Source organism: Macaca nemestrina, chromosome 18 (assembly GCF_043159975.1).
Source record: "Macaca nemestrina isolate mMacNem1 chromosome 18, mMacNem.hap1, whole genome shotgun sequence".
Classification (NCBI taxonomy): domain Eukaryota; kingdom Metazoa; phylum Chordata; class Mammalia; order Primates; family Cercopithecidae; genus Macaca; species Macaca nemestrina.
The window spans coordinates 67,814,139-67,936,034 of record NC_092142.1 but is presented as its reverse complement, the minus strand read 5'-3'; the positions used below and the strand labels follow the sequence as shown (position 1 = coordinate 67,936,034).

General features: G+C 47.1%; 2 protein-coding genes and 1 long non-coding RNA gene across 4 annotated transcripts; 1 reads left to right on the top strand and 2 right to left on the bottom strand.

The window, feature by feature from the left end:
* Nucleotides 1-839: 839 nt before the first annotated feature.
* LOC105491370 (cadherin 1) lies at nt 840-99,387 on the bottom strand. Its single transcript, XM_011757711.3, has 16 exons — nt 99,215-99,387; nt 98,256-98,370; nt 32,573-32,796; nt 25,972-26,115; nt 25,691-25,846; nt 24,164-24,308; nt 22,651-22,826; nt 22,247-22,375; nt 20,972-21,154; nt 18,253-18,497; nt 15,781-15,926; nt 12,736-12,960; nt 11,331-11,558; nt 5,985-6,115; nt 4,495-4,638; nt 840-1,396 (listed from the first exon to the last, which is right to left on the bottom strand). Exons 1-16 carry the CDS (start codon nt 99,260-99,262, stop codon nt 1,187-1,189), a joined length of 2,649 nt encoding a protein of 882 aa, XP_011756013.2. The 5' UTR covers nt 99,263-99,387; the 3' UTR covers nt 840-1,186.
* On the top strand, nt 1,378-12,173 carry LOC139359902 (uncharacterized). 2 transcript variants are annotated; one of them, XR_011616546.1, is made up of 4 exons: nt 1,378-1,604; nt 2,225-2,322; nt 3,453-3,738; nt 11,973-12,173. It is a non-coding gene; the product is annotated as an uncharacterized lncRNA (long non-coding RNA). The 2 variants fall into 2 exon arrangements; XR_011616545.1 differs by lacking the exon at nt 11,973-12,173 and having other exon boundaries at nt 1,379-1,604; nt 3,453-3,787.
* LOC139359901 (large ribosomal subunit protein eL34-like) lies at nt 47,060-50,143 on the bottom strand. The gene has a single exon (XM_071084822.1). The coding sequence runs from the start codon at nt 47,519-47,521 to the stop codon at nt 47,120-47,122; it is 402 nt and encodes a 133-aa protein (XP_070940923.1). The 5' UTR covers nt 47,522-50,143; the 3' UTR covers nt 47,060-47,119.
* Nucleotides 99,388-121,896: the final 22,509 nt, after the last annotated feature.

Sequence of the window (121,896 nt, the reverse complement as noted above, 5' to 3'; positions counted from 1 at the left end):
AGAGTTCGAGGTTACAGTGAGCTATGATCACATCACTGCATCCCAGGCCTGTGTGACGGAGCGAAACTGTCTCTTAAAAAATGGCAGGGAGTTGGGGAGCTGGGCAGGTGCAGTGTCTCATGCCTGTAATCCCAACACTCTGGGAGGCCAAGATGGGAGGATCACTTGAGCCCAAGAGTTTAAGACCAGCCTGGGTAACATAGGGAGACCCTGTCTCAAATATTTAAAAAATTAGTCGTGCATAGTGGCACATGCCTGTGGTCCCAGCTACTTGGGAGGCTGAGGTGCAAGGATTGCTTAAGCCTGGGAGGACAAGGCTTCTGTGAGTTGTGATTGCACCACTGCACTCCAGCCTGGCCGACAGAATGAGACCCTGTCTTTAAAAAAAAAAAAAAAAAAAAAAAGGGCAGGGGGACAAACCATTGTAGCAATGAGCAGGAGCATACGCATTAAAAAAAAAAATTATATACACAGAAAAACAGAACTAGAGTAGCTGACTTCTCCCCTTTTTTTTAAAAGTGAGACAAAGGCCGGGCGCGGTGGCTCAAGCCTGTAATCCCAGCACTTTGGGAGGCCGAGACGGGCGGATCACGAGGTCAGGAGATCGAGACCATCCTGGCTAACACGGTGAAACCCCGTCTCTACTAAAAAATACAAAAAACTAGCCGGGCGCGGTGGCGGGCGCCTGTAGTCCCAACTACTCGGGAGGCTGAGGCAGGAGAATGGTGTGAACCCGGGAGGCGGAGCTTGCAGTGAGCTGAGATCCGGCCACTGCACTCCAGCCTGGGCGGCAGAGCGAGACTCCGTCTCAAAAAAAAAAAAAAAAAAAAAAAAAAAAAAAAAGTGAGACAAAATTCCTTAAGAAAATCTGCAAGGTGCTAGGTGAACCTTCTGATGCTAAAGTTGTTCTTCTGTAATATTAAAATTTGGGTATCTTGTGGACATCACCACCATGTAAAGCGTGGTGGGGAAAAAAAAACCTTCAAGGAATAAGTCAAAACTTTTCTAACACACATCGATTACAGCTATAAAGTGGAAAGACTATAAAGCTATACTAACTGCATCACTGACCAGTCTCTTTTTTTCCCAGAAACTCATCTCAAGGGAAGGGAGCTGAAAAACCACCAGCAACATGATCTCTGCATTTCCCAGCACAGAGGTCTAGGGTCCGCCTCTCTCGAGTCCCCTAGTCATCCTCGCCGCCTCCGTACATGTCTGCCAGCTTCTTGAAGCGATTGCCCCATTCATTCAAGTAATCATAGTCCTGGTCTTTGTCTGACTCTGAAGAGTTCAGGGAGCTCAGACTAGCAGCTTCGGAACCGCTTCCTTCATAGTCAAACACGAGCAGAGAATCATAAGGCGGGGCCGTGGGGTCACTATCAGCTGCCTTCAGATTCTAAAGAAGAAAAGGGGACAACAGGACCTTTTAGTGAAAGGAAGGACACACCTGTCACCCGGGGCAAGAAGTCTCGCAACATGTAAGGTATGACAATGCACCCAGACTGGCACACCACGGAGCAGTGAATACCAGCAAGGTACATTTATACACACTGGCATGGAAAGATGCACAGGATACGTTGTTGATGGAAAGAGAAAGTAAAATGGTAAGTTATATGTAGGCAGGAGAGATGCAAGCACCAACCAGTCAGGATGGAGTCCCCACAAATCAGGGTGGGGCTTCCACACCACCAGCTGGATGGACAGAGCTGGAAACTTTGCATACTGGTGCATTCAGGCTGCATTTCCACCCAGAAAGGGCTGGAAGGATGAATGCCAAATGCTTAACAGTTAAATCTGGGGAGTGGGGGTGTGGGAACTAAGGAAGGACTTGTATTGTTTTCTTTTTCTTTTTTTTTTGGAGACGGAGTTTCACTCTTGTCACCCAGACTGGAGTGCAATGGCGTGATTTTGGCTCACTGCAACTTTCGCCTCCCAGGTTCAAGCGATTCTCCTGCCTCAGCCTCCCAACTATAGGCATGTGCCATCAACTCCAGCTAATATTCATATTTTTAGTAGAGACTGGGTTTCACCATGTTGGCCAGGCTGGTCTCCAACTCCTGACCTCAGGCAATCCACCTGCCTCAGCCTCCCAAAGTGCTGGGATCACAGACGTGAGCCACTGCGCCCAGCCTTTTTTTTCTTTATATATTTTCATTTTATGAACTAAATAAAGTATATTTATTTATTTTGAGATGGAGTCTCAGAGTTTTGCTCTGTCACCCAGGCTGGAGTGCAATGGCATGATCTCAGCTTACAGCAACCTCCACCTCCCGGCTTTAAGCGATTCTCCTGCCTCAGCGTCCTGAGTAGCTGGGATTACAGGTATGTACCCCCACACTATAATTTATATTTTTAAAATAGCAAGCATACTTAAAAAAAAAAACTTTTAGGTTTGGGAGTACATGTGAAGGTCTGTTATATAGGTAACAAATGGTAAACTCATGTCATGGGGGTTTGTTGTACAGATTATTTCGTCACCCAGGTATTAAGCCCAGTACCCATTAGTTATCTTTTCTGCTCCTCTCCCTCCTCCTATGCTCCTCCCTCAAGCAGACTCTAGTGTCTGCTGTTCTCTTCTTTGTGTCCATGAGTTCTCATCATTCAGCTCCTACATATAAGTGAGAACACGTGGTATTTGATTTTCTGTTCCTGCATTAGTTTGCTAAGGATAATGGCCTCCAGCTCCACCCGTGCTCCTGCAAAAGACATGATCTTGTTCTTTTTTAGCATATTATTTGTATAGTTTAAATAAAAACTACAAATACAAGTGATAACTTGCAAATGAGTGTGAATGGAGGAAAGGCCTGAATCCAGATGTATCTAAAAGGGGTCCGTAGCCATGCGCGGTGGCTCACACCTGTAATCCCAGCACTTTGGGAGGCCAAGGCAGGCAGATCACCTGCAGTCAGGAGTTTGAGACCAGACTGGCCAATATGATGAAACCCTGTCTATACTAAAAATACAAAAATCAGCCGGGCGTGGTAGCAGTGCCTGTAATCCCAGCTACTTGGGAGGCTGAGGCAGGAGAATTGCTTGAATCTGGGAGGCAGAGGTTGCAGTGAGCCAAGATCATGCCATTGCACTCCAGCCTGGGCGACATTTCAAAAAATGAAAATAAATAAATAAAAGGGGTGGCTAAACTGGTTTCTTCCTGTTTCTTGTTTTCTCCAGTGGCCAAAATGAATGTGGCTTGGTCACTTCTAACACTGCAGTACCTCATAGTCCTCAGTGACAGCTCCTGTAGGAATATAAGGCAAACACAGACCTCACCATGAAGACTCACCAAGGGTCACTGGACCATCAGAAAGCCCAGAAAATCATTCCAGTAACCGAGCAAGTTATTAGAGAATATAGCTTAAGGAAACAGATCCTGCCAGACTATGTCTTTACTGGGTTCTTTCTCATCTTATCCTAAGCTAATTAATTTAATGCCTTGTTATTCTCCCTTGCAGACAGATACAACCTTCTGATAGTTCTGGCCAATAACTGGTTGGACAACTCCCTTGTTAAATAAGAAGACAGTTCACTAGAAGAAAGACTTTTGCCCTCTGCTTTGCTCTTCATACTTTTTCCTGACTGGAATACAGACCTAAGGTTTGGAAGCGTGGCAGCCATCTTGTGATCATGAGGCAACAAGCCTGAGAACAAGGGTCTCCATGCTAAGATAATGGAGCAGAAACATGGAACGGCCTGATGCACCAGCCTAGGCTGCTCACCCCAGCTTTCTATTTGTACAAGGTAAATCTGTTTCAGCATCTTGTATTTAGAGCTGAATGCATTTCTGACATATACAATACAGATTCTATTTTTCTAGTCCTCAGGTAGGCTTGTGATATACATTTATCATTATATCCCAACCAGCAGCGGGAGGCAAGGGAAGTAAATCCCATTAGTGAAACTAAAATGAAATTTACTTAGAATCTTCCTAGTTTCATTTCTAGATCTACTAAATCCTTTCAGGCAATTCTTGGTTTCGCCACATGGACTTTGCAATTTGAAGCACTATTAGATCCAAAATTCAGATGAGACACAGAAGAAGAAAGACAGGCTGCTGAGTACGGTGGCTCGCACCTGTAATCCCGGCACTTTCGGAGGCCAAGGTGGGTGGATCACCTGAGGCCAGGAGTTAGAGACCAGCCTGACCAACGTGGAGAAACCCTGTTTCTACTAAAACTACAAACCACTACCATCCCGGGTGTGGTGGCGCAGGCCTGTAATCCCAGCTACTTGGGAGGCTGAGGCAGGAGAATTGCTTATACCCAGGCGAAGGTTGCAGTGAGCTGACATTGCACCACATTGCACTCAGCCTAGGCAACAGAGCGAAACTCTGTCTCAAAAAAAAAGAAAAAAGGAAAAACAGGGTTCAGGGCTCAGGCAAGCTGAAAACATAGTAAAGGAAAGAATCTAAAGACTCTTTTTCTCATTTTTGACACAACTCCTCCTTTCTGAGCTTAGAGATGAGCAATGCTTTGGCTTTCCATGTGGATTACTTACTTCATCAATAAAATTTCCAATTTCATCAGGATTGGCAGGGCGGGGAAGGTACCGCGGGACACTCAGGAGGGTTGGTGCAACGTCGTTACGAGTCACTTCAGGCCGAGCATCCAGGCCCCTGTGCAACTGGCTCAAGTCAAAGTCCTTTGGAGAAAAAGGTTGAAGTACAACAAAGAGTAAGAAACAGTCATACACACAGGGCTATGTTCAGTTTATAGATTATGGCTGGATGATGCCTTCACTACCAGCTGTATGATCTTTACCTGTTTAATGCAAAATGACAGTTTTCAAGCTGAAAGTCTCCCAAATAACACTGGAAAAAAACATAGCCCAAAGGATTGTGAGTAGCATGTGTGAATCCAGATATAGGCTGTGTGCCTTACTAATTTTCACAGGACATGATGATTAGATCACTGTTTGGCAAATATTTACTCCCTCCCAACCCCAGCCTGTAAGAAGAGTGTACATCCATCAATTTGGGGCTTTGTTGTGTAACTTGCTTAGGCAATGGGACTGTAACATGTGACACAGGCAAAGGTCTGAAAGGCACCAGCTTCTGGTACAAAGATGAGACTTACATGGAACAGACCTGGACACGATTCGCAGATTAGAGCCATTCAGCTAAACTCTACCTAAATCTGCTGAGCCCCAGCCATCCTACAGATTCTCATGAGCTTAGATGAGACCAGCAGTTGCCCCAGCTGCCCCACAACACATGAGAAACACACGCATGTTGTGTGCTGCTGGGATTCTGGGATTGGTTGCTCTATTGCTCACTGATACAATATATATGGTATCCCCCAACTAGACTTAGAAGTCCCTGAAATCTAGAACAATATTTTTCTCTGTACACCCACCTCCCTATGTTGTATGGAGCTCAGTAAATGGTGCCTCACTCTATGACCTCAGTCAAAAGCAGGACTCTGTAATAGACCCCCATGGTTCCCTTTCTATAATAAGTAGGTTCTCCAAGACCCTGAACAGTTCCCTGGACAACTCCAGAGTAAGATGTTAAGATCATCTCCAAAATCAGGAAATACAGAAGGACTAAAGGTATAACATTGACAAAAAGGAGTTTGGTCTAGCTGAAAACTCAAGAGAAACAAAGCAGACCAGTTGTTCTATGTCAAAGATAATCTGGCTCAAGTTCATATCCGGAGAATGGCAATGAGGAGTGCAGACTCTGAGACAGACCATTTGGCTGTGTCGCTTCCTAGCTGTGTGACCTTAGACAAGTTACTGAGCTTCTCTGTGCCTCAGTTCGCTCATTGAGGTGCAGAACAGTATGCGATCAATAAATGTTAGCTGTGTTGGTGATGATGTGATGATGATGATGATGGTCAATGACAATGTCTACTTTCTTGGGTAAGGCCTTAAAAAGATAATATCCAAAGTGAGTCAGAGCTGTTTGAAATGCCTACCTCTTACTAATCATTGCTTCTTCCGAATTAAGAGATCACCATTGAGCTACCATGGTTTTAAAAACCCACCTGGTCCTCTTCTCCACCTCCTTCTTCATCATAGTAATAAACATTGTCCCGGGTGTCATCCTCTGGGGGCAGTAAGGGCTCTTTGACCACCGCTCTCCTCCGAAGAAACAGCAAGAGCAGCAGAATCAGAACTGGGGTGGTGGGGGAGACAGAGCAAGAGTGATGAGAGCCAAAGATAAAGAAGGCCAGAAGCAGCATTATCACAGAGCACGCCTCATATCAGACAATGGGCAGTCAGACAGCCACCAGCTGCCTTCAATACACTTGAAGATGTCAATCCATGTGACGCTCACATCCCTGAAGTTGGTATGTACAGTACAACATAGTAGACAGTGATACATGAATTCAAGCATGGTCCCTAACTTTCAGATGGGTCTTAAACTCAATCACTGTCATTTTCCCAAATCTGGGGGAAAGTGTTCCAGGCAGAGGAAACAGTAAGGGCAGAGGTCCTGAGGCAGGAGCATGTGTGGTGTGATGGAGGGAAGGTGAGGAGGCCAGCATGGCTGTAGCAGGGTGCATGAGGGGAAGAGACATGGAGAAGAGCTCAGAGGGGCAAGCAGGGCGGGAGGGACATATAGGCCACTGCAAGGACCTTGGCTTTGATTCTGAGTTGGAGCCACTGAAGGTTTGTGAGCAGGGCTCCTAGGTCAGCCCAAATGTGACTGATACATAATCAGCTATGAGGAGAGGGACAGAGACTATAAAATTGCCTGGTATGTTCTTAGTTTCTCTTAAGATAGAATCATGTAAAGCAAGCTTTATAATCTATTTAACTTCCAAGGCTTAAGACAAGAGTTACATTTGATCTTGGGATTATTTCTAGGATATATACCATTAACATTCAACTTTAAAAAAATTCTCTAAAGCAGCCAGAAAGAAAGCACTTAACTTAAAAAAAAAATTATATTATTCACTGTGAATGAAAAATAAAAAGATTCCGTGTGATTTCTATCTATGGGCATGTGTGCCCAAGTACCTATATGCTGTACCCTATGAAGCATAATCTTTATGTATTTATGATTATTATTTTGAGACAGAGTCTTGCTCTGTTGCCCAGGCTGGAGTGCAGTGGCGCAATCTCAGCTCACTGCAACCTCCACCTCCTGGGTTCAACTGATTCTCCTGCCGCAGCCTCCCAAGTAGGGGGGACTACAAGTGCCTGCCACCATGCCCAGCTAATTTTTGTATTTTTAGTAGAGACGGAGTTTCAGTATGTTGCCCAGGCTGGTCTCAAACTCCTGACCTCAAGTGATCCACCCATCTGGGCCTCCCAAAGTGCTGAGATTACAGGCATGAGCCACCACGCCTGGCCGAAGCATAATCTTTATTTATTTATTTATTTATTTATTTTATTTTTTTTTTTTTTTGAGACGGAGTCTCGCTCTGTCGCCCAGGCTGGAGTGCAGTGGCCGGATCTCAGCTCACTGCAAGCTCCGCCTCCCGGGTTCGGGCCATTCTCCTGTCTCAGCCTCCTGAGTAGCTGGGACTACAGGCACCCGCCACCTCGCCCGGCTAGTTTTTTTTGTATTTTTTAGTAGAGACGGGGTTTCACCGTGTTAGCCAGGATGGTCTCGATCTCCTGACCTAGTGATCCGCCCGTCTCGGCCTCCCAAAGTGCTGGGATTACAGGCTTGAGCCACCGCGCCCGGCCGAAGCATAATCTTTAAACAGGAGGTTGCATAAACTTGGGGAAAAGATTTCTCAGATGTACCCCAACTACCTATTTCTGAAATCAGAAAAATGCCAGAAACCTTATCCAGATAAACAATATAACTCCCTTGTCCATGATTCATCAACAAGAACAATGAAGTGGCTGCACAGGGAGACAGTACTGAACAAGACTATAGGAGCGGCCGGGCGCGGTGGCTCAAGCCTGTAATCCCAGCACTTTGGGAGGCCGAGATGGGCGGATCACGAGGTCAGAAGATCGAGAGACGATCCCGGCTAACACGGTGAAATCCCGTCTCTACTAAAAAATACAAAAAACTAGCCGGGCGAGGTGGCGGGCGCCTGTAGTCCCAGCTACTCGGGAGGCTGAGGCAGGAGAATGGCGTAAACCTGGGAGGCGGAGCTTGCAGTGAGCTGAGATCCGGCCACTGCACTCCAGCCTGGGCGGCAGAGCGAGACTCCGTCTCAAAAAAAAAAAAAAAAGAAAAAAAAAAAAAAAGACTATAGGAGCTACACAGTCCCCATCCATGCACAGCAAGAGGCAGCTTTCCATTTCCAAAACGATGCCTCTTATCAGCTGTGCCAGAAGCCCAGTATCCTTAGGCTCTGAGAAAAAGCCTGGTACAGAGTAAGCAACCAAATGTTGGTGGAAAACACGAAAAGCTTCAGATCTCCTGGTGTCTCTCTAGTAATGTATTTATTATTATTACTTTTTTTTAATAGAGATGAGGTCTTGCTATGTTGCCCAGGCTGACCTTGAAACCTAGGCTCAAGCAATCCTGCCACCTCAGCCTCCCAAAGTGTTGGGATTATAGACGTGAGCTACCACAACCAGCCTCTAGCACATTTTTGCCCTTAAGAAACAAGAATTGGCTGGTGGAGTGGCTCACACCTGTAATCCCAGCACTTGGGGAGGCCAAGATGGGAGGATCACTTGAGCTCAAGAGTTTGAGACCAGTGTGAGTAACATAGCGAGAACCCGTCTCTAATAAAGAAAGAAAAAAATAATCATAGAAGGTAAAAATACAAGAAATTGAACATCTGAATTCTGGCATTGCCTCTGTTTTAAATGTTGTTCTATGTGGGAATCCCCACCCCCAGTGTCTAAAAAAATACATACCCATAGCAAATTTAGGTAATCCTACTCTTAAAAAAATATTTCAAGTATAACTACAATCTTTAAGATTCCCTGATTGGGCGCAGTAGCTCATGTCTGTAATCCCAACACTTTGGGAGGCCAAGGCGGGAGGACTGGTTGAGACCAGGAGTTTGAGACCAGCCTGGGCAACATGAGGAAACACTGTTTCTACAAAAAAATATAAAAAATTAGCTGGGTGTGGTGGCTCATGCCTGTGGTCCCAGCCACCCGGGGGGCTGAGGTGGGAGGATCCCCTGAGCCCCAGAAGTCAAGGCTGCAGTGAGATGAGATCTGAGATCACTCCACTGCACTCCAGCTGGCCCACAGAATGAGACCTTGCCTGAAAGAAGAGAGAAGAGAAGAGAAGAGAAGAGAAGAGAAGAGAAGAGAAGAGAAGGGAAAATGATTCCCCTTAAAATGAATGTACTAGTCAGTAACCACTATCCCAAAAGCAGACCAGGCCACTCAAATGTAATTTGACTAGGAAGTGGGCAGGCAGGGCTTGTGTTACACTGCCCAAGACAATGATGAATTAATCTAATCTCATGGCACAGTAAAGCCATGTAAAGCCTGGCAGGATGAAAGTCCAGAAGGCTTGCTCAATTCTCAACAGCAGTATCCTTCTCTTCAACTTTGGGAGAACACTAGGAGGGGGCAGAAGCAAATGGGATGCCCAGCAAACATTTCTGGAAGATTGAAAGGCACCTTCTCCTGGAGTCCACTGAGGCAGCAGCAGCAGGATCAATGGCACCCATGCTCAATCTAAATGGAAAGCCCTAGATTCAGTCCCACTGCTCCCTCCAAAAATCTTTTTCCATTCCCACCAGCTTGGCCTGGTCTCTGTCCTCCTAGGAGTCTCCTCAAGCCTCTGCTGTGCTTTGCTAGGAGGGGAACCTTCCTGAATATCCATAGCCTGTTGGAATTCTACCAGCCCCTGTGGCCTAACCACTTATATCTTCCACAAAACTGTCCTTGAGACTCAACAGCTTTTTCTGACTACGCTGACTACAAACGCATTCATGAACTGGACCACTCCTTGCAGTCACTAATTATTTATGATCTTTAAACATTTCTTTAAAAAGATATATTTTTCATTTTGTAGAGACAGGGTCTTGCTTTGTTGCCCAGGCTGGTATCAAACTCCTGGCTTCAAGCAGTCCTCCCACCTTGGTCTCCCAAAGTATGAGCCACCATACCTGGTCAAAGGTTTCTAACTGACTTGCTCTCATTTGCTTTGAGAATCATTCGCTTGCTCTTCTATCATTCATATGTTTAAAGCCCTACCAGAGTTCCGATGTAGTGCACTCCATATGGATACTTTGTCTTTTGATGCACATAATCTGTTTTCATAGCTAATGTATTCCTTTAATAGATTCAGTATTTTCTCTCTGCGTGTGAATGACAAAAGTATTTACCTTGACCGTAATAGCACCTGTGTCACCCCTAGGGCTCACTCCAAGTGGGCTCCAATGGAAACAGGCTTAAGGACTATGGCAGAAACTGTCAATTTTCCTCAGCATTCTTTTTCTCCTTTATCCTTTTAGTCACTGACACTCACTGCTCATCCTGCACTCCACCCCTACTCCATGCCAATTTTCAATTGCAAGTAGAAACTTCCAGGCTCCCTTGCAGCTAGGTGTGGCTGTGTTTGGGCCAGTGGTATGTAAGTGGAGGTGATATATGCAACTTCTAGTCATTTGGCCTCCACTTCCTCTCTTATCCCCTTCCCCCATCTAGGATGGAATGTAGAGGTGGTGGTGGTGAGCTGGCTAGCTTAGAACACGCTGATGAGGGCAGCCCCCAAGGTCTTGCTACTCTGCTTATGGTCTAAGGAACTGCAACATCAGTACCCCCTGGGAGCTGGTTAGAAATGTAGAATCTGGCTGGGTGCGGTGGCTCAAGCCTGTAATCCCAGCACTTTGTGAGGCTGAGGCGGGTGGATCACACGAAGTCGGGAGTCCGAGACCAGCCTAACCAACATGGAGAAACCCCATCTCTACTAAAAACACAAAATTAGCTGGGCGTGGTGGCACATGCCCATGGTCCCAGCTACTCAGGAGGCTGAGGCGGGAGAATTGCTTGAGCCCGTTAGGCGGAGGTTGCAGTGAGCTGAGAGATAGCGCCATTGCACTCCAGCCTCAGCAACAAGAGCGAAACTCAGCCTCAAAAAAAAAAAAAGAAATGCAGAATCTGTGGCCCTATGCCAGACCTCCTGGATCAGATTTCCCAGTTTACCAGAGGCCCGGATGATTTGTATGCACTCAAGCCTGGGATGCCTGACTTGAAGGATGAAAAGAAACAGAAGAAACCTGGGTCCCCTGTTGACTTCATGGCCTTCCCATCTTAGACCATTTACCTCTGAAATGTTCAGTAAGAGACAAACTTCTATTTTATGGAGGCTAGCATAACTTGGGAGTCTCTTTCCTGTATCAGCTAACCTGTATCCTTATTAATATAAGAACAAAAATAACTTCCAGGAAATAAACCTCCTCCATTTTTTTAAGTCAAAGGCTGAGTCACCTGCCAGCTGGACTTACTTAGCAAAGCAAGAATTCCTCCAAGAATCCCCAGAATGGCAGGAATTTGCATTCCTGCTTCGACAAGCGGTGCCTTCTTACAGATGCCGGCGGCCCCTTCACAGTCACACACGCTGACCTCTAAGGTGGTCACTTGGTCTTTCTTCTGGTTATCCATGAGTTTGAGATTGATTTTGTAGTCACCCACCTCTAAGGCTATCTTTGGCTTCAAAATGATAGATTCTTGGGCTGGAGAAAGCAATAAAAAGAAATGATGAGATCAGGGGAGGAAAAAAAAGCTCATTCCAGAATAAAATTGTTAGTGAACTAAAGGCACTTGAGTGCCTTGAGTGAAGAGAGCAGAGCTGCTTGGGTTTTATCTAGGTATGTACTTTTTTTTTTTTTTTTTTCTGTAAAAAGCTTTATTTCCATTTGGTCTAAGGCTTGGGAGAGGGTTCTAGGGTTGCTTAAAAAAAGCTGCCTAGTAGCTGGAGGGAGAGGCTCAGGCAGAGCGGGGCTCTTCAGATGTCACTGGGTTCGGTAGGCTCCTGATTGTGCCTGAGAGTGAACCTTTTCGCCCGGCCTGGCCTGGAGGCTGGCCAGCCTGCAGAGGTTGGTCAGGTGGTCACCTATCTTCTTGATGAGTTTCACTTCTTCATCTAGGAAGTGGCTCTCCAGGAAGTCACAAAGATGGTGGTCTGTGCAGGCGGAACCCAAAGCATGAAGATCCAAAAGTGCCCGGTTCAGGTTCTTCTCCAGGGCCAGAGCGACTTCCATCGCGCCCAGAGTTTTACCCCATTCATCTTAACATAGCTTCTGGATGTCCTGGAAGACAGTGCGGCCGCCACACTGGTTTTGCATTTGTAAGGGACGCTCAGCGCCCTTGTGCTTCTCCTTGGCCAATTTGTGGAAGAACTGGCACACGCCTTCCAGATCCACATCACTGCGGTGGAAATAGAAGCCCAGAGAGAGGTAGGTGTAGGAAGCCCACAGATGCAAATTGACCAGGCAGTTGACAGCTGCCTCCACTTCGGTAGAATAGTGCTGACAAATCTGGGAGCTCATGATTGGCTGGCAAGAAGGAGCTAAGCACAAAAACGGTGTTGCTTGGTCCCAGGAGCAGGAGGTGGCAGAGAAGATGGTCCCAGAAGTTGCAAGTGGAGAGGGGAGTGGAGGGTGGCTAGAGGCTGGGAGAGGGAGCCCTGCTTGGGTTTTAGATTACTGGGTAGCATGCTACAATGTTAGATACCAGGAAAGGAAAAAGACCTCTGGAGCAAGGCCTCAAAGACAGAAGGGATAAGGAAGCAAGTACCAATGGAAGGGGTGACATCTGGAAGTTGAGAAGGGAAATTGAGAGGTGGGGATCTGGGGGAAGGGAAGCATGGCCATTGGAGCAAAGTTGCCAAAATAAAACTCAGGTACCCACTTGGGTCGTTGTACTCAATGGTCCAGTTGGCACTCGCCCCATGCATTAGTTCTGCTGTGAAGGGAGATGTATTGGGAGGAAGGTCTGCATCAATGATGTTTATGACCTGAGGCTTTGGATTCCTCTCGCAGAAGAATAGATTTCGAGATTCTGGTATAGGGGCGTTGTCATTCACATCAGACAGGATCAGCAGAAGAGTCCCTGTTCCAGTAGCAACTGGAGAACCTAAGAGAAAATACAGAGGAAATGTAGTAGCTTGGCAACACTAATGAATCCCCACTGCCTTCCACCAGACCAAGTCCAGTTCTTGTCCTGGCTCTTCAGTGGTCCCCCATCAGCCCCCACTCCACCCCCAGAACTTCCTGTCCCACCAATCCCAAAGGACCTCCACTCCTAGGTGGGCAGGTCTCTGACTGTTTCATACAGACACGCTTATTCCCACCTTGATAACAATTATTCAAGTTATTCCTCACACCAAGGACACGCTCCTCCTTCTTCACATATCATTATTCATTCATTGAATTTTAGCTACTCCAAGAAGTCCTATTGCCTGCCTGCTGTTTCCCTAGTTCTCCTTTTTCTGCATTTTCATGCCATTTAAGGTCATTATCAAAGCACTGAGTCTTTTTATTTTACTTATTTTAATTTTAAGCCTGACTAGAAGCTTAAAATCAAAGGGGATGAGTTGGGTCTTTTTAAGTCTCTGCAAATTGGTTTTCAAAATAGATTGGGGAGTTCATATATTTTTTTTTTGAGGCAGGGTCTCACTCTGTCACCCAGGCCAGAATGCAGTGGCATGAACACAGTTCACTGCAGCCTCTACCTCCTGGGCTTCATCTCCCACCTCTGCCTCCCTAGTAGCTGGGACTACAGGCGCATGCCACCATGCTTGGCTAGTTTTTAATTTTTTTTTTTGTAGAGAGGGGGTCTTACCATGTTGCCTAGGGTGGTCTTGAACTCTTGGGCTCAAGTGATCCTCCCACCTTAGCCTCCCAAAGTGTTGAGATTATAGGCATGAGCCACCGTGCCCAGCCCATCCACACTTCTGTTTGCGTTTCTTTTACATCTTGACACAACACCAAGCATATGGTAGTAGGAAAAATTGGTACCCAGGGAACTATCTTCAATATGAATATACGATAGGGATACAAAACAACAGAGGAATCCATCTCAAACCGATAAATAGATATGTCTAGATGGCATGACTGTAAATTTTAAAAAATTGTTTTCTCATGTAAATTTTCTTTTTAAACAATGAACGCATGTCATTTAAAATTAACTGAAGGAGGCCAGGCATGGTAACTCATGCCTGTAATCCCAGCATTTTGAGATTATGGGCAGCATGTTGCCCAGCTGGTCTTGAACTCCTGGCCTCAAGCCATCTCCCAATTCAGACCCCCAAAGTGTTGGGATTACAGGTGTGAGCCTAGCACCCAGCCTATAAATGTATTTAAATACACAGAAAGAGTCTGGAAGGACCCACACCTAACTAACACCTAACTAATTTCACCCACATGAGTATTATCATTTTTCAGGTAAAGGAATTGAGGGACATAAAAACTAAACAGCAGGCCAGGCGCCGTGGCTCACGCCTGTAATCCCAGCATTTTGGGAGGCCGAGGCGGGCAGATCACAAGGTCAGGAGTTCAAGACCAACCTGGCCAATATGGTGAAACCCCGTCTCTACTAAAAATACAAAAAATTAGCTGGGCATGGTGGCGCACACCTGTAATCCCAGCTATTTGGGAGACTGAGGCAGGAGAATTGCTTGAACCTAGGAGGCGGAGGTTGCAGTGATCCAGGATTTTGCCACTGCACTCCAGCCTGGGTGACAGAGTGAGACTCTGTCTCAAAAAAAAAAAAAAAAAAAAAAAAAAAAATTAAACAGCAAATCCAAGGTCACATGAATATTAAGCTTTGGAACTGGATCGTAAACCATCATTGTCGGGTTCCCTTAGGGAAGGAATAAAGAGTGCGTGTGTAGTGAAAAGGAAGTTCTGTCTGACCAAAATTACTTGAAAAAAAAATTTTTTTTTTTTTTGGAGACAGGGTCTTGCTCTGTTGCCCAGGATGGAGAACAGTGGCGCAATCTTGGCTCATTGCAGCCTCCACCTCTCAGACTCAAGCAATCCTACCACCTCAGCCTTCTGAGTAGCTGGGACTACAGGTGTTCACCAACATGCCCAGCTAATTTATGTACTGTTTGTAGAGAAAGTGTATTGCCATGTTGCCCAGGCTGGTCTCGAACTCCTGGGCTCAAGTGATCCTCCCACCTCAGCCTCCAAAGTGCTGGGATTACAGGTGTGAGTCACCATGCCCAGCCCACTTAAATTTTTGATAATAAGAATGCCTTTAAGAATAAAAGATAAATCTTTTGCAGCAACATGGATGAAACTGGAGGCCATTGTCTCAAGTGAAACAAATCAGACATGTAAGGAGAAATAACTGCATGTTCTCACTTAGAAGTGGGAGTTCAATAATGTGTACACATGGATGTAGATTGTGGAAGGATAAACAATGGCAGCTGGGAAGGGTCCGAGGGGTGGGAGGGGGTAGATGATGAGCAATTACTTAATGGGTACAACGCATGTTATTTGGGTGATGCGTTAGGCTTTTCCTTAGGGCTTTCTTTTCTGTTACTGACATTTTTTTAATGTGCTGGCCAGTTGTTTTCTAGAGTGCCCTTAATTTGGGTTTGTCTGATTACTCCTCAAAATTTAGATTCAGGTAATCCATTTCAGGGGTTGGTGGTGGGGACAAGAACACAACGGAGGTGATGTTGTGGCCTCCCTAGTGCAGGACACTGGGAGGCACATGATGTTTGTTTGTGCTTCTATTGATACACTAAAAGCCCTGCCTTTATCACTATACATCTATGCTTGTAACAAAATTACCCTTGTACTCCATACATTTATACAAATCAATCCAACAAACACAAAGGATAAAAGAAAAAGAATAAACTCTTGCCTCCAAAAGAAGGGAAGGGCAAGAAAGTCAACTAGCCAGGAGGGTGAGGCAGCAAAGGCCCAGATGAGGCCCCCTTACCATTGTCGGTAGCTATGATGAGGGCTGTGTACGTGCTGTTCTTCACGTGCTCAACGTCCTCCCTGTCCAGCTCAGCCCGAGTGGAAATGGCACCAGTGTCTGGATTAATCTCCAGCCAGTTGGCAGCGTCTCTCCAAATCCGATACCTAAACAGGCACAAGCTCTGGCTTTTAGAATAGGACCAGCAAACAACATGTAGCTGAAAATGGCTCAAGCTCTTCTTCAGTTATATGGTTACTTCCAATGTTTTATTTTGAAAACCAACAATAGGTTGGGCACGGTGGCTCGTGCCTGTAATCCCAGCACTTTGATAGAATACTACTGTTGAATATATGGTGCATATTCAAATTGTCAGATTTTCCAAAAATGTCCTTTATAGCAACCTTGCACAATTCTGGATTCAGGATCCAATATGGCCTTTGGTTGGCATGGCTCTTCCTTAAGGCTTTCTTTTCTGTCACTGACATTTTTTTAATGTGCTGGCCAGTTGTTTTCTAGAATGCCCTTAGTTTGGGTTTGCCTGATTACTCCTCAAAATTTAGATTCAGGTAATCCATTTCAGGGGTCAGTGGTGGGGACAAGAACATGACAGTGATGCTGTGGCCTCCCTAGTGCAGGACACTGGGAAGCACATGATGTCTGTCTGTGCTTCTATTGATAACTTTGATCACTTGGATAAGGGAAAGGCCACCAGATTTCTTCACAGCAAAGGTGCCTTTTTATACTGCATGATTAACATATAATCTGCAGGTAGATAATTTAAGAATATCTTGTTCAGCAACTAACTTTCACCCAACAGATTTGGCATCTATGGATGATTCTTGCTGAAGCAATGATTACTATAATCCTTATTTATTTTTAAAAGCAGACTCCTCCAGACCAGCTCCCCCAAAACAATACAGTAGTTCCTAAATGGTAGCAACATGTCACCTCTTCTCCTGTCATGAACATCTGGAGATGCAGGTTGCCTTGTTGACTTGTGGGTGGGCTGTACTATTGGCATTTAATGGGAGCTACAGGGAAGCTAACAGAGATCTACTGCTCATTTATTTACTAGGGTCATGGAAAGGCTCTGAAAGGGAAACTAAGAAATCAAAGGAGGAAAGGACTCTGAGAACCTGTGGGCTTGGCCTCACTTCTTTGGAAGTGCAAAGCAATGAATTACATCAAGTGGTCATTGTTCCAGGTGTAAGGGCCTCTGCAAACAGACACTAGAGACCTGGTCCCTGAATCTGCCCCAGGAGATGCTTTGAACTATCTATTTCACTACTGCAAGCTTTCAGCCCAGCCTGGAAACTGTACAATCCAGGGTTTCATCACAGAACCAAATCCTACATTATTGTCTTTGACTTTTCACCATTCTTTTAAACTTCAGTTAAAATCCATCTTGCCAGGCCTTACAGTTCGGAGCATGTAGAAATATCTCTAGATTATGAGGAGTCCATTGGCTACATATAGAAAATGAGAGTTTTTTATTATTATTATTTTTTTTTGAGATGGAGTCTCACTCTGTCGCCCAGATTAGAGTGCAGTGGCTCGATCTCAGCTCACTGCAACCTCAACCTTTTGGGTTCAAGTGATTCTCGTGCCTCAGCCTCCCAAGTAGCTGGGATTACAGGTGTGCACCACCATGCCTGGCTAATTTCTTGTGTTTTTAGTAGAGGCAGGGGTTTCACCATGTTGGCCAGGCTGGTCTTGAACACCTGGCCTCAACATGATCCACTTGCTAGACCTCCCAAAGTTTTGGGATTACAGGCATAAGCCGCTGCACCCAGCCCAAAATGAGAGTATTTTAAAGCAAGTGTTGTAGTTGGTTGGTTGGTATGTGGGTTTTCAGCATCTGTGTGATTTACATTATAGAGGTACCTTCAAGTTTGAAAGGAGAAATACTAATAGTAAGCTACTTAGAACACAACACTATGGGCTGGGTGCGGGGGCTCACGCCTGTAATCCCACCACTTTGGGAGGCGGGCAGATCACTTGAGGTCAGGAGTTCGAGACCAGCCTGGCCAATGTGGTGAAGCCTCATCTCTACTAAAAATACAAAAATTAGCCGGGCGTGGTGGCGGGCACCTATAATCCTGGCTACGTGGGAGACTGAGGCATGAAAATTGCTTGAACTCAGGAGACAGAGGCTGCAGTAGGCAGAGATCACCACTGTATACTAGCCTAGGTGACAAAGTGAGGCTCCAAACACAAAAAAACACACTATTGTGTATGCAAAGTAAAATCACATTTCTACCATACTACAAGAGCTCAAAGAGAGGCAGCACATCAGACCAAGAACGGCTGTCTGTAGAGGGAAGGGAACAGGTGAAAGGAGTACAGATAAAGGGAATAAAAAATAAATTAAGAGAATGGTCTTGTACAGACAAATGACAAAATGCCATGAACTATGTATTATTGATTTATATATAAAATGATATAAAATACCCAGCTGCTGTAAGTCAGTTGAAAAATCCTCACACTTACGTTATTTTCTGTTCCATAAATGTGTCTGGCTCCCGGGCAGTGTAGGATGTGATTTCCTGGCCCACGCCAAAGTCCTCGGACACTTCCACTCTCTTTTCTGGAGGCACAAAGATGGGCGCTTCGTTCACATCCAGCACATCCACGGTGACAGTGGCTGTGGAGGTGGTGAGAGAGACCTCAAAAGGCGCCACGTTCGTCACTGCCACGTGTAGAATGTACTGCTGCTTGGCCTCAAAATCCAAGCCCTAGAGAGCAGAAACAATGAAGTTAAAAACAAAACAAAACATTTTGTGTTAGTAAAAATGAAATTAAATCCTTAACTGTTGCTTTTGGTAATACAGTAGGTTGGTGCAAAAGTAACTGTGGTTTCTGCCATGACTTTCAATGGCAGAAACCATAATTACTTACCAGGGCTTCTCAGATCTGCTCACCTACTCAAGAGGAAGTCAAAGCTCTGGGGCTATTCTAGGGATCCAGTCACTTCAACAAGCAATTCACTCAAATTCTTAGTTTTCAAGTTTCTTTCCTTATTTTGTTTCTGAGACAGAATTTTTGCTCTTGTCACCCAGGCTGGAGTGCAATGGCTCACTGCAACCTCTGCCTCCCAGCTTCAAGCAATTCTCCTGCCTCAGCCTCCCTAGTAGCTGGGATTACAGGAGCCTGCCACTACACCTGGCTAATTTTTTGTATTTTTAGTAGAGATGATGTTTCACCATGTTGGCCAGGCTGGTCTCGAACACCTGACCTCAGGTGATCAACCCACCTTGGCCTCCCAAAGTGTTGGGATTACAGGACTGAGCAACTGTGCCTGGCTACCTTTTTTTTTTTTTTTTTTTAAAGAGACGGAGTCTCGTTATATTGCCCAGGTTAGAGTACAGTGCCATGATCATAGCTCAGTGCAGTGTCAACCCCCTGGGCTCAAGTGATCCTCCCACCTCAGCCTCCCAAGTAGTTGGACCCACCGCCATGCACTACTGTGCTTGGCTAGTTTTCAAGTTTCTAGGACATTTTTCAAAAACAACCATATCTGCCCCACTTCTAAAATAAACCAGCACAAGAGCAGAGACCAGTAAATCATTTTCCCTCTCATTGCAAAATGGAAAGAGCTAAGGGAAGGAGAATGTTTTGGGAAAGAGCCTTTTTCAATTTCAGGATCCTGTGTAAGAGCTTCTTGATTTCTTCTTTCTTTTTTTTTTTTTTTTTTTTTTTTTTGAGACGGAGTCTCGCTCTGCCGCCCAGGCTGGAGTGCAGTGGCCGGATCTCAGCTCACTGCAAGCTCCGCCTCCCGGGTTCACGCCATTCTCCTGCCTCAGCCTCCCGAGTAGCTGGGACTACAGGCGCCCGCCACCGCGCCCGGCTAGTTTTTTGTATTTTTTAGTAGAGACGGGGTTTCACCGTGTTAGCCAGGATGGTCTCGATCTCCTGACCTCGTGATCCGCCCGTCTTGGCCTCCCAAAGTGCTGGGATTACAGGCTTGAGCCACCACGCCCGGCCTTTTCTTTTCTTTTCTTTTCTTTTCTTTTCTTTTCTTTTCTTTTCTTTTCTTTCTTTCTTTTCTTTCTTTCTTTCTTTCTTTCTCTCTCTCTTTCTTTCTTTCTCTCTCTCTTTCTCTCTCTCTCTCTCTCTCTCTCTCTCTCTCTCTCTCTCTTTCTTTCTTTCTTTCCAGACAGAGTCTCACTCTGTTGCCCAGGCCAGAGTGCAGTGGCATGATCTTGGCTCACTGCAACCTCTGTCTTCCAGGCTCAAGCAATTCTACTGCTTCAGCCTCCCAAGCAGCCGGGATTACAAGTGTGCACCACCACATCCGGTTAATTTTTGTATTTTTGGTAGAGACAGGGTTTCACCATGTTGTCCAGGCTGGTCCCAAACTCTTGACCTCAGATGATCTGCCCCCCTTGGCCTCCCCAAGTGCTGGGATTACAGGCATGAGCCACCATGAGCCATCAAGAAGCCTTAGCTTCTTGATTTCTTTTTTTTTGAGACGAAGTCTCACTCTGTTGCCAGGCTAGAGTGCATGACACGATCATGGCTCACTGCAACCTCTGTCTCCCAGGTTCAAGTGATTGTCCTGCCTTAGCCTCCCTAGTAGCTGGGACCGCGCTAGTAGTGGGAGCACGCCACCACGCCCAGCTAATTTTTGTATTTTTAGTAGAGATGAGGTTTCACTATGTTGGTCAGGATGATCTCGATCTCTTGACCTTGTGATCTGCCCGCGTTGGCCTCCCAAAGTGCTAGGATTACAGGCATGAGCCCCCACGCCCGGCCTCTTTTTTTTCCCCCCCGAGATGGAGTCTTGCTCTGCTGCCCAGAGCTGGAATGCAATGGTGCGATCTCGGCTCACTGCAACCTCCACCTCCCAGGTTCAAGCAATTCTTCTGCCTTAGCCTCCCGAGTAGCTGAGATTACAGACGTGTGCCACCATGCCCAGCTAATTTTTGTATTTTTAGCAGAGACTCGAACTCCTGACCTCGTGATCCACCTGCCTCAGCGTCCCACAGTGCTGGGATTACAGGCATGATCCACCACACCCAGCCCAGTTTCTTGATTTCTTACATGGGCAGGAAGAGCCACTGCAAACCCCACATGGTCCACTAGAATCTGGGAAAGTCACCCTGTCCCCCTGCCCAAGCGAATCTACTTCTAAGAAGATACCAGGGGACAAGGGCATGAACAGCTTCAAGGATGCCAGTTTCTGCATCTTGCCATATACCATACAAACCTTTGCTATTTTCAAAATGCCATCGTTGGTCACTGGATTTGTGGTGACAACAAATTGTCCGTCATTATCATTCAATATAGTGTATACAGCCTCCCACGCTGGGGTATTGGGGGCGTCAGCATCAGTCACTTTCAGTGTGGTGATTACGAAGTTCGCCTGGTTCTCAGGCACCTGACCCTCGTACTGCAGAGGAAAGAGATGGGTCATTTACAAAGTACCAAGACTGCTAGCAGAGCTGAGTCTCAGGGGGCTAAAGGAATCCTCTTTTTTTGTTGTTTGAGACAGGATCTCACTGTCATCAGGCTGGAGTGTATTGGAGCGATCATGGCTCACTGTAGCCTCAACCTCCTGAGCTCAAGCAATCCTCCCACCTCAGTCTCCAGAGTAGCTAGGACCACACACATGCGCCACCACACCTGGCTAACTGAAAGCAAGCTTCGAGGAGCAGATGTGACGAGGAGAGACCAGGCAATGGGCACATTGGGTGGCAATGGGCACATTGGGTTGCAATGGTGCAATCTCAGCTCACTGCAGCCTCCACCTCCTGGGTTCGAGCAACTCTCGTGCCTCAGCCTCCCAAATAGCTGGGATTACAAGCATGCACCAACATGCCCGGCTAATTTTTGTATTTTTAGTTGAAACGGGGTTTTGCCACGTTGGCCGGGCTGGTCTCAAACTCTGTCCTTAAGGCCGGGCTGGTCTCAAACTCCAAACAGCCTTGGCCTCCCAACTTGTTGGGATTACAGGTGTGAACCACCACGCCTGGCCATTATACAGGATGATTTAAACTTCCCCTACTTGGTTCTCAACACCTTCTCCTTGAATGCATGTAATATCCTTGGTGTTCAATAACTCTCATAAGATGTCTTCCTAGCTATAGTAGAAACACCATGAGAATAGAATCTTTGTCTGCTTTGTGTGTGATGGAATCTCCACTGTCTAACACAGTGCCTAATATAAACTTAGAAAATACGTGTTCAATGAAGAAATGAAACCCAGTAATAGTTGCTATAAAAATGTACCATATGCAGATAGGAAATCAGTAGGTGCTTTCTGCAACTTCACAATCTTGAGCCAATTGGCCCCAGGCCAAGGGTGGAAAAAAGATGCTAAAAGACAACTGCCATCTCAAGATGCTTGCTTTTAACTTTAAAGTTAACATTCGCTAGTCTGGAGAGAGTTTTCAAAGACTTTGCCCATGAGCAGTGGTGAAACTTAGTTCACGAACAACAAAAGACCTTTCTTTGGAAACCCTCTGAGGAGTTGTAGAATTACCGTGGTGGGATTGAAGACTGGAGGGTTATCATTGGTGTCAGTGACTGTGATCACAGCTGTTGCTGTTGTGCTTAACCCTTCACCTTGAAGGTCAGCAGCTTGAACCACCAGGGTATACATAGGGAAACTCTGCAGAGAGATCAATGCAACCAAGTTAGGACCAGGACTACCAGCCACCTCTGGCCTAGCCCAGCCCAACACATGGAACCAGAATATTTAACCATCTGCTTCACGCCAGTCAGCCTGTCTTCTAGGCACGGAACCTCTGGGCAGAAGCTTAGATGCAAAGCTCAGACCAACACTGTATTAACTGACAGGTGGCCTAGCAGGATTTTGCTTTGTCCACGGGATTGAGCTAATATACATTTGTCCTCCACACCCTCTGGATCCTCCTGACATCTGACCTCTCGGTCCAGCCCAGTGGTGACCACACTGATGACTCCTGTGTTCTTGTTAATGGTGAACATATTTTTGTCAGGCAGCTCAGGATCTTGGCTGAGGATGCTGTAAGCGATGGCGGCATTGTAGGTGTTCACATCATCGTCCGCGTCTGTGGCTGTGACCTCCATTACGGAGGTCCCTGGAAGAATTCAAGGAGACGAAGGTTTAGACAAACTGACCCTTTGGGACAGGGTCAGTATTGCTTAATCCAATTCTGCCCTGAGGGATAAAGGAGGGGATATGGGGGTGGTACCATGTCAGAGTTCCCCCATTATCTAATTCCTAGAATTCTTACCAAAGTGCTAGGGGAGGAAGAAAGCTCAAACTATCAATTTATTATTCAGGTATAAATAGACAAATGGTAATGAAGAAAAGAAAGGGAATGATTACCACAAAAGTCAGGGTGCGGTTATCTTTTTTTTTTTTTGAGACAGAGTTTTGCTCCCGTTGCCCAGGCTGGAGCGCAACGGCGCAAACTCGGCTCACTGCAACCTCTGCCTCCCAGGTTCAAGCGATTCTCCTGCCTCAGCCTCCCAAGTATCTGGGATTATAGGCATGCGCCACCACGCCCAGCTAACTTTGTATTTTTAGTAGAGACAGGGTTTCTCCATGTTGGTCAGGCTGGTCTTGAACTTCAGACCTCAGGTGATCTGCCTGCCTCCTCGGCCTCCTAACGTACTGGGATTCCAGGCATGAACCACCGTGCCCAGCCTAGGGTGTGGTTATCTTTATGGAAGAGAGAAAAGAATGTGATCAAGGGAGATTGTTTAGGACTTTAAGGTACTGGCAAAGATCTGTTCCTTAATTAGGAAGGTTGTTCTTAGCCAGGTATAGTAGCTCATGCCTATAATCTTAGCAGCTTGTGGGGCTGAGGTTGGAGGATTGCTTGAGGCCAGGAGTTTGAAAGTAGCCTGGACAACAAAGCGAGACCCTATCTCTATAAATTTTTTTTTTTTTTTGAGACAGAGTCTGGATCTGTCACCCCAGCTGGAGTGCAGTGGCGCAATCTTAGCTCACTGCAACCTCCACCTACCAGGTTCAAGCAATTCTCCTGCCTCAGCCTCCCAAGTAGCTGGGATTACAGGCACACACCACCACGCCTGGCTAATTTTTTCGTATTTTTAGTACACATGAGGTTTCACCATGTTGGTCAGGCTGATCTTGAACTCCTGACTAGAGGTGATCCACCCGCCTTGGCCTCCCAAAGTGCTGGGATTATAGGCGTGAGCCACCATGCCCAGCCTGAAAAAAAAATTTAACAAGAAAAAAGGGAAGATTGTTCTTAAACTCTGTTTTATGTGTTTCCATAGGTAGACTGTTATACACATGCATATAACACAACAATGGCTTCCCAAGAAGTTCTGTCCATAGGAAGGGTCAGCTTTAGTTACACAACCTTCAGGGCTGGACAACACTTTGGGGTCCAAAGAACCTAAGAGTCTTTCTGGATATTCAGATTCTCATTAGTGGATATACCTGGAAGAGCACCTTCCATGACAGACCCCTTAAAGACCTCCTGGGTGAACACGGGCTTGTTGTCATTCTGATCGGTCACCGTGATCAAAATCTCCATTGGGTCCTCAACTGCATTCCCGTTGGATGACACAGCATGAGAGAAGAGCTGAAAGAACCAAGTGAGGGTGAATTGAGCTCTGATGAGGAAGAAAATGTGGCAGAAGGAGCCCAGCCAGAGCAGAGTGTACTCCCTGGGCTGCCACACCTTCCCACTCTCTGAGACCCCAGTGGGTGACTTTTCTCACACATGTGCTGCTGCTGCTTCAATGAGATCATAACAAGGTAAGACCCATGGAGTGGAACACCCCCACTGGCTCAGACCTCCCATTTCCCACATGAGGACCAGGGCTTCAGGCCTAGAGATAAAGGTGGGGTCCTGAAGAACTCTTATTCCATGCAGGGTGAAACTTGCTCTGGTCCTTCTGGTCTAGCATTTCCCCCAGATATTTCTGAATTTGGCATCAATATATGACTTCCTGGCCAGGCATGGTGGCTCATGTAATCTCAGCACTTTGGGAGGCCAAGGTGGGCAGATTGCTTGAGCTCAAGCCTGGGCAACATAGCAAGATCTTGTTTCCACAAAAAATACAAAAATTAGCTGGGTGTGGTGGCCTGCGCCTTTAGTCTCAGCTACTCAGGAAGATGAGGTGGGAGTGTCACTTGGGCCCAGAAGGTCCAGGATGCAGTGAGCTATGATTGTACTACTGCACTCCAGCCTGAGTGACATAGGTAGACTCTGTCTCAAAAAAAAAAAAAAAAAAAAAAAAAATTCCAAAACCAAAACCAAAACAAAAAAAATGACCTCTTGGAGGCCGGGCACGGTGGCTCACTCCTGTAATTCCAGCACTTTGGGAGGCCAAGTAGGGTGAATCACCTGAGTTCAGGAGTTTGAGACCACTCTGGCCAACATGGTAAAACCCCATCTTACTAAAAACACAAAAAATCAGCTTGGCGTGATGGCAGTTGCCTATAATCCAGTTACTCAGGAGGCTGAAGCAGGAGAATCACTTGAACCCAAAAAGTGGAGGTTGTGGTAAGCTGAGATCACGTTATTGCATTCCAGCCTGGGTGACAGAGCAAAACTCTATCTCAAAAAAAAAAAAAAAAAAAAAAAAAACTTCTTGGTTTTCTCAAGCTCTTGCTGCTGCCAAGCCCAAGAAATGGGTTTTGTTCCCTTTTATCATCACTGTCCTGTTCTTTTAGGTCAGGGACTTCCAGCCCCAAGAACAGGTTGACATCTTGAGTCTAAATTTGCCCTGGTTGTATGAGGATGCATGGGGATTCTCCTTCCTTTCTTCCTGACAAGGAGAAAAATTAACAACCCCAAACTGTCCCACATTCTCCCATCATTTCTCCTTAGCAACAGGTCAAGAGGTGTCAAGCTCCTCATGTGTTCAGAGCCTCTGATCTGGAGATCCAGCATGGGTTGACCAAAAAATCCTGGATGGATGTTACCCCAGTGTCAACAAGCTTCTAAGAGATACTTACAGTGTATGTGGCAATGTTTTCTCTATCCAGAGGCTCTGTCACTTTCAGCCATCCTGTTTCTCTTTCAATAATAAAGACACCAACAGGCGGTGTGTCAGCTCCTTGGCCAGTGATGCTGTAGAAAACCTTGCCTTCTTTGTCTTTGTTGGATTTGATCTGAAAACAAAATGAAAGAAAAAGTATTAGTAAAGAAGGATCCCAACATTCGGTCTTTTCCCTTTCTCTCCTTGGTACTTCTCTGCCAAATTCCTCCCAGAGAAATAGAGAACTTCTTTCTCTACCTGAACCAGGTTTTTAGGAAATGGGCCTTTTTCATTTTCTGGGCAGCTGATAGGAGGAATAACCCAATCTCTCTTCCATCTTCTGAGGCCAGGAGAGGAGTTGGGAAATGTGAGCAATTCTGCTTGGACTCCAGAAACAGAGGCCTAAAAGGAAAGAAGATGAGGAACAAGATGAGACAATTCAGGACGGATACTACAGGTCTAATAGTCCAACCTAGCCAGACAGCATCCCCAGCCTTCTGTGGGCAGTGTACAGTTTGAATTTAATGATACATTCTCTTATCAATGACAAATTATATATATCCACCAAAATGACCAACCAAAACAAAAACCAATGAGCCCCTTTTCTGTATCATAAAGACCGCATGCTCTTTTTATCCTTCTTAGTGTCCAGAGTTCCAATAATCATCAAGCATACGCAAGTATTGGTTTCAGGGTTTGATATTATAATTTACAAGCTGTTTCAAGCCTACATAATCTCATTTTTATTTTTTTGAGACAAGATCTGGCTCTATCATTGAGGCTGGGGTGCAGCAGCAAGACTTTGTCTCACTGCAACCTCTGCCTCCCAGGCTCAAGTCATCCCCCCCATCTCAGCTTCCTGAGTAGCTGGGACTACAGGTGCACACCACTGTGCCTGACTAATTTTTGTATTTTTAGTAGACATAGGGTTTTGCCATGTTACCCAGGCTGGTCTCGAACTTGTGAGTTTAAGCAACTTGGCCTCCCAAAATGCTGGGATTATAGGCATAAGCCACCATACCCAGCCCATAATGTGATTTTTAATAGCAACATTATACTCTGATGATTTAATATCAGAGCTTACTCAACAACTGAATATTTGGGTTTTCGATTTATTTTCTTTTTTAAAATAGAGACAGGGTCTTGCTCTGTCACCCAGGCTGGAGTGCAGTGAAGTGATCAAAGCTCACTGCAGCCTCAAACTCCTGAGCTCAGGTGAGCCTCTGACCTCAGCCTATCAAGTAGCTGGAACTACAGGCATGTACCACCACGTGCACCTAATTTTTAAATTTTGTTTAATTTTTGTAGAGGCAGGGTCTTGCCATCTTGCCCAGGCTGGTCTCGAACTCCTGGGCTCAAGTGATTCTCCTGCTTTGGCTTCCCAATTTGCAGGGATTACAGGTGTGAGTCACCGCACCCAGCCTCTTTCATGTTTTTCTTGGGGACATAGGTCCCCAAAGTGGAGTTATCAGCCAAAACAAGTAGATTTTGAGAACGGGTACTAAGAACTACTTTGTGATCAATACAAATCTCTTCATTTCACTGTATCATTATATCTATATGGTTTCCATTTGTTCTAACAGAAGCTGTTGGGATGGGAGCCAAAAATACCCTTTGAGACTTGTATTGAACAGTTTTCATATGCAATAAGGATAACTTTATGCACATGCAGGGAAATAAGAGAGTTGAAAATGGAAGGAAAATATTTGCCAAATTGTTTAAGTGTTTTAAAGTGATTACTATAGTAAAGTTTCCAGGGGAAAATTCCATCTCTCACCGTCCACATAAAAACTCACAGTCACTGATCACTGCTTGCCAAGTTTGAGTTCAGCTCTATTTTCTGGCTTTAAGATTGAAGATGTGCCAGGCACAGTGGCTCACGCCTGTAATCCCAGGACTTTGGGAGGCCGAGGTGGGTGGATCACGAGGTCAGGAGATCGAGACCATCCTGGCTAACATGGTGAAACCCCGTCTCTACTAAAAATACAAAAAATTAGCTGAGCATGGTGGCGGGCGCCTGTAGTCCCAGCTACTCAGGAGGCTGGGGCAGGAGAATGGTGTGAACCCAGGAGGCGGAGCCTGTAGTGTGCTGAGATGGCGCCACTGCACTCCAGCCTGGGTGACAGAGAGAGACTCCATCTCAAAAAAAAAAAAAGATTAAAGATGCACCAGATACATGTGAGATATAACCAGGTATCATCACAGAGCCCTTCCTCAATGCCGCACACTGGCCACAAGTGCACACATGCGCACACACCTACACTCTCTGCCCTCTACATCCTGTGTTTGTCTCCTAGAGAGGCAGCCCAGCCTGAGCCAAGGGCAGGCTCTGGAGCTAGGCTGCCTGGCTTTGAATCCTCACGATGGTGCCTCCTTGCCCCAGGCAGATATTACTTAACTTCTCTGTACTACAGCTTCCTAATGTCTGAAATGGGGATAGTATTAGAACCTATCTCATAGAATTCTTGGGAGGATGAAATGAGATGCTGGTATTGCACATTTAAAGCACTGTGAATAGTGCCTGAAACACAGTAAGTGCTCAACAAAGATAATGATGCAGATGATGGCTGGACTGGTTGGAAAACACTGAGCTATGGTTTTATTGAGATTTAACCCCAGCACAGGAACAAAATAAAAAACTGACCCTCAACACTGTATCCTGGGCCAGGAGTGGTGGTTTACACCTGTAATCCCAGCACGCTGGGGGGCCAAGGTGGGCGGATCACTTGAGGTCAGCAGTTTGGGATCCGCTTGGCCAACATGGCAAAACCCCGCCTCTACTAAAAATATAAAAATTAGTTGGGCATGGTGGCGCACATATGAGGTCCCAATTACTTGAGAGGCTGAGGTACGAACCCGGGAGGCAGAGGTTGCAGTGAGCTGAGATCGTGCTACTGCACTCCAGCCTGGATAACAGAGATCGTGTCTCAAAAACAAACAAACAAAAATTAGCCAGGCATGGTGGCATGTGCCTGCAATTCTAGCTACTCAGGAGGCTGAGGCAAGAAAATTGCTTGAATCCGGGAGGCGGAAGTTGAAGTGAGCCGAGATCATGTCACTGCACTCTGACCTGGGAAACAGAGTGAGACTCTGTCTCAAAAACAACAACAAACAAATAAACAAAAAACAACCCCAGAAAAAACACTGTATCCTAAGCCTTAAAACAGCCACCTTCACTAGGCGCAGTGACTCATGCCTGTAATCCCAGCAGGTTTTTCCTTTGGGAGGCCAAGGTGGGTGGATCACCTGAGGTGAGCTCGAGACCAGCCTGGCCAACATGGTGAAACCCGTTTCTACTAATAATACAAAAATTAGCTGGGCGTGGTGGCGCACACTTGTAATCCCAGCTACTCGGGAGGTTGAAGCAGGGGAATTGCTTGAATCCAGGAGGTGGAGGTTGCAGTGAACAAGATGTGCCACTGCACTCTAGCCTGGGCGACAAGAGTGAAACTCCATCTCAAAAAAAAACAAAAACAAACAAAACAACAACATCAACAAAACCCAGCTACCTTGCACAGCCATGGTGAGCACATGGGCACTCATGAATGAATGCAAACCCAGTTATCACATTGAAAAGGAAAGGAACATGCACGCCTTGCTGACATTAGGACTGTGGAATATTTTCAGAGAATGAATAATGATGAACACTGTGCTGGCAAAACATAACACTAACATTTTCATGCGTGAAATCAAAGGGAGTCATGCCTGAAAATACTGCACATGGAACTGATCCCTCAGAAAAATAGGATACCAGGTGGGGCGCGGTGGCACACGCCTGTAATCCCAGCACTTTGGGAGGCCAAGGCAAGCGGACTGCTTGAGGTCAGGAGCTCAAGACCAGCCTGACCAACACGGTAAAACTCCGTCTCTACTAAAAACACAAAAGGAAGGGAAGGGGAAAGGGAAGAAAAGAAAAGAAAGAAAAGAAAAGAAGGATGCCGGACTGAGAAAACTCACCCAAATAAGGTGAAAGAACTAGAGACTAAGATCTATTCTTATACAAATGTAGTGAGCCTGCACAAGGTGAGACCCTATCTCTACAAAAAAAAAAAAAAAAGTAATAATAATAAAAATTAAAAATTAGCTGGGCATGGTGGTGCACCCTGTGGTCCCAGCTACATGGAAGATTGAGGCAGGAGGATTGCTTGAGCCTGGGAGGTCAAGGCTGCAGTGAGCTGTGCTCCCGAGACTGTGCTCCAGCCTGAGTGACAGAGCAAGACTCTGTCTCCAAAAAATAAAAAAAAATTTTGTTACCTGGATATGTTGTTTTTTTAAAAAGTTGAAAATTAATAAATATATATTGAAAGTGAGGTAAGACTGCCATCTAATTACAGTACCATCTGGTTCCAGAAGGATCCTTTGAACTATAGAGACAAACCAAGGTGAATCTCAAACCAGCTGAGGCAGAATCTGCTACCTACCACCCAATATCCATTCTTTGTTCCTGATTAAAAACAAAATAAAAACCTATCTCTCCAATATATATCTCAATTTTCTAATTCTGGGATATACGTTCCAGAAATGTATTCATATAAGACTACATTCCCTGGACTGCACGTGCAGCTAGATGTGGTCATGAGGCTAAGTTTTGGCCAGTGTTTCTCAAGTGTTGCTTGAGGAGAATTCCACAAAGGTTTCTTAAAAGGCAGACAGATAATTAAGTAATGCATTTTTGTGCTTCTCCTTTCTCCTTCTTCTTGCCTAGAATAAACATGATTTAAAAAAAAAAAAAAAGACATGACGACTGGAGCTCCAGCAGCCATCTGGGATCACTGGGATCATGACGTCTCCTTGAGGATGAAGTCATGTGCTGAAGATGATGGAGCAAAAAGGAAAGGGGGAACCTGGACTCTTGATGACTATCAAGTCTCCATACTGGGCACAGCTTACCCTAGGGCTTCCTTAACTTGAGAGTATTTTGCACAAACCACGACAATTGGGAGATTTATATAACACGTACTTGAACCCAATCCTGATACAGCAGACATGGAGGCAGACACAAAGTTCAAGAGATGTGGAAGCAAAGTTGAAGACCGAAGCTCAAAACTGTCTCTGCAGCCAGGCACAGTGGCTCAAACCTATAATCCCAGCACTTTGGGAGGCTGAGGTGGGAAGATCGAGACCAGCCTGGCCAACATGGTGAAACCATCTCTACTAAAAATACAAAAATTAGCCAGGCGTGGTGGCAGGTGCCTATAATCCTAGCTACTTGAGAGGTTGAGGCAGAAGAATTGTTTGAACCCGGGAGGCGGAAGTGTCCTTGAGCCGAAATTGCACCACTGCCCTCCAGCCTGGGTGACAGAGCAAGACTCTGTCTCTAAAAAAATAAAATAAAACTGTCTCTGGATCGTAAGAGGCTTCCACACACAGCTGCTTGGCAAGGACTCACTGTGCTGAAATTTTTTCACATGAATGATGGGGTCCCTTGGAGACTCTGAGTCAAGGAGCTATGTTAATATAGTCCTATAGTATTAGACTCCTCATTTTTCTGGTCTAATCACACCAGGGAGAAAAATCAGATCAGGAGGACCATTAAGTTCCAAGAATATCAAGAGTCTTCAGGGAGAAAAGAAGATGCCAACCTTACTGGCCCTGGCACTTACAACACATTCCACACTTCCAAAGCAGTAAGCAGGACACAACCAGAATATCCCCCAGAGAGACATTTCGGTAGGAAGCACCACGGGAGCACTTGAGAAACTCGCTTCGATTAACAACCCCTAGAAACATTCCTGCCAAGAACCTAGGCAGACATCCATCCATCCTTCCATTCATGGCCAATTCATCTGTTTGTCTGTTCCTGGTATGGGCCAGACCTAAGGCCAGGCACTGCAAATACTATGGGAAAGGGTCTTGTGGAGGTTACAGTCTAATGGGGCAAGAGCTGCCCACTGGTTCTTCTCTTGCTTTGCCAAGACTCTTCTTACTGGAAGCACAAAAAGCAAAATGATCAGAGAATCCAGCTCTCGGCCAGGCACGGTGGCTCACTCCTGTAATCCCAGCACTTTGGGAGGCCGAGGCAGGCAGATCATTTGAGGTCAGGAATTCAAGACCAGCCTGGCCAACATGGTGAAACCTTGCCTCTACTAAAAATACAAAAATTAGCCGGGTGTGGTGGCGGGCACCTGTCATCCCAACTACTCAGGAGGCTGAGGCAGGAGAATCACTTGAACTGGGGAGGTGGAGGTTGCTGTGAGTCGCACCACTGCACTCCAGCCTGGGCCACAGAGTGAGACTACATCTTTAAAAAAAAAAAAAGAGAGAGAGAGAGAGAGAAGAAGAAGAATCCAGCTCTCATTCATTCTTCTTCCCCCAGGAGGGGAGTTGTAAAGATAGCTAACAATGACTAATTATGCCTTGCGTACTTTTAGCATTTCACATGCATTAATTAATTCCATCCTCACTATTATCTCCATTTTACAGATAAGGAAGCTCAAGCATAGACAGGTGACATAATTCCTCCAACGGTACCCAAGTAGTAAATGGCATGGCTGAGATTCAGTCCCAGACGGTGTCCAGGCCTTTACCACTCTTCTACACTACCCGATCCCCACACCCCAAAAACCCCAGCAAGAATTACTCAGTTAGACCAAGAGCTCTCAACTGGGGCTGATTTGTCCCCCCAGGGGCCATTGGCAACATGTGGAGACACTTTGGGTTGTCACAAGTGGTGGAAGTGCTACTGGTGTCTAACCAGTTAAGGCCAGGGATGCTTGCTAAACATCCTACATGGTGCACAGGACAACCCCTGCAACACAAAATCATCCAGTCCAAAATGGCAACGGTACCAAGGCTGAGAAACCCGGATCAGATAGCGCACTAAAACAACAGCGAACTTCTCAGAAAAATGTCAACATACATGAAGGGGCGGGGTGCGGCTGTGGTACCCCACTGTATTCAGCGTGACTTTGGTGGAAAACTTTCTGTAGGTGGAGTCCCAGGCGTAGACCAAGAAATGGATCTGTGGGTTATGAAACTGTAGAGGCCTTTTGACTGTAATCACACCATCTGGGCCCACTTTGAATCGGGTGTCGAGGGAAAAATAGGCTGTCCTTTGTCGACCGGTGCAATCTTCAAAACTCACTGCGGGGCAGAAATCACAGAGATTAGGAAATTGGACAGATTAAAGACAAGAGCATTCCTTCTCCAAAGAGCAAACTTGTGGGAAGCCTCCCACAAAACCAAACACAACCAAAACAAACCATAATCCAGTGACAGAACAACAAAGCTATCACCACAATGTTCTTCACAATTACTGGATGACTTTCTTGTGCTCTGATTTCTTTCTCATCTTGTTGTCAATTGAAATATTATCTTGTCTAGAAAGTAACTTATCGGCTGGGTGTGGGGGCTCATGCCTGTAATCCCAGCACTTTGGGAGGCTGAGCTGGGTGGGTCACTTGAGGTCAGAAGCTTGAGACCAGCCTGGTCCAACATGGTGAAACCCCATCTCTACTAAAAGTACAAAAATCAGCCAGGCGTGGTGGTAGGTGCCTGTAATCCCAGCTACTTGGGAGGCTGAGGCAGGAGAATCGCTTGAACCTGGGAGGCGGAGGTTGCAGTGAGCCAAGATCCGCACCACTGCACTCCAGCCTGGGCAACAGAGTGAAACTCAAAAAAGACGAAAGTAATTTCTCTTTTTCAATAACAACGAAAAAAGGAGGCTGCTCCGTCCAATGGTCCTTGTCAGTCAGCATGAGAACAGATCACTAAAATAACTGAGATTGAAGACCTATTGTACCCAGAAGTTAGTGCCTAAGGTACAGTGAGATGCTCTGGGTAATCTACATTTAAATAAGCCATTTACATTTAGAACAACAGTGGCAGATAATGAGACAGCCAGCATGCAGTAATGGTTAAGAGTAGACTCTGGTCCAAACTGCCTGGTTTAAGTCCCAGCTCTGCCACTTATGAGCTCTGTGACTTCGGGCAAGTTACTTGACCTCTCTGTGCCTCAGTCTACCTATCTGTAGAATGATGGCAACAATATTAACTATCTACTAGGATTGTTTTAAGGTACATAGAACAGCGCCTTGCACATAATAAGCATTATATTAGTTTGTTAAACAAAAATTTTAAGACAAATGTAGCTTTGATTAATCATTGATTCAGCCCCCATGAGTATTCCACAAAAGTCACTGATAAAAGTCAATAGTTACTGAGTGCTGATTACATGAATATCCTCTGAGGAACAAAGAGGTATTACCTATTTGCAGCCTAGGGCACAGAGGAGAAACTGATCAACTAATCACTGTCAGTTTGGAGAGATGGTGAAGGTTTCATAGGAAAAAGTCTTTAACCTGATCATGCAGGGTAGCAAGACAAATGCAAAAGACAGAAAAGGACTACTTGGGTGGAGAATATTATGATCAATGGCTTAGAGACAAAACTACTCAAAGCTCTATAGCTATTAAAGTATTAAAACTTTTAAAAGTATTAATATCGGCCAGGCACAGTGGCTCATGCCTGTAATTCCAGCACTTTGGGAGGCTGAGGCAGGTGGATCATTTGAGCCTAAGAACTTGAGACCAGCCTGAGTTACATAAGGAGACCCTATCTCTACAAAAAAATAAAAATAAAATTAGCTGGCCGTGGTAGTACACAGCTGTGGTTCCAGCTACTTGAGAAGATGAAGTGGGAGGATCACTTGAGCCCAGAAGAATGAGGTGGCAGCGAGCCATGATCGCACCACTGCACTCCAGCCTAGGCAACAGAGTGAGATCCTGTCAAAAAAAAAAAAAAAAAAAAAGCTGGGCACAGTGGCTCATGCCTGTAACCCCAGCACTTTGGGAGGCTGAGGTGGGCAGATCACTTGAGGTCAGGAGTTTGAGACCAGCCTAGCCAACATGACAAAAACCCCGTCTCTACCAAAAATACAAAAAAAAAAAAAAAAAATTAGCCAGGTATAGTGGCGGGCACTTGTAATTCTAGCTACTTGGGAAGCTGAGACAGGAGAACCTCTTGAACCTGGAAGGTGGAGGTTGCAGTGAGCTGACATGGTGCCACTGCACTCCAGCCTGGGCAACAGAGCGAGACTCTATCTCAAAAAATAAATAAAGTAATTAAAACTTTAAAAAGTATTAATGCCCTAAAGCTGGAGAAGCTGTGGTTGAAGCATCTACACTATACATTAGAATCTCAACGGACTCATTCAAATAGGTAACCATCAAGCTCTATGCCAGACACTGTGTTGGACTGTGAGGACAAATCATGACGAAGATAATTAAGGTTCCTGCTGTCATTGAGCTTACACTACTGAGGAAGAGATGGACAAAGACAGGAACTTATAATTTCAGGCAGTGGTAAGTAATAGAAATTAAAATAAAAGAGGGTGATATAAGAGTGGCAGAGGAGAAGGGAGTTTGCTGAAGATGTAACATCTATTGCAACGGTGAGGGCAGGGCTTTCTGAGGTAGAACCACCTGAGGTGGGACCTGAAGGAACCAGCCTTGCAGAAGCCTGACTCAAAGAGGCTTCCAGGCAGAGGGGAACAGTCGATAAGATCATTCATTCTAGGAAACTCTCAGCTTGGCCTGTTTTCCTCCCTTTCAAATAATTGTCCAACGGAATTTCTATTTCATCCAAGTGCTCTTTTATAAAAATTTCCGCTGTCCTATCTTACAAGGCTAGACATGAAGTTCAGGTTTCTGCCAGACAGCCCTGAAGCCATCCCTGATGCCTGGGCAGCGGTTCTCATTTCTTCCACCAGGGGCCACCCTTGCAAACATTTCTGAAGCCAACAGCCCTGCCCTTGCCAGAGAAAAGTAAGACTGCGTTTGGGGGGTGAGAGGGGAAGTACCCGATTTTCTCCATTTTGAAGACGAAACTGAGGCTCACAGAGGTAAAGAAATTTACCTGACATCCCGTAACTATTAAACGGCAGAGCTGAGACAGGTCTTTAACATGAGTTAGTCTCATGATTGGCTCTTCCTCTCTCTGGAGAGACCCTAGTAAGGCTTTTTTTTTTGTTTTTTTTAAATAATTTTTTTTTAAGAGATGGGGTCTTGTTATGTTACCCAGGCTGGTCTAGAACTCCTGGGCTCAACCAGTCTTCCTGCCTCAGCCTCCCAAAGTGCTAGGATGACAGGCGTGAGTCAGTGTGCCCGGCCAAACTAGGTTATTTTTTTATTTTTTATTTTATTTTTTTTGAGACAGTCTCGCTCTGTTGCCCAGGCTGGAGTGCAGTGGCACAATCTCGGCTCACCGCAAGCTCCACCTCCTGGGTTCAAGCGATTCTCCTGCCTCAGCCTCCCGGGATTACAGGCATGTGCCACCACACCTGGCTAATTTTTGTAACTTTAGTAGAGACAGGGTTTTGCCATGTTGTCCAGGCTGGTCTCAAACTCCTGACCTCAGGTGATCCACCCGCCTCGGCTTCCCAAAGTGCTGGGATTACATGAGTGAGTCACCATACCTGGTCCCAACCTTGGTTATTTTTAAAAGGAAGATTATGCCTCCAAGCTAGGATCCCAAGACTGAGATCAGAGGCTACCCCATGCAATAGCTGGGAGTCTGGTACCTGGCAAATAAACTGAGCAACCAAACCAGGAGGAGTTCATTCATAGGAAGGGAGCTGTGTCATTCAGAGAGTCACCCACCTGACCCTCCCTCCCAGTTCATTAAAAAAAAAAAAGAAAAAAGAAAAGAAAAAAAAAAATCACCACCATGCCCCAACCCCTACCTTCTCAGCCCTCAGACTGGGTCTACAACTCACTTCTGCAACTTGAAGGGAAGGATGGAGTGAGCATGGGGAGCCATAATAAATGATGGTAAGACAGAGGTAAGGAAGGGCTGGATCCAGTGTCTGCGATGGGATTATAAACCCAGATTCTGCCATGTTCTTGCTGGGTGGCCTTAGCAAATGGCTAAACCTCTATGGGCCTTGGCTTTCTCTACTATAACATAAAGGTTATCGCCACTGTTTGAGCCTACCTCTTTAGGATTTTGTGAAGACCAAGACAGTGAATGGGATGGCATTTTCTAAGTTAAAAAGCAATGCAAATAGAAGAGATGACTATTATTGTTGTGTATTTGGGTAGACAAGTATTTGTTAACTGAACAGCTGAGCCATAAGATGATGAAAGCATCAAGAAGAAATGCCAAGTCCTTAAAGGATGGGCAGATACCATCCTTTTAAGTCTAAAATAGAAATTTCTTTTCAAACTAGCAAAACCAGATGCTCCTCAAAGAGCCCTCCCCAATCCCCAGCAGAAGTAATGGGGCAACTGGGTCATTTTTAGGGGCTTGTCATGTAAACAGGGAATGGGGGCTGCACTGAATTCCTTTCTCCAGCCTTCCCAAATCCAGGCAGTGAAAGCTGAGACAAGCATGATTGGACTTGCCAAGGGTGGCGGCCTGAAAAAATGAAAATGGTTTTGCAAATAACTTGATCCAAGGCACTTAACCTGCTTTGGGGCACCTCATCTGAATGGTGGTTAAGCCCTACCCTTTGAGAAGTGACAGTATGATGGGGAGCCCCAACCTGAATTCCAGGTGTTCATAAGACTCATTATCTCCCCACACAAGCTGATCCCCTGGGCTGATTATAGGAAATTATAGGAAAGACTGAAAGGTTCTCCAGCTCCAGGAAGGCTCTGGGAAGCTCATTGTCACCCTGGCAAGGGCTGGGCTGTCTCTGAGCCCCACAAGTGGGAGGAAAGAAGAATGGCAAAATGTTGAAACTAGAGGATCAGTACATGGGGACTGGGTATATTTCGACATGCCCATAAAAAAAGCTAACAAAAATAAAGCTAACAAGGGTCTAAGTATTCTTTAACCCAGCATGCCCACCTTTCATAAACTTATTTGGTCACTTGGTGTAAAAACCAAATCCCAATAAAAAAAAGCTCAGACCCCACTACTGGCCATCTCTATGTGGGAAAGTCTTTTTTTTTTTTTTTTTGAGACGGAGTCTCACTCTGTCACCCAGGCTGGAGTGCAATGATGCAATCTCAGCTCACTGCAACCTCTGCCTCCCAGGTTCAAGCAATTCTCCTGCTTCAGCCTCCTGAGTAGCTGGGATTACAGGTGCCCACCACCATGCCCAGCTTTTTTTTTTTTTTTTTTTTTTTGAGACGGAGTCTCGTTCTGTTGCCTAGGCTGGAGTACAGTGGCGCGATATCAGCTCACTGCAACCTCCGCCTCCTGGGCTCACGCCATTCTCCTGCCTCAGCCTCCCGAGCAGCTGGGACTACAGGTGCCCGCCACCACACCCGGCTTTTTGTATTTTTAGTAGAGACGGGGTTTCACTGTGTTCACCAGGATGGTCTTGATCTCCTGACCTCGTGATCTGCCTGCCTTGGCCTCCCAAAGTGCTGGGATTACAGGTGTGAGCCACCGTGCCTGGCAACCCAGCTAACTTTTGTAGTTTTAGTAGAGACAAGGTTTCACCATGTTGGACAGCCTAGTCTCAAACTCCTGACCTCAAGTGATCCACCCGCCTCAGCCTCCCAAAGTGCTGGGATTATAGGTGTGAGCCACTGCGCCCGGCTGGGAAAGTCTTTTCACCACAATAATATCATCGCCATCATCAAAAACTGCAGCCTCAACTAAGCTTCAACTAGCTTTTGTCAACTATTTTATTCATATTTTATTTGTGTGCTTTTTGAGACAGGTCTCTGTCACCCAGGATGGAATGCAGTGGTGCAAACACTGCTCACTGCAGCCTTGGCTTTCTGGGCTCAAGCAATCCTCCTGCTTCAGCCTCCTGAGTAGCTGGGGCTACAGGTACATGCCACCATGCCTGGCTAATTTTATTTTTGTAGAGATGGGGTCTGACTATGTTGCCCAGGCTGGTCTCAAACTGCTGGGCTCAAGCAATCTTCCCACTTTGGCCTCCCAAAGTGCTGGGATTACAGAAGTGAATCACTGCACCCAGCCTCATTTTAATTTTTTGAGAAAGGGTTTTACTGTGTCACCCAGGCTAAAGTGCAGTGGCACAAACACTGGCTCACCGCAGTCTCAGCTTCCTGGGTTCAAACCATCCTCCCACCTAACCTTCAGAGTAGCTGAGACTACAGGTGTACACCACTGCAGCTAATTTTTAATTATTGTTTGCAGGGACAGGGTCTCGCTATGATGCCCAGTCTGGTCTTGAACTTCTGGTCTCAGGTGATCTGCCTGCCTCAGCCTCCCAGAATTCTGGGATTATAGGCAGGAGCCACCATGCTTGGCCTATTTTATTAGTATTTTAAGCATTCGTAGAATATCAGTGTGCCATGCTCTATTTTAAGCATGCACTGCCACACCCAGCTAATTTTTGTATTTTTTGTATTTCAGCAGAAAATGTAATTTTATGTTTACAAGACTAGATGGGGTTTTGCCATGTTGCCCAGGCTGGTCTTGAACTCCTGGCCTCAAGCAATCCACCGATCTCGGCCTCCCAAAGTGCTGGGATTACAGATACAAGTATTGTGCCTGGCCAGGAGACAGTTTAAAAACAACAACAACATATTTTCCTTATATATCCTTGTACTACATTGCCTGTTACAATTAGAATGAATTCCTTTTTTTTCTTTTTTTTTTTTAACGACAAAAACTAGTAAGAATGTCTTTTAAAAAGTGTTTTTAACACCCTGTGACCCCTGCATGCTGTTATTAAACCTATAGTGCCCCACTTTCTAGCCTACTGGGCAAAAGTAGCTTTCAAGAGAGGACCCCAAGAGACATGACTGATGTTCAAATACAAAAGAAACCCAAGTTCATGAAAAGCTTTTGGTCCCGGGGCAGGCTCTGAGCACTCAGCAACATTCCTTGCTTGGAATTGCCATCATGCCACACGGAACAGTCCCACTTTGGCGATCCCGTTTCTTCTCCCACGCCCGCCTGGGTCCCATAACTGGAATGTGAGTAGGTAGAAACAAGATAGTCTCAAAAGCCTCTATATTATTTTCAGAAGATGTTGGGCTTTAAGGGCAGGGGCCTGCTATGAAAGGCAGCAAACCATAGTGGAGTTATTTGGTAACCAGTGGAATAACCCAGTGTCTTAGACACAACTAGTTGGAAGCAGTGTTTTGCCCACGCTGCACACAAAGGGCACATTATGGACTGCCTCCCTCTTTCCCACAGCAAACACCAAAGAATACTGCATTTAGCAATTTTTTTTTTTAAAGACAGAATCTCGCACCATCGCCCAGGTTGGAGTGCAATGGCAGGATCTCAACTCAATGCAACCTCCGCCTCCCAGGTTCAAGCCATTCTCCTGCCTCAGCCTCCTGAGTAGCTGGAATTACAGGCACCCGCCACCACGCCCGGCTAACTTTTTGTATTTTTAGTAGAGACGGGGTTTCACTATGTTGGTCAGGATGACCTTGAACTCCTGACCTCGTGATCCACCCACCCACCTCGGCCTCCCAAAATGCTGGGATTACAGGCGTGAGCTATCGCACCCGGCCTGCATTTAGCTTTATTCAAAGACCATTTGAACTTGAGAGCTCCGCCTCAGTTATGCACAAAAACTGGAGGACAAGATCAGAGAACTGGCTGGGTGTGGTGGCTCATGCCTATAATCCCAGCACTTTGGGAGGCCAAGGCAGGTGGATCACCCGAGGTCAGGAGTTCCAGCCTGGTCAACCTGGTGAAAGCCTGTCTTTACTAAAAATATGAAAAATTAGCCAGGAGTTGTGGCAGTCGCCTGTAATCCCAGCTACTCAGGAGGCTGGGACAGAATTGCTCGAACACAGGAGGCAGAGGTTGCAGTGAGCCAAGATTGCACCACTGCACTCCAGTATAGGCGACAGAGCAAGACTCTATCTCAAAAAAAAAAAAAATCAGAGAACTAGCCAGGCGTGGTGGCTCACACCTGTAATCTCAGTATTTTGCAAGGCCAAGGCGGGGGATCACTTGAGCCCAGGAGTTTGAGACTAGCCTGGGCAACATAGTGAGACCCCATCTCTTAAAATTAAAAAAAAAAAAAATGAAATCTAACTTGATGGAAGAAAGGAATCCTGGGAAGACAGCCTCATTCAGCTAGTCAGGCATTTTTCTTTTTGCTGGTTAGAGACAGTGTTTCTAACTCCATCGCCACAGATACTGCTGCCTATAAGATTTCCTTCCAGGCTATTTTCTTAGATGACACTGGGGATTCTGGTATGTGTTCTTTTAATGAGTGTTCATGAAATCAGTAAACATTACAGGTTTATTGAGCACTCATGCTCAGCAGAAAATGTAATTCTATGTTTACAAATGCAAGACTAGCATAAGCAACATAGCGAAGCCTCATTTTCTACCAAAAACAGAAAATCTAAAAAGTTAGCCCGGCATGTTGGTGCACGCGTAGTCCCGGATCTTAGGGAGGCTGAGGCAGAAAGGTTGCTTGAGCCCAGAAGTTGGAGGCTGCAGTGTGCCACGACTGTACCACCACACTCCATCCTAGGTGACAAAGCAAGACCCCATCTCTAAAATTATAGTAATAAAAATTAAAATAACGAATTTTTAAAAATAAAACTGCAAAGGAACGAACAATCAGGCCTCCAGTTTGTCCACACTAGGGGCATGTTGAAAAGGACATTCAAGTTCCACCAAGAAGACTCTCACTTGATAAGTCTCTAATGGTGTGTGTCCATTTGCTACTAAGAATTATGCACAAGGCCGGGTGTGGTGGCTCATGCCTGTAACCCAACACTTTGGGAGGCAGAGGCAAGAGGATTGCTTGTGTCCAGGAGTTTGAGACCACCCTGGGCAAGAGAGCAAGACCGTGTCTCTATAAAAAACTCAAAAAGTCAAAAAATTAGCTGGGAGCAGTGGTGTGTGCCTGTAGTCCCAGTTACTCGGGAGGCTGAGACAAGAGGATTGCTTGAGCCCAGGAGGTCGAGGCTGCAGTGAGCTGTGATGGTAGCACTGCACTCAGCCTGGGCAACAGAGTGAGACCTTGTATCAAAAAACAAAAACAAAAACAAAACTATGGACAACAACAACAGTATATATCCTTATTATTAGATAAAGCAGTCCTGTGTGGTAGGGATTTTAGCATTCCCCCATCTTTTTTTATTTTTTGAGACAGAGTCTTGCTCTGTTGCCCACACTGGAGTGCAGTGGTGCAATCTCAGTTCACTGCAACTTCTGCCTCTCGGGTTCAAGGGATTCTCCTGCCTCAGCCTCCTGCCTCCTGGGTTCAAGGGATTCTCCTTCCTCAGCCTCCCAAGTAGCTGGGATTACAGGCGTGCGCCATCCCGCCCAGCTAATTTTGTATTTTTTCACTAGAGACGAGGTTTCACCATCTTGGTCAGGCTGGTCCTAAACTCCTGGCCTTGAGCGATCCATCCATCTTGGCTTCCCCAAGTGGTGGGATTATAGGCGTGAGCCACTGTGCCTGGCCAGCATCCCTTTTTTTTTTTTTTTTTTTTGAGACAGAGTCTCGCTCTGTTGCCCAGGCTGGAGCAGTGGGGTGATCTCGGCTCACTACAAGCTCCGCCTCCCAAGTTCACGCCATTCTGCCTCAACCTCCAGAGTAGCTGGGACTACAGGTACCCGCCACCACGCCCGGCTACATTATTTTTTATTTTTAGTAGAGACGGGGTTTCACCGTGTTAGCCAGGATGGTCTCCATCTTCTGACATTGTGATCCACCCACCTCAGTCTCCCAGAGTACTGGGATTACAGGCGTGAGCCACCGCGCCTGGCTGCATCCCTTTCTTATAAATGGGGAAACAGAGATGAACTTAACCAAGTTCCATAGCTATGAAGTGATGGAAGCTGTGGTCTGATACTACTTAGCCGCCAGGACTCACCAGGCAGCCTGTCTGTTAGTACTGATGAGCCATTCACAAGTCTGCTGGCTGAATGGATACTAAGAAGTTACTTCTCACAAAAGAATAGGGCAGTTGGAGAGTAACTTGAATGAGAATAACAGCAAAAGCATCATTATACACACTCCCTCTCTTCTTGGATGAAAACTGAGCCTTGGAAATCCAGTTCCAGGCCTCAGAGAAACCTAAGGATATTCCACCAGCCACACAGAGGAGGAAGTGCTATACTTCAGTTTCAAAAAGGTCTCGCTGTATGTTACCACTTTGCATAAGCTGAAATAAGTCAAAGTTCCTCTAAACTGCCAACGTCAACAGCAACGTTTTTCCAGGGAAGATAAGCAGGTTGGAGTATCACATTGCACAACCATGCCTCTTAACGTGCCCACAACATCCATGCAATGTGCTCTCAGGGCGGCAGCTGAGACTCCTGCACCCCTGTTGACAGGCAACCCCTACGGGTTCCCAGGGATTGGAAGTTAATTTGCATGAAGCTTATCAAGTCCCTTCTAACGTCCCCCAAACATATGTGCCCAGAACAAATTATATATCGTCTCTGTCTTCACTGAGCTACACCCTGAAAACAGATGTCAACAATGAGCGCTGCCTGGATGGGAAGCAGGGAGCAAAGTCCCCTTGGCTTCTGTCCCCATCAAAGCAGACAGGGGTGGAGAGAGGAAACAGTTACATTGAAGATAAGGAAAAATTAGCCCAGGACCCTTTACCCTTTACTTTGTGAAGGGGGAGAAACAAGGCTAAAGGTGTAAGCCATCGCCCTTGACTTTTTCCCTTTGTTTAAGATGACTCAAGCGACTTGGTCACACTGGCAACTGGTGTCTTTTTGATTTCCCAACCATGGTTCTGCTTGGACAAATGCTGTTTCCTTCTCTGTCGGCAAACACCATGGGTGTTGATCGGAACCAGCCCGGCGGGGAAGGGTCATGAATGGCGCTTCTGGAATTGATTAAAAGTCAGTGTCGCCAGGCGTGCTGACTCACGCCTGTAATCCCACCACTTTGGGAGGCTGAGGTGGGTGGATCACTTGAGGTCAGGAGTTCAAGACCAGCCTGGCCAATATGGTGAAACTCCATCTCTACTAAAAATACAAAAATTAGCTGGGCGTGGTGGTGCATGCCTGTAATCCCAGCTACTCGGGAGGCTGAGGCGGGAGAATTGCTTGAACCCAGGAGGTGGAAGTTGAAGTGAGTTGAGATTGCGCCACTGCCCTCCAGCCTGGGCGACAGAGCAAGACTCCATCTCAAAAAAAATAAAAGAAGTCAGTGTTTAGGCTGGGTATGGTGGCTCATGCCTGTAATCACTGCACTTTGGGAGGCCGAGGCAGGTGGATCACCTGAAGTCAGGAGTTTGAGACCAGCCTGATCAACATGGTGAAACCTAATCTCTATAAAAATTCAAAAATTAGCTGGGCATGGTGGTGGGCGCCTGTAACCCTAGCTACTCAGGAGGCTGAGGCAGGAAAATTATTGAATCTGGGAGACAGAGATTGCAGCAAGCCAGGATCATGCCATTGCACTCCAGCCTGGGTGACACAGTGAGATTCAATCTCAAAAAAAAAAAAAGAAAAAAAAGTCAGTGTTTATATTTTTACATTTGTGTGAATGGCATCAGACTAAGGTGGGTTCAAATCCCAGTGTTGCTTCATAGGTGCCACCATAGGCAAATTATTTTAACCTCCTTCAAGCATCAGGTCCCCCATTCTATAAAAGGCAGACAACCAGGTGCGATGGCTCACGCCTGTAATCCCAGCACTTTGGGAGGCCGATGCAGGCGGATCACTTGAGGTCAGGAGTTTGAGACCAGCCTGGCGAAATGGCGAAACCTTGTCTCTATTAAAAATACAAAAAATTAGCCAGGCGTGGTGGCGTGCACCTGTAGTCCCAGCTACTTGGGAGACTGAGGCAGGAGAATCGCTTGAATGTGGGAGGTGGAGGTTGCAGTGAGCTGAGATCACACCACTGCACTCCAGCATGGGCAACAGAGAGAGACTCCATCTCAAAAAAATAAACAAACAAAATATAAAAGGCAGACGTCCCCACCTCCTTTGAGGGATTGCTTCAAGGATTCTTCCTTCAGTACATCTTTAGCGAGCCGCCCTTCCTCTCTTTGTGAAGCATCATCCTAAGGCCTGAGAAATACAGCAATGGACAAAGCAAAGTCCCTGACCTCATGGGGCTTTCATTTCAATGTCAAAGAGATCATTAACAAATAAATCAATAAGTAATCATGGTAGCTCATGCCTGTAATCTCAGCACTTTGGGAGGACAAGGTGAGGGGATCACTTGAGCCCAGGAATTTGAGACTAGCCTGAGCAACACAGCAAGACCCCCTCTCTACAACAAATTAAAAATTAACTTGGTGTGGTGGTACGTGTCTGTAGTCCCAGCTACTTAGGAGGCTGAGGCAGGAGGAAAACCTGAGCCCAGGAGGTCGAGGCTGCAGTGATCTGTGACTGTGCCACTGGACTCCAGCCTGGGCGACAGATTGAGATGCTAGCTCCAAAAAGAAAAAAAGAAAAAGAAAAAAAGTATCAGGAATGAAAAGTGTAATAGATAAATATAAGCAGGTAAGGAATTTCCAAGGGCTTTATGCGAGAGGCAGGACAACTTACTAAATAAAGGACATTAGGGAATATTAGGGCATATGAAGGAATAAAGGGAAGTGAAAGAGACTGCCCCAGTGTCAAGCTGTGTGCTAACATAAGGGAGACAGCAGGCAGCAGTGTGGGGGGGAACAGTTCCAAGGTCTACTCAAAGCCTGCACACCTACTGTGTGCATGCCTGCTGCATGGGGGGCAGCCTGTTGTAGTACTGAAGATCCAGCCACAAGCACAACAGATAACCACTCCTGCCCACCCAGGGCCAACATTCAAGTGGAATTAACATGATTTTAGCACAGGCCTATGAGAAAGCTTAGCTCTTGTTCCTGAGGGCCAGATTGCCTCCCCATGCCCCATGCCCTTCTTGACAACAAGGCCAGAAGAGAACTTAGTTTTAAATCATTTCTCTTTCCAGGCCTCTCCCAGAAAGTACAGAAACAGCCAGTGTGCCCACTGATTAACAACCCCACCCAGTTTCATCTCAATATTCCTGCCTGGATTGGGATCTGGTGCCTCGACTGGAGAAGCTGGGGTTGCTTCTCTGCTCAAGTCAAAACCAACTGCTTGGTTTCAATCTTCCAGAGTCAACACCAACTGGCAAGGAATCTCATCTCAATTCGTTTTAAAGAAGAGGGGAGAGAAACAACTCATCTCCATTCTAGCAAGGAGCTGGCAGCGACATTAGGCCTCCTGCAGAGGTGGAGGCTGGAGGGCGACTGCTTCCCCACCTGTCTTAGGGAGGGAAATGTGTTTGATTTCCTCAAAAAGAGTAAGGAGAATGGGGAGGCCCTCTGGGTTCCACAGCAAATTGGAGGGGCTTTCTTGTCCCAGTTGTGGCTGCATGCGTAACACACAGCCTGTCTGCCAAAACAGAGGCCATAACTGATCATTTTCATGGACTACAACCCAGGAACATTCCTGTGGTCAGGGTGCGCAACTCTAGGAACTGTTTGCTTAATGAGTAGAAAGAAAATCGTCAGTTTCTTCCTCCTTTTTCTTTCTGTTGGATTCCCCCAGGCAAGGGAGGCCCCATGTACTGAATTCCAAAGCTGCTAAATCCCCCCCGTGCTGTCCCGTGCAGGAAAGGGCAGCTGACAGGACTGAGATGTGGGAGAACAAGTCTTGGGCCCTCACAGACAGTAGTAAGGCTTAGATTCCCACTGGTGAAATAAAGCGTGCACCAAAATGCCTCCTAACGTCATTTCCGTCCAGGGGCTAACGTGCTGCACAGAGACTTTCCTGGTTTTTGTTGTTGTTGTTGTTTGTTTTTGTTTTTTTTGAGACGGAGTTTTGCTCTTGTTGTCCAGGCTGGAGTACAGCGGCATAATCTCAGCTCACGGCAACTCTGCCTCCCGGGTTCAAATGATTCTCCTGCCTCAGCCTCCTGAGTAGCTGGGATTACAGGCGTGCCCCACCACACCCAGCTAATTTTGTATTTTTACTAGAGACAGGGTTTCTCCATGTTGGTCAGGCTGGTCTCGAACTCCCAACCTCCAGCCTCCCCAAGTGCTGGGATTACAGCCATGAGCCACCAGGCCCAGCCTCCTGGGGCACTTTTTAAAAATACTCAGCCAGGGCCCCGCCTCAGACTAACTGAATCCAGATGTCCAGGGCTGGGGCAGTAGCAACTAAGGAGTGAGGGATTTCTTCTGGAGGTGATGAAAATGTTACAAAATTGATTGTGGTGATGCTTGCTTACGTCTGTGACTATAAGGGAAACTGTTAAATTCTACACTTTAAATGGTGTAATGTATGCTATGTGGATTATGTTTCAGTAAAGCTGTTACCAAAAAAAAAAAAAAGGATGAGCCAATCACACAAAGTATTCACAAGCCCATCTGTGCAGAGAGATCACTGCTAACACCTGCTATGTGTCCTTCAGATCCTGGTCTACACCCCTTTCCTAATTCATTTCCTCCCTTCTCCTGCATCCCTTTACATCCTGTTTCTCCAAAATTAGGTTCTGGGCATTATTCTTTTTTTTTTTTTTTTTTTTTTTTTACAGCAAGTCTTTTCATTTTTATTACTCAAAAAAGTTGCATCTTTTTTATTTAGCTTTCTGACTCTGTGTTTGTGCCTTCAACACTTTCACAACGATTTTCTGCTCCTTGATAAGGAAAGCACGCTTGATCCTGTCACGAACACATTTAGCACACATGGAACCACCATAGGCCCTGCTGACATGTTTCTTTGTTTTGGACAATCTCATAAGAACTTTAGGTCTTACAGCATGAACCCCTCGAAGTCTGCCTGGGCACACACCACATGCAGATTTTGGTGCTTTCCCAACCTTCTTGGTATAAAGGTAAACAATTCTATTACCAGGGGTTTGGGACAGCCTAGTTTTGTTAGAGGCTGTATTGTAGGAAAGCCTACGTCGGTATGTCAAACGCTGGACCATTCTGAGTGCCTGCAGACAACGTCCCCGGAAGATGAAGAAAAATCGCATTATTCTATTTTTAAACACCTGGCCAGATGCGGTGGCTCATGCCTGTAATCCCAGCACTTTGGGGAGGCTGAAGTGGGCGGATCACTTGAGTCCAGGTCCAGTCAAGACCAGCCTGGGCAACATGGGGAAAGCCCATCTCTACAAATAATACAAAAAAATTAGCTGGGCATGGTGGCATGCACCTGTAGTCCCCATTACCTGGGGGGGCTTAGGTGGGAGGATCACTTGAGCTGGGGACATAGAGGCTGCAGTGAGTCATTTTTGTGCCACTGCACTCCAGTTTGGGTGACAAAGTGAGAACGGATCCTCCTGTCCAATTTTCTTTTCTTTTATCCATTCATTCATTTTTTGAGACAGAGTCTTGCTCTGCCACCCAGGCTGGAGTGGAGTGGCATGATCTCAGCTCACTGCAACCTCTGCCTCCTGGGTTCAAGTGATTCTCCTGCCTCCACCTCCCAAGTAGCTGGGATTACAGGTGCACACCACCATACTCGGCTAATTTTTTTGTTTTTTTAGTAGAGACGGGGTTTCTCCATGTTGGCCAGGCTGGTCTTGAACTCCTGACCTTGTGATCCACCCATCTCAGACTCCCAAAATGTTGAGATTACAGGCGTGAGCCACCGCGCCCAGCCCCAACTTTCTTCTTATTTCACATTTACCCATTTAAAAAAACAACTTATAGTTATATATAGTCAACCTATAAAGTGATTAGGATGGGTAAAATATGGTATAGTTACTCAGCAATAAAAAAGATCAAACACCGCAAAACGCAGTAGCATAGATGAACCTTAAAAGCATTACACTGAGTGAAAGAAGCTATTCACCAACATACACAGTTCATATGAAAAATCTAGAAAACTATAGACAAAAAGCAGATCAATGGTTGTCTGGAGCGGAGCTAGGCTTAACTACCAATAGGCCCACGGGAACTTGGGAAGTATTCTAAAACTGGATTGTGGTGACAGCTGAACAGCTGTGTATATTTATAAAAATTATCTAACTGTACACTTACAGTGGGTAAATTGTGTGATATGTAAATTAAATCTCAATGAACCAGTAAGAAATATATAGCTATTAGGGTCTCTTGGGGAATACCCCATGAGTCAAAGTCCTATGGTTCAAAAATGAAACAATCCAGGCACCCAAAAATGCCAAGGTTATGAAAAAGTGCAGAGAAGAGAAGCCATAAACAATTCTTAATTAACAGTAGGCTGAGTGTAGTGGCTCACACCTATAATCCCAGCACTTTGGGAGGCCAAGGCGGGCGAATCACTTGAGGCCAGGAGTTTAAGACAGGCCTGGCCAACATGGTGAAACCTCGTCTCTACTAAAAATACAAAAAATTAGCCGGGCATGGTGGCACATGCCTATAATCCCAGTTATTCAGGATGCTGAGGCAGGAGAATTGCTTGAACCCAGGAGGCAGAGATTGCAGTAAGCTGAGATTGCACCATTGCACTCCAGCCTGGACGACAAAGCAAGACTCTGTCTCCAAAAAAATAAATAAATAAACAATAGTTATAGGCTGGGCATAGTGGTTCACGCCTATAATCCCAGCACTTTGGGAGGCTGAGGTGGGAGGATCACTTGAGGCCAGGAGTTTGAGACCAGCCTGGGCAACCTAGTAGGATCCCATCTCTATTAAAAAAAAAATCAACAACCAAAAACTAAAAGCAAAAAATCTTTTTGAGAGTAAATATTCACGATGACAGTCATTACGTGTGGGAACTGTGCACTTTACATTGACTCCTATGTTGCTGTGAGGCAGGTAGGGTTTTTAACCCCCTTAATGCTGATGAGCAACGGAGGCGAAAGGTTTAAGTCATTTGCTCAAGGTCAGGGCCTTGTCAAGGTCACAAAGCAGGTCAGCCTCTGAAGGAACATGCGCCCCAGAACCAGCCAGCACCAAAACTTCTGTTCTTCAGTACTAGGCTTGTGGAGGGAGAGAAATTCCAGAGGTAGTTAACAGCAATATGGGATGGGTAAAAGTAACCACAGACTTTTCTCTATAAAAAACACAACCCAGATATAAACATGCATCAATGTAGGGCCACATTTTCTAAGCACTGGCCGACCCCAAAATGTGCTGAATCTGGCTGCGAAAACACAGGAAGCCGTTGTGGAATTCAGAACCTTTGAATCATTCAATAACTCAAGAACAAGATCTGGAAACCTTCTACAAAGAATGAATATGAGGCTTGCACTACTTTCAGATGTGGGCTGTGCTGGAAAAGCTTGGACCCTCTGCCTCTGACCTTTGGAACAAAACTCAAACAGCGCAAGAGAAGAGCTGGAAGCCAACGCTGCGAAGTGAGGCATTTCCCACAGTCTCCAGGTCACATGCACTTGCAGATGACTGTACAACAAGTGCTCACTTGTCCAATAGAGCTCACAAGAGGGTGCCTCTTCTCTTTTAATGGATGCTAGCATCATTTTTCAATATCAAGAACAAATAAGCATTGATGGGAAAGGCAGCTGCTTCCAAGAGCATTTGCTGAATCTACTCTGACTGCCTGGAAAGGTAACTGCTCAGACTATATGTGTGCCTTTGCTCAGTCTCCTGAGAAATGGAGCCTACAACCCATGCTGCAGCCTTCTGAATACCAAAAAAAAAAAAAAAAAAAGAAAAAGAAAAAGAAAAAAAGACAGCAGAAAGATCTCAGACTGGGGTGCTCACTTCAAGAATTCCAAGTAGGGTCAGGCACAGTGGCTCACCCCTGTAATCCCAGCACTTTGGGAGGCCAAGGCACGTGGATCACCAGAGGTCAGGGGTTCAAGACCAGCCTGGTCATCATGGTGAAACTCCGTCTCTACTAAAAAAGCAAAAATGCCGGGCATGGTGGTGGGCGCCTGTAATCTCAGCTACTCGGGAGGCTGAGGCAGGAGAATCTCTTGAACCCAGGATGCGGAGGTTGCAGTGAGCCGATATCGCACCACTGCGCTCCAGCCTGGGCAACAGAGCAAGACTGTCTTAAATTTAAAAAAAAAAGAATTCCAAGTAGGCAAAAATAATAAGAAAAGAAAAGAGCATGAAGAAGAGTGACCCATAGGTACCAGAATCCGACTGTGGCATATGCTGGAGGACAGTCACAGGTCACTCACAAGATGCTGTGGTACTGTTGCTACCACAAGGAGATGGGGCACCTGTTCCAGCAGTGGTTCTCCAGCCTTTTATTTTCCTGGTTGCTGCTCTTGCAGAAAGGCTCCATGGGCCATTTACCTGGCCTGTTCCCATTTTCCAATGTGAAATTGGAAAGCTCGCACACAAAAATGACGTATGTAAAAGGTTATTCACTAAGGCATTGTTTGTGCTAGCAAAACATGGGCAACAGCCCAAATAGCCATCAATAGAGGATTAAATTATGGAATTTCCTTGCAATGAAATACTATGAACCTATTTTTTTTTTTTTTTTTTTGAGACGGAGTCTCGCTCTGTCGCCCAGGCTGGAGTGCAGTGGCTGGATCTCAGCTCACTGCAAGCTCCGCCTCCCGGGTTCACGCCATTCTCCTGCCTCAGCCTCCCGAGTAGCTGGGACTACAGGCGCCCGCCACCTCGCCCGGCTAGTTTTTTGTATTTCTTAATAGAGACGGGGTTTCACCGTGTTAGCCAGGATGGTTTCGATCTCCTGACCTCATGATCCGCCCGTCTCGGCCTCCCAAAGTGCTGGGATTACAGGCTTGAGCCACCGCGCCCGGCCTATGAACCTATTAAAAAAAAAAAAAAAAAAAAAAAAGCTCTTTATGCTCTCTAGGGCAATGATCTTCAAGTCTCCAGGTCACATGCACTTGCAGATGCATGTGACCTTTTTATTATTATTATTTGCTGATTGTTTGCTGATAAAACCAAGTGCAAAGCAGCACTATCTTTTGTGTAACTAAAAAGAAGGGAATAAGAAATAAGTTTATGCCTGTAATGCCAGCATTTTGGGAGGCTGGGGCAGGAGGATCACTTGAACCCAGGAGTTTGAGTCTGCAGTGAGCCATGACTGCACAACTGCATTCCAGCCTGGGCCACAGAACAAGACTCTGTCTTGATCAGGCATGGTAGCTCACACCTATAATCCTAGTACTTTGGGAAGCTGGGGTGGGTGGATCACTTGAGGTCAGGAGTTGGAGACCAGCCTGGCCAACATGGTAAAACCCCGTTTCTACTAAAAATACAAAACTTAGCTGGGCATGGTAGTGTGTGCCTGTAGTCTCAGCTTCTTGGGAGGCTGAGGCAGGAGAATCGCTTGATCCTGGGAGGCAGAGGTTGCACTGAGACAAGATCGCGCCACTGTACTCCAGCCTGGGCGACAGAGCGAGACTCCATCTCAAAAAAAAAAAAAAAAGAACACGACTCTGTCTCAAAGAATATATGTTCATATTTGTTTATAGTTATATACAGAACTTTAAAAGACACTAACAAGTGAGATTTTAGGTATGGGGGAGGCACGTTATTAGACCAAAGGGGGACAGGGTGGGAGCAGAACTTTTCATTGTATACTTTTTAGATTATTTGATTTTTTTCAATGGTGCCCATGTGAACATATGACCTATTCATAAAGTTAAAAATAATTCCTTCTTGTAATCACAGTGCAACAGGCATGAGGGTGAAAGTCATCTGCTAAAATGACCGAACAGGAGGGTAGGAGCGGCCCCCTCCCGCCTCACCCTCCTGAGTCACTGGGATTAGAGACAGGAAACACTGGACCTAGGAACTGAAGCTGTTAAAAAAAAAAAAAAAAAAAAAAAGAATGGAATTGGAGGTTAGTATTCTAAGTGAAGTAACTCAGGAATGGAAAACCAAACATTGTATGTTCTCACTCATAAGTGGGAGCTAAGCTATGAGGATGCAAAGGCATAAAAATGATACAATGGACTCTGCGGATTTTAGGGGAAAGGGTGGGAAGGGGGTGAGGGATAAAAGACTACACAGTGTACACAGGTACAGTGTACACTGCTCCGATGATGGGTGCACCAAAATCTCAGAAATCACCACTAAAGAACTTATTCACGTAACCAACACCACCTGCTCCCCAAAAACCTATTGAAATAATAAAAAAGTTTAAAAAAAACCACACACATGCAAAGGATCAAGAAAAAAAAAAGTAGGGGATCACGTGTGAACTGCTTACAATTTACTCCACAGGAGGAAACATTGTATTTTTACAAACACTCAGAGGACTTAGGAAGTAAGTTGTCGACCAGTCAGAAGGCTCTTTGCAACCACTCCCAGAGGACTGGCACCCCTCTGAGAATCTTAGCAATGCAGGATGCAGGAGACCAGAGGGAGGGGTCCGTGTGAGTGGTGGAAAGGAGGATGACCCACACATGATGGGAGAGGGAAAGGGGTACTGCCGGCGGATGATGGTCAGCTGGTCTAGCAAAAAAAATGCTGGATGCCAGTTGACCAGAGTCAGATGACCGGCTTCTCTCTGGAGAGTTTCAGGCAAGCCCCTTGCATTTTTTCCGGGTTCATTTTATCATCTGTAATGCACAGAGGTAGAACTGTACCAGCAAAGATGTGGGGCTCAAAGACTTTGGACATCATGGCAAGCAGGAACCAGTATGGCTTTTTAAGAGAACATTCTGATCATGTTTATAGATTTTACATGCATAAATCCTTTCTTTCAGCAAAGCCCAATTTTAGGACTTCATCTCACAGAGGGACTCACACATTGCATGAGGGCAGATATACAGAGGGCCACTACCAGCTTGTTTACGGTGGCAAAAGATAGACACATCATTGACAGAGGGCTGGGTAAATCAATGATGGGCATCCACTCAATGGAAAATGATGCAAAAATTAAAAACCGTGAGGGACCAGGCACGGTGGCTCACGCCTAAATCCAAGCAATTTGGGAGGCCCGGTTGGGCAGATCGCTTGAGGTCAGGAGTTCAAGACCAGCCTGGCCAACATGGTGAAACCCCATCTCTACTAAAAATACAAAAGTTAGCCAGGCATGGTGGTGGGTGCCTGTAGTCCCAGCTACAAGGGAGGCTGAGGCATGAGAATTGCTTGAACCCGAGAGGTGGGGGTTGCAGTGAGTCCAGATCATGCCACTGCACTCCAGCCTGGATGACAGAGCGAGACTCTGTCTCAAAATAAATAAATAAAATGAATGAGGGAGCTGTTTAAAAAAGAATCAAGTTAAGTGTATATGTAATAACATGGGAAGAATCTGTCTTTAAAGAGCACAAAGCTAAATGGGATAGGGAATAGGCTTAGAATATCTTCAGAAGGAGGCCGGGCGCAGTGGCTCAAGCCTGTAATCCTGGCACTTTAGGAGGCCGAGACGAGCGGATCACGAGGTCAGAAGATCGAGACCATCCTGGCTAACACGGTGAAACCCCATCTCTACTAAAAAATACAAAAAACTAGCCGGGCGAGGTGGTGTCACCCAGGCTGGAGTGCAGTGGCGCAATCTCAGCTCACTGCAACCTCCACCTCCTGGGTTCAAGCGATTCTCGTGCCTCAGCCTCCCAAGTAGCTGGGATTACAGGCATGAGCCACCATGCCCGGCTAATTTTTGTATTTTTAGTAGAGACGGGGTTTCGCCATGTTACCCAGGCCGGTCTCAAACTCCTGAGCTCAGGATATCTGCCTGCCTCGGCCTCCCAAAGTGCTAGGATTCCAAGAGTGAGCCACCACTCCTGGCCCTTTTTCTTTTCTTTAATGAGAGGGTTGAACCAAAGGAGGGATGGGTGTTCAGTTGACCATAATCTCAAAGGGTAACATGTGATGTGGCTTCCAAAACCAGATTTCAGTTGCATTTTCAGAAATGAGACACTCAGGATATGGGAGACCATATAGTCCTTCTCTGATTCTATTTGTGGTTTGATAAGTACATTCTCAGGGTTGCAATCTAATGATCTCAATGGTAAGTGCTGTTTTTCTTTCCAAGAGTCATGCTCTAAGAGGAACACTGACCCATGGAGCTGGTCCAGAGGCGGAGGGGCAGGGATGGGAAGGAGCCCTGTGTGGGATGAGCGGCAGGAAACGGACTCATTGTCAACATTTCTAGTGCTGACTCCTTTGCGAAGGATCGGTCACAATGGCACCAGAGGGTAAGATGTGGGCCAGCGGAGAGAAGAAAAACAAGATAATCTGACCCTACACAGAACTAGGCTGCAGCCTTCTGAACGCCCCTCTCAAAGCACAAGTGGCTTCACCAGGTGCTGCTTCATAGAGCACTAACGGTCAGTGCTTAGGCCTGGAGTCTAGATAGATGAGGACTTTAAAGCGAACTGTGCCTCTGACTAGCTGTGTTAACTCCAGGAAAGTTCAGTAACGCTTGAGTCTTAGTTTCCTCTCCAACTACAGGGTGGCCCCCACCTGTCACAGTTGATGGGAACATTTGAAGAGTTTGTATGTGGTAAGCTGCTGCTCCCGTTCTGCCACAGATGGCTTCTGTAGAACTGGAAACTTCTGCAACTGCCTCTGAGGTCACCCTAAGGACAGTTAGTGCCCCCAAGGTGGATGTGCAGCTTCCTGGACAGGGCAACATCCCCAGGGCCTTCCCTGTAGAGTCAAATCCTGAGGGCGTGAACTGCCTCCCTGCGGCCCCCGTCCACGCCCTCAGGATTGGCCACTCCTGCCTTTGGGTGTGGTGGTCCTTTGCCTGTAGGGGGTGCCTGTGGAGCCAGAAGGAAGTCCTGAACTTGAGAAAGTCAATCCTTCTCCACCCCTCTTGATCAAAGGTTTGATACTATGGGGAACAACAGCTGCCCACCCCAACCACTCCCTTCTCAGGCCATCTGGAAACATCTCTGTGGCCATGAAAGGAGTGTCTTGGGCTGCTGTTCTGCTTTTCTGACCCCTCCTTGAGGCTTTAGCAGTGAGCACCTAGGACTTGAGCCAAGGTTTGGGCTAGTGAGGGCGTCAAGGAAGATGTGGGCCCCCTGGAACTGTGGGTTAAGATATGGGTACCTGTGGGAGGCTCCGTGGCCTTCAACAGTCTCTCAAAGCGTCTCAGATCCCAAAGGGGATCTCTGGATTAAAGACATCCAGAGGGGACTGGGCATGATTGCTCAGGCCTGTAATCCCAGCACTTTGGGAGGCTGAGGCAGGAGGATCACTTGAGTCCAGGAGTTTGAGACCAGACTGGGCAACATACTGAGACCCCTGTCGCTACAAAAAATTTAAAAATTGGCCGGGCATGGCGGTGCATGCCTGTAATCCCCACACTCTGGGAGGCCAAGGCGGGGTGGATCACTTGAGCTCAGGAGTTCGACACCAACCTGGGCAACATGGCAAGACCACATCTCTAAAAAGAGAAAAAATTAGCCAGGTGTGGTGGCATGCTCCTGTAGTCCCAATTACTGGGCAGGCTGAGGTGGGGTTAATTGGTTGGGCCCAGGAGGTCAAGGCTGCAATGAGCCGTGATCACACCGTTGCACTCCAGCCTGGATGACAGAGTGAGACCCTAACTCTAAAAAAGAAAGAAGGAAAAATGAAAAGACATACTGAGGGGTTAAAATGAGTGCTGTGGGTGTGTGGGGGAGGTTGGAGAATGAAGGGGAGGCAACTGAGGCCACAATGTCTAATTGTTTCCAATACCCCCACCCCCAACTCAAACCAGATAAATAATGTCAGGCCTCCTGCGTGAGTGCTTTGAGTGCTGTGAATGACAAAATACAAAGCACAACTGAGGAGTGGGGACAGGGTGGGCAAAGAGGGGCCGGGAGAGGAGAACACAGAGACAGAACAGCTTGTCAGCCGACACTTCTTTTCCCACAGACCCAATTCATCTCTGTTTCATCTCTGGACGCCTGGACCACTGCAGTAGCCTCCTTAATCTTCCCAATTCTGGCCCAGGTTGCTACGGCCTCTTGTCTACACAATAGCCCCAGTGAGCTTGCTACAACCTCGGTCAGGCCATGATAAGCCACTGCTCTATGCAGAGTCCTCCAGAGACTCGCTTCTCCCAGAATGAAAGCCCAGCTCTCTACAGTGAGGCCTCAGCTACTTCTGACTTTGTCACCAACTACCCTCATGTCACTTGCTCTGCTCAGGTAACACCCTGTAGGTAACCGTGGGCATGAAATCATGAGAATGAGGTGCAGTCCTAGCCAGCTTTAGAAGATGTGTGCAGTTATGGGAGAGCCGCTCCTGATTCTTCAGCATTGTTCTCCTGGGGTTGACTCCAAGGTCCCTTGGCCAAAAACATACAATAAGGTAGTAAACGCTGTAGAGAAAACAATAAAACAGGGGCTGGGCATGGTGGCTCACGCCTGTAATCCCAGCACTTTGAGGTCGAGATGGGTAGATCACTTGAAATCAGGAGTTCAAGATCAGCCTGGCCAACATGGTGAAACCCCGTCTCTACTAAAAATACAAAAATTAGCCAGGCGTGGTGGCACACACCTGTAATCCCAGCTACTTGGGAGGCTGAGGCAGGAGAATCACTTGAAACCAGGAGGCAGAGGTTGCAGTGAGCCAAGATCATGCCATTGCACTCCAGCCTGAGTGACAAAGGGAGACTCTGTCTCAAAATAAATAAATAAATAATAATAAAATAAACAGGGAGGAAGAATAAGGAGGGAGTGCTGGAGGCAGTGGGGTGCCATGTCAAAGGCAATGAAGGTGACTTAGAGCAAAGGCAGTTTTAGCTGAGACCTGAGACTCGCTGGAAGGGAGGGAAGGAAGGAGGGAGGGAGTCACATGGTCCCTGGTGGAAGGACATTCCAGGCAGAGGGAAAAGCAAACACAACTTGGTTGGGAGCCAGTCCAGGGTGGTGGTTGAATACAGCGAGTGACACAAGGGCAGTCAGTGACAAAGTCCGATGTAGCTGGAGCCTCACTGGAGAGAGCTGGGCTTTTATTCTGGGAGAAGTAAGAACTGTCTTGGAGTTCTTTATCTGCAGATCAGAGGGTTTGAGTTGGTGGTGGGGGGATTCGAAACAGCCAGACATTGTGGCCTCAGTTGCCTCCCTTTCATTCTCCAGCCTCCCTCCAACACCCCCAGCACTCATCTGTCGCCAGGCTGGAGTGCAGTGGCGCGATCTTGGCTCACTGCAACCTCCACCTCCCGGGTTCAAGCGAGTCTCCTCAGCCTCCCGAGCAGCTGGGACTATAGGCACGCGCCAACACGCCCAACTAATTTTTGTATTTTTAGTAGAGACGAGGTTTTACCATATTGGCCAGGATGGTCTCGATCTCTTGACCTCGTGATCCACCTGCCTCGGACTCCCAAAGTGCTGGGATTACAGGTGTGAGCCACCGCGCCCGGCCAACCCCTCAGTTAATGACCCTATCAGAAGCACCAGGCAGAATTGCAGTCAATCTTCACAACGACCTGGAAGGTGGGTACTGTGTTACTCCCATTTCACAGGTGAATAAAGCAATACTCAGTGGTAAGGGATTTGTTCAAACCACACAGCTACAATAGCACACAGCAGAGCTGGGAATTGAACTCAGGCCTGCCAGACCCCAAAGCCCATCACCTTAACTTCCACCTAGCCCTGCCTCCCTGGATGATGTGCCTCTTTGACCCTCTGTGCAGGGAGTAAAGAGTCAGAGAGAGGCAAAGTTACCCAAGGAAGGCGGCAGCTTACAGATGGGAGCGGTTTGTTCCCAGGAGAAGCCACTGGGGCATCTCAGTCAAGCCCGCACAGCAGGTGGAAGGCTAAAAGTGCTGATGAGGCAGGCGGTGTGGATGTCTGACCAGGCCCATTTAGACCAGGCCTTTGGGGATTTCAGCAGCTCAGGAACTGGCTCTGAGCGCTGTAAATAAGTTGACTCATCACCTTGGCAGGTGATAGGGCTGTTTGGCCCTGGCAAAACCTGAAAGGCCACCTGGCTGTTCCCAAAGGCCTTAATTTGCTTAAATAATAGCAAAACCTCTGGTGTGAATTCCCAGAGAACTTCCTGCCTTCTGACATGAGCGGGCACACACCAAGGGAGCCAGGAAGAGAAACACCTCTCTCCCCCTCAATCAATTCCGCAGGAAAACTCTTATTAACTAAATCAGGAGGCAGAGGCTTGCCGTGCATACCAGCGTTGTGAATGCACCGTTTCTGCTGACAGGGCAGGAGTTCAGACCAGTCAGGCTACTGCTTTTTCTTTCAAACACCCTTTTAAGCCATTAGCTTAGGCTCATCTGGAAAACCTGCCTGCCTGCCTGCCTGCCTTTTGATTACACACACAATATATCCAGCTTATCTTGGGTGTCCATTTCCTTCAGCAGGTAGGGAGCTGTGGTTTCCCAGAAGCCTTTCTGTTTCTGGGAAGGCTGCAAACCACGGCTCTGCTTCAGAGGGCAGGACCACGTGGAATCAGTGGGGCTCATAACTGTTTACTAAAAGCTCAGGCCTGGAGCTCTACTTACTAATGTGAACAAGAGCTATTTCACTAATGATGATTTGTTCCCCGTTGGCATTTCAAAAAACATTGAGATACCATTAAAATAACACAAAATTTGCCAATTTAAAGTGTACAATTGGCTGGGCGCAGTGGCTCACACCTGTAATCCTGGCATTTTGGGAGGCCAAGGCGGGCGGATCACAAGGTCAGGAATTCGAGACCAGCCTGGCCAATATGGTGAAACCCCGTCTCTATTAAAATTACAAAAATTAGCCGGATGTGGTGGTGGGCACCTGTAGTCCCAGCTACGTGGGAGGCTGAGGCAGGAGAATTGCTTGAACACAGGAGGTGGAGGTTGCAGTGAGCCAAGACTGCACCACTGCACTCTAGTCTGGGTGACGGAGCAAGACTCTGTCTCAAAAATAAATAAAGTGTACAATTTCAGGCCGGGCATGGTGACTCATGCCTGTAATCCCAGCACTTTGGAAGGCTGAGGCAGGTGGATCACCTGACGTCAGGAGTTTGAGACCAGCCTGGTCAACATGGCAAAACCCATCTCTACTAAAAATACAAAAATTAGCTGGGTATGGTGGTGCACACCTGTAGTCCCTGCTACTCGGGAGGCTAAGGCAGGAGAATCGCTTGAACCTGGGAGGCGAAGGTTACAGTGAGCTGAGACCGTGCCACTGCACTCCAGCCTGGGCAACAGAGTGAGACCCCCATCTCAAAAATAATAATAATTAAAAATTTAAAAATACAAAAATTAGCCAGGTGTGGTGGTACACACCTATAGTCAAGCCACTCAGGAGGCTGAGATGGGAGGATGGCTTGAGCCTGGGAGGTTGAGGCTGCAATAAGCTGTGGTTGTACTACCACTGCACTCCAGCCTGAGTGACAGAGTCAGACCTCATTTCAAAAAAAAAAGAAAAAAAAGGAAATGTTACCTTTTCTAAAACACTACCACCCCACAAACACTGCTTTTGAAGGCAGTCTTGGCTAAAGCCTTTGGTGGTGGAGATAATATTAGCAGCTAATGCTCTATAGCACACTACATGCCACGCTTATATTAGTCATTTATGTTCATAATAGTATGAATTAGGTACTATTATTGTCTCCATTTGACAGATGAGAAAACTGAGGCATATGGAGGTCGAGTAACTTGCCCAGGGTCACATAACTGACAAGTTACTGGTGTGAACCTGGAATTCGAGTGAGCACAAGCCATCTGGCCCCAGAGCCCATGGCTCTTGACCACTATGCTTTCGTGACGGGTTTTCTGCCTACGAGGCTTGAGAAAGACTGGAGGAAGCACGATGCCAACATACCTGAACACCACACTAAATGAACCCAGTGGGGACTGTGGCTTTTTCTCTCTGAACCAGTTCATGATATGAGGCTTAGAGGCACCAATGCTGCATTAGGAACAGCAACAAACACAAGCTTGGGACTGCATAGTGGTTACAAGTAACAAGTCTGAAGTCAGCCACACCAAGATTGAGGTTTCAGCTCCACCACTCAGACATACTTAAGGTTAAGTCACTTACCCTCTCTAAGGCTTAGTTTCCTCTCTATAAGATGGGCCAAATGGCAATCTCTACATAACAGGACTGCGGTGAGAACTACATGAGAAAGTAATGTAAAACGACCAGCCCAACCTGACAAGCCTGTTGGATTTTATGCATGGGCTGTTTTGCTGAAAACTGTGCATAACTCAAAACGTGCTCAGCTTTCCTTTAAAAGTAGATGTGATGCACTCCCATTCTTTAAAAGTTGCAATATAAAATGAGACTTTATGCCAGGTGCAGGGACTCATGCCTATAATCCCAGCACTTTGGAAAGCCAAGGTGGGAGGATTGCTTTAGCCCAGGAACTCAAGACCAGCCTGGGCAATATAGTGAGACCCCTGTCTCTACAAAACATACTATTTAAAAAAATATTTTTAATGGGATTTTACTAAGTAAAATATCATAGTGCAGTTTCAAGTCTGAATGATTCAAACCCGCTGAATGTCAGGTACTGTCCATATAGCTAACATTGGACTCCTGCTGTGTACCAGGCGTGCCGCTCAGCACTTTAATGCACTATTCACGCTCAGGAAATATTGGTCATTATTAAAAATAGTAAAAGTATATGAACTATGCTTGTTACCTTCTACTACATTCAAAGAAATCTAAAATAGGCCTGGTGTGGTGGCTCATACCTGTAATTCCAACACTTTGGGAGGCGAAGGTGGGTAGATCACTTGAGGTCAGGAGTTTGAGACCAGCCTGGTCAAGATGGTGAAACCCCATCTAAAAATACAAAAATTAGGCATGGTGGTGCATGCCTACAGTCCCAGCTAGCTACTCGGGAGGCTGAGGCACAAGAGTCACCTGAACCCAGGGGTTGTGGGTGGAGGTTGCAGTAAGCCAAGATTGCACCATTGCACTCCAGTCTGGGTGATAAAGCGAGACTCTGTCTCACCAAAAGAAAAAAAAAAAAAAAAGAAATCTAAAATAGTTATATTTGAGGACTTTTGACAATCTTCCCTCCTAACTTTCCTCCTTTGGGGTGGATGGGGGAGACCTGTAGAAGACAGGGGAAATGTAAAGGGGGACATTTTGCTTAACATCTGAGTGACAGCTTTGGAAAACGATCACACCTAAGTTTACACTGTCTTGACCTTGATGTCTAATTTCAGGGCCTATCAAATCATAACCTTTTGTTTCTCTTGAAAGCAACATGCTGATACCATCAGCTTTATCTTAGACGCTTCAGCTGTAGAAATGCCAGCTATGCTTTATTATAGGGGAAGGAAATGTCTTTTTAAATTACAAACTTGAGGCCAGGCGCGGTGGCTCACGCCTGTAATTCCAGCACTTTGGGAGGCCGAGGCGGGCGGATCACAAGGTCAGGAGATCGAGACCATCCTGGCTAACATAGTGAAACCCTGTCTCCACTAAAAATATAAAAAATTAGCCGGGCGTGGCGGCCAGCGCCTGTAGTCCCAGCTACTCAGGAGGTTGAGGCAGGAGAATGGCATCAACCCAGGAGGCGGAGCTTGCAGTGAGCAGAGATCACACCACTGCACTCCAGCCTGGGCAACAGAGCAAGACTCCATTTAAAAAAAAAAAAAAAAGTTACAAACTTGAGTCCCATGTGTGGCTGGTGTGTGCATGCATATAGCTTACATGAAACTTACATGCTTTTAAACACAAAAACAGAAACATGTAACTGCTCCTAGAATCCAACCTATGCTTCAAATTCTATCTCCAAAGTGGGAGAACAAAAAGGGGGCCTTAGGCATATCAAAGGCAGTAACACCACCTTCTCTTCTCATGTTCCCTTCTGGGTACACAAGGACCTCGGGAGGCGATGTTTGAAATGACTGGCATGTGAGCGTTTGTAATAAACACAAGACATTCTTGGGATGGTTGGGGATATCTGCCATCAGAGTGGATGTTAGATGATATACATTTTCTTAGCTGTGATAATGGCATTGTGGTTCAGGAGATGCAGACTAGAGTATTTAGGGGTGAAATATGCCTGCAGCATACTTTCAAATGACTCATAACATAAAGTGCATGCTCGGACGCACACGCTTAAGAGGCACACACGGAGAAGGCAAATAAGACAATGTTAATTGTAAAATGAGGGTGTTCTTTTTTTTGTTTGTTTGTTTGTTTTGAGACATGGCCTTGCCCTATTACAGGGCAAGTGCAGTGGTGTGCAGTGGTGCAATCATAGCTCATTGTACCCTGGACGTCCCAGGCTCAAGCAATCCTCCCACCTCAGCCTTCTGAGTAGCTGGGACCACAGGTGCGCACCACCATGCATGGCTTCATTGTACTATTTCTCAACTTTTATGTATTTAAGTTTCCATAATTAAAAGTTTTGGGGATGGGGAGGGGCTTCTATAATGAGAACTAACCAAACTCACCATGTGGATTTACTGCAGATAAAATCAGGGCTGAGACTCACCTAGTATGGACTGACACAAACACACCAATGGTTGACATATTGAGAAGTCCCATCAGTTGATGAGTAGCCTTTGCTCTGATCCTCCTGGGGGCCTCCCCAGTGCCCACCCTCCACCTGCTGCCCAGGGCCCCAGCACTTCTTGAGCACCGAACACCAGGCATCCACTTTGATTGCAAAGCGTCCAGGCTGTACTGGTCATCCAACTTTACTTATTTATTTATTTTATTTATGACAGGGTATTGCTCTGTCACCCAGGATGGAGTGCACCACGCTGAATGCAAAGGGTCCAGGCTATACTGGTCATCATCAAACTTATTTATTTGAGACAGGGTCTTGCTGTGTCGCCCAGGCTGGAATGCAGTGGTGCAATCTCGGCTCACTGCAAGCTCTGCCTCCCGGGTTCAAGCAATTATCCTATCTCAGCCTCCTGAGCAGCTGAGATTAAAGGCGCCCACCACCACGTCCAGCTAATTTTTGTATTATTAGTAGAGATGGGGTTTCACCATGTTGGCCAGGCTGGTCTCAAACTCCTGAGCTCAAGTAATCTGCCCACCTTGGCCTCCCAAAGTGCTAGGATTAGAGGCATGAGCCACCGGGCCCAGCCATCATCAAACATTTTAAAACTGCTTCTGGCCATTCACGGTGGCTCATGCCTGTAATCCCAACACTTTAGGAGGCTGAGGCAGGAGGATTGCTTGAGGCCAGGAATTCAAGACCAGCCTGGGCAACATAGCAAGACCCTGTCTCTACAAGAAATTTAAAATGAACCAGATGTGGTGGTGTGTGCCTGTAGTGCCAGCTACTTGGGAGGCTGGGGTGGGAAGATCGCTTTAGGCTGGGAAGGTGAGTGGCAGTGAGCTATGACTGTACCACTGCACTCTAGCCTAGGTGACAGAACATGGCCCTGTCTTAAAAATGAATAAAACATTATTCTTGCAGATTCTTGCTACTGGCCATACTCCACCAATCTCTCCTCTTGGCCATCTTTGTCCACATAACTTGTTTCTCATGGATATAAACAGGAAGAGCCCTGTGGCACACAGGTTAAGTGCTCAGGCTGAGCTGAGTTTAAATCTTGGCTCTGCCACCTCCCATCTGCGGGACCCTGGACTAGTCACTTTACCTTTCAGAGCCTCAGTTTACTTCACTGCAAATTGGAGATAATACAGTCAGTTCTTCAATAATTCTTGTTTTGAAAATGCAAATGTGTTTCAGTGTAAACGATGTATTAGGAAATAACTTGAGCAGGCTGGGTGTGGTGGCTCACACCTGTAATCCCAGCACTTTGGGAGGCCAGAGCAGGCAGATCACCTGAGGTCAGGAATTCGACACCAGCCTGGCCAACATGGTGAAACCCTGCCTCTGCTAAAAATACAAAAAAATTAGCTGGGAGTGGTGGTGCACACCTGTAATCCCAGCTACTGGGGAGGCTGAGGCAGGAGAATCACTTGAACCCAAGAGGCGGAGGTTGCAGTGAGCTGAGATTGTGCCACTGCACTCCAGCCTGGGTGACACAGCGAGACTCCATCTCAACAAAAAAAAAGGGAAAATAACTTGAGCATAACTCAATGTCAAGGTTGCTCACATGTGCAGTTTTGTCTCCAACCAACACTAGGTGAATGCAGAAGACTCTATCCAGCTAAGCACAGGAATGCACAAAACACCCACCTTCTCCAGCTGCCTCAGCTCATGTGTTACACACCTCACCCGCCCACACCTGGTGTTACAACTTCCATCTCATTTCAGACAATTCTCCTTCCCCCGCTTATAATAACAAGCCGCAACCCTTCAGAGACCCATTTCCACAAGCAAAATTCTTTTTATCTAATGTATTATGATGAAGTTCTTGAGTGCTGAGCTCCGGAACCCATTTTCCCATAAGCCTGGTGGTTTTTGTTTTTGTTTTTTGAGACTGGGTCTCACTCTGTTGTCCAGGCTGGAGTCCAATGGCACAATCACGGCTCACTGCAGCATTGACCTCCCAGGCTCAAGCGATCCTCCCACCTCAGCCTTCCAGGTAGCTGGGACTACCAGGTAATTTTTTTGTACTTTTTGTATTTTTTGTTAGGATGGGGTCTCACTCTGTTGCCCAGGCTGGTCTCAAACTCCTGGGCACAAGCAATCCACCTGCCTCAGCCTCCCAAAATACTGGGATTACAGGCTTGAGCCACCGCGCCCAGCCTAAGTCTGGTGTTTTTAATAGGTGATTTGACATAGTGTGGTGATTTTCAGGAAGATCTACGTCACAGGGTATGGAGTGAAGTATACATAAGATCTGTACACAGCGGCGGTCGGCCCAGAGCCAGGCCAGTTGTAAGTGGTCCATAGATGTCAGCTGTGACTGTTCTCTCGCTCTGAATGTAGACAGAGCCTGGTGCATAAAAGATGCCCAGTGAGCATTTATTGAATTTTCCTTGATGGGTCTATGGCTTATTAATCTTAGTGAACTAATTAAAGAGACTTATCTATCTCTCCCATATGTTGGAGAGGAACAAACCATAAATTAGAGAGGAAGCTTCCAAGTTCTAATGGAGTCCTGCCCTTCTGTGCATGGCACGAAGAGGATAAGAAAGACAGTGTCCCTGTCTGCTAGGCCTGCCTGATTAGGTGGTAAGCAAGGCAAGGACATGAGCGACTGGCCCTTGTGTGGCAACACGGGGCCAATTTTGAGATAAGGAGCCTAGACCCCGAGTCCTTAAGTCAGGGTCCCAGTGTAGCATTAAGTGGTTGAGAGCCCCAGGTCAGAGGTCAGACGACCCAAGTTCAAGCCCCAGAACCACTTATCAACTATGCCATCTTGGGCACGTGATTTCACCTCTCCTGCCTCAATTTCCTCGTATGCAAAACAGAAATAGTGATGGTCTCTATTTCCTAAGAGCATGGGATGATTCAACAAGTGAATCCACGTAAAGCCCTTTAGCACTGCCAGACACAGAATAAAAGTTCAATGGGCTAGGCACGGTGGCTCACACCTGGAATCCCAGCACTTTAGGAGGCAGAGGCAAGATGCCAGGAGTTTGAGACCAGCCTGGGCAACATAGTGAGATCTCATCTTTACAAAAAAAAATTTTTTTTTTAGATGTAGTCGCGCTCTGTCACCAGGCTGGCGTGCAGTGGCACGATCTTGGCTCACTGCAACCTCCGCCTCTGGGGTTCAAGCGATTATCCTGCCTCAGCCTCCAGAGTAGCTGGGACTACAGGAGCGCACCACCATGCCCAGCTAATTTTTGTATTTTTAGTAGAGATGGGGTTTCATCATGTCGGCCAGGATAGTCTCAATCTCTTGACCTCGTGATTCACCCGCTTCCACCTCCCAAAGTGCTGGGATTACAGGCATGCGCCACCGCGCCCAGCTACAAAAAAAGTTTTTTTTAATTAGCCTGGTATGGTGGCACAGGCCTATGGTCCCAGCTACTCGGGAGGTCAGGTGGGAGGATTGCTTGAGCCGAGGAGTTCAAGGCTACAGTGAGCTGTGATCTGCACTGCGCTCCAGCTTGGGTGACAAAGTGAGACCCCGTCTTAAAAAGAAAAAGGGGCTCAATATATATTAGCTGCTATTCTGGGATTCTAGGGCTGAAAAAGAAGATCAGAGTTTGCATAGGAAAGCGTAGGTGTGAGTAGCAGCCAGGGAAGGTCTCTACTAAGAATACAAAAAAAATTAGCCAGGCGTGGTGGCACGCACCTATAGTCCCCAGCGTGAGCCACGGCTCCTGGCCCCAGCTAATGTTTTTATCTTTTGTAGAGATGGGGTCTCCCTGTGTTGCCCAGGCTGGTCTTGAACTCCTGGACTCCAGTGATCCTCCCACGTTGGCCTCCCAAAGTGCTTGGATTGTAGGTGTGAACCACCACTCCCAGCCATGGATAAAATATTTTAATTATGAAATTACATTTGCAGGTCAGGCACAGTGGCTCATGCTTGTAATCCCAGCATTTTGAGAGACCGAAGCAGGAGGATCACTTGATCCCAGGAGCTCAAGACCAGCCTGGGCAACATAGTGAGACCCTGTATCAATAAAAAAAAAAAAAGAAAAGAAATTGCATTTGCAGAAGGTTTTCTATGAACACCTGATAGACCACGGTACAATTTAGAGACATTTTACCACATGCTGCCTCGAAGGAATCAGAAAGCAGCCAATAGACATTGAAGTAGGAAGAGCAAGAGCATGATTTTGAAAAAACATGTACATAAATCTAACTCTATGTATGAAACATTTCTATAGGCATACTTTAGTAGTTATTGATATAGGTCGATTTGTAATAAATATAGAAACAAGAGAAATAGCTGTGTAGTCATTCATTTTCAAATATCTGAGGACTTCCTGTATGCTGGGCAGAATTCTGAGCCCAAGCCCTAGACATACAGCAATGAACAAAACAGACCCACCCTCAAGGACCTCATATTCAAAGAGAGGAAGACAAGCAGTTCATGAAGTTGAATAGTAATTAGTGCCGTGGAAGAAAGGCAGGGTGGGTGGTACAGTGACAAGGGTATAGATGCGAGCTATTATCCAAGACAGACTCTGCTGAGAACTGGGGCAGTTTGAGCAGAGACTGGAAAGAGATAAGCAAAAGTGGCAGAGGACACCTTGGGGAAGGGTGCTCTGGACACGGGGAACAGCAGGCACAATGGCCCTGAGGCAGGAGAGTGTTGGATAACGATTTGCTTTAGTAAAATGCCATTACTTATTCTTGCATTTATATTACAACATATAAGATAATAATAGAGACCTCACTTCTAGGAGGATGTATACAAAAATGTTCCCTGGTGGTGATATCTAGATAGTGACTTTACACACAATTTAAATATTTTTGTTCTTTTTATTAAGAGATGGTATCTCCCTGTGGAGGCTGGACTTGAACACTTGGGTTCAACTGATCCTCTCACCTCAGCCTCCAGAACACCTGGGATTATAGACACGTACCATTGCACCCAGCTTTTTTCTTTTAGCTATCTGTATTTTCCAGTGTTTTCCCCACATCAAACATGTATTAGCTGCATAATAATGATAAATACCAATGGAAAGGCCTAAGTATTAAGGGCTGTTGCCAAAATCACATGAAGTTAACAGCTCTGTGGAGAAGCCGGATCCTGTCTAAGGCACAGATTTATGCTTAACTCATAGAAACCTAATTATGCAACTGATCTTATTTTCCTGTTTGCTCAGAGTCAAATTTGTGGTCTGCTTTTAGCAGGGATCTAGGTCTGTGGCAAGCACATCAGTATCCAACCTTCTTTCTATACTCATCTTTCTTTTTAAATTGTAATTAAGCCAGGCGCGGTGGCTCACGCCTGTAATCCCAGAACTTTGGGAGGCCGAGGAGGGCAGATCACCTGAGGTCAGGAGTTCGAGACCAGCCTGACCAACATAGAGAAACCTCGTCTCTACTAAAAATACAAAATTAGCTGGGTGTGGTGACACATGCCTGTAATTCCAGCTACTTGGGAGGCTGAGGCACTTGAACCGTGGAGGCACAGATTGCGGTGAGCCAAGATCACGCCATTGCACTCCACCCTGGGCAACAAGAGCGAAACTCCGTCTCAAAAAAACAAAAAAAAATGTAATTAAAATATTTTATAACATATTTTTAGAGATAGGGATCTCTCTATGTTGCCCCAGCTGGTCTGGAACACCTAGGCTCAAGTGATCCTCCTGCTTTAGCCTCCCAAGTAGCTGTCAATACAGGTGCACACTACCACACTTAGCTCTCCTCTTTTATTCTTACTTCTCCTTTGCCCATTTCCTTAACCCTTTCTGAGAAATACATATAGCTATTATGCAGTTATGCATCTGGGTGCCCCAAACTTCAAAATTCTTTGTTGGAGAGGTGGGAATGAACAAAGCAAATACAAAAACAAACGAGCAGGCCGGGCGCGGTGGCTCAAGCCTGTAATCCCAGCACTTTGGGAGGCCGAGGCAGGCGGATCACGAGGTCAGGAGATCGAGACCATCCTGGCTGACACGGTGAAACCCCGTCTCTACTAAAAAATACAAAAAACTAGCCGGGCGAGGTGGCGGGCGCCTGTAGTCCCAGCTACTGGGGAGGCTGAGGCAGGAGAATGGCGTGAACCCGGGAGGCGGAGCTTGCAGTCAGCTGAGATCCGGCCACTGCACTCCAGCCTGGGCGACAGAGCGAGACTCCGTCTCAAAAAAAACAAAAAAACAAAAAAACAAAAAAAAAAACAAACAAACGAGCAACAATAACAACAAAATACAAGATATAAACAAGAGATTCTTAATGAAGTCTTGAAAAAGAAATGTTGTTTTGGGAAGTCTTGCTACTATGAGAAAGAGAATCCCCGTCTCTGGGGAATCCCAACTTTCTCATTATTGAAACTTAATGGTCTAAAATGGAGCAGGGATGGTCTGGTTCACTGTGTTCTATTATGAAAATAAAATGACCCTAAAACTTTCTAAGTGACAAATCTCCCTGTCACAGTAGACCACAGCTAAATGAACCTCTCTGGATCTTAGTTTCCTCACAGAAAAACGGGGTCTAGGCCGGGCACAGTGGCTCACGCCTGTAATCCCAGCAATTTGGGAGGCCGAGACAGGCGGATCACTTGAGGTCAGGAGCTCGAGACCAGCCTGGCCAACATGGTGAAACCCCATCTCTACTAAAAATACAAAAATTAGCCGGGTGTGATGGTGGGCACTGTAATCCCAGCTACTCAAGAGGCTGAGGCAGGAGGATTGCTAGAACCCAGGAGGCAGAGGTTGTAGTGAGCCAAGATCACACCACTGCACTCCAGCCTGGGCCACAGAGTGAGACTCTGTCTCAAAAAACAAAACAAAACAAAAAAAATATATGGTCTGGAACTTACTACTCCCACAGAATAACTGGGAGAATTATATGTTACTATACAAATGCTCAGGGCAATGCCCCACATAAAGTAAGGCTATGTCAGTATTAATAATAATAGCAATTATGTTTACCCATTATCAGTAATAACTAATAGTATTTCTGAGTGCATACATGACACTCTATATTGTTCATCTCATTTAATCTCCCCCAAAACCTTACGAAGTAGGTTCTACTAATGCCATTTCACAGAGGGAAAACATTGACAGGAAGACAAGATGCCCTTGAAAGAAATCCTGCTACTGGTCCCGTGGATTTTGGGAGAGCCTGAGTCAGTTTTCTCAAGGAAGGGAAGTGGTGCATCCGGCAGTTAGGGACAAGTTGTGAATCTTTGCCCTGCCACTAAATAGTCAAGGGCATGTCTCAGAGCCTCAGTGTCTTCATCCATAAAATGGGATAATAAAAAAAAAAATTTTTTTTGTAAACAGAATCTTGCTCTGTTGCCCAGGCTGGAGTGTAGTGGTGAGATCTCGGCTCACTGCAACCTCTGCCTCCTGGGTTCAAGATTCTCCTGTGTCAGCCTCTCAAGTAGGTGGGACTACAGGCCCACGCCACCACACCTGGCTAATTTTCTGTATTTTTAGTAGAGAAGGGGTTTCACCATGTTGGCCAGACCGGTCTGAAACTCCTGACCTCGTGATTCGCCTGCCTCAGCCTCCCAAAGTGCTGGGATTACAGACGTGAGCCACCACGCCCTGCCGATATAAAATTACAGTAGAGTTGGTGTGAAACACTAAACAATCTCCCATATGTAAAACTAAATGCATATCAGTAACCGAGGGGTTCTCGATCAATAAATAACTGAAGGGTCTTTGATTATTTGACACATAGAAGATTAACTAGAAACAAGGCACAAGGCCGGGCGCGGTGGCTCAAGCCTGTAATCCCAGCACTTTGGGAGGCCGAGGCGGGTGGATCACGAGGTCAGGAGATCGAGACTATCCTGGCTAACATGGTGAAACCCCGTCTCTACTAAAAATACAAAAAACTAGCCGGGCGTGGTGGCGGGCGCCTGTAGTCTCAGCTACTTGGGAGGCTGAGGCGGGAGAATGGCGTGAACCCGGGAGGCGGAGCTTGCAGTGAGCCGAGATCACGCCACTGCACTCCAACCTGGGAGACACAGCGAGACTCCGTCTCAAAAAAAAAAAAAAAAAAAAAAACAAGGCACAAGATAGAAAGAGAAACTAGATCCAACTGTGACAGAGAAATTTCCCATGAGAGGAAAACAAATCTTTTAAAAAGTGTTAAATATCTGAAAGTCATGACGTGTCTAGAAATAAAGAAAAAAAAAAAGGAGACAAGTCACCTGGCTTGAGGCAAACAAGCAAAGACAGCTCAGGAGCCCTCAGGTTCATGATTAATTGCCCTGCGATTTCGGGATTTCATTTAGATTCAGATAACTGAAATGCCTTACATACCTGCTGGATCTGTTACCAAACTCCAGATGGATTAATCATAGACCAAATCCCCTCCACCTTTCCAAAAACATTAAAAAGCAGCCAGGCGCAGTGGCTCACGCCTGTAATCCCAGCACTTTGGGAGGCCGAGGCGGGCGGATCACGAAGTCAGGAGAACGAGACCATCCTGGCCAACATGGTGAAACCCCGTCTCTACTAAAAATACAAAAATTAGCCAGGTGTGGTGGCGGATGCCTGTGGTCCCAGCTACTCAGGAGGCTGAGGCAGGCAAATCGCTTGAACCCAGGAGGCAGAGGTTACAGTGAGCCGAGATCACACCACTGTACCTGGCGCCAGAGCGAGACTCCATCTCGAAAAATAAAAAATGAAAATAAAAAAGCAATTTAATTCCCCATTCACAGCACGGAAAGTCCCCAAAATTCTTAGTTGGCCCAACCTAAAAGTGAAACTGCAGCTGCCTTATCTCCATGCTGGATCTGTTTTCTGCTCAGCTTGAGTTTCATGCTGGCTTCTCCCAGACAGCAGGAGAGTTTGGTGATGCATTTTAATATTGGGTTGGGCAAGTCAGAAATAAGGGAGTTGTGTTTGCAGACTCATAAGAGTGATGCCTCTTCCCAAAACCATGTAAGTTAACTTGTCAAATCATCCACTCGTCTGCATTATCCAGTCTACCCTCCCTGCACTAGGAGCCTAGATGGCTAAGATCTTGGATACAGCAGGTGCCTAATGACTACCTGAATGGAAGAGTGAATGATGGGTGAACAGATGAACAGACAGGCAGAAGGAAGGGGCCCCCTGGCCACCTACAGTCTCCTCTCCAAATACACTGGAATCCCTCCTCCACCACTGAGTTGCTGGTGCTGCTACACACCTTGCATATTTTGCTTGTTTTGCTTCTCCAAGAACACACAGGGAGTTTGCAGGCCTCAACTTCATTTCCCTTCACCTCTGTCTTGATAGACCCTGAGATTGGCTCTATGTTATTTTATTTTATTTTGAGATGGAGTGTCACTCTATTGCCCAAGCTGGCGTGCAGTGACGTGATCTCAGTTTGCTGCAGCCTCTTCCTCCCAGTTCAAGCAATTCTCCTGTCTCAGCCTCCCAAGTAGCTTGGACCACAGGCACACAGCACCACACCTGGCTAATTTTTGTGTTTTTAGTAGAAACGGGGTTTTGCCATGTAGGCCAGGCTGGTGTCAAACTCCTGACCTCAGGTGATCCACCCGTCTTAGGCTCCCAAAGGGCTGGGATTACAGGTGTGAGCCACCACGCCTGGCCGGCTCCCATTTTAGACTGGTAATGCCACTCAGTCAGCCCTAAATGTCATCTGGGATGATTCCTCAGAGAAATCTGATGAAAGATGTGGACATGATCCACATCTGTGAACTGATCACACACACACATACACACACAGACACACACCTTTGTCTACAACTTCAGGTGGCTTCATAGCCCATCCCCCACCAAGCCCAATCAATAATCATCTTTTTTCAAAAGTAAACAAAGAAAACAAACATCAACTCTCAAATCTCTTGACTTGAAACCTCTGGGAGGGAAAGCCCCTCAAAGTCTCCACTTTTAAGCTCTCCATGTGACCACCCCCAGCTCTGGCCCAGGTTTGGAAACCTGCTCTCGCCTGGCTTGTCCTCGTAGTGGGATCCAGGGACCACCAGTTCCAGCACAGGATGGGCTTATTTTAAAATGCAGATTCCTGGACTCACTCCAGACTTAAACATCAGAATCTCTAGGGGTGCAGTCTGCACTTGTAGTTAGTTTTGCAGGCGGTTTTGAAGCATATTAAAGACAGAGAACTGTTTCCTCAGACTTCACAGGGTTAAAATGTCAGACAGGCCAAAGGCCTGTAAACAACTGCTAATGAACTAATCAGCATTTCAAATGATGGAGCTGGTACCTGTATCCACTTTCCCAGAAGTAGGGGAGGAGGACCGAGGGCAGGAGACCCCTCCACAAAATTTCTTCTTCCCTCCCCTACTTCCAGGTCCCTTGCCCCTCCCACTCTGGGAGGTCCTCACCTTTCCTCAACTGCCTCAGCAGTTGCCTCTATCAAGCCGGCTGTTCCCCTCTCTAAACCTCAGTCTCTTCATCTGTAAAGTGGGGAGAAGGCTAGGAGCCAATGGGCTGTGGCCATAGGGAATTTGAGGTGTAAACCCACTCCCAAGACCCATTTTCACAGCTGAAATTGGACTTCTTCCCCCAGCACCCGCACCAGGCATTCTCTGGGATCTACAGGCTGTGTTTGTTTCTCCCTGCCCGTCTCCAACTATAATGTGAATTCCACACATTGTAGGCAGTGGGGATTTTCTTCTGGCACAGGGTTGGCTCCACAGTCAAGAGTGAGTTGGAGTTTTGGGCTCAGTGCCTGGCTGGTACTAAGCACGCAAAACAGGAATAGCTGTCACCATAATTTCTCCTCAATGTAAAAAGCAGGGGAATTGAACGCTTTAAATTAAGCTACTTTTTACCACTGATTTATCTTCAGGAAGCAAATAGCCTTGCTGAGGGGAAGAGAGGAATCAAACTTCTAAAGGTCCCTTACTGTTTAAAAAGATGGCCAGAGAGATCCACCTAAGCTCAGCTGGTTTTGGGCTTTTCTTTTTTTTGAGACTTTTCTTTTTTCAGAGTCTTGCTCTGTCGCCCAGGCTGGAGTGCAGTGGTGCTCACTCTTGGCAACCTCCGCCTCCCAGGTTCAAGGGATTCTCCTGCCTCAGCCTCCTGAGTAGCTAGGATTATAGGCGCCCACCACCATGCCTGGCTCATTTTTATATTTTTAGTAGAGACTGGGTTTTGCCATGTTAGCCAGGCTGGTCTCAAACTCCTGACCTCAGGTGATCCTCCGGCCTCGGCCTCCCAAAGTGCTGAGAATACAGACGTGATCCACCGTGCCTGGCCTGTGTTTTTGTTTTGTTTTTGAGAGGAGCAAAATGAGACGAAAAAATAGTGGAATTTTAGGACTCTGGCTTCTTCCTCTCCATTATAATGCACTCGCTCCTGCAAAAGTCCCCAAAAGATGGAGATGTCACCTCCACTGGGGGTTGGGGGGTGACCCTGCAGCCTAATCCTCCCGCAGCAAAGAGCCCCTCATCAAACTACTCACTGAGTGGCAACTATACACCAGGCTTAATGCTGGGGGCTGTGAATACTTCCCAAGTACCCAGCCTGGTGGAGGAGCATAAAGGAACCCAGGGAATCCCAACTGGCAAAGGGAAGGGGCGGGACGTATCCTGACACAGGCCTTGGGGATGAGGATCAGAGAAGGCTTCCGGGAGGTAGCAACAATGAAGCTGGCCCTGAGAGAGAAATGAGCCAGGCAGGGAACACTGGGAGGTGTCCCCAGTGGAGGGGGTTAGAATATGTCAGAGCCAGCAGCACCATTGGAAATGGGAGTCCATGGCCCCACCCTGGGCCAAGTGGAGTAGAAGTCCAGGAGAGGCCCAGGCCTCCGTGCTCAGTTCAGAACCTGAGCAGGCAGGCCAGTGCCCATGCTACTAACCACCAGGCTCCACTGCCCAGAATGGAGAGGGGAGGCAGAACTGGCGGGAGAAGGCAGCCGGTGGATCTGGGCCAAAGGCCCAGAGGAGTACCGAGGGAAAGACAAAGTCCTGGTGATGGGTACAAGGTCCTCCACATGCTGCCACCCCCTCTGCCCTTCTGCCAGCCCGTGCCCCTTGATCACTGACCTTGTCCTGCTGCTCAGTATCAGGGGTGTGTTTTTGCTGTTCCCTCCGTCTAGAACACCCTTCCCTACCTAATCACATGGCCTGATCCTTCAACTCTATCGGATCTTTGCTCAAATGGCCCCTTCAGTGAGGCCTTCTCAGATCACCCCAGTGCTTCCCAGCAATGCCCCATTCCGATTCATCTTTCCTACACACCTGTCTCCACCCAGCACTCTAAATATTTTGCACATGGATTATGTTTATTGCCTGCTCCCCGCAATACCTGAGAATACAAATTCCATGAGGAGGGAACATTCGTATGTGTCTGGGTCTCTGTGTCCCCCATTCAGAACAGTGCTTGGCACATAACAGCCCCTCCATCATTACCGAACAAATGAATGGAGGATGGACACGTGGATGGACAGGATGGGTGAGATGGGCACCCAGAAGCAAGCTTGAGGAGGAGGGGATTTGGGATAAACATCTGGGGCAGCAGAGAGGATATGGGATAGCCCAGCAGGGCTGCCCCAGGCCTGATATATCAGCCTGGACTACTCAGGCCTCTCCAAGGGCTGCCCCAGGCAGAGAGAAGGTGGAGGACCTGCTGCCCGGGTTCTCCAGGTTCTCCCAGCTTGCTAGCCTTCAGGCCAACAGGGCCCCACCCAACCAGCCACACTATTGTCCTTCTGCAGTCCTGCCAGGCTCTGTTGGGCCCTATCTGCCTCAAAGGCCCTGTACAAAGAACCAACAACGAGGGAGTTTTCTCACAGCCCCTACCCTCCTGTGTGACTCGAGGACCGGAAGTTCAGTTTCACTTGACCTGTCTGAGTCATGTTCCTGTCTCCCCTCTCTGCACAGGAGGTCCCGCCCCCACCCTTCCAGGCTTGGGGCATCCCCCTCTCAGCAAACAACAGAGGCTGAGAGTCTCCTCGTCTTCCTGCTCACATGCCACCCCACATCCCAGACTCCCCCTGGCCTCCCCACCCTGGGGAAGCTCTGCCAGCTGATCCAGCCCACACAGTCCGACCCCACCTGGATTCTGAATGAGCCCATTGTCTGATGACTTGGCATCCCAGTGCTTTCTATCACCCCTGGGTCATCTCCAAACTCCTGGAGACAAGGCTGGTAACTGACACAGAGCACACAGAAGGCACTCACACACCGTGCCGAGGAGAACTAAACCTCAAGGTGTATGTGGTGGTCTGCGATATTATTAATAAAAACAAGTTGCCCAGATTAAAGAGAAAGAATGGGGGAGAAACATTCTCCAAGGCCTATTATAAAGGAGAGGCAAAATTCTCCAAGGCCTGTTATAAAGGAGGGGCAGGAGACGGTTATACTTTACAAGACAATTCACATTCCCATCTTTGGAAAACTAGAATTTAAAATACAAGGGCCGGGCATGGTGGTTCATGCCTGTAATCCCAGCATTTTGGGAGGCTGAGGCGGGCGGATCACGGGGTCAGGAGATCGAGACCATTCTGGCTAACATGGTGAAACCACGTCTCTACTAAAAATACAAAAAAAATAGCTGGGCGTGGTGGCAGGCACCTGTAGTCCCAGCTACTCAGGAGGCTGAGGCAGCAGAATGGAGTGAACCTGGGAGGCAGAGCTTGCGGTGAGCCGAGATCGCGCCACTGCACTCCAGCCTGAGGGACAAGAGCAAGACTTTGTCTCCAAATAAACAAATAAATAAATAAATAAAAATAGAATACTTTACAAGACAATTCACATTTCCATCTATGGAAAACTAGAATTTTAAAAACCCAGCCGGGCACGGTGGTAAAGGGGATTTTAGGGGCTGCATGGGTGGATCTTGACATGAGGTTCCTTTCTAGGCCAAAGTGATGGATCTAGAATAGGAATATTCTTAGAAATAGAGCCGCTGGGCACAGGAGGGATAAAAGCCAGCCAGGGCAGGACACACACCTTTTCCTTCCCAGCTCCCCTAGCTGTGGAACTCTAGGTAAGTGAATGGCCTCTACAAGCTTCTGTTTATGATTTGAAAATGGAATTGCCAGGCCAGGCATGGTGGTTCACCTGAGGTGAGGAGTTTGAGACCAGCCTGGCCAAAATGGTGAAACCCTGTCTCCACTAAAAAATACAAAAATTCACTGGGCATAGTGGTACACACCTGTAATCCCAGCTACTTGGGAGGCTGAGGCAGGAGAATTGCTTGAACTCGGGAGGCAGAGGTTGCAGTGAGCCAAGATCATGCCACTGCACTCCAGCCCAGGCAACAGAGCAAGATTCCATCTCAAAAAAAGAAGAAGAAAGAAGAAAGAAGAAAGAAGAAAGAAGGAAGAAGGAAGAAGGAAGAAGGAAGAAGGAAGAAGGAAGAAGGAAGAAGGAAGAAGAAGAAGAAGAAGAAGAAGAAGAAGAAGAAGAAGAAGATAAAATGGAATTGCCATAGTATCTAACTCTAAGGCTGATGTAAGGATTTAAAAAACAAGATCATACATGAACAGCTGAGTACTCAATCAATAAACGAATGCAATGACCATTGTGGTTATTGTATAACAATACTATTATTATTGGTAGAGATGGGGGTCTTGCTACATTGCCCAGGCTGGTCTCAAACCCTTGCGCTCAAGCGATTCTCCTGCCTCGGCCTCCCAAAGGGTTGGGATTACAGGCATGAGCCACTGTGCCCCCTATAATCCCAGCACTGTGGGAGGCTGAGGCAGGAGGATCGCCCGAGCCCAGGAGTTGGAGACTAACCTGGGCAACACAGTGAGACCTTGTATTTTTTAAAATAAATTAATTAAATTTAATTAGCTGGGCACGGTGGCTCACACCTGTAATCCCAACACTTTGAGAAGGCTGGGGACGCAGATCACCTGAGGTCAGGAGTTTGAGACCAGCCTGACCAACATGGTGAAACCCCGTCTCTACCAAAAATAGAAAAAACTGGCTGGGCGTGGTGGCAGGCGCCTGTAATCCCAGCTACTCAGAAGGCTGAGGCAGGAGAATGGCGTGAACCTGGGAGGCAGAGGTTGCAGTGAGCCGAGATGGCGCCACTGTACTCCAATCTGGGCAACAGAGCAAGACTCCATCTCAAAAAAAAAAAAATTGCACTGAAATGGGTGTTGGGTCAAAGGAGCGTCTTATCCTTTAGGAGGTCAAGAGCAAAGTGACAAAGGGGTGTCACTCTTCCTCATAACCTCTGTGGCTCCTTTGACATTTACACCACTCCCACATGTTTTTTCACTCCCTTGACACAAGTCTAAAGCAGAAATATCTAATGAGAAAAACTAATTTATTTTTTTAGAGATTGATTCTTGAGACATTGCCCACGCTGGAGAGCAGTCGCTATTCACAGGCACAATCAGCATGCACTGGAGCCTCAAAACTCCCAGGCTCCAGTGATCCTCCTGCCTCAACCTCCCAAGTAGCAGGACTACAGATGTGCTCCACCGAGCCCAGCCAATAAAAACTAAATGAAGAGTGGTTGCTGCGTACCAGGCACTGGAAGCACTTCGCACACGCCAACTCATTGAAATCTCATTGCAATCCTTTGTGGTAGGAGCTACGTTTATCCTCTTTGTACAGGTGAGGGGACTCAGGCACAGAAAGATTAAGAAATTGGCCCTAGGGAATTCCCATTTGGGTCTCTCTCTCTCTCTCTCTCTCAAAAAAATAAATAAATAAAAGGAAGGCTGCCCTAGGCAAAATGGGATGGGGTTGGGGTAGAGGGGAAGGATGCAAAAAAAAAAAAAAAAAAAAAAAAAAGGAAAAAAAAGAAAGAAAGTAACAGGCCAGTGCAGCAACTCACACCTGTAATCCCAGCACTTTGGGAGGCCAAGGCGGGCAGATGGCTTGAGCTCAGGAGTTCCAAACCACCCTGAGCAACATGGCAAAACCTCGTCTCTATAAAAAATACAAAAAAAAAAAAAAAAAAAAAAATTAGCCTGGAGTGGTGGCATGAGCCTGTAGTCCCAGCTACTTGGGAGGCTGAGGTGGCAGGATGGGGATGACTTGAACCCAGGAGGCAGAGGTTGCAGTGAGCCAAAATTGTACCACTCCACTCCAGCCTGGGTGACAGAGCAAGACTCTGTCTAAAAAACAGAAAAGAAAGGAAAAGAAAAGAAGAGAAAAGAAACTTGCCCCAAATCACAGGACAAGTAAGGGTTCAACTGGGATTGGAATCCAGGCAATCCTGCTACATTACACCCTCCCAGTTCATCTTCTCTAAGAGACATTCATAGGCTAAAAGAGAAAGAAATGCTGAAGAGTCAAATCTCCGTCGAAACCAGAAATGAAACCTCACATCTGGCAAGTGAAATGTGGTTTCCTAGGTTGAACACCTTCCCAGGTATTTAAACACTCCCATGGTAAAGGTGAGAGGATTAGCAGAAAGAAGGATGAAAAATCATAACCAAATTACCAAGTCCCAAGAAAAATAAGTACAACTTACATGAAGTTTCAAAATCAAAAACTCAGCTGGGCAGTGGCTCACACCTGTAATCCCAGCACTTTGGGAGGCCAAGGTGGGCGGATCACTTGAGGTCAGGACTAGCCTGGCCAACATGGTGAAACCCTGTCTCTACTAAAAATACAAAAATTAGCCGGGCATGGTGGCGCTGACCTATAATCCCAGCTACTTGGGAGGCTGAGAAAGGAAAATCGCTTGAACCCGGGAGGTAGAGGTTACAGTGAGCTGAGACTGCAACCCTGCGCTCCAGCCTGGGTGACAGAGCAAGACTCTGTCCCCCCGCCCCCCCCAAAAAAAAAGAATTAAAGACTCAAAATAGAAGCTCTGAAACATCCAAAAACCTCAGGCATAGCAGAGGGCTTTGTTTCATTTTGTTTTTTGTTTTTGAGAGAGCGTCTCGCTCTGTCACCTAAGCTGGAGTGCAGTGGCACAAAACACAGCTCACTGCAGCCTCAACCTCCTGGACTCCAGGGATCTGCCTGCCTCAGCCTCCCGTGAAGCTGGGATCACAGGCACATGCCACCATGCCTGGGTAATTGTTTTTGTATATAGAGACAGGGTTTCACTTTGTTGCCCAATCTGGTCTCCAACTTCTGGGCTCAAGCAGTCCTCCCACTTTGGCCTCCCAAACTGCTGGATTACAGGTGTGAGCTACCCCACCTGGCCTCTTTTTAAATGCAGACTTGAGACAAGAAGGCAAAACTTACAGAAAATACAACTACACATTCTATTTTCTCCAGAAAGTGTAGTCATGATGACAAGCCTGGGAGTTAGGTGGTAATGAAACCAGCCACATGAACGTCACCAAGCAGCTGTCATTTCTCCAAAACCTCTTAGCATCAAGCTAACAGAGAAGAGATCTAGGGCTAGTATCTCCCGGGACTCATGACTAAGAGCCGGCACCGAGAGTACCTGTCACTATAGAAGGTGATGTCACTGCTGATTCAGTCTGATATTGAAAAACCTCACCAGGAGAGGCCTCTCAATGTCGGTGACTCAGGGCTCCACCCCACCTGTTCATAAAGTAAGTGCCTAGGTGTTTGCCTCACTGCTTGTTCAAGGGATGATGTTTTCCAATACGAAAGCCACAACTCTCCCCACAAACAAGTTGGTCATCTTGTTCCCTTTTTCAAACACTCCCACATAGTCGTGGTGAAGAATTTGTTGGGGAGGAAGCCTCGTACTGAAGTCCAGTTTCCACAGTAAGTACCAGGTCCTAGGAACACTTGTATACATGCACACACACACAAAAAAAAATTCTGCCCCAAACATGCACCCAAAAAAAAAAAAAATTCTGCCAGGTCACGATGCCTGTTTAGGAAAATCTCATTCCTCTGCAGTAAGAATCTTTAGAAAACTCGGCTAGGCTCAGTGGCTCATTCATGCCTGTAATCCCAGCACTGTGGGCTTATCATCTAAGGTCAGGAGTTGGAGACCAGCCTGGCCAACATAGTGAAACCCCATCTCTACTAAAACTATAAAAATTAGCCGGGTGTGGTGGCACAGGCCTGTAATCCCAGCTACTCAGGAGGCTGAGGCGAGAGAATCGCTTGAACCCGGGAGGCAGAGGTTGCAGTGAGCCGAGATCGGTCCACTGTACCCTAGCCTGGGCAACAAGAGCAAGACTCTGCCTCAAAAAAAAATTTTTTTTAGAAAACTCCACTAGAGCAATATTCCTCTTGGGCAACATGCGGAGGGATGGGGGGTGGCTTGGGATGAGCATGATTTCTTAGATTTCCAGATTCCTTTGACTCTGATACCCTTTAAAGGAGAAGTTCCTAAAGTGGCAGGTCAAAAGAGAAAGATAAATAAATAAAAAATAAAGGAGATGTGAAAATGAGCCCTCAGGATTCCTTCTCTAGAGAATGCCTGGCCTGGCCGGGCATGGTGGCTCAGACCTGTAATCCTAGCACTTCGGGAGGCCAAGGCAGGGGTATTGCTTAAGCTCAGAAGTTCAAGACTAGCCTGGGCAACACACATAAGAAGACCCTGTCTCTCTTTTTATTTTAACAAAACATTTAAAAATTAAAAGAAAAGTGCCTGACTAGAGAACAATTTTTTTCAATGACATGAATATAGACTTGAATGTAGAAGTCCAGTCCCCTCAAGACACACAGTCCAATTCTTTTTTTTTTTTTTTGAGACAGAGTCTTGCCCTGCCCTGTCACCCAGGTTGGAGTACAGTGGTACGATCATGACTAAACCTCCCAGGCAGCTTCAACCTCCCAGGCTCAAGTGATCCTCCCACCCCAGCCTCCCAAGTAGCTGGGACTACAGGCATATGCCACTATACCCGGCTAATTTTTGGATTTTTTGTAGAGACGGGGTTCTCACTATCATGCCCAGGCTGGTCTTGAACTCCTGGGCTCAAGAGATCTACCTGCCTTGGCCTGGGATTACAGTCATAAACTATGACACCTAGCTGCTGACACAGTCCAATTCTAACACCTACTGAGCACCTCACTTCTTCATCTTTACACAAATGCCATCCTTCTTAGTGATGACTGCCCCTAAATTTCTCCACCCCAATGCATAGTTTTTATCCCCTTCCTGCTGAGTTTTATTCTTTCTTCCATACCTCACCGTCTACCTGTCCCCTCCAATTAGAAGAGAAACTCCACGAGGACAGGGGTTTTTCTCTGTTTGGGCCCTGCTGCACCCCCAATGCCTAGCAGAGGGCTTGGCAGGTACTCAGCAAAAATTCATTCGGTGAGGGGACAGGCAAATGCCTCCGTCACCTGAGACCTTCAGAGGAGGAATGATCCATCCCTTTCACCTGGCTGCTCACAGACTATCATGTGAGTTGCCTTTTCCTGCTGTAAAGAGCACAGACTTTGGAGTCCAACAGCCACCAGACATACGGCCAGGCCCTCCCACTTCCTGTGTGCATGACACACCTGTGTGCATGAGGGTTACAGGAGATGGCGTACGGGAAGAGTTCAGCATACAGAAAGCACCGCTCAATACACTGTTGCTTATGATCACAATAGAGAAGACAATGACAAATACCTTTTTTTCTTTTCTTGAGACAGTGTCTCACTTTGTTGCCCACGCTGGAGTGCAGGGACGCAATCACAGCTCACTGCAGCCTTGACCTCTGTGGTCTCAGGTGATCCTCCCACCTTAGCCTCCTGGGTAGCTGGGACTACCAGCTCATGCCACCAGGCCTGGCAAATTTTTAAAAGTCTTTTGTAGAGACAGGGTCTCCTTATGTTGCCCAGGCTGGTCTCAAACTCCTGGGCTCAAGGGATCCTCCCACCTCAACCTTCCAAAATGCTGGGATTATAGGTATGAGCCACTGCGCCCTGCTGAATAATTTTTTTTCTTTTTTTTTTTTTTTTTTTTGAGACAGAGTCTCGCTCTGTCACCCAGGCTGGAGTGCAATGGCTCACTCAGCTCACTGCAAGCTCCACCTCCGGGTTCAAGTCATTCTCCTGCTTCAGTCTCCCGAGTAGCTGGGATTACAGGTGCCTGCTACTACACTGGGCTAATTTTTTTTTTTTTTCGTATTTTTAGTAGAGACGGGTTTTCACCATGTTAGCCAGGATGGTGTTGATCTCCTGACCTCATGATCCGCCCGTCTCGGCCTCCCAAAGTGCTGGGATTACAGACGTGAGCCACCACATCCTGCCCCTGCCAAATAATTTTTTTTAAGTATGTTTCAAATATTGCATGGGACATACTTATACTAAATACTAGACATCGTTTATCTGAAAGTCAAATGTAACTGAGAGTCCTGTATTCTTATTTGCTAAATCTAGCAACACTACCCATTAAGCAGTTACTCTCCTGAAGGCAGGGTGGTCTAGGTTACATAAAGATTTACAAGATGCGCTGGGCACGGTGGCTCACGCCTGTAATCCCAGCCCTTTAGGAGGCCGAAGAGGGCAGATCACAAGGTCAGGAGATTGAGACCATCCTGGCTAACAGTGAAATCCCGTGTCTACTAAAAATACAAAAATTAGCCGGGCATGGTGGCTAAAAATTAGCTACTCAGGAGGCTGAGTCAGGAGAATCGCTTGAACCCAGGAGGTGGAGGTTGCAGTGAGCCAAGATCGCACCACTGCACTCCAGCCTAGGCAACAGAGTGAGACTCTATCTCAAGAAAAAAAGAAAAAAAAATAAGATTTACAAGATGTTGCTCTACAGTACTCTCTCATGAATATTTATTGATCAGATGGATTTTTATCTTAGCTGAGATCTGATTAAGCAGGACTTGCTTTTTTTTCTTTTTTTTTTTTTTTTGAGACAGTCTCACTCTGTCGCCCAGGCTGGAGTGCAGTGGCGAGATCTCAGTTTACTGCAACCTCTGCCTCCCAGGTTCAAGGGATTTTTGTGCCTCGGCCTCCTGAAGTGCTGGGATTACATGTGTGAGCCACCATGCCTGGCCGGCCTTGCATTTTTGTCTTTGAGCTTTTTGCATCTCTCATCAAGCTCTTTCCAGACTCCTCTGCACTGCCAAAAACTGGAAGAATGGACACCGGTTCTTGAACAATTCATGGGTCTGAAGGATGCTGGAGATACTCAGGGGGAAGGTGTTGGGTGTATCTGAGAGCCTTGCTCAAGGAAGGTGTTACTCACACAATAGGAAACCAAACAGATGGCTCTGGCGGGCTCAGGTATCTGCCTAGATTTTGATCTGGTGCTTCCTTACACCCAGAAGTGTGGGGCAGAAATGGCTCATCTGACCTTTAGACTCCAGACTGCAAGCTGTTTTGTGACAAGACAATTAGGTAAGGTTACATCAGGGGTGTGCAGAGCTCAGAGAAACTGGGGAATGCCAACCAGAGGCACACGCCCTGAGAACACCCCTCCTCCCTTCTCTGTGGCTACTACACAAAGCCGTGCCTTCACCAACATGGCACAAGTATACGTATGTAACAAACCTGCACGTTATGCACATGTACCCTAGAACTTAAAGTATAATAATAAAGAAAAAAAGAAAAAGAAAAAACCATTACGGCGGAATATCCACTAGAAAGAGAGATCTGTATAGACCTGTCTGTATTAAATACATTCTGAAACCTCTCATTCATTCATTCCTTCTGCTACTTACTGAGCCCTTTTTATGTACCAAGTACTATTCTAGCTGCAATACAGCCCAAGTACAAAACGAAAGACCTTAAAAATCCCTGGCTTCCTGAGGCTTCTGTTCTAGCGGGAGGAGACAGACAGTGAACAGGAGAAATAAGTGAAATACACAGCATGTTAGACAGTGAAAAGTACTAGAAGAAAATTAAGTAAAAGAGGTGGGTAGGGCTGACAGCAGGGTTTACTATCATAAATAGGTCATCCAGGTGGGGTGTGATGGCTTACGCCTGTAATCCCCACACTTTGGGAGGCCGAGGCAGGTGGATCACCTGAGGTCAGGAGTTTGAGACCAGCCTGGCCAACATGGTAAAACCCCATCTCTACTAAAAATACAAAAATTAGCCAGGCGTGGTGGCACACGCCTGTAATCCCAGCTACTTGGGAGGCTGAGGCAGGAGAATTGCTTGAACCCAGGAGGTGGAAGTTGCAGTGACCCGAGATCGAGCCACTGCATGCCAGCCTGGGTTACAGAGATGAGACTCCGTCTCAAAAAAAACAAAAAAAAACAAAAATTAGCCAGGTGTGAGGGCAGGCACCTATAATCCCAGCTACTCTGGAGGCTGAGGTTGCAGTGAGCCGAGGTCAAACCACTGCACTCCAGCCTAGGTGACAGAGCAAGACTCTGTCTCAAAAAATAAATTGGGCCAGGCACGGTGGCTCATCCCTGTAATCCCAGCACTTTGGGAGTCCGAGGCGGGTGGATTACCTGAGGTTAGGAGTTCGAGACCAGTCTGGTCAACATGGTGAAACCCCATCTCTACTAAAAATACAAAAATTAGCCAGGCGTGGTGGCGGGCGCCTGTAATCCCAGCTACTCAGGCAGAGGTTGCAGTGAGCCAAGATCGTGCCACTGCACTCCAGACTGGGTGATAGAGTGAGACTCCATCTCTAAATAAATAAATAAATAAATAAATAAATAAAGGCTTCAGGAAAGGCCTCCCTGAGGGCAGAAGTGACATTTAAGCAAAGGCTTGCAGTCTTTTCAGGATAGAAAGGAGTGAACTGTGCAGATATTATGGGAATGGTCACAGCCAGTGCAAAGGCCCTGAGGTAGAAGAGTGTGTAGTGTGTTCTAAGTATAACCAGGAAACAAAGTTGTTGGACAAAGTGAGCATACGGAAGAGTGGGAGGAGATGAGGACCCCAGGTACATGAGTCAAAGGACAGATCAGTGAAGCCTCAGAAGTCATAGAAAGGACTTAGGCGCTTATTTTGTTTGAAATGGGGAACCGTGGGTAATTTTGAGCAGGAGTGATATTTTCTAACTTAATTTTTAAAAACCATCAACTCTGACTGATGGATGAAGAAAAGACTGGCTTGGGGGAAGCGGAAGGAATAAGTGGGGAGACCAGGAAGGAAGCTGCCGCAACAATGAAGGTGAAGACATGCTGAAACTTCTCTTTTAGGAATAGAGAAAACAGCTGGGCGTCATGCCTGTAAATCCAGCACTTTGGGAGGCCAAGGTGGGAAGATCCCTTGAGCCCAGAAGTTCCAGACCGGTCTGGGCAATATAGTGAGATCCCTTTTCTAAAAAAAACTGTAAACATTAGCTGGGCATGGTGGCATGTGTCTGTGGTCCCAGCTACTTGGGAGGCTGAGGTGGGAGGATTGCTTGAGCTCGGGAGGTCGAGGCTAAAGTGAGCCAAGATGGCTCCACTGTACTCCAGCCTGAGCGACGAAGAGACTCTTGTCTTTAAAAAAAAAAAAAAAAAAAACAAGGAGAGAGAAGGTGTACCAGCGTGTCTGAATGCCAAACCACAGAATCAGGTGCTCTTCTTCTTCTTCTTCTTCTTGAACTTGCCCAGGTCAAGTAAATTCGAAAGGCTTTTGACTTGTTACAAGCTCTCCTAATTACAAAGCCAGCTAATTATTATCTAGAACTTGACCAATTATCCCACGGGGTCCTGAGCTGGCCACCGTTTATGATCTTGCTCATGTGGAACAGGTTCAACCCTTCTGGGCAGGCCCCATTAGGTCCCAGTAGTAACTTTCCCTCTTTCAGCAGCAAGAGTCACGCCCCAGGTACCTGCCTGGCCCAAGCACCTTCAATAGGTCTCATTTGGAACAAGAGTTTCTCTAGGGCGGTTTCCCTGTGCCCACACTCCCAAGTCTTGAAGGCCAATATAAATAGATTTTCTAGGACCCAGAGAGTTGAAAGAGACTGAAAGAAAGAGAAGTGCCGTTCAGCTAGCATTTATTTGGAAGTGAAGATCAAGAGGGAAACCAGCTGAAACTGCCCATAAGCAAAAGACAAAAGAGGCCTTCCAAAGGCATTAAAAAAAAAAAAAAAAAAAAAAGCTGAATTCTAGCATCACAATCAAAATTAGTGAGAGGCAGGCCAGGCCTGGTGGCTCACACCTGTAATCCCAGCACTTGGAGAGGCCAAGATGGGAGGATTGCTTGAGCCCAGGAGTTCAAACCACTGCACTCCAGCATGGGCAGCAGAGCAAGACTCTGTTTCTTTTAAAAAATCATAAAATCAAATAAATAAAATCAGTGAGATGAAAAGGTAAATGACAGCTTCTCCAAAGGGAAGGAGGGTTCACATTTCCTTTAGAAAGGTGAATCAAGTCCCACTGAAGGTGCTGAGTTTGGCAACAGGGTAGTAGAGGGAACTGGATGAGAGACCTGGTTTTGGAAGATGAAAGGCCCGGCCTGCAGCCCCAGCACTGCCATTACCTGGCGGGGTGACTTGGGGGCAAGCAGTACAGCCTCTGAGCCTGATTCCTCTTCTAGAGTACGGGATGATGAAAGTTCCCCACCTTGGACCACAGGGAGGACTAACTGTCAAGTCTGCAAGGTCGCTGGCAGGACCCACTCTCTAACCCTGTGCAAATGGATACAAATATTTGTCTTTCATCTGCTGGCCACCTTCAAGTAAACACTCTCCAAATAAACACCTTCTATCATTTAATCCTCCAGCTTGTGAGGTCTCTGAAAACTCTCTGTATCTACTGACAGAGATTAAGGAAAAAAGACCACTATCCTATACAAATCCTTCTTTAAACTGGTACTTCACATTCTTCCAAGCACAGAGCTGACATTCCCAAATACCCCTTCGAAAACTCCCCCTCTGGGTCCTTCAGACACTCAAACTCAATATATTCCTCACCAAGAACTAATTTTCCTCCCCCAACTTGTTCCTCTTTCTCCTGTTTCCAGTGTTGGTTCCAAGGAACATTCTAGAAGCTGCTGGCATTACTTCTTGTTTAGAACCACTTAGGTGCTGGAAACCTTCCCCCAAATCAAAACTGTATTATTGGTAGGGCACGGTGGCTCACGCCTGTAATCCCAGCACTTTGGGAGGACAAGGCAGGTGGATCACCCGAGGTCAGGAGTTCAAGACCGGCCTGGCCAACATGATGAAATCCCATCTCCACTAAAAGCGCAAAAATTAGCCAGGCATGGTGGCGGGCACCCGTACTCAGTTACTCAGGAAGGTGAGGCAGGAGAATCACTTGAACCCAGGAGGCGGAGGTTGCAGTGAGCCAAGATTGCACCATTGCACTCCAGCCTGGGCGACGAGAGTGAGACTCCATCTCAAAACAAAAACAAAAAAAACTGTTTTATCTTCAGACAGGCAGGCACATAACACCTCTCCCAACCTCGTGCTCAAAACCTCCACTGGGACAGTAGGAAGCGACCGTTTCTAGACGCTGATGTGCAAATGGATCACAGTCTTTGTGGAAGGCAGTATCTGCCAAAATCACAAATGCACATACCTGGGCCCAGCAGGCTCACCCATGGATATTCATCTTCCAGATACACCAGAATGTGTAGAAAAAAACGTATATCCCAGGTTACTTTCTGCAGTCCTGTCTCTTAAAAGATAGGACACTACCCAGTGTCCCAGTGTCCATCTATCAGGGACTGGCTAAATAACCTATGATGCAGGTAGCTATAAAAGGAAAATAAAAGAACATACCCCACAAATATACACACCAATTTTGTACCCTCGGATATTAAAATTAAAAAATTTTAAAAAGGCCAGACGCGGTAGCTCATGCCTCTAATCCCAGTACTTTGGGAGGTCGAGGCGGGCAGATCACCTGAGGTCGGGAGATCAGCCTGACGAACATGGAGAAATCCTGTCTCTACTAAAAAAAAAAACGAAAGTAGCCAGGTGTGGTGGCACATGCCTGTAATCCCAGCTACTCAGGAGGCTGAAGCAGGATAATCACTTGAACCTGGGAGGTGGAGGTTGTGGTGAGTGGAGATTGCACCATTGGACTCCAGCCTGGGCAACAAGAGCGAAATTCCGTCTCCAAAAAAAAAAAAAAAAAAAAGTAAATATTAAAAAAACTTTTTTTTTTTTTAATAAAAATAGGCTGGGCACGGTGGCTCACGCCTGTAATCCTAGCACTTTGGGAGGCCAAGGCAAGTGGATTGCTTGAGCCCAGGAGCTTGAGACCAGCCTGGCCAACATGGTGAAACCCCGTCTCTACTAAAAAATACAAAACTTAGCCGGATGTGGTGGCATGTGCCTGTAGACTCAGCTACTCAGGAGACTGAGGTATGAGAATCACTTGAACTAGGCGGAGATTGCAGCAAGCTGAGATTGCGCCTCTGCACTCCAACCTGGACAGCAGAGCAAGACTCGGTCTAGGGAAGATATGTGCGGAGAGAGAGAGAGAGAACACACAGATATATTGTTGGGAGAAAAACAAGGTACGGAGCAGTGCTATCATATGCCATGCTTTGTGTAAAAGGATCATATGTTAGGAATTTACACTGGCATAATGAAACAAGACTATGTTTGTATTTCCATAAGGAAACCCTGCAAAGGATACACAGGAGACTAATGAAATCGGTTCCCTGTGCCCTGGGGAAGAACTGAGTGAAGCATGGATTGGGGTGGGAAGGAGACTTCACTGTCTGCCATATAGACATATACATAAGCTTTTTCATATATATATGAAGATGTATATTTAAACTTATTTTTTAACCAAGTGAATAATTTGCCTATGAAAAGACCAGAAAGAGAAAACCCTCCATGAACCACGACCCAAGGCCCACAGGTAACCCCGCCCAGTTGCCTCTGCAGCCTCATCCCAGGACCCTCTCCTCCCTCCTCCTTCCATGTCCAGGATGGCAGAGCTCCAGCCTTCTGCCTCCATGACCCCGCCACACCTTTGGGCACCCCACTTCCTCCTCCTGGAGTGCCCTTTCCCTTTCCTTGCATGGAAGACGCCCTCTTACTCATCAAGGCCCAGCAGGTGAAACTGACCACTCCTGGCATCCTCTGAACACATTCTCACTCCAGTGGCATTCTCGGAGCCTACTGGAGTTACCCGCTGAGAGGTCTCTCTCGGAGCTTTTCTGGAATCTCCCTGAGCATAGGGGGTGAGTCTTAGGCCTGGGTGCACTGGCTACTTCTCTGGGTCCCCCACTCCCACGCCCATCCACCACACTTTGGTTTTTTCTTTTATTTTTCTGAGATGGAGTCTCGCTCTGTCACCAAGGCTGGAGTGCAATGACACAATCTCCACTCACCGCAACCTCCACCTCCCAGGTTCAAGCAATTCTCTTGCCTCAGTCTCCCAAGTAGCTGGGATTACAGGCATGTACCACCATGCCTGGCTAACTTTTTTTATATTTAGTAGAAACAGGGTTTCACCATGTTGGCCAGGATGGTCATAAACTCCTGACCTCAAGTGATCTGCCCACCTTGGCCTCCCAAAGTGCTGGGATTATAGCCGTGAGTCACCACACCCAGCCTCCCATCCACCCCCTCTTTGCATCCACAGAGTTCTCAATCCTGGACATGGCAGAAGTACCAGCCTCATCCCTCCCTGATCAAGGGTGTGCCCTGGGATTCCTGGCCTCGGGCTGGACAACCAGGTGCCCACATCCCAGTTGGGGTATCTACTCATCGAACATCTAGCCCCTGGGGTTGCCCAGGGAAATGCATTGGGTGGCAGCAGATATCTGAGGAGCTTGCTAATTTGTTTATTTATTTAGAGACGGAGTCTCACTTTGTCACCCAGGCTAGGGTGCAGTGGCACAATCACAGCTCACTGCATTCTCCACCTCCTGGGTTCAATCAATTCTCCTGCCTCAGCCTCCCAAGTAGCAGGGATTACAGGCACACACCACTACGCCCAGCTGATTTTTTTCTATTTTTAGTAGAGACGGGGTTTCACCGTGTTGGTCAAGCTAGTCTTAAACTCCTGACCTCGTGATCTGCCTGCCTCGGCCTCCCAAAGTGCAGATTACAGGCGTAAGCCAACCGCGCCTGGCCCGAGGAGCTTTTAAAAATGTCAAGTTCAAGGCTAGGCGTGGTGGCTCACGCCTGCAATCCCAGCACTTTGGGAGGCTGAGGCAGGCAGATCGCTTGAAGTCAGGAGCTGGAGAGCAGCCTGGCCAACATGGTGAAACCCTGTCTCTACAAAAATACAAAACAATTAGCCAGGCATAGTGGTGCATGCCTGTAATCCCAGCTACTTGGGAGGCTGAGGCACGACAATTGCTTGAACCCAGGAGGCGGGGGTGGCAGTGAGCTGAGATCGTGTCATTGCACTCCAGCCTGGGTGACAGAGCAAGACTTCATCTCATAAATAAATAATAAATAAATAAATAAATGTCAAGTTCAGATCTCCACTCTCGGAGATTGGCTTTCAGTGAATCTGCAAGAGGGCAAGTCTGCATGAAGTACCCCAGGTGATTTGATTTTTAACCACAAGGATCTCAGTGGCTGGCACACAGCATTTTTGGCAGTGGGAGAACAGACAGGTATTCTTAAGCATGTGCATCATGAAATATATATATATATACACACACACACACACACACACACACACACACACACACTTTTTTTTTTTTTTTTTTTTTTTTGGTGACAGGATCTCTATCACCCAAGCTGGAGTGCCGTGGTGCAATCATGGCTTACTGCAGCCTCGACCTCCCAGGCTTCAAGCAATCACCCCACCTCAGCCTCCTGAGTAGTTGGGACTACATGCACATGCCACCACGCCCAGCAAATTTTTGTCTTTTTTTGATGCTAGGACCACAGGTGCATGCCACCATGCCTGGCTAAATTTTTTTTTTTAATCTTTGTGCAGATGGGGGTCTCGTCATGTTGCCCAGGCTGGTCTCAAACTTCTGGGCCCAAGTAATCCTGCGGCCTCGGCCTCCCAAAGCACTGGGATTATAGGTGTGAGCCACTGCATCTATCTGGCCTGAAATATTTTAAAAGCCAAGCAGAAGCTGACAAGTTCAAGATCATCCTGACTCCCCCGGCCCTAGCTACAACTTGCCCCACTCTTCCCATCCCAGTTCAACACAACCTCCATGAGCAGGTCCCCTTTCTTAAGCCACAACAAACCTGTTCCAGTCCACCCTGAGCACCCTGCACAGTGGCAAGCAAGAAAATGCCAGTTTCTTCCCAACAAAGGCAGTAGGCTTAGTCACTGTTTGCAGTGCACTCTTTGCTTAACACAGAAGCAGGCAGGGTGAAGAAACTGGTTTGGCTGGTTTACTGGGTGAGAGGGAGCGCAGGGGATCTTTTGAACCAAAGGTAAAACGTGGGAGACTTTCAAACAGACAGCACCAAGTCCTCCTGGGGCTCTAATATTTCATATTCACTGAACGCTTGACATACCATCCTATGATGTCTCCGTGCTATTATGCCCATTTTACAGAGAGGGAAAGTAAGTCCTCAGCTGATGTCCCTAGGCTGGGAAGGCACACCGTCTAGACTTAAATCTAAGCAGTCTGACTCAAGAACCTTCTGAATTTGGGGAAGATGCCGCCCAAACCTTGGGCAGAAGTGGAGGATTGCAGGCAGGTAAGAGGAAGGAAGGAGGACGATGAAAAGTGCAGAAAGGGAGGAGGCCTACAACCCCCAACAGTAACAAGAACAAGCTGGGACACTGGGATCCCTGGCCTAGGGAAACTTACCTTAACAAAGAGGAAGAGAGAAAGAAAGAGAGAGAGATAGCTAGAGATGGGGCTAGAGAAACAGCGAGTGAGCATGCACCACAGATTTCTTTTTATTTGACCAAAGGTGGAAAACACTTAAAAATGACTATATGCCCTCCCATTTCCAGATTCAGGTTTGAGATCTCCCTCCCTGCCCTCCACAGTTGTCAGAGGGAAGCTATGAACACAGTATCCCCGGCACACACAGAGCATAAAGGAAGGTTCTAACCGATCAAATTCTTCCCTGCCCATTTACAATCAACCTTAAGGGCTGGACCAAGTCCATAGAGTCTGAGAGTGAAAAACATTGGCCAAGATAGTGATTTATTCATGTGTTCATTCATTTGCTCAAAATAACACTGAGAGTTTACTGTGTCCCTAGGAAATATCAATCACTGTTGAAATTATTCTGCTTTCTCTCTTAACGTTCCTTCCCACTGGCACGTATGTTCCATCCAATCTGCCGTAACCTCAGGGTTCAGCCTGGAGCTAACACACAACAGGCACTCACCTTTGTGAACTAAATGAATGAATATGCATACTTAATTTTCATAACAGATCAATAAGTATTACCGCCCCATTTTACAAGTGGGAAAACTGAGGCTCATAGAAGTAAAGTGACTTATTCAAAGTCAAATAGCTAGTGGCTAAAATTCAAACCTGGCTTTCCTGTACTTCCTCACTGAAGGATCCATTCTTGAAAGCCTTGTGCCCCCAAAGGAGATAGAGCTGAGGCAGGATAGAAACCCAGTAAGGGGCCCGGCTCGGTGGCTCACGCCTGTAATCCCAGCACTTTGGAAGGCTGAGGCAGGTAGATCACTTTGAGCTCAGGAGTTCAAGACCAACATGGTGAAACCCCGAATCTACTAAAAATAGAAAAATTAGCCGGGCCTGCTTGTGGGCACACCTGTAATCCCAGCTACTCAGGAGGCTGAGGCTGGAGAATCGCTTGAACATTGGAGGTGGGGGTTGCAGTGAGCTGAGATCGTACCTCTCTACACCCCAGCCTGAGCGACAGAGTGATACTCCATCTCAAAAAAAAAAAAAAAAAAAGAAAGAAAGAAAGAAACCCAGCAAGGATTGGATTGGGACAGGTGCCTCTTGGGGATTTTAGGGTCTGGGCAGCTTCTGAGAGATAGGAGAGCTTCAGCCTCTGGTGTATCTGGGGTTACTTTGGAAAGGAATGTATAAGACACAAGGTGAGCATTTCGGAAGAAAAGCCTCACCCAATAAAAAGCCCAGGAGAGCAAATAGGGATTTCCATAACCACCTGGCAGAGAGGGGCAGGCAGGGCCCCACTGGGAGGAAGCAGCAGCCAGCCTTCCTTAAATGGCCTTGCCAGGCCCAAGACTTTCCACCTCCGCACCTCCAGAGACACAAAGGCAAGGCCAGAAGGGTGGCCCACTGGTCTCCTTTCACAGATCAACCTTTGTCACAGACATGAGTAATTGGGGAAGTGACTTTTAGGAGTTTGAGGGGTAGGGAGTGGGGATCTGATGATGTAAGGTGATCCCAAAGCTGGTTTCCGGGTTTGCTTTTTAAAAGTCTAATTGTATTAGGGGGCCTGCATACTGTTTTCTGAACCTTTCAGCACATCCTTCAGAAAGGAGGGGAAATGGCTGGGATTAATGGCTCACGCCTGTAATCCCAGCACTTTGGGAGGCCAAGGCTGGTGGATTACCTGAGGCCAGCAGTTTGCCCAGCCTGGGGAACAAGAGCAAAACTCCAGATTGTAGACCAGCCTAGCCAACATGGTGAAACCCTGTCTCTACTAAAAATACAAAAATTAGCCAGGCATGGAGGCGGATACCTGTAATCCCAGCTACTCGGGAGGCTGAGGCAGGAGAATCGCTGGAACCCGGGAGGCGGAGGTTGCAGTGAGCCGAGATCACATCACTGCACTCCAGTCTGGGCAAAAGAGCGAGACTCCGACTCAAGAAAAAAAGGAGGGGAAATGGGTGTATTTAATGCTTGAGGTCAACCCCTCAAGCAGCCAAACCTCAACACTGAAATATAGGCCACGTGTTTCCAAGGCCAGACTGCAGAGCAAGCAAAGGAAGAAAACAATCACTGGCAAAGCCGGCCAGCTTTTCTTTCTTCCGCCCCTGAATTAACTTACAACTGTGGTAACTAGGCTACTACTTTAGAGATCCCAAACTGTCTAATAGCCTGGGTTTCTCAAACCGGTGTGTGCTATGAAGAAGGAAAATAAGCAGCAACTCTAAAGAACTGGTTTATTGGCCAGGCATGGTGGCTCACACATGTAATCCCAGCACTTTGGGAGGCCAAGGCAGGCAGATCACCTGAGGTCAGGAGTTCGAGACCAGCCTGACCAATACAATGAAACTCTGTCTCTACAAAGGCATGGTGGTATGTGCCTGTAATCCCAGCTGCTAAGGAGGCTGAGACAGGAGAATCGCTTGAACTCAGGAGGCAGAGGTTGCAGTGAGCTGAGATCGCACCTCTGCACTCCAGGCTGGGCAGCAAGAGCAAAACTCCATCTCAAAAATTTAAAAAAAAAAAAAACTGGTTTATTATGGTTCAGTTTTTTTTTTTTTTTTTTTTTTTTTTTTTTTTTTTTAACGGTCTTCATTCTAGAAGCTGGAGAGAAATCAATAGAATAAATACAAGGTTGAGATCATGGGGTCAGCCATGGCATGGGGCAGAGGAATGACCCTAGCAAACCACTCCAAAGTCCCCTGAGTTAAGACCCTACAGCTACCAGTGCACAAAAAGTGACAGGTTTCAAGTTTCAAAATTCCCATGGAGTAAATTCTTCACAAAGTCAATGTCTAAATCTGGTGCCTATGTTACATCCATCCCTTCACTTCCCTGCACTGTCCAAAGAGAGTCAGGCCACATCCCAAGTCTTATCTGGCTTTTAAAATCACAAGCCAGCTCCTGAGATCGAACGTGTGATTTTACCACAAGGGCACTTCCATCCTGGGGCGATTCCACATTGGACTGATACAAGGAGACCCACAGTCCAAAAAAGCCAAAACAAATATTAAATGTCAGGAAAACTGTTATGTGGGGGTGGAGGTCTGTGAACATAAAGGGAACTGAAACCAACCACACCAGAGGCCTGTGGATTCTGTGTGGAGGCTGCCTCTTCCCACTAAACCAGCAGCCCCAGGGTCCCCCCCACCTCCCCCGCGTCTGACCGGTCTCCATCATCATCACCCCCTCTCAGAGGTCCCACACTATCAACACCTCCATTCTCAGCTTACTTCACGCTGGACACTAATTCCCCAAACACCTTTTTTGTTTTTGTTTTTTCAGGTTATTGAGGTGAAAAACAAGGGGAAAAAGGAAAAGAAAAGACCAACTGTGGATCAGATTACAGAATTGCTTTATGCCTCAGTTTCCTTACTTACAAAGTAGGAAGAATAATACTGCCCACGCTCCTAATGTTCTAGTGAAGACTAAATGAGGTAAAATATGTGAAGCACTTGCCCCAGAGTCTGAGGCAAAAGCGAATATGTGTCACTATTAATTATTATCATATTAGTGTTAATATGTAATAACATTATTGGTCAGACACAGGAGCTTAGAAGGGAGAAATAAAAACCAGACCAACCTACCCTTGGTGCTACCAAGTATCTTGGTGCAGGAAAACAAAGTCACCAGCCTTAGCACTGGGCCACGCCAGACACACGCTCAGATACAAGCTCGTTTCTAGCCCCTGCCTTGCTCTCCAAGGCTAGATCAAGCTTGCCTCCCCCAAGAAGACGCTCCTCAATGCCCACTGACATCAAAATATTCAATCCCCAGCACTCTGGGAAGCCAAGGTGGGTGACTCACTTGAGCCCAGGAGTTTTAGATAACTTCTGATCCAATAGAAAGCTCTAGAGCACACAGAGCAAATATACTTCATCAGTCGAGCTGTAGTTTCTCTGTAAAAAACTTCGAATGACTTCCAAGTTCAAAAAAAAATTTAAAGACAACCGCATGATTGCTAAAGATTCATGTGGTCAAAGACCAGAAGAATAGACACAATGGAGGTGTTCCCTCAGGGGAATTGTGGGTGATTTCTCCTTAAAAAAAAATATGCCTTTTATTGTGATATCCAATCAACTAAAATCATGAGAGAGGAGAAAGTGGTTTGATATAAAGTAAGCACTCGGGATTCAGTGAATTCAGAAGAGAAACTAGCCCCTTCCCTTGCTGGACAACAGTGGAGTGGAACAAAGCAAACTCTAGATTATCACAAAGATAAGCCTAGAAGTACATTGGATGTATGCATTTTCATCCTGAGTCAGAACTACCATGCTTTTTTTTAAAAAAAAGATAATTATTCCTGGCCAGGCATGGTGGCTTATGCCTGTAATCCCAGCACTTTGGGAAATTGAGTCAGGTGGTCTCCTGAGGTCAGGAGTTCAAGACCAGCCTGGCCAACATGGTGAAACTCCTTCTCTACTAAAAATACAAAAAATTAGCTGGGCATGGTGGTGGGCACCTGTAATCCCAGCTACTCAGGAGGCTGAGGCAGGAGAATCATTTGACCCTGCGAGCCAGAGGTGGCAGTGAGCTGAGATCACACCATTACAACACTCCAGCCTAGGCAACAAGATTAAAACTCTGTCTCAAAAAAAAAAAATCATTATTTCTTGGGGGAAACAGTACCTGTAACAAGGTATTTTGGTTCAGGCACAGTGTCTCAGGCCTGCAATCCCAGCACTTTGGGAGGCTGAGACAGAAGGATCCTTTGAGCCCAAGAGTTCGACACCAGCCTGGGCAACATGGAGAGACTCCTGTCTCTAAAAAAAATTTATTTTAGTTTATTTTTTGGAACAGAGTCTTGCTCTGTCACCCAGGCTCGAGTGCGGTGGCACTATCTCAGCTCACTGCAACCTCCACCTCCTGGGTTCAAGCAATTCTCCTGCCTCCTCCTGAGTAGCTAGGATTACAGGTGCACGCCACCATGCCCAGCTAATTTTTGTATTTTTTTTAGTAGAGACAGGGTTTCATCATGTTGGCCAGGTTGGTCTCGAACTCCTAACCTTGTGATCCACCCGCCTGGGCCTCCCAAAGTGCTGGGATTACAGGTGTGAGCCACTGCGCCCAGCCTTAAAAAAATGTTAAAATTGGCCGGGCGCAGTGGCTCAAGCCTATAATCCCAGCACTTTGGGAGGCCAAGACGTGCGGATCACGAGGTCAGGAGATCGAGACCATCCTGGCTAATACGGTGAAACCCCGTCTCTACTAAAAACTACAAAAAACTAGCCGGGCGAGGTGGCGGGCGCCTGTAGTTCCAACTACTCGGGAGGCTGAGGCAGGAAAATGGCGTAAACCCGGGAGGCGGAGCTTGCAGTGAGCTGAGATCCGGCCACTGCACTCCAGCCTGGGCGACAGAGCGAGACTCCGTTTCAAAAAAAAAAAAAAGTTAAAATTATCCAGGTATGGTGGCACATGCCTGTGATAACCAGCTACTAGGGAGACTGAGGTGGGAAGGATCACTTGAGCCCAGAGGATGGAGGCTGCAGTAAGCTGTGATTGTGCCACTGCACTCCAGCTTGGGAAACAGAGCAAGACCCTTTTTTTAAAAAAAAAAAAAAAAAGCTTTAATATCTATAAACAAAAGCCACAGCCCAGTAACCAAGAGAGAGCTGCTCTTCAGTCATCCCAGAGATGGTGCTTAATGGGGCTTGGGAGTCAGGTCCCAGTTCAGATACCTGCTCTGCTGACCCTGGGCAAGTAGACGTCACCCTCTCAGCCTCGGTTTGCTCATCTGTAAAACGGGAATATTCCTGCCGGAGCCTTCCCACCCACCAGGTTTTTGCAGTCTGAAATGGGACACTGTCTCTACAGTGCTGAGGGCAATAAGAGAAATACGAAGGCTTCTAGTAAGTGCCCTCAACCTCTGCTTTTTTATAACATGGTTAACAACCAGGCAGGGCTACCCCCTCCACCAGTGCTCAGTCGTAAACGTTTGGATCCCCAAATCTGTGTAAATTCCAAGGAATTTACGTTTGAGCCAAGGAGAGAGCTTGCCCATTCCAACCCAGGGGTGTGGGAGTGCAATTTCTCGGCCCCTTTCCAACCCCACCCTACTCCGCCCAGGGACACCGGCGGCGCGCCCTCACCTCTGCCCAGGACGCGTCCTCTCTCCAGGTGCCGCCGGGGCACCGTGAACGTGTAGCTCTCGGCGTCAAAGCCGGGGTGGCAGGGCTCCGGCTCCTGGCAGAGCCAAGACGAGACCTGGGGTGGGGGAAAGGTAGATGGAACCGGGTGACTCGGAGGGTTCCCTCCAGCTCACCGAAACCAACAACGCCGCCCCTCCCTCGCTCCCGGCGTCGGGATTGGGGGAGGACCCCCGCCCCCAACCTCGGGCCGGGCGGGCAGCGACGTCACCCTCCCCCACCCCGAAACCTACGGCCGCCAAGCCCCCAGGAACTCCCGGAAGGGGGCCGCCGAGTCACCCTCTCGAGACCTAGCCCATCGTTCTTTTCGGTCTCCTTTCTCATTTTATTGGAGATGTCTTTATTCTCCCCAACCCCACTTTCCTTAGACCGGGAATGCACCACTCCTTAGAGCGAGGGGCGCTCCCACCTCCCCCGACCCCACTTTCTTATCCCCGGGACTCCCACTTCTATTTACGACCTTTCTTGGCATGGCAGGTGCCTTTATTTCTACGGATGCCCCTCTCCTTCCCTCGAGGATCGTCCCCACGACTCCTGGCTCCCCCTCGACTTGCACCGGGGCTCCCCTTCTCCACACCCCACCCCCCACACCCCGCTCCACGACCCCCGCGCCAGCCCAAGCCCACCCCGCGGACTCAGAAGCCAGACGCCCCCGCCTCGGTCTGCGCTGGAGGGGCAGCAAAGCCGCGCTCGCCCCTCACCACCCACGCCCCACTCCCATCACTGCGGGGTCCGGAGCGCGCGAGGCTTCCAGGCCGCTCGGCTCCTCGGGACCCGAACTTTCTTGGAAGAAGGGAAGCGGTGACGACGGGAGAGGAAGGGGCGCAGGGCTGGGGCTGGGGGCTGGGGCGCAGAGTGTGCGGCCCGCACGCGTCCCTCGCAAGGCAGGGGACCCGAAGTACCTGCAGCAGCAGCAGCAGCGCCGACAGGCTGCGGCTCCAAGGGCCCATGGCTGGCCGGGGACGCCGAGCGAGGGCAGGGGCCGGGTGCGGTCGGATCGGGCCGGGCTGGATCGGGCTGGAGTCTGAACTGACTTCCGCGAGCTCACAGGTGCTTTGCAGTTCCGACGCCACTGAGACTGGGGTGCGCTGCTGCCGCCAGGTGTGCCTCGGAGGGACCGCCCCCCGTACCGCTGATTGGCTGAGGGTTCACCTGCCGGCCACAGCCAATCAGCAGCGCGGACCCCTCCCCCGGACGGAGCTAACGGCCCGCCCCCCCGGCCTCGCGCAGACCCGGTGACCCTCTAGCCTGGGGTTGCTAGGGTCTAGGTGGGTTATGGGACCTGCACGGTTCTGATTCCACTGGGTTCGAATCCCAGCACCGCTGGTGGCTCACTAAGACCTGGGATCAGAAAGGGCTTTTACACTTGGCTGAGTTCTTTTGTTTTTTGGGGTTTGTTTTTGTTTTTGTTTTTTTGTTTGTTTTGGAAATGAGGTCTCACCCTTTCACCCAGGCTGGAGTGCAGTGGTGCGATCACAGCTCACTGCAGCCTTGAACTGGCCTCAAACAGTCCTCTGGCCCCAGCCTCTCTAGTAGCTGGGAGTACAGGTGCACACGACCACACCAGGCTAATTTTTTTTTTCTTTTGTCTTTTTGTAGAGAGAGGAGTCGGGGCAGACAGGGGCAGTGGGGGCGCTGTGTCTCCCTATATTGCCCAGCCTGGTCTCCAACTCCTGGGCTGAAGTGATCCTCCTTCCTTGGCCTCCCAAAGTACTGGGCTTATAGGTGTGAACCACGAGCCACTGAGCTAGCAGCCTAATTTTTTGTGTGTTTTGTTTGTTTGTTTTTTGAGACAGAGTCTCACTCTGTCTTGCCCAGGCTGGAGTGCAGTGGCACGATCTTGGCTCACTGCAACCTCTGCCTGCTGGGTTCAAGCGACTCTCCTGTCTCAGCCTATTGAGTAGCTGGGACTACAGGCTTGTGCCACCAGACCAACTAATTTTGTATTTTTAGTACAGATGGGGTTTCACTGTGTCGGCCAGGCTGGTCTGGAACTCCTAACCTCAGGTGATCCACCCTCTTCCGCCTCCTGAAGTGCTGGGATTACAGGCGTGAGCCACTGCAACCTGCCTCAAGTGGCCTAATTTTTAAAAAAATTTTTCTAGAGACGGGATCTCACTATGTTGCCCAGGCTGATCTCAAATTTCTGACCTCAGGTGATACTCCTGCCTCAGCCCCTTTATTGAGTTCTTATTTTTTAATCTAGTCTTTTTTTAACTGCAGGGCTCCATGGGTTAGTGAGTCAGCAAATTGATTCCCTAGGTCAGGACCACCTCCCAAAGCCTCAGTTTCTCCACCCTCCTAATGGGAATAATGATCAGAAATGTCTCCCTATGTTGTTGTGAGGCTCCCATACAATAAATGACAAATGTTTCTTGAGCCATAAATGCTCTGTACAGAAGTGAGGGGTAAAAATAGTAACAACAGGGCCGGGTGCAGTGGCTCACGCCTATAATTCCAGTACTTTGGGAGGCCGAGGCGGGCGGATCACGAGGTCAGGAGATCGAGACCATCCTGACTAACACAATGAAACCCCATCTCTACTAAAAATACAAAAAATTAGCCAGGCATGGTGGTGGGTGCCTATAGTCCCAGCTACTTGGGAGACTGAGGCAGGAGAATGGTGTGAACCCGGGAGGCAGAGCTTGCAGTGAGCTGAGATCGCGCCACTGCACTCCAGCCTGGGTGACGGAGGGAGAGTCTGTCTCAAAAAAAAAAAAAACAGTAACGATAGGTGCTGGGCATTGAAGATTACTGTGCCAGTCTCTGTACTAAGCATTTGACACTGACCAGCTCTTTTTTTTTTTTTTTTTTTTTTTTTTTTTTTTTTGAGATGGAATCCTGCTCTGTCTCCCAGGCTGGAATGCAATGGTGTGATCTTGGCTCACTGCAACCTTCGCCTCTTGGGTTCAAGTGGTTCTCCTGTCTCAGCCTCCTGAGTAGCTAGGATTACGGGCATGCGCCACCACAACTGGCTAATTTTTGTATTTTTAGCAGAGACAGAGTTTCATCATGTTGGCCAGGCTGATCTCCGACTCCTGACCTCAGAAGATCCGCCTGCCTTGGCCTCCTGAAGTGCTGGGATTACAGGCATGAGCCACTGTGCCCAGCCACTGACCAGCTCATTTACGCTCATTTCAAAACAACCCAAGAGCTGTATTATTATTCTCATTTGATAGATGGGCAACTGAAGCTTGGAGAGGTTGAGGCCAATGAGAGGAGGCACAGGACTGGAACCGACCTCTCTGATTCCAGGGCCTTTCTTCTAACAATCAGCTTCATCTCATGTGGTCCGTCTTCCAGCTGGAGCTGCAGTTTTCAGTCTGTTTTTTGATGTTGACCTGGAAGAGACCTTTAGAGTTCACCCAAACCTACGATTTGCAAATAACTTGTTCAATGTCACATAGGCAGGTCAATGTCAAAGCCAAAGACCAGAACCCAGGATCTTCTGACCCCCAGAGTGAGGCTCTTAATGCCACAGCCACACCATGGCTACCCCCACCTTCTCCAGAGAATTCTGTCCCCAGTGAAATAATTTTAGGATCAAAAATAGAATAGATAGGGGCCAAAGGTCTCAGGTCCTGTGCCAGTGGCCCTCCAGCACCCACCGTCCTCCACCAAAAGACAAAAACAGAATAGACAGGCAAATGTTAGGTCAGACAACTTCCCTGTCTGACTGCCTGTGGCCAGCCACATCTGGGTGGCTAGTCTACCCCAACAAGGGCACCTCCTTTCCCTTTATCCTGCAAGCCTGGTTAGAACTACACAGCATTAAGTGGAGTCAGCCACTCACTAGCCCTGTGACCTTGGGGAAGTCAGTGTTCTCCTTTGTATAAGTGAGTTGGCATGAGCTAATACAAAAACAATTGCTAAGAAGAGTTCTTGGCTCATCATAGCAACTGCTCAATAAATATTTGAAGTGGGGGTGACTCTTTCAAAAGGCCCACCCCCTACTTCCCTTCCTCCTGGGGAAGGCCATGTTTGGAATATTTCACCCAGAGCTAAAGGTGCCTCTGAGCCCATCGAGGGTAATTTCTCAACTGCAGATGATTTATGGATAGCCCAGCGCCCCCCCTCCAACCTGTCCCCTCAATTTTAATGGGTTTCCAATCAGGTCTTTTGGATGTCTGTATCTTGGCTCCCTCTGCTCTTAACCCACCAGGAGGCTCAGAGGGAAAAGGCTCCGGTATTTCCTTTCCCACTAGGATCATGCTTTGAACAAGATAATGGAAATACAGAAAGAGGCGTTTCCCCCATGGGGCTGCACTGTCTGCTTATTTTTTTCCTCTCAGTTATGTAAAAATACATATTTTATACCATCGCTGGGCCCAGGGAGCCTTTAGGGCTTTACTTGCTTCTACCCAGCAAGCCTTGGCCTTGTAACTCTGCAGCGACTCTCATCGACTCTTCCATTACACTCTGATAATTCAATAAAAAGGATTTTAGAAAACAATTAGGGGCAGCAAAGTCAGGCCAGGCCTGATGCGTTCTTCAGACTTCTCGCAAGTCCTTCTCCGAGCTCTAAAGAGTAGATCAGGTGTCCAGGGTGAGGCGGGAACACAGAGGGGCTCCTTGTGGAAGACAGGTGCTGTGTGATTTTTACAACGCACTGAATTGCCTCTCTGCGTCCTGTTTGTTTATTTATTTATTTAGTGACAAGGTCTTGCTCTGTTGCCCCGACTGGAGTGCAATGGCGCGATCTCGGCTCACGGCAGTCTCTGCCTCCCAGCTTCAAGAGATTCTTGTGCCTCAGCCTCCTGAGTAGCTGAGATTACAGATACCCGTCACCACACCTGGCTAATTTTTGTATTTCAGTAGAGACGGGGCTTCGCCATGTTGGCCAAGCTGGTCTCAAACTCCTGACCTCAAGTGATCCGCCTACCTCAGCCTCCCAAAGTGCTGGAATTACAGGCGTGAGCCACTGTGCCCCGCGTCTGTTTTCTCTTCTGTCAAACAGGGATACCTCAGCGGGCCTGGTGGCTCACAACTGTAATCGCAGCACTTTGGGAGGCTAGTTGGGAGGTGAGAAGATCACTTGAGCCCAGGAGTTTGAGACCAGTCTGGGAACATGGTGAAACTCCATCTCCCCCCAAAAAATTATTTTGAATTAGCTGGGCGTGCTCGCTTCGGCAGCACATACACTGAAGTTGGAATGAATTAGCTGGGCATAGCAGTGCATGCCTGTAGTCCCAGCTACTCTGCAGACTGGGGTAGGAGGATCATTTGAGCACAGGAGGTTGAGGCTTCAGTGAACCATGACCACGCCACTTCACTCCAGCCTGGATTCACTTCTGGCTCTGCCATTAGTTGAGCAGCATAAGTCATTTTATCTCCACCATTTTGGTTTCCTCATATGTAAAATGGGGATGTTGATAGCACTTAATTAATAAGGTTCTTGTAAACACTCTGCAAAGGTGAGTGATTAGCCTTCTTGGCCCAATACACTCCCTTTCCAGTTCTAGGCAAAATTGTGAGCTGCCCGGAGCCTCGCCTCCCACCAGGCTCTCCTTCCCCCACCCCCGCCACTAAAGCTCCTCAGGTTATCTCTTGCATCTACTGGAAAAAATTCTTTCACTCTGGCCACGTCCGTCATTTCGAACCTCCCAGGGCCGACTGCGCTTTAAAGAGGGCTCTAGAGAAAGACTTTTCTTCCTTCAGAGGAGTTGTAAATGCTGTCCAGGGTTTTAACCTGTTGTCTGTGGCTGGGCTCTGGTAGGGTCCGTGAATCCCCTGAGACTGTACACAAACCTGTCCGTGCAGGTGATAAGGCCCATTGTTTTCCTAACATCTCAACTGGGGAAAACCAAACTCCGGGAGTTGAGCTTTCTCTGAGATCTTGCTGAGATCCAGCGCTAACAGTGGAATTTCAGGCATCACTGGGGAAAAGAAATGTTTGGCCAGAGGCCTTGCCCTTGAGATCACTGCAGGTAGATAAGAGAACCTGCCACCTGTCAGATAACAGACCCTGCATGATGGGATCACAGACTCCAGGTTTCCTTATGGCAGAGGACAGACTTTCACTTTCTGGGTGTTTTGGCCACTGGCCTGCCTGGAGGCTAAAGATTAATCCTTCAGGCAGTCTTCTCCCTTTCATCTCCTGACAAGGGGTGCAGTCATGGGGTTCAGACTGGGGTGGGAGTTGCCCCTCACCGGACCTCTGCGGAGAAGGGTCCAACCGCCAGCCCCACTGGGGAGGAATCCCCAGAGAAATTGGAATTGCTAGGAATTGCAGCCTGATCAGGCTCCTGGCTAGGTGGGTTAGAGGAGGCTCCCTTCCTGCTACTCCTAGAGGCTCCTGACACCTCTGCTGGCCTGGCTGCCTGCCAACATGGAGGGGTGGGAACTGGCTATACCACCTCCAGTTGAAACGGTGCTAACTGATAGGGGTGCCGCTCTTCCAGTCTGCAAGAAAAAACAGTTTTATATAAAACCCAAAGTAAAGAAAATAGTGTAACACACACTATGTATAGTATAATGAAACCCCAGGTATTCATCACCCAGCCCCAACAGTAGTTTTTTGCAATTTTTAAAGCTTTTGTAAACTTTGTAATTGTACCAAATCTTTCATCTTTGTAACTTTGCATTCTTATTTTTGTCTTTGCAGGAATTTTTTGTTTGTTTTTGAGACAGGGTCTAACTCTGTCACCTTGGCTGGAGTACAGTGGCCCAATCTCGGCTTACTGCAGCCACGACCTTCTGGGCTCAAGCCAATCCTCCCACCTCAGCCTTCCAAGTAGCTGAGAAGGCAGGCATGAGCCACCACACCGGGTTAATTTTTGTATTTTTTGTAGAGACAAGGTTTCATCGTGTTGCCCAGGCTGGTCTCAAACTCCTGAGCTCAAACGATCCGCCTGCCTCAACCTCCCAAAGTGCTGGGATTACAAACAAGAGCCATCACGCCCAAATTATATATATATATGTGTGTGTGTATATATGTGTATATATATGTGTGTGTATGTATATGTGTGTGTGTGTGTGCGTGTGTGTGTGTGTATATATATATATATATTTTTTTTTTTTTTGAGATAGAGTTTTGCTCTTGTTACCCAGGCTGGAGTGCTGGAGTGCAGTGGCGTGATCTCGGCTCACTGCAACTTCTGCCTCCTGGGGTTCAAGCCATTCTCCTGCTTCAGCCTCCCAAATAGCTGGGATTACAGGCATGCATCACCATGCCTGGCTAAGTTTTGTATTTTTAGTAGAGACAGGGTTTCACCATGTTGGTCATACTGGTCTTGAACTCCAGCCCTAATATATATATTATATATATATTATTTTTATTATATATATAATATATATTTAAATATATATTATATATTTTCATATATTTTAAATATATAACATATAAATTATAAATTATATTATATATAAATTATAAATTATACATGATACATACAATACATAATATATAAATATATTATATATATTTATATATAATATATATAATTATTTTTTATCATTATATATATATATTTTTTTTTTTTTTTTGAGATGGAGTTTCCCTTTTGTTGTCCAGACTGGAGTGCAATGGTGTGATCTTGGCTCACTACAACCTCCCCCTCTTGGATTCAAGCCATTCTCCTGCCTCAGCCTCCTCAGTAGCTGGGACTACAGGTATGCGCCACCACGCCTGGCTAATTTTGTATTTTTAGTAGAGAAGAGGTTTCTCCATGTTGGTCAGGTTGGTCTCGAACTCCTGACCTCAGGTGATCCACCCACCTTGGCCTCCCAAAGTGCTGGGATTAAAGGTGTGAGCCACCGCACCTGGCCCAAATAATATTTTAAAGCAAATCCCAGATAACATTTCTCCTGTAAATATCTCAGTCTGCATATCTGAGAAAGACATCTTTGAAACATGATCCCGTGCCATTGCCATTAGTAAAGCACCTAATACAATTCACAGTAATTCCTCAATATCACTGAATGACTAAGCCACATTCTAAAAAATATCTTTTAAACAGTTTTTGGGTGTTTTTTTTGGTTTTTGGTTTTTTTTTTTTTTTGAGATGGAGTCTCTCTCTGTTGTTCAGGCTGGAGTGCAGTGGTGCAATCTCAGCTCGCCGCAACCTCCGCCTCCCAGGTGCAAATGATTCATGAGAATCAGCCTGTAGCTGGGATTACAGGTGTGTACCACCATGCCCGGCTAATTTTTGTATTTTTAGTAGAGACGGGGGTTTCACCATCTTGGTCAGGCTGGTCTCAAACTCCTGACCTCATGATCTGCCCGCCTCGGCCTCCCAAAGTGCTGGGATTACAGGCATGAGCTACCGCGCCCAGCAAACAATTATGAATAGTTTGTGTTGGGTGTGATGGCTCACACCTGTAGTCCCAACACTTTGGGAGGCCAAGGTAGGAGGACTGCTTGAGCTCAAGAGTTCAAGGCCAGCCTGAGCAACATAGGGAGACCCCATCTGTACAAAAAAAATTTTTTTTAATTAGCCTGGTGTGGTGGCACGCACCTGTGGTCCCAGCTACTAGGGAGGCTGAGGTGAGAGGGTCACTTGAGCCCAGGAGGTCGAGGTTTCAGTGAGCCGAGATCACGCCACTGCACTCCAGCCTGGGCAAGAGAGGGGACTCTGTCTCAAATAAAAAAAAGTGTTTGAATCAAGATCCAAGTAAGAGCCCCATTTTACTTTTGTCTGTTATGCCTCTTAAGACTCTTTTTACCTATAAGCTTCCCCATCCCTTTTTGTTCATCTTTTTTGAGGTATAATTGACTACATATGTTTAAAATATACAATTTGATGAGTTTTGGTATTTGCATACACTGTGAAACCACAACTATGATAGTGAATGTATCCTTTGTTTGTTTCTATTTTGATGTAATTGCAGACTTACAGACTTCTTTAAAAACAAAACAAAACAAAAACACAGGGTCATTTGTACTGTAGGATGTCCAGCTTTTTTTTTTTTTTTTTTTTTTTTTTGACACGGAGTCTCACTTCTTCGCCCCAGCTGGAATGCAATAGCGCAATCTCAGCTTACTGCACCCTCCGCCTCCCAGGTTCAAGGAATTCTCCTGCGTCAGCCTCCCCAGTAGCTGGGACTACAGGCCAGTGCCACCACGACCAGCTAATTTTTGTATTTTTAGTAGAGATGGGTTTCACCATGTTGGCCAGGCTGGTCTCGAACTCCTGACCTCAAGTGATCTGCCTGCCTCAGCCTCCCAAAGTGCTGGGATTACAGGTGTGAGCCACTGTGCCCAGCCCTGCATTTTGTTTTGGTTGAATGCATCTTTGAGGTGTCCTTAAATGTGTTCCTCAATCCCATATGTAACATGAACTAGTACTGAGATATATAGGCTTGCCTTGATTCAGATCAATATTTTAGGCAAAAATATTTTATAAGTGTTGCTGGGTGCTTCCCATAGCATTGCATCAGGAAGCAAGAAACCCTCTTGCTGACTCACCTTCAGGATGCTAAGGTTCTGTAGGTGTCAGCAGATCTCTCCATTATCAAATTCTCCATCAGCCCCTTCACCTTGTGGTTTTAGCACCATGGATGATGGCTGTTCCCATCCGTTAGCTCAAACAACAAACATTCATTAAGCACTCCCATGTGCCAAGCATTCTGCTTAACACTAGGAACAACGAGATAAACAAAATATGGTCCCTGTCTTTAAGAAGCTCATGAGGGGCTGGGCGTGGTGGCTCAAGCCTGTCATTTCAGCATTTTGGGAGGCTGAGGCAGGCAGATTACTTGAGGTCAGGAGTTCGAGATCAGCCTGGCCAACTTGGTGAAAACCCATCTCTATTGAAAATACAAGACCAGGATTACAGGTTTACACCTGTAATCCCAGCACTTTGGGAGGCCAAGGCGGGCGGATCACGAGGTCAGGAGATGGAGACCATCCTGGCTAACACAGTAAAACTCTGTCTCTACTAAAAATACAAAAAAATTAGCTGGGCGTGGTGGCAGGCGCCTGTAGTCCCAGCTACTCAGGAGGCTGAGCCAGGAGAATGGCGTGAACCCGGGAGGTGGAGCTTGCCATGAGCCAAGATCACACCACTACACTCCAGCCTGGGCAATAGAGCAAGACCCTGTCTAAAAAAAAAAAAAAATTAGCTGGGCCTGGTGGCAGGTGCCTGTAGTCCTAACTACTTGGGAGGCTGAGGAAGGAGAATCGCTTGAACCCAGGAGGCGGAGGTTGCAGTGAGCCGAGATTGTGCCACTGCACTCCAGCCTGGGCGACAGAATGAGACTGAAAAAAAAGAAGCTCATAAGGGGCCATGCAGTGGCTCACACCTGCATTGTAATCCCAACACTTTGGGAGGTGGATGTAGACAGATCGCTTGAATCCATGAGTTCGAGACCAGACTAGGCAACACGGCAAGACCCCATCTCTATAAAAACTTTTTATAATTAACTGACTCACACCTGCTACTTGGGAAGCTGAAGCAGGAGGACCACTTGAGCTTGGGAAGTTGAGGCTGTAGTGAGCCATGATCATGCCCACTGCACTCCAGCCTGGGGACAGAGTGAGACGCTCTCTCAAAAAATAATAAAAATTTTTTTAAAAAGGCCAGGTGTGGTGGCTCATGCCTGTAGTCACAGCACTTTGGGAGGCTGAGGCAGGCGGATCACGAGGTCAGGAGATCAAGACCATCCTGGTTAAGACGGTGAAATCCCATCTCTACTAAAAATACAAAAAATTAGCCGGGCATGGTGGTGGGCACCTGTAGTCCCAGCTACTTGGGAGGCTGAGGCAGGAGAATGGCAGGAACCCAGTAGGCGGAGCTTGCAGTGAGCTCCGCCTCATTTAAAATCGTGCCACTGCACTCCAGCCTGGGCAACAGAGCAAGACTCCATCTCAAAAAACAAACAAACAAAAACTCATCAGGTACTGTGGGATGGAGACAAGTAAACACTTAACCTTTTATTTATTATCTATTGAAAGCCAATTTTGTATCAGGCTTTGTGCTAGATGCCAATAACTGCATTATAACGTGTAATAAAAGTGATAGCTACTACTTATTGGAGTGCACTATAGTATGCATTGTCTTACCAGTCTTCAGAAAGTCCTTTGCTATAATACGTACATACATTGTACAGATTTTGGGGTTTTGTTGTTGTTGTTGTTGTTTTCGGAGACAGAGTTTTGCTCTTTCTCCCAGGCTGGAATGCAGTGGCGTGATCTCGGCTCACTGCAACCTCTGACTTCCGATTTCAATGATTCTCCTGCCTCAGCCTCCTGAGTAGCTGGGATTACAGGCATGCACTACCAAGCCCGGCTAATTTTTTTATTTTTAGTACAGACGGGATTTCACCATGTTGGCCAGGCTGGTCTAGAACTCCTGACCTCAGGTGATCCACCCACCTTGGCTTCTGAAAGTGCTGGAATTACAGACATGAGCCACCGCACCCAGCCCTGTTTGTTTTTTATTAGAGATGAGGACTCATTATGTTGCCTAGGCTAGTTGTGAACCCCTGGCCTCAAGTGATCCGCTCATCTTGGCCTCCCAAAGTGCTAGAACTACAGTCATGACCACTTTACACATTTGGAAGCAGAGACTCAGAGAGAAGTAAAGGGATTTGCCTGATGTTACACAGTGTATTAGTCAGGGTTCTCCCAAGAACAGAACACATAGGTTATATACAGAGAGAGATGAGAGGGGATTTATTAGGGAAATTGACTCATGGGATTATGGAGACTGAGAAGTCCTAGGATAAGCCATCTACAAGCTGGAGAACCAGGAAGCTGGTAGCATGGCTCAATCCAAGCCTTTTGGTCCCAGGCTGAAGGCCTGAGAACGTTGGGGGTGCTGCTGGTACAAATTCCAGAGAAGGCGAGAGACCCTGGAGTTCTGATGTTTAAGGGCAGAAGGCAGGTGTCCCAGCTCTAGAAAAAGAGAGAGAGAGAAAGGGAGTGAATTCACCTTTCCTGTCTGCCTTTTTGTTCTATCCTGGCCCTCAGCAGACTGAATGGTGCCCACCCACGTGGGTGTGGGTGACTCTTCCTCACTCAGTCCACTGATTCAAATAGCAGTCTCTTCAGGAAACGTCCTCCCAGACATACACAGAAATCATGCTTTATGAGTTATCTGGGTATCCCTTAATCCAGTCAACATGACACCTAAAAATCACCATCACTCACAATAAAAATGACAGAGCTGGAATTTGAACCCTGGGCCGTTGCCCTCCGCAGTCTCTTAATCTCTGTGCTATTCCACTGAGATCAGGGTAGCTTTTGTTTCCCGGTGCCATTGGAACTGAATGGCAAACCCTGCCTAATTTAGCAAGGAATAGTCTTTTGTGGGGACCTGAAATTCCAGACTCCAGGGCAGCCAAGAGAAGGAAGGCAAGAGGATGGCCTGAGCTCCCTGTTGTCCAGCCCAGCAAGAGCTTCCATGACAGCCATGGGTCAGGGGAGGAGGTGACCAGGACTGGAGCCGGAGGGGCATTTGGTCCTCTGGCCAGGCTATAGAGCAGACACAATCATCCCCATTTCCCAGAGGAGGTGACTGAGGCTTAGAGAGATGAACGACCAGTTTCATGGCAGAGGCAGGGAGGCTGGTGTTCTGGCTTAAGACCATCCTGGCACAGTGGTTCCCAGCACAGACTTCAGTGCCCGACTGCCTGGTTCTGAATTCTGCTCTTCTTCTTTTTTTTATTTTTCTTTTCTTTTTTTTTTTTTTTTGAGACAAGGTCAGGCTGGAGTGCAGTGGTGCAATCTCAGCTCACTACAACCTCTCTCTGCCTCCTGGGCCCAAGCGATCCTCCCACCTCAGCCTCTTGAGTAGCTGGGACTATAGGCATGTCCCACCACGCCCAGGTAATTTAGGTATTTTTTGTAGAGACAGGGTTTCACCGAGTTTCCCTGGCTGGTCTCCAGCTCCTGGGCTCAAGCAATCCACCCACCTTAGCCTCCCAAAGTGCTGGGATTACAGGTGTGAGCCACCATGCTGGCCTGAATCCTACTTTTCTACCTGGTAGTAATAAGCCTTTGAGTCAGAGTCACCGACTCTTTGGACTTCTAATTTCCTTATCTGTACAACTGGGAATAATAATGGAACCTACTTTGTTGAGTGGTTTCAAGAATTAGGTGAAATAACCTAACCAAACATGGCAGATGGGAGTGCAAATCAATGTGAACTATTATTTCCGTATTCCGCGTTACTCAGGGGACAAGATTTTTCCTGAACCAAGTCCATGGGCAGCAGGCCCCTCCAACCAAAGTGGAGTGAGTTAAGCCCTCTGGAAAGTGGTGCTGCTGTCATGGAGCCCCATGGCTGACTGGGTGTCCTCCCGTTGCTCAGATACCTTTGGACCTGGCATCTCAAGAACAACAGATAAGGTGCTGCAGTTCATACCTGTGGAGGCCCAGGCACCTGTTGCTTCCTGTCCCCCGCTTCCAAGCAAAGAAGGCCCCACCCTCTTCTCAGAGCAAGGGAATCAGGTGCCAGAACTGTGTCCACGTGGGATGGAGAGAAAAACCCTTCCCCAACCAACCCTCCCCAGGCTCGGCAGCCAATGAAACCACACCCTGCCGAGTTCAGCCTAGCCCACACCAAAGACGTTTGGAGACAAAGGGCACTCTGATTTTACCTGCTGTAATTAAAATATTTCATTTTCTTAGTGTATACCCGTGAATCCTTGATGTGACATCCATACAGATGAATTTCCTTTCAAAAAAAGGGACTTTGTGGCTAACACCATTTATTTATTCGTTTATCACATCCCAGGAGGCAGGCAGACAACGTAGTGTAGGGAACTGACAGGTCTCGAGACCTTTTTATTTTTTTTTTTAAGCAATAGGGTCTCGCCTCTGTCACTCAGGCTGGAATGCAGTGGTGGGATCATAGCTCACTGCAACCTTGAACTCCTGGGCCCAAGGGATCCTCCTGTGTCAGCCTCCTGAGTAGCTGAGACTAACAGGTATGTGCCACCACGCCTGGCTAATTTTTTAGTTTTTTATTTTCTGTACAGTCGGGGGGGGGGTCTCACTATGTTGCCCAGGCTGGTCTTGAACTCCTGGTCTCAAGTGATCCTCCTTCCTTGGCTTCCTAAACTGCTGTGATTACAGGTGTGAGCCACGGTGCCCAGCTGTGGGCGCTTGAATCCTTGATGTAAAGTCTATATAGTTTAAATTCCCTTCAAAAAAGGTACTTTGTAGCTAACATCATTCATTTATTTTTATTTACTTTTTTGAGACAGAGTCTTGCTCTGTCGCCCAGGCTGGACTGCAGTGGCACAATCTTGGCTCACTGCAACTTCCACCTCCTAGGTTCAAGCGATTCTCCTGCCTCAGCCTCCCAAGTAGCTGGGATTACAGGCGTGCCCCACCATGCCTGGCTAATTTTTGTATTTTTAGTAGAGACAGGGTTTTGCCATGTTGGCCAGGCTGGTCTCAAACTCAAGTGATCCACACACCTTGGCCTCCCAAAGTGCTGAGATTACAGGCGTGAAGCACCCTACCTGGCCTCATTTATTTATGAAATCCCAGGAGAAGGCCAGAACATGGTGTAAGGAATTGACAAGTCTTATGACTTGAAGCAAAATTTATTTCCTTCTCTAAGTCTCAATTTATCTTCTGTAAAATGACTCAGTTAGTTAGAAGGAGGCTTGAGATCTCTTGTGCCTCTAATAACCATGACATTGAGCTTCTTGAGATTGAAAACTGGCACTGCACAGGATCCCATTTTTTTCTTTAGGGGGCCAGGAGTTCTCAAGTGAGGGGTGTTTACGGAATCATGATGCTGTTAATTGCTTTTCAGTATTTAGACTCAACCTCCAGACAAAGTACAGAAGATTTAATTATAGCTAAAGAACAAGATGTAAATGTTTTTTTTTTTTTTTTTTTGAGACGGAGTCTCACTGTGTCGCCCAGGCTGGAGTGCAGTGGCCGGATCTCAGCTCACTGCAAGCTCTGCCTCCCGGGTTTTTACGCCATTCTCCTGCCTCAGCCTCCCGAGTAGCCGGGACTACAGGCGCCCGCCACCTCGCCCGGCTAGTTTTTTGTATTTTTTAGTAGAGACGGGGTTTCACCGTGTTAGCCAGGATGGTCTCGAACTCCTGACCTCGTGATCCGCCCGTCTCGGCCTCCCAAAGTGCTGGGATTACAGGCTTGAGCCACCGCGCCCGGCCAAATGTTATGAATAATATATAACTATTAAAAATTGGGAATTGCTTGGGAGGGAAGCCAGGAAGCTTGAGAAGGACATTAAATTCCTCATCTTCAGCTGGGCGCGGTGGCTCACGCCTGTAATCCCAGCACCTGGGGAGCCCGAGGCGGGCGGATCACGAGGTCAGGAGATCACGAGCATCCTGGCTAACACAGGTGAAACCCTGTCTCTACTAAAAATATAAAAAATTAGCCGGGCGTAGTGGCGGGCGCCTGTAGTTCCAGCTATTCGGGAGGCTGAGGTAGGAGAATGGCGTGAACCTGGGAGGCGGAGGTTGCAGTGAGCCGAGATCGCGCCACTGCGCTTCAGCCTGGGCGACAGAGCGAGACTCCGTGTCAAAAAAAAAAAGATTCCTCATTTTCGAACTGGTATTTCTCTAGAGAAGGAGAATTGGGCTGAGTGGTGAGTTCATAATTATTCACTATATTATTATACTTTATAATTTATATATGTGATATATTTATTCTCTTTATATGTCAAATATTCTCTCTCTAAAAGATAAAAAAAAAAAAGTAATAGAGGCAGCGGATCACCTGAGGTCAGGAGTTTGAAGTCAGCCTGGCCAACATGGTGAAACCGTGTCTCTACTAAAATACAAAAATTAGCCGGGCGTGGTGGTGGGTGCCTGTAATCCCAGCAACTCGGGGAGCTGAGGCAGGAGAATCCCGGGAACCTGGGAGGTAGAGATTGCAGTGAGCCGAGATCACGCCACTCCATTCCACTCCAGCCTGGGTAACAAGAGTGAAACTCTGTCCCAAAAATAAAAAATTTAAAAATCCGTGTTGAAGGTCCTACTCCCTCCACTGTCCACAAAGATGACCCAACCAATCTGGTGCTACCAACTGCCCCTATTTGCCTGGGATCCTGGGTTGCTGGGGGTGTAAGACTTTCAGTGCTAAACCCATGAAAATCCCAGGTAAACTGGGAGAAGTTTGTTCCCTTCCCAGAGTCAGTGAGGACTGATTGGATGGATTGTCCACCCCACGCGCTCACCTACTCATGTATTTGTGGAAGGGCTGTGTCTTGGTCTTGCCAGGTGTTGTAGGTGGGAAGGGTGGAGCTGGCCAGGCTGGACTCAGACTGTAGCCAGTGGCAAGAGATTCCTGCCAGGGTGGAGACCTGCAGAGCAGTAAAACCTGGGCAAAGGACAAGGGTTCCAATGAGGCCTAGAAAATTTCAGAGTCCAGATACAGGATGAAGTGTCTATAATTCTCCAGAGTAACTGTCCAACTTTTCAGGTCACATTCATTCAGTCACTCATTCATTCATTCATTCCTTCAATAAACACTCACTGGCACCAGCATGCACAAATGCTTAGCTGGTGACAGGGGCTGCTCCCTATCCTGAAGAAGCTTTTGATCTGATGGAATAAACAGACAAGGGAGCCAGGGATTTACAACCCAGAGCAGTAAGCAAGGATAATGCCTTTGTTGTTGTTGTCGATAGTCTTGCTTATCTCCCAGGTTGGAGCACAGTGGTGCCATCTCAGCTCACTGCAACCTCTGCTTCCCAGGTTCAAGCAATTCTCCTGCCTCAGCCTCCTGAGTAGCTGGAGTTACAGGCACCTGCCACACATCCAGCCAATTTTTGTATTTTTAGTGGAGATCAGGTTTCATCATGTTGGCCAGGTTGGTATCAAACTCCTGACCTCAAGTGATCTGCCCGCCTCAGCCTCCCAAAGTGTTAGAATTACAGGCGTGAACCGCCACGCCTAGCCAACAAGGATGATCTTAACAGTTATTTATTATTATCATTTTTTTTGAGACAGTTTCAAAAATGTGATGGGGAGCAAAGTGACATTTAAACTGAGTTAACCGGTGTTTGTGGCAGAAGTCACCACCTGGGAAAAGGCCGGGAAGGGAGAAGAGCTTGGTCTAGCCAAGAAGGGAGAGGTGGGAGGTTAGACTGAAGAGCAGGGGAGAAGCCGGGCATGCTGGCTTACACCTGTAATCCCAGCACTTTGGGAGGCCGAGACGGGCGGATCATGAGGTCAGGAGATCGAGACCATCCTGGGTAACACAGTGAAACCCCGTCTCTACTAAAAATACAAAAACTTAGCCGGGCGAGGTGGCAGGCGCCTATAGTCCCAGCTACTCGGGAGGCTGAGGCAGGAGAATGGCGTGAACCCGGGAGGCGGAGCTTGCAGTGAGCTGAGATCCGGCCACTGCACTCCAGCCTGGGTGACAGAGCAAGACTCCGTCTCAAAAAAAAAAAAAAAAAAAAAAGAGTTTGAGACCAGCCCTAGCCAATATGGTGAAATGCAATCTCTACTAAAAATACAAAAATTAGCCGGGTGTGGTGACATGTGCCTGTAGTCACAGCTATTTAGGAGGCTGAGGCAGGAGATTGCTTGAACCCAGGAGGTGGAGGTTGCAGTGAGCCAAGATCACGACACTGCAGTCCAGCCTGGGCAACAGAGCCAGACTCTGTCACCAAAAAAAAAAAAAAAAAAAAAAAAAAAAGAAAAAGAAAAGAGCAGGTAAGGACCAGGTGGGGTAGAGGTGGGGGTTGTGTTAATCATGGTCAGCAGATTGCACTGTGTCTGGAGACCAATAGGGAGCCACTGCAGGATTGTCAGCCAGGTGTGGTGGATCATAACCAGCACTTTGGGAGGCCAAGGCAGGCAGATCACTTGAGCCCGGGAGTTGAAGACCAGCCCGGGCAGCATGGTGAAACCCTGTCTCTACAAAAAACACAAACATTTGGCCAGGAGTGTTGATTCATGCCTGTAATCCCAGCACTATGGGAGGCTGAGGCAGGAGCACCGCTTGAGCCTAGATTAAGACCAACCTAGGCAACATAGTGAGACCTCATTGCTAAAACAAAAAAAAACAAAAGATAGCTTAGTACAGTGGCATGCACCTTTTGTCCCAGCTACTGGGAAGGCTGAGGCGGGAGGATCACCTGAGCCCAGGTAGGTCCAGCCTTCGGTGAGTCACTGCACTGAAACCTGGGCTACAGAACAAGACCCTGTTTCAAAAATGAATAAAATGAAATGAAATAAAAAGTTCAGGGATGGCCGGGCGTGGTGGCTCAAGCCTGTAATCCCAGCACTTTGGGAGGCCGAGATGGGCGGATCACGAGGTCAGGAGATCGAGACCATCCTGGCTAACACGGTGAAACCCCATCTCTACTAAATACCAAAAAAAAAAACTAGCTGGGCAAGGTGGCGGGCACCTGTAGTCCCAGCTACTCGGGAGGCTGAGGCAGGAGAATGGCGTAAACCCGGGAGGCGGAGCTTGCAGTGAGCCAAGATCCAGTCACTGTACTCCAGCCTAGGCGACAGAGCGAGACTCCACCTCAAAAAAAAAAAGTCCAGGGATGAGCTGGGCGCAGTGGGTCACGCCTGTAATCCCAACCCCTGGGAGGTTGAGGTGGGCAGATCACCTGAGGTAAGGAGTTTGAGACCAGCCTGACCAACATGGTGAAACCCCGTCTCTACTAAAAATACAAAAAGTAACTGGGCATGGTGGTGCATGCCTGTAATCCCAGCTGCTCGGGAGGCTGAGGCAGGAGAATCACTTGAACCTAGGAAGCAGAGGTTGCAGTGAGCTGAGATGGAGGCACTGCACTCCAGCCTGGGTGACAGAGTGAGACTCCGTGTCAAAAAAAAAAAAAAAAAAAAAAGGCCTGGCATGGTAGCTTACGCCTGTAATCCCATCATTTTGGGAGGGCAAGGCAGGCAAATCACAAGGTCAGGAGATAGAGATCATGATGGCCAACATGGTGAAACCCCATGTCTACTAAAAATACAAAAAATTAGCCAGGTGTGGTGGCATGCGCCTGTGGTCCTGGCTACTCTGGAGGCTGAGGCAGGAGAATTGCTTGAACCTTTTTCACTCTGTCCCCCAGGCTGGAGCGTAGTGGTGAGATCTTAGCTCACTGCAACCTCCACCTTCCCGGTTCAAGCAATTCTCATGCCCCAGCCTCCCCAGTACCTGGGATTACAGGCGCCTGCCACCAAGCCCTACTTATTCGTCAGCTGTTTATCATCCCCTTCAGGGAACTGAGGCCCCTGGAGGACAGGGCCAGGTCTATCCTGTTTGTCACCATATTCCTGGTGCCTAGCATGGGCCCTGAAACAGAGCTGACTGAGGTAAATATCTGTTGAATGAGTAAAGGATTGATTGAATGGTTACTGTCCTGGCAGCCAGGACTACTGAACTCTAAGCTGGCTGTGTGACCTTAAGCAATTGGGTTCCCCTCTCTGAGCCTCCATCTTAGCCTCTGTAAAATAGATCAGGTCAGTGTCATGCAAACTTTTTCAGTCAGAACCCTCAGTAAGAAATACATTTTGTGGCCGAACGTGGTGGCTCATGCCTATAATCCTAACACTTTGGGAGGCCGAGGTGGGAGGATCACTTGAGGTCATGAGCTTGAGGCCAGTATGGCCAATATAGTGAAACCCCGTCTCTACAAAAAATACAAAAATGAGCTACTCGGGAGGCTGAGGTTCGAGAATCACTTGAATCTGGGAGACGGAGGTTGCAGTGGGCCAAGATCACGCCACTGCACTCCAGCCTGGGCGACAGAACAAGACTCCGTCTCAGAAAAAAAAAAAAAAATGTATTTTGCATCCTACCGGGGCACACTGAAATTGGGTTTTCACAATGTGTATAACATTTCCTTTCTTATGTGGAATGAACTCTGATATTTTCTTTTTTGTTTTTTGGGTTTTTTTTTTTTTTTTTTTTTTTTTGAGACAAGTCTGGCTCTTTTTGCCCAGGCTGGAGTGCAATGGCACGATCTTGGCTCACTGCAACCTCTGCCTCCCAGGTTCAAGCGATTCTCCTGCCTCAGACTCCCGAGTAGCTGGGATTACAGGCACCTGCCACCACACCCAGCTAATATTTTTGTATTTTTAGTAGAGACAGCATTTTGCCGTGTTGGCCAGGCTGGTCTCGAACTCCTGACCTCAGGTGATCCACCCACCTCGGCCTCCCAAAGTGCCGGGATTACAGGCGTGAGCCACTGCGCCTGGCCTGAACTCTGATATTTTCTATTTTCTTCTGTTCTACTACTTTATTTTATTTTATTTTATTTTATTTTATTTTATTTTATTTTATTTTTTTTGAGATGGAGTCTCGCTCTGTCGCCCAGGCTGGAGTGCTGTGGCACGATCTCAGCTCACTGCAAGCTCCACCTCCCAGGTTCCTGCCATTCTCCTGCCTCAGCCTCCCGAGTAGCTGGGACTACAGGCGCCCGCCACCTCGCCCGGCTAGTTTTTTGTATTTTTAGTAGAGACAGGGTTTCACCATGTTAGCCAGGATGGTCTCTATCTCCTGACCTCGTGATCCGCCCGCCTCGGCCTCCCAAAGTGCTGGGATTACAGGCTTGAGCCACCGCGCCCGGCCTACTTTATTTTATTTTAAAGACCGAGTTTCACTCTTGTTGCCCAGGCTGGAGTGCAGGGGCACGATCTTGGCTCACTGCAACCTCCGCCTCCTGGGTTCAAGCGATTCTCCTGCCTCAGCCTCCTGAGTAGTTGGGACTACAGGCATGTGCCACCACTCCTGGCTAATTTTTGTATTTTTAGCAGAGATGGGTTTTTACCACGTGGGCCAGGCAGGTCTTGAACTCCTGACCTCAGGTGATCCGCCCGCGTTGGCCTCCCAAAGTCCTGGGATTACAGTCGTGAGCCACCGTGCCTGGCCCTCTACTTGAATTTATGTATGTATGTATGCATGTATGTTAGACACTGCAGTGAATGCATTCTTCTTTTTCATTAAAAAGAATGCTTAGGCAGGACACAGTGGCTTATGCCTGTAATCCCAGCACTTTGGGAGGCCAAGGCAGATGGATCACTTGAGGTCAGGGGTTCAAGACCAGCCTGGTTAATGTGGTGAAACCCCGTCTCTACTAAAAGTACAAAAATTATCCAGGCATGGTGGCATGTACCTGTAATCCCAGTTACTTGGGAGGCTGAGGCAGGAGAATCATTTGAACCGGGGAGGTGGAGGTTGCAGTGAGCTGAGATTGTGCCACCGCACTCCAGCCCGAGCCACAGAGTGAGATTCTGTCTCAAAAAAAAGTTCTTTGTGCTCATAGTGGTTTGGGAGGGGAAAAAAGTGCTGGTCCCAATCCAGGAAATTAATTTGAAGCTTCCCTAACTGCTGGGGACCCACAGTTAAAAGACTGAACTGTGGCCCGGCATGGTGGCTCATGCCTTTAATCCCAGCACTTTGGGAGGCCAAGGCAGGTGGATCATCTGAGGTTAGGAGTTTCAGACTAGCCTGGCCAACATGGTGAAACCCCGTCTCTACTAAAAATACAAAAATTAGCCAGATGCAGTGGCGGGCACCTGTAATCTCAGCAACTCGGGAGGCTGAGGCAGGAGAATTGCTGGAAGCTGGGAGGTGGAGGTTGCAGTGAGCCAAGATTATGCTACTGCACTCCAGCCCAGGCCGACAACAGCGAGACTCCATCTCAAAAAAAAAAAAAAAAAGACTAAACTTCATGAAGGGTAAGGTCCAGGAACACTGAGATGCTGAGATGATGTCACACAGCTTGTCTGCAGGAATGTCCCATGATTTAGTATGACGATTAGGAGCATGGGCCCTGAAATGAGAGGGCTGGGTCAAATACTGGGGATACTGGGCTATGTTGACCTTGACAATTTATAAAACCTCTGAGCACCTAGATTCTTGTCAATTAGTAAAATAGAGGTAGTACTAGTTCCTACCATCTAGGAGTGGTATAAGGATGAAATGAACTAACAACTGCAAAGTGCTTAATACATTTAAATGCTCAATAAAGGCCGGGTACGATAGTTCATGCCTGTAATCCCAGCACTGTGGGAGGCTGAGGAGGGCAGATCACTTGAAGTCAAAAGTTCGGGATCAACCTGGCTAACATGGTAAAACCCATCCTTACTAATAATATAAAAATTAGTCAACATGGGGGCGGGCGCCTGTAATCCCAGCTACTCAGGCTTGGGAGGCTGAGGCAGGAGAATTGCTTGAGCCTGGGAGGCAGATGTTGCAGTGAACTGAGATCGTGCCACTGCATTCTGGCCTGGGCAACAGAGCGAGACTCCATCTAAAAAAAAAAAAAAAAAAAAAAAAAAGCTTAATAAAGAACACTTAAAACACCAATGTCTTGCCCTACCCTTCTGATGTGAGAAAACACATGTATGGGTAGCCCGGCAGAGACTCAGTGCCCAACAGATGTCTGTGCCTTGTTGGAGATGTTTAGAGCTCCCTCTTCCCTTTCTGCGCTGAGAAACTGAGTTTCCGAGAGGCAAAGGTATTTGCCCAAGGTCACCAGCAAGTCCCGGACACAGCTGTCGGGCTTACTTTGACAAACTTCAGATTTTAAGAGGTTCTACAAAGATCTGATTCAGGGTATGCATGGGAAATTCCCTTGCTACCCAGAATTTCACAGATCTCAAGCCCTCTTTCTTTCTCTTTTTTTTTTTTTTTTTTTTTTTAGCCTCCCCCCATTTAAAACAAAAATTAGTTTGTATATGGTAAAATTCACACGTTTTGGCATTCAGTTCTGTAAGGTTTTTTGGTTTGGTTTGGTTTGGGTTTTTTTTTTTTTTTTTTTTGAGACAGGATTTCACTGTGTCACCCAAGCTGGTATGCAGTGGTGTGATCATGGCTCACTGCAGCCTCGACCTCCTGAGTTCAAGAGATCCTTCCACCTCAGCCTCCCACGTAGCTGGACTACAGGTGGGCATGCCACCATGCCTGGCTAATTTTGTTCATTTTTTGTAGAGATGAGGTTTCTCTATGTTGCCCAGGCTGGTCTTGAACTCCTAGGCTCAAGGGATCCTCCCTCCTCAGCCTCCCAAAGTGTTGGGATTACACACATGAGCCACTGCATCTGGCCAAGTTCTGTGAGTTTTGACAGACACAAGCAGTTGTATATCCACCACTATAATCAAGATGTAGTACAGTTCCATCGCCGGGTGTGGTGGCTCATACCTGTAATCCCAGCACTTTGGGAGGCAGAGATGGGCGGATCACAAGGTCAGGAGTTTGAGATCAGCCTGGCCAATATGGTGAAACCTCGTCTCTAATAAAAATACAAAAATTGGCTGGTGTGTGCCTGAGGTCCCAGCTACTTGGGAGGCTGAGGCAGGAGAATTTTGCCTGAACCCGGGAGGCAGAGGTTGCAGTGAGCCAAGATCGTGCCACTGCACTCCAGCCTGGGTGACAGAACAAGACTCCCTCTCAAAAAAAAAAAAAAAAAAGAACTGTTCCATCATGCCAAAATATCCCCCTGTGCCCTTGTAGATGGCCACACCCCTCATTCCTAGTCCCCGACAACCACTGGGCCCTTCTCTGTCCCCATAGTTTTGCTTTTTCTAGATTGTCATATAAATGGAATCATATAGTATGTAGCCTGTTGTATATGTTTCTTTCACTTAGCAAAATGCTTTTGACAATATTGTTGTTTATGTCTGTAGTTCATAGTTCATTTTTTTCTTAATAGTCTTCCGTTATTGTATAGACACACCA

Coding starts and splice junctions, on each gene's coding strand:
- LOC139359901 (XM_071084822.1), bottom strand. CDS start 47,521: ATGCGATTTTTCTTCATCTTCCGGGGACGTTGTCTGCAGGCACTCAGA.
- LOC105491370 (XM_011757711.3), bottom strand. CDS start 99,262: ATGGGCCCTTGGAGCCGCAGCCTGTCGGCGCTGCTGCTGCTGCTGCAG. Junction 6,116..11,330: donor AGGAATTCTTGCTTTGCTAA/GTAAGTCCAGCT, acceptor CCACCACCCCAG/TTCTGATTCTGCTGCTCTTG. Junction 4,639..5,984: donor GAGGTGGAGAAGAGGACCAG/GTGGGTTTTTAA, acceptor TTTTCTCCAAAG/GACTTTGACTTGAGCCAGTT.